General features: G+C 39.7%; 1 protein-coding gene across 1 annotated transcript; it reads right to left on the reverse strand.

Moving 5' to 3' along the window:
• Window positions 1–57,111: 57,111 nt before the first annotated feature.
• On the reverse strand, window positions 57,112–121,101 carry PLPP4 (phospholipid phosphatase 4). Its single transcript, XM_075717706.1, has 7 exons — window positions 121,046–121,101; window positions 101,516–101,624; window positions 96,293–96,383; window positions 92,847–92,910; window positions 91,252–91,376; window positions 62,868–63,038; window positions 57,112–57,311 (listed from the first exon to the last, which is right to left on the reverse strand). Exons 1-7 carry the CDS (start codon window positions 121,099–121,101, stop codon window positions 57,112–57,114), a joined length of 816 nt encoding a protein of 271 aa, XP_075573821.1.
• Window positions 121,102–144,179: the final 23,078 nt, after the last annotated feature.

Consider the following 144,179-nt stretch of genomic DNA (forward strand, 5'->3'; position numbering starts at 1 on the left):
AGCTGCTCCCCCAGGCCCCCTCCTGGATTCCCCAACTTCACTGGAGCCACAGTTCTGTACCATGTCCTAATCTGGTGTGGTCTTATCTGGGGTAGCTGACACGCATGTTAGGACATGATGTTTGCAAAAAATGCTACCAATTCTGGGAGCACAACGAGTAATTGCTTGAAGGCAGCTACAAGTCTGCACCACAGAGCAGTGTGTGGAATTTCACAATTTATCACATACTGCAATCACCATCAGCTGGAAAAATGTTTTAAGCCTAAATGTGAGTGCAAATAATAAGGTCAGAATCTCTTAAGAAGTTATAAGAAACTCTAATCCTCCTGTGGGGTTTCCATAAAGATTGAGAAAGGAAATGGTAACTAATTATACATCACATCATATTTCTTTGTGCTTATTTGTAGCAGTATTCATATCTGCAGCTAAAACTGTTTTTTATTGAATTTGTCATTAAAAATGAAGTTATATCTGACAGGTTATAAATCAATAGATAATGATTTAATGTCCCATTTTAAGGAAATAAAACTGGTAGTAGCAAGTCCTGACATCTTACAATATCTAGTAAAATTGATTAAACACGGACCAGAATTTCCAAAAGTGATTACAGACTCTGAGCACCTCATTAGGGAAATCATGCCTAGCATTTTATGAATATCATGCTGCTGCTTCATGTCTAAGGTTGGGTATTTAAAGGTGAGACATATACAAATACCAGTTACTTAGGAATTGTGTCATGACCCACAAACCTCGAGGGAGCAAGCACAATTGATCTGCAAATCCATATCTCATTTTCAAGGAATGATCCCATATAAATCCAGTTAAACCTACTATCTGCTAAAACCTGCTATTCCTTTAGAAATTATGCATATTAATACCATTGATTGAATTACAGAATAGAATTTCTCCAGGTCAATTGCTCATGATCAGTAAACTTTCTTCAATTGTTTCAAAATATGCCTAAAGATAGAGCAGGTGAAAAGGGAAATAGCACCAAGGGGATTGTTAATTTTTTCATATACAGGAAAAATACAGACAGCTGAACTAAACAGACACTAAAATAAAGTTGAATAATAAAACATTCTGAATTTTCCATTCTTGTCTACAGTTAATTCATCCAAAACAACTAATCATCCCACATTTGTAATTGTAACAACTTCATTAAAACTGTACTTTTGAATGAAGTTACAATTGCAAAAAAGTATTTGTATAAAAAGACAACTTTTACCCGGTTCTACTGTAGCTTACATTTTGGTCACCACAATAATTTGCGCAAGCTAAGGCCTCTAGTCAGGCACAATAATATATACCATGGTGAATGGATAACCAATTCTATAATTAAGGTATTTAGCTACTCTGAAAATATCTTTTGTTTCTGAAAGCATCATTGCTGAGCAGGCCATGTTACAGCTAGACTCTCTGCTTTGGAAATTGTTCACATCATCTGCTGTGGATCCTTGACTTTTCACCACTGTGGTGGTGTTTCTCACTCGATTATTAATAGCTCAATTAAGAGGTAAGCATTTTGGAAGTAAATAAAGCAGAAACATTCCCTATATTGAAAACTGATCTTATCACCTACCTGGACTTCATTTCTTCCTTGTAGAGCATCTGTGTGTTTGCTCGTCCTACGGGCAAACCTTCACAGAATGGATGTCATGCGATTTATCTGCTGGTTCTAAAATGGAAATAATCACTAGCTGTTAAATTTAATCTGTGGCATTTTAAAAAGTAATAGGTTGTAATTAAGTGTGTGAACACGAGACACAATAAAAAAAGATAAAAGACTGAGTATTAGATAACAGCTCTGGACCACTTAGTAAAGTTTGCTTTTTTGAGGATACATATGACATACTGTCCACAAGATAAAGATTTTTATCTTTGGTTGTTGACAGTTCATCCCTTTGATTCCCTGCTAAATAGCTCTGATGTCACCATATGATATTTCGAGGCTTTAAGTTAGTAGAGATGATCTTGTTTTGAAGGAGGTTAAAAAGAACGGCGAAAGGCAGACCCTTTGGAATCATGGAACTTCCTTTGCAAAAATATCTACGTCAATACTCATCTTGCTTTTGATTTCTGTTCAGATAATGACATCTCTTCTTCCTACATTTCCCTGAAGTTTTGATGAACTGACAGTCTCCCTTCCATCCTAAACTGCAGCAAAGTGTTAACATACCTTGTTAAACAGACAACTTATTCAACAGCAGAGGTGGTTATATTTTATGAAGAGCTGTAGTAAATGTCATACAATATGCACAGACACAAAATCCTTATACACACACTTAAATATTTTCTTAAGTATTTTGGAAACTTCTGGGAGAAGATTTTTATACATAGATGTAGATATAAACCATTTTGCTTGCTTGCCACTCAATAAACTACACCTTCAGGATATTTTCAGACTAGCCCCTAAATATAATTTTTAATTATCAGCAGATTAAATTCATAACTGAAAAAAATAAATCTGGAAATGTTTGTCTGCAGTCCTTGGCTTAAAGCCTACTTAGCTAACAGCCTGTGTAAAGAAAAAAGGTAGCGTGGTAATTGCACCTCAGGTAAAGCAACATGCATAAAGCATTTAGATCTTACTGAATTCAATTACTGAAAAATCCTTCTTCCTTTTAGAAACAGTAGTTTAGCTGAAAATTCAAAATTTCAAAATCTGGCTGTTACTTTGAGATATTTAACCTGAGCTGCCCACATGAAATGAGCAATTACTTTTTTAGATAGCACGTCCTTTGATTAATATTCTCTGGCCTTTTTAGTTGCAATCTTTCAAGTATTTTTAATTAAACAAAAAAACCCTAGGTAATGCTTGGCAAATTAAGGTCCTAGTGATTTGTTTAATTTACTCTGAGACTAGTTGTTCAGGGTAAATAAAAATAGCACAGATTATTAAAACGCAGAAGAACAGTGAGGGAAAACAACTGACTAAAAGAGGTGTGCAGTGTCTGAACTTTAACAACAAATATTTTGTTGGTAAGGACCCATGATTAATTGTGTTTTATTACTCTACCAGTACAGAAGGAACAACTGTGCTCTAGAAAAAAATTCTGCTACTTCTTTGCCTATGCAAAGTCTGCATAATAAGAATCCCTGACTGATCTGTGCCTGCATACAGGTGATTGTAGGCACAACATGGTAGGACGTAGAAAGAGGAGTCAGCCTACACTGAAATGAGAAAGTGGGTCCTAGGCTCATTCCAGGTGCCACCAGTGCAACTGGAGAACAGGTTTTTATTCTCATGCAGACGCTACTGCAATATAATGTGAGGAATCAATCCGTTCCTCTCCTCCCTAATGGAAGCAAAACTGGAAAATGATGTTCAGGTATTTCCTAGGAAGAGAAGGGAGTCAAGAAAGGGCTATTTAATTGTAAATAAGTAGGTAGAGAACAGAAGATCTGACAAAGTGAGGCAAGATCATCTTTGCCAACATGGCTGCTAAGGTAGTAAGGAGTGCCTTAAACAAGGTCTATGGGGGATGGAGACCAAAGCCTGAAAAGAAATGGAGCAATGGGGCTGAGAGGAAATTTATGTAGGGAAACAGAGCCAGACTGTTCTCATAGGTTACAGTAAAATGTCTGGAGTCAATGGACATATGCTGAAGCAAGGGAAATTGCTTCAGACATTGGGATAAAATTCATCACAATGTGAGTGGTTTAGCATTGGAACAGAGCCCAGAGAGGCTGTGAAATCTGCAGCCTTTGAAATACTGAAAACTTGGCTGGACAAGGACCTGAGTTACTGGATCAAGCTTGAAAATGGATCTAACTTCAAAGTTGGCACTGTCCTGGGCTGGGCGGACTGGAGCAGATGTCCTCTGGATGTTCATTCCAACTTAATTTTTTCTATGATTCTGTAATACGCATCTGAAATTGCTGCACTGAAACTGGGGGATGTGTCTACATGTTTTGAAGAACTGAGTACAAAGGCTGTCTAATGACAAAGCCAGTCACTGCTTGAAATATGCAGAAATGAAAGCTGAAGAGGAAGGAAGCAGCTCAAAGCTAGGCTGAGCTATGGTATTGGCTGTACCATGACAACTTTTTAGTGAGAAACTATACCTTAAGCACCACAGATGCTGCATTAAGGTCCCTAAAATCCACTTGGCTTCATTGATGATGGAAAGCTCACACAATATTTCACAACGGTGGGATAAATAAAGGTAATCAGAACAGTGGAATAAAATCCTCATAAAAATTTCACATCAACACTCCTTAAAAATAAAAAAGTGCCATATGTGATAAGTGAAACATGTTGTACATCTCTAAATTTACTTTAAAGTTACAAGATATTTTAAGAGAAAACTTGCATCTGTCATGGACAGAAATGTCTGTTCTCTCCAATAATTAATGGAAGCAGCTGAGAAGGAAGGACAGCTGTGTGAAAGAAGGAGCAGAGGTGCAGACAATACAGCCATAATCTGGACCTCACACCTGGTTTGGGCTGTATAGTTGGAACTCATCTCCACCAGATGAGGCACAGGATCTTTCTCTAAGTAGAAAAGGAAAGAATTTTTGAAAGTATTTTCACTGACTTACCTCTACTTCTGCTCATACCAGTAGCAGGGACATAAACAGGGTAGCTCAGCTCAAATGCGTATCACTTTTTAAAATCCCACCTTAAGATGAGGGGTAGAAAGATGGAGTAGGGGAGGTCATATGACAGGTAATAAAGGTAGTATATCTAATAAATATTGTCAAGCACATGTAAAGCACATGTAAAGCTTATTCTTACTTTGCATCATACTGTATTAAGGCTTCTGAATCTTATAAAGAAAGTGGTTATTTCATCTTGTTCTGTTGGGCAACTTTAATATTTTTAACATTTTGTCCAGCGCATTTTCATAAGTAAAAGTCATGCAGTACGGTGTTTGCAGAAACACAATACCAAAAAAGGTTCAAAAAGTGACTATTACTGGATGAAAATATACAGATATTTTTGACATTATTTTACATTATGAAGAAGAATATTATTTTATTTACATTATATTTCTTATGTGGACTGTCTCTTACCTTCTTCATTTTTATGAATAAATACTGCACGAGGCAGGCCAGGCTAGCAGAGTGCCTTCAAAATAAGTAATGTTGCCTTTTCCCAGAAGAAAATCTAGACTTTTTCCTTGAAATCTGCTGTACACAAACTGGCCAGTTCAGAGTTAGTCAAGTAGTAAAATAACCCCATGAATCACACAGTGGTGAAGAAGGCAAGTAGAGTTCCTCTGTGGCAGGTGATAGATAAATCTGACAAAAATGAAAAGAATTTTGAAGGGTTGTTATTCCTCAAAGCTTAACTTTGGTAAATACATCCCTGATACTGTTCTTGCCCATGGCTAAAACATATTTCCGATCCAAGGTGGAATAATTTGTTTGGTCAGTCATGTAATTTCAGCAAATGCAATTAACATAAGCAATGCTTTTTCTAGTCTGAGTATAGGGAAAACCCAGCTCCCACAAAGAATAATCAAATTTGTATAACTGTAAGTGCCATTGAGACAAGCTGGTCTTACTTTTTATTGTTTTGTTACTTTCTTCACAACATCTTCGTTAATGATACTGTGCAAAATTACAGCCCATGCCATTTAAACTCAAAGTATCTACAATTCCTGATAGTGCTCATATATCCCATTTTATTTGCTCTTTGTGCACCAGCTGAACAAAAAAATACATAAATTGGAAGGTGATTATAGTTCTGTTAGAACCATATATTTCCCCACTGCTGCTCTTTTGATAAATTCTATTTACCACTCTTGCTATTAGGATCAAGTGTTTGTGATGTCCAAAGACTTTTTCATTAACTAGACTCTCAGCCTAGTGGCATCCCTGAGCTGTGGTCACTGCATTCAGCTTGGAGAGAATTTTTGAAAGCTGGAGGAATTACTTTTTTGTTTCTTAAGATGTCTGTATGTATTTGCTTGTATTCAAATGTTGAATCAGAGTGATTTTTTACCTGCTCTTAGCTTTGTATTGTTGCTGACAGAGGAGAAAATACAAACCAGTTCAATGTCTCACCTCAGAGCAAATGTTAAATCCATGTATGATTTTACTGTTTCACTTATCTAGTGCTTTTTCATCCTACCAAAAGATAAAACTTCTGTGCAGAAGTGAGTAACAAGCTGAGATTTTAAAACAGGAGCCTAAATCTCATTAAATCTCAGAAGACTTTGGTGTATTTGACTTTTGACAATTCCAAAATTGAACAATAATATAAAGGAAATGCTTTCAATTAAAGATGATGTTTTCAGATACAACACAACATGGAGCTGAGTTGCATTTTTGTGTTCATCTGTCAGGCACCCACCCAGCAGTTAGGAAGAACATTGAGTCCACATGGATGCCACTGAGGAATAAATGTAATTGAGAATCTGCTCCCATAATAATTTCCTGATTTATATAATGACAAGGCTGGAAATAACCGGAACCACCACTTTTCTGATCAAAGACTTTAAAAAGAAGGGCTGCGCCCAGAAGCCAGTACCCAGATGTACGTCAGCAACTCTGATGTTTCACTCTGATGGCTTGCGATGCTGGCAGAGTCAATAAAATTCTTAAACATATTGACCTATACAAGGTCTCAATGCTTTGAAGTGCATTTCAGCAGTCCAGCAGCTAGCTTAAGCTTTCATATTGCTACATTTCAATCCTTTCAGATTTTTAGATTTCTGATCTTTTTCAGAAGAGTGATTTGAAATTATTTATCACAAGGCTTTGAGCTTCTTTGAGAGTTCCAAATACGCAAAATACCTCCCCCCCCCCCCCAACGGGTCCATTCCAGGTTAGTGTAAGATTACTACAAGTCAGTTGAGGATTCATTAAAGAAAAGGATATTCAGAACAGTCATCAGTCACAGGTGTCACGTTTCCAAATGGAAACCCGTGTTGGGGACATGCCTGCTTGGGTGGCACCTGCCTGTAGTAAAGCAATGCCACTTGTGCCTGAACAGCTACCTCTCTTCAACCTTCAGATTAGATCCAGAATAGATAGGACCTAACTGAACTTTTCCCAAAAGTTCTTTTATATTAATGAATGACTTGACAGAAAAGTGATGGTCTTAGAATCATAGACTCGTTTAGGTTGGAAAAGACCTTTAAGATGATTCGGTCCAACCATTAACCTAACATTACCAAGTCCACCACTAAACCAGTTTAGGGTAGAGTAGCAATTTCATGTTTCCTGGCTTGGTGGCTGGATTATTTATGATGAAAGTAAAAACTAGGAATCATTAAGATTGGAAAGGACCTCTAAGATCATCAGTCCAATCATCAATCCAACACCACCATGCACACTAAACCATGCCCCGAGTGCCACGTCTAACCATTTTTTTAATACTTCCAGGGATGGTGACTCCACCACCTCTCTGGGCAGCCTGTTCCAATGCTTGACTACCCTTTCCGTGAAGAAATTTTCCTAATATCCAATCTAAACCTCCCCTGACGCAGCTTACTTCACCAGATCCTCAACCATGGGGTTATAAAACCTTTTACTGCTAAAGCAGAAGCATTTATCACCCATCCAAGTTTCTACCTATGACTGCATGTACATTCAACAACAAGGATAGGAAACATCAGCTCTAGGAAAGCTCAGAAGAATGACTAATTTATCTATTTACAAGACAATTTTTAGCACTTCCTAACATGGACGTGGCTAACAATTTCATTCTTCTTCATGACACAGATGATTCTTTTACACTTACATTTCCACTCATTGTCATTTTTCTATGGTTATATTAATATTGCAACTCGATGATGTACTTAGTTACTAAAAACCAGCCTAAGAGAAATATAAACGGAAACCAGAAAAAAAGGTTTTTTTCTTCTTTCTAATGAACAGTAAGATTCCAGTAGGTTTTCTAGACATTAGAATATGTTCTGTATACCAGTATACACAAAACTTACCTCACTTGTATCAAACAAAGTACTTAGACCTAAATTTTCCATGCATGTCTTTTTAAAATGCACAAGAATTACAAAAGAGTCAAGAAAACAATCCTAGAATTCTGGGGTTCCAGTTGATTTCTTTAAACAGTGGGATGCATAGAAAATTTTTACATTTTTGTATGGTACCCAGATGGGTTGATTAACCATGGTGAGGAGAAGGAGGACAACGAAGCCAGAAAGATAATGAACGGAGAGATTAAGTTGTGTAAGGCTTCAGAGGGACTGTTTCTCAAAACAGGCTTTTAGCAAAAGTCTAACCTTTCAAAAATTTATATTCATGGCAAAATAAAAAAAAAAAAAAAAAAGTTACCAAAATCTAATTAGGAAGGATATAACCTGATTTCTGTGAAGAACAAAATAGAATGATGTCACAAGGGAAAGAACCTCCAGAGATGTATTTTAAAGAGTTTCTCTCAGAAACATTAAAAAGGAAAGAAGTTAAAATGAGAGCCAAATAAAATGTTCCTAGTGAGACTAAAAGGCCAGGCAGATTTTAAAAGAAAAAAGTTAGGAAGGTGTGTACACCTGTTTTAGGCACTGATTTTCGGGACCAGGTTTTATTTACTGGTACATCCTCCCTCACCATTGCATAAAAGTGACTTTGTGTAAAAAAGTATGACAAAATGCAGCTCCACTGATGCCAGTATCTTGCCCAGATATTGTCACTGGCATCAGTTAAGAGTAAAATAAGCAAAAGGGAAGCAATTTGTCTCCAAATCAATTTCTTTCTGTGATCTTAAATATTTTAGCCATTTGCCTTTGTCAATATTAATAAGTTAAATGAAGTTTGTAGAGGGTTACATAAGGATGTCAAGCCCATATATTTTTCAGTTTTTAGAAAAACAATCCAACATTTTTAAACGTTTTTTCCAAATATGTTTGTGTAGATGTTTTCTTTCTTAAAGGGCTCCACTTAGCCATACTTCTATAATAAGCATTCAGGGAAGAAAAGCAACACTGTGGAATTTCCATCAGACTGATATTCTGATATTTACGACTGGCATGAAACTTTTCTGTCTTACAGGGTCTCTTATTATGTGATTGCTCCTCAGATTTGTCTCTGCAGCTCCTGATGTTCCAGCTGAGGCTGGAGATGGGGCCAACTGCTCTTCTGGCTTTTTACCAAAGCAGGGGACCTCACCACAATCTAGAAGCAAGTTGACATGTGAGCTGTCACACACTCTTCTCAAGGGGCTGTCTCCACAGAAATTATTTGCTCCCTACATCTTTTTTCCAGCTCTCAGCAAATATAACAGGAAATTAACAGATGGAATGAATCTACCACCTAATTACAGTATTAATATTATGCAAGCACATAAGAACTGGCCATGGTGTGCATGGAGATAAGGCTGAGATAATGCAGTCTGCAGCAAACAGCACGCAGGATAAGTCTTCAGATATCACTTATCATCCTCCAAAGACATGATGGTTTAAAAAGCATATAGTGTGAAAGACAGCATAGTATCATAGCTACATAGAGAGGGCTCATAGGTCAGATACACTGATTCATCTGTAGCTGATTACTTTAATTTTTTTTGTGAGTGTTCAGTGGGGTTCCTGAGGCACGAGTCTAGCAGAGGTTATAGCATTTGAATGTGGAAATTTGATGCAGGACCATTACAAAGGCACAGGAGACCACATACAGCAATCAAAGCATGAAGCATGGGGTCTTCAGACCCCATCATGAATGTGTTTGTGCATATAGGGAGACTGAATTTCAGTCCATGCATATGCATAACTTTTTGCTTCCCACTGAGTGTTGGAAAGGAAAAATTGCAGAAGCAATTAAGCGAGAGACCTTCCTTAAATTTACTAAAATTCAGGGTCAAACATCCCATATTCCAGCTCCCCTACTCTCAAGAACAGAATGACTAGGCGTGTAGTATCAGGAAGAAATGTAGATGCTTTAGGAACGTATGTAGCCATATATGCTATCCACATTAACAAAGCTCCTAGCTATACCTGCTATTTGCCACGCGCTTGATGCTATGCAGGAGTAACTGGATGCCTGTTTCGCCACTCTTTGAACAGATTCCCCTACCAGCTACTCTGATTGTCATTTATTTCCTAATGCTCGTTAATAAGCTGCTCAGGACCAAGGCATTAACACATTGCATCTGTTGGCCAATAACTGCAAGGGATGCCAAGTGCCAAGTCTGAGCTCAACTGCATCTTCTGCTAAAGTACAGTGCCCAGCTTTGCTGGAAGCTGATTTATTGTCCCTGGGCAAGGATACAGATCAGGCAGTTCTCTCCACCATCTGGGCCACCTCATCTGGGGTGATCACAAAACCCTTGAGAAAGGGAGATGTTCTTGAACAAGACACCTCTAAATCTCAGTATCCCAAGGCTTGTAACAGGCAATACTGCACCCACTTCCTTTCATTGCATATTTTTTGCCTTTACTGACTAATATCAGAAAGAACCTAATTCACCCCCTCTTCATGATACACTCCAATGTAGCGAACTTCTGATAATGGACCAGATCTACTTCCCTCCATTCTGTCACCAGTGGGGGTGTAACCCAGAGTATCTGACCCATGCTGAATCTGTTGAATGGAAAGCTTGAGTGAGGATATAAAAATCACCATATGGGATATGTTGTGATAAGGAAATCCTTGTGAGTACATGAAATTTAAAAATAACCTGATGGGTTATAATCTGGTTATTTTCCTCAGTAAATGCTTGAAGCAAAGTTAATTGGCCTGTCTAAATAATTTGGCAATACAATTTTTTAGCGCTCAGAAATGTGCAGGCAAACATTTGCTAGAGAGATTATAGTTACCAATGGATGCTTAATATTTACTGGTGCATGCAGAAGTCCTGAGGAAAGCCCATCAGCTCTTAATCTTTGTCATTCTAGCAAGACCTTTTCCAGCAAAAACAAAACCAAACATTATATTCTAAAGGAGAGACAAAAGGTAGCATAAACAGCGTGGAGGAAATTAGAACTAGAAAATAACACCAGAATCACTAAGTCTCTGCTTCCAAAGTCCAGGCAGCAAGGTAGAGGCAGCAGGCACAGTTGTTCAGCACCCTGTAGAGTCACACCATCACTGCTTATGATCAGACTTGTCCCCAGACTTGGCCCAAGTATTCTGGGACAAGATTTTATTTTCTTACAATACTGCATGTTCAGGTCAACCAAAATTGCAAAATTGATGCACTAGGTCCCAAGTGCTCTGACATGCTAGAGGAATGTTTTCATTTACAAAATACTGAAATGGACCATTTTTATTTCTGTTCATATTGCATTTCTTCAGAAAGAATATTTATCAGATGCACACCAGATAATTTGGTTGCCCTGGCTGGCCAGATATAGCCAGTTCATTTGTAATTAAAATCCATTAAACTCTTAAGCAGTTTGATAATTTTTTCACTTGTTTTAGAAATACTTTTTCAATAAACTACTTAAATGTAGGAATGGATATAATATCCATCTAAGCTTTAAAATAAGTTTGTACTCAGATACATAAAAACAAAGTGATACACTACAGCATTTTGCCATCACTATTTTTATTGGTTTCTGATACCTTGGATGCTAATTCTGTATAATTCTCATGATTATGTCTCTGTTTGTGGATCTGCAACTGAGATACTCTGCTGTGAGAATTGCAGTGATTTGTCTTTCCTTATTCTGTGACATGATGAGGAAGAGAAGAGAGTCTTACAATTTTTCTTCAGAATACAATTTTACTTGGGCCTCTAATAATCAGTTAAAGTTGTCTTTTATGTTCTAATTTACATTTCACCTTTAACAATGGAGGCTTACCAGTGAGTTTGTTTTGCATAAGCATCCAGATAGCTTAAAGAGACTTCTGTAATATAGAGTAAAGACTCTTCAGTTAAGGAATAGCCTCTGTCTTATTAATCCTCTATGTTGCATTCTGCCTGCATGCAAAAAACCGTACTTGCCACCTTCTCATTGTAATAGCCACTTAAACACAAAAGAAATGAATTAAAAATGTAAAAAGTGGTACTTTTTATAGCCTTCAGACATATATTCATGAGCTGCACGGTGACTCACTAATCTATGTTTTATAGCTCTGGGTAGCCCAATATATGTATTTTTCATTATCTGGAAAGTGCTCATAAACTAGTATCCCCATCCTGTAATAGTTCATGACTGCGTGTGAAAGGAAGCAGAATCCATTCTTTCAAAGGGAGTGTAAGAGAGAAACTTGCTTAGAAGTATCTGTATCGGCACTGCCAGTAAAGTCAGAAACTTTTTATTCTGATGTCAAGCTAGTTGTATTGTTGTGAAAGCTACGTTTCTCTAGATTCCTGACACCCACAAGAGAATTTAATTCACCTAGAACCAAAATTTTTTGGAGGTGTTGGGCACATGCAATGAGCTGAAGTTTAACAAGTTACATATATCAGGTGAGCTGTGATAATTGTCCAGAAGCAGATGAAAGCTAAGCTGAGTCACTTATCAGAGGCTACAAAACTTCACGCCTACACAGTTAATGTGTCTCAAACGATGAGAGAGAATTTAAGCTTCAGTAACTTGACCATTTATCTGAGTCCAAGCTGTAAGTGTAGGGTCTTTGCATTAGGGCCCGTCCTGCAGTTCTTTGTACAGGACAGTCATCACTGGGGGGTTAGTACTAATACAATACAGTAACAGGGATAAGTGCTATTTTCCCAAATACAGATGGACAGCTCTAGGCTGTTCACACTTCTCTCTGGCTGAGCTCAGTGGCTGAGCCCGTGTGAGGTTCCATCAATAACTAAGGCTATATAATGCTCCTTTGATCTGTTTATTTACCAGTTAGACAAATTCTACCTCTTTTGTCGGTTGCTATCAATTATCAGGCATTCTGAGCCATTGCAGAGGAAATAAGTATTTCTTCTTATTTTTAATGAAGAATAAATAACAAGTTACCTGTGCATTCTAGGAATGAAACTGTTCTGGTTTTGGCTGGGATAGAGTTAATTTCTTTCTAGTAGCTGGCATAGTGCTGTGTTTTGGATTTACGATGAGAATAATGCTGATAACACACTGATGTTTTAGTTGTTGCTAAGTAGTGTTTACACTAAGTCGAGGTCTTTTCAGCTTCCCAGGCTCTACTGACTGAGAAGGCTGGAGGTGCACAAGAAACTGGGAGGGGGCACAGCCAGGCCAACTGACCCAAACTGCACAAAGGGCTATTCCATACCATATAGTGTCATGCTCAGTATAGAAATGGGGGAAAGCTGGGGGGGGGGGCAGCGATCGCTGCTTGGGGATGGGCTGGACATCAGTCGGTGGGTGGTGAATGGTTGCATCCCTTGCTTTGCATATTCTATTATCATCATTATTATTATTTTACTTTATTTCAATTATTAAACTATTCTTATCTCAACCCACAAGTTTTCTCACTCTTACTCCTCCAATTCTGTCCCCCGTCCCACCAGGGGCCAGGCAGCGAGTGGCTGCATGGCGCTTGGTTGCTGGCTGAGTTAAACCGTGCCAGAAACGTAGCTACTTTTCCAACAGTCTGTTGTTCTGAAGCACTGAGTAAACTAAAAAAGCTTACCCAAAATACCATATATCTGGTTATTTATGTCCTGTGAAGTAGACTATATATCTGACCTCATCAATGTGGTAGATACTAGCCTTTCTCAACACTTCATTGCATGCTTCTTCACATTACCCCTACCATCAGGCTCATGATATTAAACAACTTGATAATGGAGAACTGAGACAGAGAATACATCTACGTGGTTTATTCTCGGAAAGATACGAACTTGCTCCACCTGCACTCAAAGCCCACTAAATCCAGTATGAGTTAACGAGGCACTAAGGCCAGGCTTAGCATTGCTAAAGCAGAAACACAGCTTCATATCACAGCTTACTCATATCTGCTGGTAGCACCGGTAGATCAAAGCTCAAGTTTACTTGCACTGTAACGTACAGAAACACTTCAAATCCTAAACTCTCAAGGGGCATGCAGGCTTTACATCATCTAGTACTGCAAAGCCTAATTTTTAGTACCTGCTACAGAGGGGAATCTGTAGTTCTAAATTAGATACTTTGACCTCGGTTTACAGTGCCCCGACAAAATTTAGCTGCTAGGGATTGCAGAGCCAACACTTTGAGCAGGGATTCATCTAAGTCAACCAAGCTGAAGTCTAAGCTGCCCCTGAAATGTGGGCAGCTGGATGTGAGGAATACCCCTCTTACCAGGGGATATTCTGACCAGAGGAGAGCATTATGAGACTTCTTCCCCCAGCAACCCGTGAACAAAAGGTTAAAACTTTCACAGAGGAAGCTGCAGGAATTTACTTTTGTCTGATCTGGAGAACAGTCACTTGTAACCATACACCTTGGATCAGCTGGATTATAAATCCATAACACACATACACTCTTACAAGAACAGCTTTCCAAAGCTTGAGGTTAAAAACCCCAAACAACCCTTCTCAGCTGCATCAATATTAGATTTCCCTTCTCCAAGTTGACCTAAGAATGACACTTTACCCACAGTGTTACAGACGCACAGATCGCACTTGCTCTCCTACACACATCAGACTTTCTAGTCACTTTTTTTCCCAACCTATGTTACTGTATTTCTGCCTCCTGATTTGCACACAGGGAGAATCAGGGACCTACAGAATGACTCAAGCTAATAGATTACAAATCACAAAAGTGGAAAAATGACACCTCTGTCCTTCTTTTCCACCTCCAGCTCACTTTGGGTCCTGAGGCAAAGGAGCAGATGCTTTTCACTGACTCATTCCTTGCCCTTGCCAAACAGCTGGGATGAAGGAGAAGCAAATTATCTCTCTCCTCAGATGATAGCGAAAGGAAGAAGAAAACCGTTCCATGACTTCCCTTGACTCATTATGGACTGGAAATCTCAAATTCTCTCTCCCAGACAAGCATTAGAAAATGATTTAGTCCTAACAAACTCCTCTATTCTGTTGTTTATAGCAGCTCCATCATTTTCCACAAGGAGTCAAAGCATCCAGACATTAAAATCATGTCATGGTTTCATAGAAAAGAAGCTTGCAGACATTTCCAGAGGAACAGGAAAAATAAAATATATTTCCCAGACATTCTTGAAGGTATTTGAAAGAGGCATTAATTCACCCTTGGTTGATATATTGGGTCACAGTATGAAATAGCAAATTAATTCTGTATCAGAAAATATTTCTGCTTAGATTAATCTGTTTTCATGTAATGTTTACCAAGAAAGATTAAGACCTTTGGCAATATTTGTACTTTGTTTAGACATAGCAGATCATTAGCTACTTTATTAGTCAACACTGGGGAGGGGGGCTGTAAGAAATATCGTGTTGTTACCTAGAGATAATACAATAGAAAAACAAGTCAAATTTGTTGAGATTCTTTTGTAATAATTCATACATTTTCCCACTCAGTTTGCATAATTTTATCTTTTTCCTTCTCCATTCCTCAGATGTTAAGATAATAAATAAAAATAGTAGTCGTCTCTGTAAGCCCAACAGGTTTCACATATCTTTTTTTCTCAAAATCAGTTAAGACAGCAAAATTGGGACTTTTTTTGTGCCACTCAAGGACAGCCAATGAAAGATTTTTTATTATTGGATTAAAACACAGGAAAGTTCAGCCCTGTTGTCTTAGGTAAAAGCAAGTAACACTTTGAAGCTCTTGCAATCCAGACAAATGGCTGAGTGCATTTACAGACAGAGAAGTAGAATGCAGAGGCACTTCAAGGTTAAAGAGAGGTCTAAAATAACCTTCAGTGCAGCACACTCCAAGACTCCCTTGCTTTCTACCTCCACTGATTGCCCAGGACCTTCCACACCAGAGTCTCTTTCCCAGAATGAGCTGCAATGTGGTAGGGACCAGGGGGCTGTTACTGGAAGTCCTCACTGGATACGTATGACCTACAGATACTATGGTTATGAGTGAACTACAAGAATATACCCATAATATAGCACAGAACAGGAAAAAAAGGGAGACATAAGTCAACCAAACAATTCTTAGAGACCCTGTGGCAACCATTAAGAGCACCTGTCTCTCCGGTTTTGGACAGGTTCTCACCATTTGTGGAATGAAAAGTCTAAATTTCCATGAAGAGAAGATTCCCCCCCCCGAAATAATTCATCCAAATACTACTGTAGTAAAAGAAAAATGGAACTAAAAATAATTCCAGAGGAAGTTCTTTGACCGGCTACCTAAATGAACTGTGCACAACTCCCTCCCAGCCTACCTATAGTTGTCTTCCTTACAGATCTCTAATAAGCAGCTTAATACTTTGCAACTTCTGTCTCCTTTGTGTCCCAGCTCCCTCTAGAATCTATCCACATCTTTAGCATTATATTCTCATGGATCATTTTTAACAGCGTTGTTTGTAGTCCTGGCTTTCCGTGCTATATAAATGGAATACTGTCTCCAACGCATCTAGTGATAGAGTTGAGTATTCTTTATTCCTATTCCTTACCTGTCTCAAAATGAAGAACTGCCTCATTTCAGATGTTTCTCTGTATTCCCTCCACCCTCTGTGTTTAATTTTTTGCAAAACATTGCCCCTGTTTCCTAAGCATAAGCTCTACCTTTAATGCTGCATCCATCTTCTGAAGTTTCAGCACCATCTTTCTAAAGAATACAGCTGTTATTAGTAAAGGATAACCAGTATAGAAAGTGAATATTCTGCTATTGGTACCATAAATTCAGTTCCATGGAGTTTGCACTAAGAACGGTTTGGCTCCTTTGGCTTTAATCCTTCAATGCCTCATTTTCCCCGTCTTTAAGCAGGATCCAGGAAGGGCAATAACTGGTGGTTCAGAAATAAAGAGGGCTACCTCTAAACCATATCGCTACTGTGTAATATATTGTGCCTGAGCCCTGAATACAGAATTTTTCTTTCATGAATAATGATAATACTTAGCTCTTACGCAATGTTTTGCACCAGTAGAGTTCAAAGTGATTTATAAAAAAAAAAAAAGCAAATAACAACCAAGGCTAACTCAGTTTGCTTAAAGGAAAGTTTACTTCAAATATAACAGTAAGATATAAATTAGAATTATGCCACTGAATTTTCACACTTTTCCAGGCTCCTAGAAGTTATATATCAGTATAACTAGGATTTTATGAAAGCTCCAGAAGCCAGCTTTCTGTGGCTAAAAAGGGCATTGCTAGCAGAGGAAACCATTTACAAATGCACTTCTTACAAGCCATTTCTGGAATTTGCCCCTCCATCCTTGAAATTTCCTCTCCCTCTATCCCAGGGGCAGCAGCCAGCCTGCTCATTTACCATTGCCCTCCATAGCAAGCAGCCCTTGCAGCTGGAAGAAAAGTTTTCTTACATTAGTAAGGTTGGACTCCAGAAAATCCCTCTAGAATCTCTTCAACTCACTTGTTTTCCCCCTTTTTTTTTTTAACCCACAGATGTAAATTGCCATCTCTTTCTTGTATATGCACAAATAGAAAGAAAAAAGCTATTATTACTGCTCTTCAACTATATTGTTCAGTTCTATCAAGTGTTCTGAGTTGAAGTATGCATGAAAGTCTTTATGTAAAACTAATTTGCACAGTCACAAGCCTTCCTTGGAGGAGTAATTGTCATGCATAAATCAACAGACACATATCCAAGGCATAGAGAAACTCAACTAGACTGCTAAGCATCTTCTTTTTAAAATTGAAGTAGGATCCAATAGGTTTTCCTGTGGTCTTTGGCTCATTATCTGGTTATCCAAACAGAAGTACAATACCAGCTCACTTGCCAAGTACAGTCCGAAATCACTCAAGGCTACCCCGCTTCTCAGCTGTTTTTGCATGAATTAAAATCCATGCCGTCATGGAATCAGATGCTATAAAGCAGAAATGATTAAAACTGACAAGTACAAAGGCTTAATGTTTTTCAGATACAAATCGAACAGATCAAGTTGAGCAACGCTGTATTTCCTATCCAGTGCTTCAAAGGCTGCCAGAGCAACCGGGTGGCCAAGTTGGAACAATACTTTCAGCATCCTCTGTGCTGAGGATGTGACAGATCTGCTCTAGCAGCAAGTCTGGCTTTGCAGTATATGAAGAGAGGGCAGAAGCAATGCCACAACACTGCCACCATTACAGCCATCCCCTGCAGACTATGACCTTCATATTGAAGCTATGTGTGTGGATCGCTGCAGAAGGCGGATACTGAAGAGGTGGTGAACAGCTGTGAGGGTAATCTAGGATGCTCAGGTAGGGTTTTACAAAGATTCAATTTCGTGGCACCACTTCTAGAGTGCTTCCTACTCTATTTCGCGATCCCACTGTCGCTAGCAGGCATCCAGTCTTCCTTCTTGTGTTCATGGCATGACCTAACCTATAATTCCAAAGTACAATTTATACATATATTTATACACCAAAGTCAATTCATTCTATATTTTTGTGATAATCCATTGCAGCAACTTTTCACAATCAACAGGTATTTCACCCTCTCCTCCAACAGCAACAAACGCCTTGACCCTCAATGCAATGCTTTTAAACTTCAGTGTGCAAGTACACCTAAAGTGCTACACTGCAATAAAAAAAATGGGTGTAACCTTCAAAGCACTGCACGTCCTTAATAGCTTCAAGTCAAAACAGTACTTAATTTCATGAACTTATCTGATGGGATCTAACTCCTGAAAAAGGCTTCAGGAGCATATTTGGGATGGCTGGATGCACCTCATGGTTACACTTTTTATTCACTCACCAAAGATTAGTAAGTGAGCTTCAGGGAGTAAATTGCTTCTTTTGTGATATCTTTTCTTGAACACATGGCTCATGTAATGGCAGCGATCTATGTTGTCATCCACCAAATTTACTTTTTTGACTCCAACAACCACAAAACCACTTAATCAAAGTAAGTTTAACCCAGAGACCAGGCTTTAATTCAGGGATAAGAGAAAGCAAGTTTTATTGTACTTAAAAGGCAGAGTTAATAGTTCTCTGTGTGTCTGGGGAGATTAATGCAATTTTGCTTTGTATTAGTTGTCATGCAGAAAATTTTCTTTTGTCGTAAGTGTGTCAACTATGTCTGTTAACCGAGTCTCCTGCAAAGGGGGAGGATATGTTAGACTAATTTGAAATTTCTCGTTTTTAATCTTAAACCCTGTGCTGTTAACTCTTACACAAATGGGTTTCCTGTGCACCTTGAGGATTGTCACTCCACAGCAGCCTATTTGGATAACCCCCTTCACTGTACCTTTTTGGCACAACAGTGCACACAGGTGTCTACACACCCTTCAATTCAGTTAGGGTGAAAGCTTTGTATCTAAATTCAGACAAGAAAGGGTTCCACCTCTGAAAGTGCCCATGGATTCCACAAGTCATTTCACATCTGTGGATGCTGAAGTCAGCCATAGATTTATCTTGATTTTACACGTCACTAGCTTATACATACTTTACACGTACTGTCTTATATGAGCAACAGAGTGTATCTGCCTGGAGGAAGTTTAAGGCACAAAAGCCTACGTACTTTTCGTCTGTGGCAACCAGATCCTGACTAGGAGAAAGAAACTGCCATGAATACTTTGCCAGAAAGGGACTGTAATTAGCACCAAGACTGATAGGCCCAGAATTAACTAGTTAAAAAAATAAAAATAGAAAAGAAACAGCAGCAATGTAAAGAGACAAAATTCTGCTTTTCTGAGTAAAAAGGGTGTCTCAAAGAGCTAACTGTGCTATGGGGAGTCTTTGTAAGTGTAATTGGGGATTTATTAAAGCTTTTAGCTTTAACTTTTAAAGAGAAGGTAAAGGCAGATGAAAGGAAAAGCACTGATGAGCTGATGAACATGATGGTAGGACCAGCATGGAAGAAAAAGAAGAATTAATGGACAGGTATGGCAGCCTAGAGGAGCAACCTCTAAAAGTAATCACTTGAACTCTGGGAACAAAACGCAATTGTGATCAGATTCAGATGAAGGAGCAGAGATTGCAGAGCGGCTTTCAGGGAGAAAAACCAAAAGGGTAAAGATGAAATCAAAGCATGTTGTTGTGAAAATGCCATTCAGACCTGGGGGAAGGCCAAGGGACGGAGCGTACCCCAGGTCTCCTCTGTTTCAGTAAGTCACAGCCCTCTCCTATCTAGTGGCATACCAGGAGGCACCGGGATGTAGGAGAGACACCTATGAAAGCAATAGTAAAATAAGTGAACGCAAATCTTGCTAGCATGTCCTATTCATCTTGTTCCACTGTTAACGTCTGTCAGTGGTTTCCCCACCCGTTTCTCTTCTCTAACCTGCACCTGCACAGTCTATGTCATTTAATGAACACACAAATGCTTCGGAAACAAAAACCAAATAGGAAGACCTTACCAGCTCCCTCTGTGCCATAAAGGTCTCTCCACTTCATTAATTTGCAAACTCTCAGGACTTTGCATACATTAATTAATACATATATGATAATCTCCGCTTCCTACGTGGGCTTCATGACACCCTTGTAGACCCTCACAGCCCTACGCACAAATTAAAGCGATTCCACTCGGCCTGAAACAGTGTGGGTGGAGTGGTTTGGTGTACATGCTTTTGACGTGAAGGGTGAGAGATTGTAAGGATGAACTGAGGAAGAACAGTCCTTTTGCTTTAATTGTGCTTTTGTCTAGAAATGAGAAAAGGAGAGGAATGTTCAGAATAGATCCATCAGAAATTGGGAATAACACAAGGAGTTAAATAAGGTTAAATTCCAAGATTCTGGATCTTGAACAGCTTTTCCAGCAAGAAATCCTCTTTCATTTTCAGTATTTAAAAGTAAGCTAGTCTTCATTGCAAGACATGAGACAGCTTTAGCGTGAAGCGCTGCCTAGCTAATCACCACAGAATCCTGCTTGTTAGCAGAATGTCAAGTTCAAATCCACGTGAAAAATCAGGAATTCTACTCATATACAGCTTAATTAATATAAAAGCTGTTGAGAATAAAATGAATTTTCTTTATTAGCAAACTTGGGCATCTTCCAAAGAAGGAAAGAAAATTAAACTTTGACAAAATAGGTAGAAGTGTACTGTTTTTATAATAGAGCACAGATCACTATAGAAATAATTTCCCTTTTAATGCCTTTCTCTGATCTACACATCTCTGGTATCATGATTAAATTATTGGACTGTAAAACAACTTCCTCCCTCCCATTCATTCACATTCCTCTTTTCACTTCTAAAATACTTTTTATCTTTTCAAATAGCCTATTTGAAATGTTTGTGTCCAGCTGTTCTGGGAATTACTGTTTGAGATAGGAAATAGGTGAAGAAAATGTATTTTTGAAAAGCACAGAAACACACAAGGAAAATCAGACCCTTCACAAATAATGATTTAATAAAAATTATGTATTTTGGCCATAACCTCTGGAAATAGATTGCATCTCCATTTTCTGTACTGTACAGGCTAAACATATTGTCACACCTAATTATTAATTAATAACCGCTCACTGAGTAACCCCAGTGTCAATTTTTCTACATACTTGCAGAGACTGCCAAACTTGTTATTCAATCCATTCACATCCTGCAGTATTAGATCACGATCACCCAATTTTCCTCCCATTTACTTTTAGTTCTATCCTAAGTGAATATTTTTAGGCTAATCAGTATCTGTTAAATCAAAGCAGCAATTCCCTCTCTCATCAGCTCAGGTAAGCCTTCACTTTCAGCATTTAACTGTGCCTATCAGAAGAACCACCTATATTTAATATGAGTTTGGGAATGTTTGCCATATGAAAACAGAATATGCTGAGAAACTTTTAAAAATGTGTGCAGCATTCAACAACAAAAGCACAGAACACCACAGTATATAATCACTAAATGTTAAAAAATGGTATAGAAAAGGACAACTCTCCTATGTTGCCATTTACCAAAAAGTTCATTTATTAGCTGTCATAGAGTAACGGCATTCAGTGGGAAGGAGGCATAGACACAGTGTGTCTCCATCGTCGTAGGACATGCTGAGCAGGCGGTAAGTCCAAAGCTATTAGAATTGTTAATTATGTAAGTTACAAATAGTCCCAAGATTTCACTGAAAGGAGACTTGGTAAGGCAAATTAGACTGGGAGTTTAGGTCATGTAATATTTTGGTGCTTTGAGGCTTTTAAATTCAAGTGGAAGAGTAGTTTTGATTTGTGCGTCATTGCTGAGAATTGTATTTCTCCCATGAACAATATAACCAAGACTGAAAATATGTTTATTTTTTTAAATTTATAGCTTTTAATCTATAAACCCTTGTGAATATTTTAATGAAAATTGAAATATTTTGGTTGAAAAATCCTTCTGTTCAAAAGCCATTCTGATGGAAGTTTATTTGCAGGCTTTTTTTTTGACTGGCATGCATTGTGGAGAAGTTTGAGATAACCCCTGTAGAGACGGAAACTCTCAAAACCCAGGAGTACTTTGCTAGTATCAAAATGAAGTCAACCAGCTAATTAATTGCTGAAGCCAAGTAAAACATTGTACAAAACCAATGTAACTTGTGAAAAGCCATTTGCATAGATGGGTCGTCATGCAAGGTTGAATCAGGAGGGTGCGCTGGCAGGCAGCCAGCTGAGGTAGCCCCTGTGCTGTGGGCAGATAAAATCAGTACAGCTGGCAACCAGACAGGACTTGGAATTCATTAACAAGATGACTCCAACGTTGTGCTCTCAAAGACTACATTGCTCACCACCTGGAGAGAGCATATGAAGGAGGGCTCTCAGCAAAGCATGCCGAGACCATGGCCACCTCTCCCTACCTGTAAAGAGAACAAAATTTCCTTCTTACTTACCGGAGATGTCTACCTACTTCTGTCAGGTCACTTCAAGCTAGACCGTAATTACAGAACTACTGCTACTAGCAGGGTGTTTAAATAACACCTGAAATTCACTGATACACAGATTTTAAGGATACAGTGATATACTGGTCATATACACAAAAGAAGATGCAGACCTAAGTTAAAGAATGAGCTATCTATCATTGTAAAATTTTGAATGCAGCCAAACAATTATCAAAAATGAAAAAAAAAATCATTGTTTGGAAGCTGATTTGTAAGACTTTGAGCATGGCTAGATTTCAGAAAGTACTGAAAAATATCACAGACCTAGACTCGTGGGGGGCTCTTGACCCCATTTAACTGAGGAATCAGATACAACTACATGACAGGGTGATGTAGAGATCTGCATCTCTTGGTTTCTCCTCTCCACATTTTGGCATCTCAAGGTTTATGCCAAAAAACCACAGAGATTGAAGAACATTTGTGTCTGTTGTCTCACAGCTGTTCAGACTCAAAAGGTTCCATACAAGCAATTAGACCTTATGATATTTATACAAAATGAAATGACTCAAAGTCTTGGTATTCACTTGTCCATTCTCTGCAGATTGCAATTTTTCATCAGCAGCTCCTTACAGCACAATTAAGTTGGTGGCAGCTCTGACTGGAGAGATCATGAGATAAACGATAGCATTCATTCTGTGATAAATCTCAAGGTTTTGTGCTGAGCTGGTGGAATTAATACAACAAATTGCAAGTGATGGATGTAAATGATCCAAGGAATCCTAGCCTGGAGCCAGGAGTAACTGCCTGTGAATTTTGAGTGTTTCTGCCTATGGAGATCCTTCGTGGAGTACAAGGCATCTACAGGCTGAGGAGCTGTGGGATGCATTCCACATTTAGCCACCAACTCACTGCATGGCCTCAGGTGAGTCTGTCCACTTTTCTGTACCTAAATTTCAGCCTTCATCTTGTCAAATTAGTAAATTATTAAGAAAAGGCCCTCCCCTTCCCAATCTAAATCGCTGAAGTCCTTTCTTGCATGTGGTCTTCATTACACATTACGTAAATATTCATAACAACTGTTTCCCATTCACTGGTTAGCTTCCTACTCTATAAACTTGTTTTAGTATTGGGTTTTTTTTTTCTTCTTAGTCTGTTTAAAGACCAAGATAATGACAGCATAAACAGAAGCACTTTCAGAGCAAAAAGATGTGGAGCTATTATCTGAACGCATTCAGTTTTCCTTTTCATTAACCTTCTGTGGTACAAGACTACTGCTAAGTCACTTTGTGTGATTTACTAGCAAGACAGAAATGCACCCTTTTCCAATCACTTGCTAAGAGGTTATATCCATCTTTTCAGAAAGAAGTACTAGTATCCAGGCAAGTATGCTATGTGCCCGAGTGCCTTTCAGTGTTAGGAAGTGTTTGTGTGGGGACATTTGCTGCAGAAATTTAACCCTGGCAGAAGGACCAGGCCAGGGATGTTCCCATCAACCTCGCTGGGATGCCAGAACCAAACTGGTCAATGCTGTGGCAACCAGCTATGACAGTCTTCAGTCTCCTGCGTGAATTTGGTGTGTTAACTACCTACAACTCCATCTTTTCTAGTTTGGAGACAAGGTCTGATTTGATTCTGGGGACAGTATTGGTGTCTGGATTAAAGCTCTGCAAGTTCCTCTTATCAAACTTACACAGAAGTAGCACAGCCTCTGCAGGTTGGAAAAATCAGAATGATACTCCCATTTGTGGACTTACTGAAGTATTTGTGTAAATTCCCACAATTTCATTTCATTTCAAATGTGCTGGTGAATATACTACTCATACCATCAAACTTGGCTTTGCAAGTAACCTTTTGTCCATCTCATGGGTTTTAAATTTTTAATCAAATTACCTGATACAAAGCTACATCTTATTTTAAGATGACAGAGGTAAGGTTGGTTCAGTCTTTCAACACAAGTGAAGACCAAATCTGCATTTGCAAGACAAATCCAGAGCCCTCCCCAATATTCTGAGCCACTCCAAATTTCCTATCACCTTCAATAGGCTTCTCAGGATTTGGCTGTTCCTCATCACTTCTTTCAAAATAAACTTGTAGGTGCAAGTTTGAGCCACATTAGTTAGAGCCTTATTAAAAAGGTAATAAAAAGTTTAATGTGCATAGCTTTGTAGTACACAGGTTATTAGGATAAGGCTATAGGAGACAAACTGTAGAAGCTGTTAAAACTGTTAAACTGAAAACAGGAATTCACATCACACAACTGATGACATGAAATGGTTTTGCCTTCCTAAATGATGGATTTTAAGAAAAAAAAAAAATCATTAGATTTAACTATACAAGAACTACACCTCTCTTAGATAACAATAAAAGAGAGAACAGAACATTTTAAAATTTCTGTATATCCAAGACAGCAAAAGAATGAGAACTGAGATCTGAAATAAACAAGTTACATGAGACTAAATCCTGGAGAATAGTACATTTCAAATAACATACTGGAAAATATTCCTCATTCTGGTATCTCTCAGATAGGAAAACTTCCCCAAGGAAAACAGTAGTGTCTTTGTTCTGTTAGCAGGATGGACAAAGTTAACGATTTAATGCAGACCTTTTACAGACTGCAAGGAATTAGAGATGAAAAGCTATTACTTTAAGTTCAAATTTTCAATAGACTGAAAGTTGAAGGTTCATCTGTTTGTTTTCTAGTGGAGTCCCTATCTGCAAACCCAAAAGAGCTGAGAAGGATTTAACTGTCTGTTTGAATATAAGCATGTCAGTGGAAGTAAAATTATCCATTTAGAATGTGTAAGTAGAGAGTTACAAAGGCCTAAATCATGCACTCACAAGAACTTCAGGGATATTGTTAAAGCTCCATTATGAAACTGGCTTTCAGCACTCTGTCATTTCCCTTTTCAAATTTTAAATATGTAAAGATGTTTTGTGTTTATTTTGGGCTAAGCATATTAGCCTGAGATACTCTTGGACTTGCTGGGCAAATCATCATAGCTCACTTGATACCACTTCTATGAACTATGTGATAATGGCTTAGGGCTCTCCCTAAGATCATTTTCCCCATCCAAGCATCAAGATCTTTATAATTACCATTATTGGCAAGGGGAAAGGATTTGTTCTAATTCAGCCCAGTATAAAACTAATTGTCCAGTGCATTTATATAAAATTTTAATTTCATGTTCATCCGTGTTTAGTTCCTTTTATAAAGTTCCCAGTAAGCTAATAACCTTTTGTGTGTTCTTTTTTTCTCTAGAAGAAAGAAACATCCATCCTTCTTGGGGTTTCTTTTAATCCTAATACTGAAAAGCCCATATTTTCACATGGGCTTCTGCTTTATTGATCTGTTTAGTGGCAACTCTTTATTGAGCCCTACTGGAACTGAAAACATCAACAAAACTTGCTTTAAAGGAACCTTCTGAGTGCTGAGCAATCAGACCCTCTGCCAGTAAACCCCACACACCTCCCACTGGGTTTTGTACTCCTGCTCTTCCTCAACTATGCATGGACATAGAGCCAAGTTTGTCATGCATTTTTATCAAGCTCAGAGCAGCCTGAGGGTTTGGGCTGATTGAAATCAAATGTTGGCTAGTGTCTGCTTTGGCTGAGGAACTCCTCCAGGCTTCATCCTTAGAGTCAAAGTCACGTCTCTGCTATGACAGACACTGTTACTCCTCCAAAAAGGACAACACAAACTGTGGAGGGAGCCTGGTACACAGACAACTTTGTAGTTTAAAAGCCAGTAGGCTTGGCTTATGGGCCTTAAGATTGCCCCATCCAAGTTTTATCACTATGAAGCAGAATAAATCCCATGTATTTGCTTTCTTACCTCGTATTTTATATTTTAGTGAGATAAAGCCACACACACAACACTTGGTAGTCAGCATGGGCTTCACAACTGACTGTATTAGGCCAACAATATCAGCAAACATTTTGCATACAGACTGTTAAACCAAGATAACTTTTCTTTGGGGTGGATGCTTTCTTTACCCAGTTATCATTCATCATCTGCATCAGATACATTACTGTGAACTTCTGTTCACATGCAGAGCAGCAAGGGGCAGCACGTCCCCTTTGCTCAACGCTGGTTAGCAATGAGAATGGGAATTTGCAACAGGGCTGCACTGCCTGAATGGAGGGGGGAGTTGTCAGCCCAGTGCTGTGCAATTCCTTATATTTGAGCTGATGCTTCAACAACCAGTCAATAAGACATTTTTAGAGAGTTTGTAGATAATTAGATTAATGAGTTGACTCTCCTCAAACACACGTTTGCAGTGAGCCTTTTCTGCTCATTCTTTATTGACTGGCACAGTAATGATATCTATTAAACTTCACTCAGCCATCAGGTAATACAAACATATTCTTGCAGTTGGATGCAGACAAAAAGGCCAGGCACACTTGCTGCAGTACATATATTTTCTGAGACAATTAGCAACCTCAAGTTGGTATTAATCGGGAGGAAATAGGACTCTAACAAAGGACCAAATTATCTCTTGCTGGAGCAGAGTTCTCTGAGGTATGATGTCCACATAAGGATTGTTTTGTAGGGATTCATCTAACCCTTTATCTTTCTATTGGTAATAAGTCAGTCAATCCTCATGGTAAAAATCCTGGTTGCTCTGAAAAACCACCTTGACAAACAAGAGAGTTAGAAACGGCAAGTGCCTTATGCAAAGCACCTTATTCACCTCATCACAGCCCAGCAGCTGGAATTCAGGTTTTCAGCATGAAAACTTCTGTCAGTGTCCTTTGATGATTCCCAAATAACAGCTAGCAGAAGCAAAGCAAATTAACAAAAACACCTTGAGTAGAAGGTAGTAGAAGTAGCAGGATGGTAGTTGAAGCCTCAGAAGAATGGAAGGAAAGAGGATGTAAAGAGCAGAAGATGTACCCTGCACCTGCAAGCTACAGATACTAACAAATCTAGTCAGAATAAAACTTGTTTCTGACAATATCTGTTTTTGAGGCACTTGCTGCTTTAATGGTATTCAGTTAACTCAAGGAGATGAGTTTAAATAATGCAATTCTGTTCCAGCAGTTTGAGGAGCCATGCACTCACATGAAACATGGAAAATAGGTGCTGTAAAGGGAGTGGAAAAAGCACTGATATTTTCTTCAGTTTCACCAATTAGACTGAATTGAAAAATCTTACAACTTTGGCCAAGCAAGTCCTTTCTGAGACCTCAACATGACTGGTACGACAAATGAGCAAAGCCAGGCAGCAACGGAATTGGCCCAGAATTAGCCCCTGACAAGGCAATTAGCACCTGCAAGGCAAAGGGACCCAGTCAGTCTCAGCAGACTGGGGATTATAAATGCAATAGAAAAAATCAAAATTACCCAGTGAAGAAATCTAAGCTGAACAGGCACACAGGGGAAAGAGCTCATTAATAACAGCAGAAGGAACAACAACAACAAAAGCAGCAGTTGACAGCACTAGAAGCTTAGAAATCCAAGAACTTGACAAGAGAGTCAGACAAAGCACAAATCCCCAAAGCAGAAAAAATGCTGCACAGGTAATCAAAAGGGTTAATGAAAATACTAACATCTTCCACTAGCTTTTGCAAAACTGCAAGGCAAAAGCATCTCCTATAGTATGTCATAAAGCAGCAGATAGAGCAATAGTTAGCGAAATTGTAGAAAGTGAGATTGGGGTTGGGGGCACTTATTTTACAGGAAACCAATAAAACAGAGATAGTGCTCTGTAATGAATGTGATCTTTTTGGTGAAAAGCAGCAAACTGTTCAGACAAGTGACTATCCCTTGAAGAACAGCAGCGTCCTCCGTGTGATGGTGTCGGTTGCTGGCGCACGTGCCAGGATGGTGCCAGATGCCTCAGGCAACAGAAAGCAAACAGCCGGAGCAGGGAGAGCGAGCTCTCACTGAAATGTGGGACCTAAAAAAGGGGGGAATAAAACATCCCATACAGAGAGTAAGGATGGATTCCTAGAGCAGGCAGAGATCAGAGCTTAAAGGATCTGTGTGGTCCTTGAACCATGTACCCCTCGGCTCTCCTGCTGTGGTGTGCTGTCTGGTCATAAGGAAAGAAGACCTAATTCTTTTACTTACAGACCCAGTAGTTCCTGATAAACAGATACAGAGGAACCCATCCTGCTGCCTACAAATGCAAAACTTCTGAGTGAAAATTCACATATTTAAATGCTACACATCACTGGGGTTATGGACAGTATCCCTAAAAATAAATTTTAAAAAATATCCAATTTGTAGTAGCTATTTGAGCTACGCTTGGCACCACAGACACACCAGAGCAAAGCATGGCAAGTACTGTAACAGTAGGGAGGAGACAAATATGCCAGTAACGTAAGGTTGGGAAGAGCAGCTTTGGAAAAGGCCTGAGCTCTTAAGCTAAAGCAGTAATGAAAAACTTTCTTGACAGTTGTCAAAATGCTCTTAAAACAGCACTGCAGTGTCTTATCAGAGATGATACCAGCCTCAATGCTTCGATGGTAAGCTGGGTGTTTGTGCTAATAGCTTGCTCTCACTGACCTAAATAAACAGAAACAGCAACAGTAGATGCAACTGTCACATCCATCTAAACTCAACCAGTTGTCTGGGGAGTCCTCCAGCATCACAGCTCTCCCAGCAGATCTGGGGAGGGTAAGCCCTGCAGGAGACACAGGCTGAGCCAGCAGCACTGTCCTTCAGGTGCTGGCTGGGCTGGGAAAGGTGCTGGGAGCTGGAAGGGCTGTTACAAAACCCATGTTGGGAGCACTGACAGCTAGCAGAAGGAGCATGCAAAGCACGGCTTGGTTTGGGGGGTCGCAACTCCACCACTGCAACACAGGATGCATCAAAAATAGGTGACTGTGTGTCGTGGTTTAGCCCCAGCCAGCAACTAAGCACCACGCAGCCGCTCGCTCACTCCCCCTACCCCGATGGGATGGGGGAGAGAATTGGAGGAGTAAGAGTGAGAAACACTCCTGGGCTGAGATAAGAACAGTTTAATAATTGAAATAAAGTAAAATAGTAATGCTAATAGTAACAGTATAATAATGATAATAATAATAATGATACACGAAGCAAGTGATGCACAATGCAATTGCTCACCACCCGCCGACCGATACCCAGACAGTTCCCGAGCAGCGATCGCTGCTCCCCGGCCAACCCCCCCCAGTTTATATACTGAGCATGACGTCATATGGTATGGAATAGCCCTTTGGTCAGTTTGGATCAACTATTCTGGCTGTGCCCCCTCCCAGTTTCTTGTGCGCCTGGCAGAGCATGGGAAGCTGAAAAAGTCCTTGACTAGCATAAGCAGTACTCAGCAACAACTACAAACATCAGCCTGTTATCAACATTCTTCTCCTACTAAATCCAAAACACAGCACTATGCCTGCTGTTAGGAAGAAAATTAACTCTATCCCAGCCGAAACCAGGACAGTATCCACCCCTTATTCTATACCATCTACGTCATGCACAGGCCCTCCCCTTTCCAATGTGTTCCAATTAATCACCACCCCTTTCCCTATCTTGATATACACACAGATATCATTCCCTTCGTCTATGGCCCATCCCTCTAAAATGTCCATTGAGTTCATTTAGCCCATGACTTTGGGTTCCATCTGTCATCACAGTCTTTCAGAGCAGGACAGGTGGTGTGCAGTGTTGGACTGTTGCATGCTGAAGTCAGTTCTCATTCCAACATGGTTTCATCAAAGTTCATTTTCCTTAGGCTGGGCAATTCTTACTGCAATACCATTGATGCGGCATATAGCAATCATAATATATAGTATTATATACTTAATATTAACCTACTATATTATTATATTAACATGCAGTTAAGAGATAACATATAGTTAAGAGATAACATACAGTATTATAAAGCAATTAATATTATACAATTCAGTTCATTGGCTATTTTCACCCAAAATCAAATTCCCTTGAGGTACACATTGGGCTTCCCCATCCTTTCGCATCACCCACCAAGTGCACCCAGGTCCTTGAGCAAAAGCAATCCCACGAATGGGTTTGCCTTTGCCAGAGGGGGAAGTAACCCAGACTGTCTTCCCCAGCATATTTTTCATGTGCACTACAGGAACTTTATCTCCTTCTATAGTACGTAAAAGTTTTGATTGGGCAGGGCCAGCTCGATTGGCAGATCCCCTGGTGTTGACTAACCAGGTGGCTTTTGCTAAATGCGTATCCCAATGTTTAAACGTCCCACCACCCATTGCTCTCAGGGTAGTCTTCAACAATCCATTGTATCGCTCAATTTTCCCGGAGGCTGGTGCATGGTAAGGGATGTGATATACCCACTCAATGCCGTGCTCTTTGGCCCAGGTGTCTATGAGGTTGTTTCGGAAATGAGTCCCATTGTCTGACTCAATTCTTTCTGGGGTGCCATGTCGCCACAGGACTTGCTTTTCAAGGCCCAGGATGGTGTTCCGGGCGGTGGCATGGGGCACGGGATATGTTTCCAGCCATCCAGTGGTTGCTTCCACCATGGTGAGCACATAGCGCTTGCCCTGGCGGGTCTGTGGGAGCGTGATGTAATCAATCTGCCAGGCCTCCACATATTTATATTTTAGCCATCGTTCACTATACCCAAGGGGCTTGAACTGCTTGGCTTGCTTGATTGCAGCGCATGTTTCACACTCATGAATAACCTGTGCAATACTGTCCATAGTTAAGTCCACCCCTCGATCACGAGCCCATTTATACGTTGCATCCCTTCCTTGATGGCCTGAGGCATCATGGGCCCACCGAGCTATAAATAATTCACCCTTATGTTGCCAGTCCAAATCCACCTGAGCCACTTCAATCTTAGCAGCCTGATCTACTTGCTGGTTGTTTTGATGTTCTTCAGTGGCCCGACTCTTAGGTACATGAGCATCTACATGACGAACTTTTACAACCAGGTTCTCTACCCGGGCAGCAATATCTTGCCACAATGCGGCAGCCCAGATTGGTTTGCCTCTGCGCTGCCAGTTGCTCTGCTTCCATTGCTGCAGCCACCCCCACAGGGCATTTGCCACCATCCATGAGTCAGTATAGAGATAAAGGACTGGCCACTTTTCTCTTTCAGCAATATCTAAAGCCAGCTGGATGGCTTTCACCTCTGCAAACTGACTCGACTCCCCTTCTCCTTCAGCAGTTTCTGCGACTTGTCGTATAGGACTCCATACAGCAGCTTTCCACCTCCGATGCTTTCCCACGAGACGACAGGACCCATCAGTGAACAGGGCATATTGCTTTTCATTTTCTGGCAAGTTATTATACAGTGGGGCCTCTTCAGCACGTGTCACCTCCTCCTCTGGTGATATTCTAATGTTTTTTCCTTCTGGCCAGTCCATGATCACTTCCAGGATTCCTGGGCGACTGGGGTTTCCTATTCGAGCCCGTTGTGTGATCAATGCAACCCACTTACTCCATGTAGCATCAGTTGCATGATGTGTAGAGGGGACCCTCCCTTTGAACATCCAGCCCAACACCGGCAGTCGGGGTGCCAGCAGGAGCTGTGCTTCAGTACCAACCACTTCTGAAGCAGCTCGAACCCCTTCATATGCTGCCAGTATCTCTTTCTCAGTTGGAGTGTAGCGGGCTTCGGATCCTCTGTATCCCCGACTCCAAAACCCTAGGGGTCGACCTCGAGTCTCCCCCGGTGCTTTCTGCCAGAGGCTCCAGGTAGGGCCATTCTCCCCGGCTGCGGTGTAGAGCACATTTTTAATATCCTGCCCTGCCCGGACTGGCCCAAGGGCTACTGCATGAACTATCTCACGTTTAATTTGTTCAAAGGCTTGTTGTTGCTCAGGGCCCCATTTGAATTCGTTCTTCTTCCGGGTCACTTGATAGAGAGGGCTTACGATCTGGCTGTAATTTGGAATATGCATTCTCCAAAACCCCACAACGCCTAAGAAAGCTTGTGTTTCCTTTTTGCTAGTTGGTGGGGACATAGCTGTTATTTTGTTGATCACATCCATTGGGATCTGACGACGTCCATCTTGCCATTTTATTCCTAAAAACTGGATCTCCTGTGCAGGCCCCTTGACCTTACTCTGTTTTATGGCAAAACCAGCCTTCAGAAGGATTTGGACTATTTTCTTTCCCTTCTCAAAAACTTCTTCTGCTGTATTGCCCCACACAATGATGTCATCAATGTACTGCAGATGTTCTGGAGCTTCACCCTGTTCCAGTGCTGTCTGGATCAGTCCATGGCAAATGGTGGGGCTGTGCTTCCACCCCTGGGGCAGTCGGTTCCAGGTGTACTGAACACCCCTCCAGGTAAAAGCAAACTGGGGTCTGCACTCTGCTGCCAAAGGGATGGAGAAAAATGCATTAGCAATATCAATTGTGGCATACCACTTAGCTGCTTTTGACTCCAGTTCATATTGAAGTTCTAGCATGTCTGGCACGGCAGCACTCAGCGGCGGTGTAACTTCGTTCAGGCCACGATAGTCCACTGTTAGTCTCCACTCCCCATTAGACTTTCGCACTGGCCATATGGGACTGTTAAAGGGTGAGCGAGTCTTGCTGATCACTCCCTGGCTCTCCAGTCGACGAATCAGGTTATGGATGGGAATCAGGGAGTCTCGGTTGGTGCGATATTGCCGCCTGTGCACAGTTGTGGTAGCAATCGGCACCTGTTGTTCCTCAACCTTCAGCAACCCTACAATTGAAGGGTCCTCTGAGAGACCGGGCAAGGTGGACAACTGTTTAATTTCCTCTGTCTCCAAAGCAGCTATACCAAAAGCCCACCGGTACCCTTTTGGGTCCTTGAAATACCCTCTCCTGAGGTAGTCTATGCCAAGGATGCACGGAGCATCCGGGCCAGTCACAATGGGGTGCTTTTGCCACTCATTCCCAGTTAGGCTTACTTCAGCTTCCAGTACAGTGAGCTGTTGGGATCCCCCTGTCACTCCAGAAATACAAATGGGTTCTGCCCCTCTATAGTTTGATGGCATTAGCGTGCACTGTGCACCAGTGTCCACTAGAGCCTTATACTCCTGTGGGTCTGACGTTCCAGGCCATCGAATCCACACAGTCCAGTAAACCCGGTTGTCCCTTTCCTCCACCTGGCTGGAGGCAGGGCCCCTCTAACACTGGTCACAGTATTCGTTGTTCACTTCCTGTAAATGTGAATCAAAAGTTCCCTGATCAAGGTCGGAAGTAAAATTAGCCCTCTTACTCTGTCTCGGGAACTGCTCACTGGAAACTGGAGCTGCAATTTTCCTGGGAGAACCGCCTTTTGTAATAGTTTTTCCTTGCAATTCACGCACCCGTGCCTCTAAGGTTGAGGTGGGTTTTCCATCCCACTTTCTCATGTCCTCTCCATAATCACGCAGGTAAAACCACAGGGTGCCCCGTGGTGTGTATCCTCTATATCCTCTCTCTTGAGCATAGGGACGTTGACTCCTAATGGCTGAGACACTGGTCCGTGCAGGTGGGGAGTAGGACAGATCCTCTCTGAGTTGTTGGAACTCTTGGCATATTTTTTCAGACAGTTTTTCCACAGCCGAGACACAGGCCCGTAGGGAGGAAGAGAGCTTTTCTTCGTAGTCCCGGAGTTGTCTAGCCACTTCATCCACCGTTGGTGCCTCGTCGTCTTTCCAGGCTAGTATTGCCAATGAGTTGGAATACGATGCTGGTGCGCTCCGTACCACCTTCCGCCACATGGATTGTGTGCACCTGACTTCATCTGGGTCTTTGGTTAACCGCTCATCATTCAGGTCACTGTAAATCACCTCCAGCACGCCTAATTCCCTCAGGTACTGGATACCTTTCTCTACGGTGGTCCATTTGCTTGGGCGGTATAAAACATCCTCCTTGAAGGGATACCTTTCCTTCACGCTTGACAGAAGTCGCCTCCAGAGGCTGAGCGGTTTTGCCCCTTTTCCAATTGCTTTGTCAATGCCCCCTTCCCTGGAAAGGGATCCCAGCTGCTTGGCTTCCCTACCCTCTAAATCCAGGCTACTGGCCCCGTTATCCCAGCATCGGAGCAGCCAGGTGATGATGTGCTCGCCTGGATGACGACCAAAATCTTTTCGCATATCTCGCAGCTCACTCAGGGATAGGGATCGGGTGGTCACCATCTCATTTATGGGTTCTTCCTCCTCTGGTTCTCGTGATGGCCCTGGTTCATCTTCATCCCTTACTAAACGAACTGATTTCCTCGTGTATTTTTTCTTCTGTATAGGGGCAACTGATACCGGCGCAGGTTGGTTCTCTGGTTTAGCCACAGTGTCTGTCACTGGGGTTTGAGTAGCCGCAGTGCTCATGGCTGTGGCTGGAGTAGCCACAGTGCCTGGGGCAGGGGTTTGAGTAGCTGCAAGGCCTGTAGTGGGGGTTGGAGTAGCCGCAGGGCCTGTAGTGGGGGTTTGAGTAGCCACAGTGCTTGTTGTTTTGTTATCAGATCCAGAGACCTTCTCTTTCTTTTGAGGGTACTGATTAGCGTTGACCACGGCTCGATAGGCATGGGCCAGTCCCCAGCATGTTGCAATGATTTGTGTCTCTCTGGAGCTACCAGGGTGACAACATACTTCTTCCAAATACTTTACTAATTCTTCAGGATTCTGCACTTGTTCAGGGGTGAAGTTCCAAAACACTGGAGGTCCCCACTGCCCTAGGTACTTGCGCATACGATCCCACACACCCTGCCACTCATAACTATCCAGCCTTGGGGTAGATCTCTGGATGGTATTTTTAAACTGCTTACTGACCTTTATCAAAATGGAAACAACATTCCCAAGAATTATCAATAGAAGTATCTTAACTGCCCAGGGGTGTTCAAGATACAGGAAAGTTGTTGTAATGAAGGAGGAAACATCATAGAAGAAAGCAGCAAAGGTGCCATTCTGTATTTCCTCCACAACAAGCCTCTCAGAGTAAGAAGTATAATTGCTAACTCTCTCTATGAGGTAGTACCCGAAGTACAGTAGTGACTTCTGTATGAAACCCAAATACCAAAGAATGCTCAAGGTCAGGGTTTTGATAAGGAGCCTCCCAAGCAAAAGATCATGAATCACTGCAGAGCATAGCACACTACACAAACTGACAGCAAGCTTTAACGCGTGCTGCAAAAAAAAGAACATGGTGCAGATCAGAAGAACTAATATCGTGACCGGCAACTGTTAACAGACTCCTTAATACACTCTGATTAATCTGTTGTTATCTCAAGCCCCACGTTGGGCGCCAAAAAGGACTGTCGTGGTTTAGCCCCAGCCAGCAACTAAGCACCACGCAGCCGCTCGCTCACTCCCCCTACCCCGATGGGATGGGGGAGAGAATTGGAGGAGTAAGAGTGAGAAACACTCCTGGGCTGAGATAAGAACAGTTTAATAATTGAAATAAAGTAAAATAGTAATGCTAATAGTAACAGTATAATAATGATAATAATAATAATGATACACGAAGCAAGTGATGCACAATGCAATTGCTCACCACCCGCCGACCGATACCCAGACAGTTCCCGAGCAGCGATCGCTGCTCCCCGGCCAACCCCCCCCAGTTTATATACTGAGCATGACGTCATATGGTATGGAATAGCCCTTTGGTCAGTTTGGATCAACTATTCTGGCTGTGCCCCCTCCCAGTTTCTTGTGCGCCTGGCAGAGCATGGGAAGCTGAAAAAGTCCTTGACTAGCATAAGCAGTACTCAGCAACAACTACAAACATCAGCCTGTTATCAACATTCTTCTCCTACTAAATCCAAAACACAGCACTATGCCTGCTGTTAGGAAGAAAATTAACTCTATCCCAGCCGAAACCAGGACACTGTGGTCATAGGTGGCAATAGCATATGTTATCCAAAGTTGTCCGATGGCTACATGAAGTTGTTTCTCCAAACATACGTATAGTATAGTAGGTGAGGTCACCTGCAGTCCCCAAGGTGGACACAGAAGATGCTAAGTTGGATTTTTCAACTGAGAAACAGGAACTTCAAGAAGCAGGGACAGCTGCACTGCAGTCATCATAACCAAAATGAATGGAGTTTGTTACTACAGCTTTACTGACACAAAAATGACAGATCGGTACAAAAGTGATATTGGCAACTACTTATTGGTGCTAACGTTCTGTATTTCATGAGTGTTGGGTTTTATGAAGGTTACTGCTGTATTTTGCCTGAAAAGGAAGGTAAAGGCTGTATCAACGGGCCAAGGCCAATTGCATGAGGTTCAACAAGGCCAAGTGCCGGGTCCTGCACTTGGGTCACAACAACCCCATGCAACGCTACAGGCCTGGGGAAGAGTGGCTGGAAAGCTGCCTGGCTGAAAAGGACCTGGGGGTGTTGGCTGACAGCCGGCTGAACATGAGCCAGCAGTGTGCCCAGGTGGCCAAGAAGGCCAACAGCATCCTGGCTTGTGTCAGGGATAGCGTGGCCAGCAGGACTAGGGAAGCAATCATCCCCATGTACTTGGCACTGGTGAGGCCACACCTTGAACACTGTGTCCAGTTTTGGACCCCTCACTACAAGACGGACATTGAGGTGCTGGAGCGTGTCCAGAGAAGGGCAGCAAAGCTGGTGAAGGGTCTGGAGCACAGGGCTGATGAGAAGCAGCTGAAGGAACTGGGGTTGTTCAGCCTAGAGAAGAGGAGGCTAAGGGGAGACCTTATCGCTCTCTACAACTGCCCGAAAGGAGGTTGTAGCAAGGTGGGTGTCAGTCTCTCCTCTCAAATAAGAAATTACAGGACAAGAGGAAATGGCCTCAAGTTGCACCATGGGAGGTTTAGATTGCATATTAGGAAGAATTTCTTCATGGAAAGGGTTGTCAAGCATTGGAACAGGCTGCCCAGGGAAGTGATGGAGTCCCATCCCTGGAGGTATTTAAAAGACGTGTAGGTGTGGTGCTTAGGGACATGGTTAGCGGTGGACTTGGCAGTATTAGATTAACGGTTGGACTTGATGATCTTAAAGGTCTTTACAGAATCATAGAATCATTTAGGTTGGAAAAGGGGACTGTACCTTCTGCCATAAGCCAGATAAAGAATGGTTGACATCCCCCTAGAGAGGTTCTTAGTAGAAAACCGATCAGTGACAACTTGCACGCTGCATTTAACAAGCGATTGCTAATCAGCTTAAGAGTTACCCAAAACTTTAAAAAGTCTTCAGTACCAGAGAACCAGCAGGACAAGGACACATCCCTCATTGGAAATATTTTTTCTTGCCCTAATAATAAAATTGCTCTGAAACAAGGCTTCCTCCAGATTTCCCATATATAGTTGAAAGTGATGTTTTAAATATATTATTCATTATTTATGCAGAACATTAAGACTTGTTATATTCCTAACAGTATGCTCTCAGAAGAAAACAGCACAGAGTAATGCTGTGTATGGTATTACCCATGTAGCCAGGCTGAAGATTTAATCCTAAATCTACCTGTGTATATCATTGCTAGCCCTCACGTTCTCCTATTTATGTGGAGGATTTGCCTAATTCTGCAACAACCCAAGGTGTAAATATGATTGAAAGTATAAGTAGGAGTATAAATATATGGCAGAACATGCAAGTCTTTAGATATTTAGTACATGTTGCCTCCTGAAAAAGCATCCATACCAGCACAGGAGTCTAAACAAATATAAATCTAACAATTTGGTTCATTCTTGCTCCACAATTTGGAGATAGGCTCAGAAATAATTTATGGAGAAAAGTTACAATTAGCATGTGAAGTCTTCAGTGGAGTAGGTAGATCTCCATCGGGAGCTCATGCATACAGAACCAAAACCCACTAAATTTCTTTTTGCTGGGAAAATTACTACATAAAATACATGCCTATTTGCTTGTGTGCATTACCAGGTTAATGCCGCTGAATTATAAAGTGAAAAAGACCCCCAAAAACATTATGTCCTAGTAGATAAAAATATGTAGGAAAAAATACAATAAAAATTCTTCTTGAGAGCTTTGACAATAGATGTTCGGAAAATTAAATGTGTATTTGTCAGTCAAAAAAAGAGTGTGGGGTGAGGGGGAGGAAAGGGGTGAAAAAAGTTTAAAACTGCTAAAATAAATCTATGATATGCATTTAGCATCCTTGTTCTTCCAGTAAATCCCAAAGGCCTAACCTAACTTCCCTTGCAAACTGATGAAAAGGAAATAATTCCAACCCAAAGAACTTCTCTGCAATTTTTCCTTTGGACCTTTTTACCTGTCACAGCCAGAGTCTAAATTCTAAAGCCAGAGACTGTTTCCTGGTTGCAAGTTTAATCATTCACTTATACAGATTAATGGATTTAAGAAAGAAAAAAGAAAATATGATTTTTCTTTAGCCTGACTTCCCATTAACCTGAGATTTAATTAGAACATATCTTTTAGAAAGACATACAGACCTAATGTATGGTGTCCAAATAGTGATGATATTACTACTACTTATAATTAACAATCAGAAAGGATTAGGAATACATCTCTTCACTTTGGAAAGTGGTATCTTATTTCCAGTTTGATTATTTCTCTCTCAGTCTTTCTACCACTATGTCTTGTTCCAAGCATTGATTTTTACTTTAGAGATCCTACCTTCAGTGCAGGTTGTAGGACGTTCAAGCAGGGGTTAGGTATTGACTCCGACTTTTTTTTTAAGCCTGTGGCCATGTAAGTCTATCCCTCACAACACTGAGGTAGGTGTCAACGTGCGGTGTGCCAAACGTGCTATCCCTGGTGCGAAAGCTTTTCCTGCCAGCTTTCTGCATAGGTATGTAACTGCAGCTAAGCTGTTGCTTAACCTGCTCTGGAATGTAAGAGCTGCACTATTACAGTGATTGGTATGCCATCAGTCACTAAAATTCATTAGTAAAGATAAATATAGGTTATTTAGCCAACTTTCCATGTAATTGATCCATAGTCTTTCTTGGGTATTTCCAGACTTATCCCTTGGTGGATTTAAAATTAAGTATATCATTTCTAATGGATAATTCATGACAGATTAATGTAGAGGAAATAAAGCCATTCATACATGAACTGTTGTTAAAAACTCAAGAGGTATGGAAGTACCATTCAGGAAGCCAAAATTCAGAGCTCCGGCCAAAACTCATCTGATGCTATTTGCTGATCAAGAGGTAGAATCCCTGCAAGCAGAAGACGTCTGCAGCCAGTCTGCACCGTGGAGTGCTGGGGGTACAGGCAATGCTGCTCTTTGGGGGTCTTCAGTTTTGCAAAACCTTCCTTCTCCAGAGACATAGGAATGATCTATTTTAATAGCACCATTAAGGCTTTCACTGAATATTAGAACTTACATAAGCAAGGTACAAAATTTGCTGCCACATGGATATCCGTCTTTGAACAATTAATTTTGTTTTTATGAAGCAACGTTCTCTTTAAAATACACTGTTGTGATGGACATCTGCAAAGTACTACTGATGTTAACTGGGAGGGTTAACCAGAGAAATAGAACATGCTGTGTTCTATGAAATTTAATAGACAAGCTAAAAATAAATTAGAGATGCATAAGTTACAAACAGTGGATCTTTATAAAAGTAGCTGTGCTAATAAAAAAATAGAGAAGTTTCCTGAGTAGAATATCAAAGGCATAAAACTGACTGAGCTGGGGAAGCAAATGCTTCTTTCCAGGAAATCCAACCCCTATTTTGCAATTAATATTAGCTGATAAATATTCTCACCTTTAATAGTTATTTGCTTATGTATTGGCAATAGCTTCCCCCTTTAAACATAAGGTAAACAGCAGTTTAACATGGAGAAATTGTATAGTTTACAAGTAAATGCAGTGTTTTCTATCATACAGAAACATGGATTAATGTAATTTTTAATAGGACATAATAGGATACAGATGTAAGATAATAATACATATGTAAGGTTATTATAGATAACCATCATAAAAAGGTCAGAGCAATAGATGAATTCCCAGAATAAATTAGTAGCAAATTGGATGGCCACCTAAGGATGGTAAATTTGCTACTGAATTGCAGTGGACTTTTTTTTTTTTCTTCAAGATGTGCAAAGGCATCTTCTGAATGCCTCGAACATTGTTTTGAGTCTTTGGATACAGGACTAAAAAGAACTTATTTACTTGACTGTAACAAGGCACAACAAATGAGCTCAGCTCCTTGCAAAACTCCTGGTTGTTTAAGAGCTCGTACTAACCGGAATCAAAGCTCTGAAGACTGTTGTTGTCCGAAACCCTGGTCTTAAACCGCTTCATATCTTCAGAATATGGATTATTCAAAAGCACCCATCTCTACCGTCATAGTGGTAGGTTGCTTGAAGTCCTACTCCAAAACCCTTCTGGGGCGTGGGTAAACTGGAGCTGAGTTTTGATTTTGCAGTGACAGGTTTAGCTGAACATCACCATTACACTCCACACTAGACTTCCAGAAAAAGCATTAGAAAAGCTGTGCAGTTTCTTCACACTCAGGAATGGGACAGTGTCCCCAGATAGGACACCAAAGCAATACTATAGACAACTATTTGGGCATAAGAGACCTGTGTCATTTAGCAATCAAAAGGTCATATGATAGTGATGAATTTGGCCTACTGTTTCAGAAATAAAATATTCTACAAAGATTCTTCATGATCTTTAAGATCTTAAAGTTCTGCTCAGAATAAAGACAACTAATCCCACATGTTCATCTCCATTCTGCTGAAAGTTACAAGCTGTATTTAGTGGAAGTCCCTGAAATATTTTCTTTCATGTCGTGCATGATGGAAGTAATCCTCACTGCTTTTTTTCTTCTTCCTGTACATGTTTTTATTTTTATATGAGGAGAACATGTACATTTTAGGCTATTTCTAGAAAATTAGACTGGGATTTCAAAGGAACCCACCATTTTCCTAGTGCAGATGTACTCTGACAGGTAGCCCACACTACCCTGCCTTGTTTCCTGGTTTTGTATTTTCTTTCCATTTCATACTTGGCCAAATATTTTAAAGGTCCAGGGTCTGATCTCTTGCTGCAGTCACATTGTATAACACTAACTACACTTTATACAGTGCTCCGATTTTAATTTTGGCCAACAGCTAGAGACACAAAAAGCAGCCAGCTTAACCATATCCTAAATGGCCTGCAGCTAGGTGCCAGGGATTCATTACAGTACATCTATCTAACCAAGGATAGACAGATTAATTTGCAAATGAGTGACCCAAATTCAGACTGCATGGTTTGAGGGTTTCAAAAAGTTTGCAGGATAATTTATTAGTGTCATTGTCTGCAGCTTTCCAGATGTTCTTGTCCTGGAACATACACAAGAGAGAAGATCCCAAATACATCAATAAAATGGGTTTGAGACATTTTTCTACTAGGAGGAATGAAGCCTGAAAAATTAAAGGTGTTCTCCAAAAGTGACTGAAATTAATGAATGACTTCGGCTCAAGGCCAGAAGCAGGGAAAAATATCACTGCAGTCCTTTCTGCTTATATCAAAGTAGAGCGGGTCTCTAATCACTACTACATGTAAAGGAAATTATAGAAGCTTTCCCATGGGAAGAGGGATACCTTCCTGAATGCACAGCCGGTACCCCAGGGAAGACACCTATTGCCCAGTCTCACGTACCATGTGGATAACACATTGTCTCACAGGCCTCCATTCACAGCAGGACTTGGTTTAATAATGCTGGTGGCCAATCCTGCTGTCACTGCTGTCCTTCACTCATTAAATGAGTGTGCACTCCATGGATACCCACCCAGGGGATGCCACCCCAGCTGAGACACCGGTAATCTCTTATATGGGTTGCTAACGTTTGCAATATTGCATCTTTGTGCACAAAGCCACATTTCTGTGGATGTCACAGGTAATTTGCAATGCTAGCTGGAACAATTTAATTTAGTCTTACATTTAAAACACAGCCTATGGAACTGACAAATCCAAGCAAGTAGCCTCTGGAATTCATTGTAGTCTTGTGGCAAATCAATCTTCTTCATTCACAGGTAACAAATTTCCTGACTTGCTAAGTTGTAAAACAATTAGCTGACATCAATTTGGGCCATACAGAAATGCAGTAGGTCATTAGTGCTTGCTGCGGAGGAAACGGAAATGTTTCCAGTTATTTCTTGTACAGCCTGCATGCTCAAGTGCAAGTTGCCTTTCCTCCTTTTTCTCCTGGGAAGGAACATCTGTTTTGTAGTCCCAGGCTCAAGGTTTATAGTGCACAGCACATAGCTCTTTTCCATACTCCATGGCTTCCCTCATTAAAATAGAAATGAGGGACTGCATGTTGCCATAAGGTGTCTATGACAAATAACTACCTGGCAAGTGAAGTATGGTCACTGAGCTTTAGAAGGAACAACAGTCCTCCTTCAACATTACAGTCTCCATGAGTCACAAGCATTGGAATGAACAAAAGAGTTGAGGCAAACCATTTCTACTACATTCCTAGCCGTATCCAGAATAAATGGTCTATGGCCCGTCAGGGGAATGGTATTAATCTCCATCTGCTCCAGGGAGAGGCTGTTGGAAGTGTGCCTTTGGCGCAAGGGATAAAATAGCCCTTCATTGAGGAAGCCTCGGGGGCTCACCTCAGCCATTCCCCAGCTCAAACTTTCAAAGAGATAAAACCTTTGCCTTGAAAGATTGCCCGAATCTTTTTTTCTGCTTAGCAATGAAGATAAGGCAGTCAGAATGAAGGCAGCCACTGCTTTCTGCCTGCACAAAAGCAAAATGCTCAGCTCAAAGCATCTCAAGTCAGCTGCTGACTTTGTTCCTCTAGCTCAATCCTCTGTTGTGATTCCATTTCAATAAAATAAGAACTGACCCTGAAGCCAGGCACACTTAGGTACCTAACAGTAGGGTTCACGGCACACAGCCATCTAACAATGAAAAGCTCTCAGTTGTTCAATAAAATAATAAGAAAAAGGGGAAAAAACCCACAGCCCATGAATAAAACAATCCACCAAACAAAGCAGGGAGTAACCCTATGTTGCACATCCAAATTCCAATCAGGATTTTCACTTAGCACAAAACCTAAGGAAGAGAAAAGTTCAATGCGTATGATCAATAATTAACCTACTTAAAATCAAGTAAGTGAAATAAAGGTTTATTTAATACCTAGCACTTAATAAAAATTTGGATTATTCTAATTAGAACTAGGCATTAATACTTAATGACTTAAAATATTCCAGACTTACAGCCTATATAAATACAGGGCTCAAACAAGCATCACAGCTTTCGAAGGCTGCAGTGTAATTTTGATTGCTGCAGTGGTGTTTCAATGTCTTTAAGTTTACTCTTCACCTTCATTTGCCCTGTTCAAGCAGTTACTAGCTTGGCTACCAAGAAAGGCGCACTGAAACCCATCCTGGGGAAGTTCTGGAAGGGGTACTTCAACCCGATTCTCCCATACTGGAGGCAAGTTTGACCACGGACAGCAGTTACAGATTTGAAAAGTGGGATTTTTTTTTTTTTTTTTTTTGAGTTAATAGGTGTCAGTACCAGCATAGAATCATAGAACTGTTTAGGTTGTTGAAAAAGACCTTCAACACTGCCAAGTCCACCACTAAACCACCTAATGGTAGAGTAATAATTTCATGTTTCCTGGCTTGGTGGCTGGATTATTTTTAATGAAAGCAAAACTAGAATGGAATCATTAAGGTTGGAAAGGATCTCCAAGATCATCAGTCCAGCATCAACCCAACACCACCACACCTACTAAACCATGTCCCAAAGTGCCACATCTACCCATTTTTGAACACCACCAGGGATGGCGACTTCACCACCTCTCTAGGCAGCGTGTTCCAATGCTTGACTACCCTTTCTGTGAAGAAGTTTTTCCTAATATCTAATCTAAACCTCCCCTGACACAGCTTGAGCCCATTTCCTCTTGTCCAATCACTGACTACTTGGGAGAAGAGCCCAACACCCACCTCACTACAACCTCCTTCTGGGTAGTTGTAGGGAGCGATAAGGTCTCCCCTCAGCCTCCTTTCTCTAGGCTCAAATCCATGCTGCAACTTCACGAAAATGGTAGCAGAACTATGTATTCTTAGAAAAAAAATGATCATATAGCAAGTATTATATTCAACATGTGGGAAGGAATATGCATGAGACAACACAGTGAAGAGGCCTCCAGGAAGAAACACTGGACACCAAAGCAGTACCTCTGGAAGGGAGGCAAGTCAGAGCGGTGCTCTTTCAGGCTTTTGCTGTAGAATAACAGGGCACTATTATGCTCAGTGCCAATAAATTCAGTGGCTTTTCTTTTAAGTTGATGGTATTGATCTATCTCGAAATATTGTCCGAAATATTGCCGTGCATCCAGTATGACAGGCATATTTTCCTTAGGAACACACCATGTGAAGAAGGAAGGCATTTTCACTGGACTCATTTAACCATAAAGAAACAGAAAAAGAGTGTCATCAGTTCTGTGGGGATGAACAGCCCTAAACATGAGAAATTATTTCTGTCAGACATAAGCAGTGAACAAACTTTGATGACGGTAAGCACAGCCTCTAAAGAGAATTGTTGTCTAAAAACCACAGACCCTTTCACATCAAATCAGGTTTACATTTCATTGAACAAAACCTGCAAGTCAATAACTTGTAGTATTTAATTTCTAATGAGTATTCTGACATCTGGTTACTGTGACCCTGGAAAGGGTTAACTGCCAAGATGTTTTTGCTTTGGCAGTTACACCACTACAGGTGAAGAGTTGAGGCTCAGATACTACAGAGCCATGGGGGACCTCAGAGTACCAAGATGACAACTTTCTTCTATAGCAAAGACCTTCGTTGTAACCAACACTGAACAAAGGAAGAAGGGAAAACCAGCTCCTGCCTAGTGGATTTTACAGGCAGAAGAGCAAAATGAAAGATGAGAGTTATTTTTATCCCTCAAGCCCTTTCATGTCCTTCATTGGATGCTATCAGGAATAAGAAAAAAAATAACATTTACAGGTGACTAGAAGTGATTCATCCCATGTGTACCCCAGACAACTATTCATCCCCCTATCTGTGTTTGCTGTGTAGCAGGAAAGAGTGAAAGATTGTATCAGAGCTCAAGTATTAGTGTGAATAATTGATATCAAGATTTGTTGAAATGGCACAGTTTGACTGACCCACTTTTAGATTTCAGGGAAGTTTCTCTCATATAAAGAACTAATTTGAGTTTACAATGACTTGTTTAAGAGCATAGGCATGCCTGCCAGCCCACCTTATCATGGACAAATTTATAGAAAACAACGCACACTATAATGCTACTATTCCCCAACTATGTTTGGCCTCCATTGATTTCAGCAGTGATCAAAGGAAGTTCTATTTCTTAATGACCAGTAATGACATTAACTTTGGTATAAACTTTTCCTTATCAAGTGCATAGACAGATGTCTGTATTTGTCCTAAACAGAGTCAGGGATTCACTTGCAGCTGGCTGTTTAAAGCCTCCTCTAGAGCAGTCCAAGTACTGCACCGCCTGTTGACTGTAGAGAAAGCCCAGAGCCACTGAGCCTCATTTAAGCACCCAATATTAGGTGGAGCCTGGCTTGTATGAGCCAGTTCCAGCTTCTCTGAATAAAATCTGAACTACTCAGCTGTGTGTCTGGCACTGCTGAAAGAAAAAAAAAAAAAAGAAACCCTCATTTAACTGAAATACTAGGAGCCGGTACTTTGCAGGAGAATCTCAGTTTCTTAAATAATCACCTTTGGGAATCAGTGTTTAATAATAGCGAGCAATCGCCGCACACAAGAGATACTGAGAGCCCATTTTAAAAGCCTCACACGTAAAAACTCAGCCTCTAGATGTTTTTTTCCTGTGCAGTAGCATTAGCTTACAAAAGTTAGTGGGAGCACTAATGTAAGCATTTAGAAATGACCCAAAACATAAACACACAATTTAGCCTGAAGACAGACATGGTATGTTTTATGAAAGCACATCACTGGACCATAAAATATCAGTTGTGATACTACACCGAGGGCAGGGCGAGAAAAGTATCTGTCAATCTTTCTCTACTTACCTGAACGTTGCATGATTAGCTTCCCCCTTTGAACCTAACCTTTATTCCTTTAACACACCAAGAAGAGTAAATTATACCTCTTGCCCTCCTTTGAAACTCGGTGAAAATTCAGCATGCTGGGGAAGTGACAGAAAAGCTTTTAGTGAGTTCAGCTGACGACGAGATGTATTTTTGTCCCGGTCTCTCCTAGCAAAGCCATTGAAATTCAGGTCACAGGATTGTTTTACATCATAGCGTGCCTGTTAGTTCTGGTGTTTAAACAAATTCTTCATAATCTTGATGTACCTCAGCGAATGTCAGCAATGCTACCAGCAAAGATTTAGCAGAGGAAAAGCAAGCTTACAGTCCTTAATGTATGATTTACTTCACTAGGTTCTGAGGATGTTACACCTCACGTACAATTCTGAACATTAGTACCAATTACGGCAGTGACTTTAATTATTTAGTGGATCATCACAACATAACAAGGCAGTCTTTTTACAGTTTAACTTATAGCACCTTACTTCATAGGTGTGTTAACTACATTATAAATGCTTCTTATCGCATAGCCATTACCAGTGCCATTAAACTCGATAAACAATCCTGTCATGACTATAGTTTTACAGGAAGACAGTCATAGAAGTAATGCAAGTTTCCCCTCTTAATTTTAGCAAGGACAACATAATGGCAAAATATGTACTTACTTGCCTAACAGCTCAGTATAACTCCTTAGAAACCGCTATGAGCATTAAATAGATACAGGTTCAGAAAACTAGTTGCCTTCTTCAGAATACTCATTCCATAGAAGTAAAGCTGGAAGCAATTAATAGGCCTGATTGGTTATAAACAAGTACACTTCAAGTTAGAAGCCAGGCTTTATTGAATAGCAGATAGGAATACACTTAAGATCATAAACCCTGGTGCTTCTCCATTTTTTAAGAATTATGAAAAAAAAATATGAAGCTAAAAAAGTTCACTAGGTGATCAGGTCCAGTTCTCCCTGCTGCAGAAACCTTCCACAAACTAAGGGCCATCAAGAAACAAAGTCAGTTCTTCCACCCCCCTTTACACATAAGAAACTGTTCTACAATTTCACTGCATTAAACCATGCAGTGTCTAAACTTTGCAAATTTGCAGCTGAAATGCACTCACAACTAATTTATTTCCATTTACCTTAGGAATTCCCAAATAGAATAGAGGCTGTTTTCATCTCTTCATGGAAAAAAACGTAAATCTACTTACTAGTCCCAAGTTCCTGTAGCACCTCTTCTTGCACCATAGGCCACTGCCCTGACCTTTCCCTGAGCTGGCCAGCTCTTATTTAAAATGTTGCTGCAGGAGGCTGGGTTGGTCTGTGATTGTGCTTGTTCTCCATTAGCCTGAACTGAATACGCAGATCAGCTGTGCTCGTCTCTCTGCGGATTAGTAGCACAGGAGTTTCCTTTTTGTATTAAAAAAGAGGGGACTCTAGCTGATGCTAAAAACAAACTGGTCAAAAATGAAAATGGAACTATTTCCCATCAGAACAATTCACAGAAACGGATTAGTTGCACTGACATTTTAGGGGAGGTTTCTCAGCCCAGGATAGAATTTATGGTCAAATTAGGAAGGAACAAATCACCCACCTGCGAATAACCCTGTTACTATGGGCATTTGCTTGACACTAGTGGGTTGGAAGCCTCGAAAGAGCAAGGGTGGAAATCCATATGCTGGCAGAGGGCTTTATACACTGAGCTGTATGGAGACAGTGTAAGCTTTTTCCATTAAAATAGTCCTAAAATTCTGAGTTTTATTAATATATGGATTTAAAACTATTTTCTAACCCATCACATGCTTGTGAAATGGCATTCCTGTTTCGCAAACAAGCCTTGGAAACATGATTTCTAGCCCTTTGTTTCGTGAAATGATTTGTTTGAAGAGGCCAGCTCCAGTCTTTTTCACACTCACTGATACAGAGGATGTTTTTAGTTGCTTTATCTTTGTCGGACAATGCTGCAGATATGAATTCCAGCACATTCACTCCATAGGCAGGCTTACACCTTTTAGATTAGAGTGCCATTGTGACATTGCCGTAATGTTCTTTTCCCCTTCCTTTTTTACAGTGTTATATTGGTTTCAATAAGAACTTGCATCTGAATCTTTCATTGTGGCTTCAATCTGTTGGGCTGGAAATGAAGATGAAATGCAGTTTTGTATACACAAATGCTCTGTTATGCTGATAAGAAATGATGTGCACAGAATACAGACTAATGTACAATAGCATTGCATATGCAGCCTGTCTGGTAAAGGAGATAGTTATTCAAGTGTCTGCTGAGTAATAATAAATCATCTGTAAACATTGCCCTAACTAAAGTGGGGACTCCTTTCTCCTAATGACCCTGATACAAGGAATTGAATGCAAAGCCCAAGGATAATTTTGACAATAATGTGACTCCTGGGAGCCTTCAGTGAGAGTCACCCACTCTGTGTGTCCAGCAAGGGGCAATGGGCAAGGCTGTTGGGACTAATAAATCAAACAGTTGTTTAGATCTCTTCCAGGAATTATGTAACGGGCATGCATCTTAATTAGCATCTCTTCACTCTTAATCTTCTGCCTGGTGTCAGAAAGTCACTTGGAGAGAGTGATGCTAACTAGAACAGTGGCCAAACTGGCCTTAGCCATGGTTCTCATACCAGTGGTTCCCATGGCTGCAGATTAGCGTCGTCTTTATTTCACAGATCGTTGCCATCCTGCTGCAGTGGCCACACGTCAGAAAGCTGGAGGATAGAAATAGGCTTCTAACGGCAGTAGCGTCACGGTGCTGGAAATGCGGAACAGGGGGAATTGGAACAACTTATTTTACGAAGCTTTTGTATTTCATAGAATAATGCTAACGACGTAGTTTCATTAGACAGTGGTCTAAAGAAGAGCGGCTTTATTAGGTATGCTCTGTCTCCTCTTGAAGTAGCCACATCAGGATTCATGCTGTCTTAAATGGATGATAAACTGATACCTGTGCCAGGCTGAGGATGTTTGATGACAGGGTAGACTAAGCTTTTTGTATCTCGGAAGGTTCTTAAAAGTGAAGCATTAGCCTGCTGTGAGTGTAACTGTGTTGGTAGGCTGCCTTCCGAAAGCAGCATGGAGGAAGCGAGCATTTTCCTGAATCGTTGTCTCCAAACCACACTCGTAAAAGCGCACTCCCCCGTCACTCACAGCATCTCGCAGATCAGATGTGTGTTTGCTCAATCTATAATGTCAAAAATGTGAAAAGCAGGAATCTGCTTCTGCTCCAGCTGCGGATCAGGATAAGAATTTCCTTGAACTTGAGAGAAAAAGTGCATTTGGACACTTGTCTTTACTTACTACCCTTTCTCACTGCAATATTAAGAATGGTAATGCCATTCTTAAAAGTGCCCTGTGGCTTAAGGGTGAGAGGTTTTGTGTATGTCAGACAACGGCAACCTGAGTCCTCCTGCTGGAGCTTGTTTTAATTCAGTTGGGCAAATCTGTAATTCTAGTCCCTTAACAGTTGTATTCTGTATTGTGGGTAAATGTTGTTTATATATATGTGCATTAATTAGACTTGGAGGCTTATAGATATTGATGCTTCTGTTAACCCCAAATACAAAAGATCCCGCTCTGGGATAAGTGTCTGTGTAAGGGGTTAAGCTGGGACAGGTTATTTTATATATATGTATTTAATTCTTAATATTCCAAGCTATTTTATTTAGCTTATTTAATACTCTCAAGCTATTCAGTGGTTTCCCGTTATTAATTTATGTTTAGCCCCAGCATGACTACTGCTACTCAGAGATCTCAATTTCTCATATTCATATGAAGTGCAAGCATTCCAGATTTTTCCATTCCTGAGATTTTTCAACGTGCAGATCTACACATAGCGCTTCCTCATATGGGCTTGCTCAGGGCAGCAGCAGCAGGGGCTGGTGAGGGCGGGAGACTTTGTTTTCCTACTCACAGAGCAGGGCTGGAACGGGTTTCATGCAGCTTGGGCAGACACTTCCATCCTGCGTGCCAGGAGCCTGGAGAACAGCACCGCGTCCCTTATCCCAGGAGGGGCAGGGAAGCGCAGGGCAGACTCAAGTTGCGGTGTTTGCGATCCTGCGAGCTACCTCACTGGCATCCATCTACATGTGCAGATCCCCTCGTGTCAGCCTATTTATTTCGTTTATATCAAAGAGTGAAAGTTAACCCAAACAGCCGATCCCCAAGTAACTGCTGGCTGCTTTCCCCGAGTGTGGAAATGAGAGTTGCAAATGTTAGGCCAAGCCATTCCAGCCTGTGAATTAAATCACTGCCCCAGAGGAGGGGCGGCTGTTGCGCAGCTCAAGCTGACTAAAGCTGCGGCATCAGAAAAAAAGCCATTTTCAAACAGGAACAAGAGAATATACAGCAAGACAACAGAGAAGGCCACTTTAAAATCCTCTAGCTGATGTAGAGAGGATGGAAGAGGGAGAGGAGGGAGACAGACAGCGTGCAGGAGCAGGTATCTGTAGGTGTCAGCGAACACTTCTCTGCCCATTCCCTTCATCAGAAGAGTGGCTGCTCTGGCGATGAAAAGAACAAGGGACCTGAAGGAGCTCAGAGGACATGGGGGTAATTAAAAATCACAGTTATACCTGTGAACAAGAAGCTAAATAAAAGCAAACCATATATAAACACTGGAATAAAAACCAGACCCTCCTTGTGCCCAGCCCCATCTACTTCTGGCAATAAACTTGTTTCAGACCACGTGAATTGAGTCTTCATATCAAGTGTTAAATTCTAGCAGGTGGACAGAATCACGGATGACAGCTGTAAAGCTGCCGGTGAAATGAAGAGCTTTTTTGGCAAACTAACAGAGAAATTCAGTCCAAAGGTTTAAGGTTTACAGAGCCGTTTGAATCGCATTTCATGGTTGACATTCTGCAATACTCATGAACCGGTCGAATGCATCGCTGTGTTGTTTTTGTCAAGTCAAAGCACTGAGCGAGGATTTTCTATTTCATGCCCCATTCATACCTTGCTACGCAGATTGCAGAATGTGGGCTACCCCCAAATGCTGCTTGGTTTTCCCTTTGGAAAGTTTTCTCAGAAGCTGGCAGCAAAATAGTAACAGGCAGATCTTCTGTAACTTCAGCGTACGCCTATTGCAGCTCAGATGCCTTTAGTATCGTTATCTGGGTTTAAACAGCATCCAAATCCAGCCTGAATAATGCTTTCTTGGCTATCTCTGCAAGTTTAAGCAAAAATCCTGTAGGTGTCAGCCAATGTGCCAGGCATCTCAGTTCCTTTCAGTGTATCGGGAATGATCTGCCCAGTCTCATCATTTTAGTTTCATACATTTCATACACGTTGAGCAAGTTTTACCTTAATGGCAAAATGATCATGTTTCCTCTCTGTTCAGAGCAGGTTCCTGAGCAGGGGATGATTCGCACACCTGTAGAACAGGAGTCTGCTATACAATAAACTGTATGAAACAGTGTATCCTACTGGAAACTTCTAATTTAGTTTTTAGCCTCTTAGGAGAGCAAGGTAGAAATTCTGCTTACTAGATGAGTATGGAGCGTACTCCAAGATAGTAGGTGAGATCACACACCTTGTAAAGATGGAAAGAGTAATACGGAGAATGCCTACAGCTTATGCCTGTGGGTGTCAGTCCTAACTGTCCAACAATATGGCCATAATTGGTAATTTTAAGGTACACTTTAAACTGTGGGAATAAATCCCTGATAGATGCTTTATTTTTGTATTTAAAAGAGTTAATTCAATTAACTAATTCAGAACTATTTCTAACTGATCTTTACATTGTTTCTAATCCACTAGCTATTCTGTTGTTTATTTATATAGTTTTGTTCTTTTTGGACTTAAAGCATATTAGCGCAGCATTGGATTTTATTTTGCAGCATTACCTAAAGATTACCAGTCCTACTGAATGCATATGTACAAATAACATTTGATGAACATTAGATCCTTTTGCTTTCTCTGCGTAAAACTGAATTTTGCAAATTTGGTTAATTTTGATTTACATGCTTAATTTTAAAATTTCATTTATACTGGTCTGAATTTTTCAAAGTGTTCCTAATAAAGGCAGCTGCCTATATGTATAACTGCCTTTCTAAGAGAATTGAGAAAAAGATTAGAGAAAAACAATGGAACATCTGGACAGGATGCTTAGACTCTCTGGTCAATGAGAATTCTGGAGAAGAGTAACAGGTGTTTAGCATTTTCGCTTGCAAGAAAGAAATTACCTGTTATGAGGGTGTATAGGATCAAGAAGAGACATTCATGCAGCTTTTAAACCTCTCTATTCTCCATTATACAGATGGAACCTGAAGGTGAAGCAATGATATAATGATATTTCAGCATGGTTGATTTTCTCCTGCCCTGTTGAAATGGTAACCGTGAATCTCTAGACCGTCCTTCTCGAGGCAAGTGTTTAGGCACACAAGCCCCGAAACTTTATTTGTTTAGAGCACACCCACAACAGGATGACTACTGCAATACAACACATATGTCTGGGAAAGAACTATAGGGTCTCCTTTTCACATTTCGGTTGATGAGAGATGGAAGCAAGATGACAGTGACCAAAATCTCAAATTTTGCTCCGATAAGAAGAGTATTATCGTGAAGTAACTCCATGCAATACAGCAGTGTTTACACTGGTGTAATGAAGAGCAGAATTTCTGTTTTCTTTCTGTGAATTAATATAAACATAGAGTAACTCTTCAATACAGGACCCGTACTGTATTTGTCCCAGCCGGCACAGCACTACTGTAAGCAGTAACACTGGTGAGCAGGTAACACAGAAATTTTATAATCATTGTTATCTATTGCCTGTGGCAATTCTGAACTCATTCTGAACATCAAAAGCAACAGAAACGTGTCTAGCCTTTTCACTCCCATCATCCTGATGCTGCTGCGCTCAAGATTTTCCCCCTTCTGTTAGGTCAGAGGAACCCAATAGTTTTCTAACTCAGGAGAGATGTATGTTATCACAAGGAAACACAACTGCAGACAAATGAGTTACAGTATTTTGCTACTTATACTCCTAGAAATGTAAGAGTGTGAGCAAAAAGTCTGTGAAGGCTTTATTCCACCTACTGGATTCGATGTGCTTAGTGATCCAGAGCAGTTCCACTTAGGTCAATGGAATTTTAGTACTATAAAATAAAAATAAGGCTTTTTAATTTTTTTTTTAAATCCATAGTACAGTATATTTTATTTATGGAGAGAAGGAAAATGAGGTTCTTTTTTCATATTAAGTAGAAAGAATTTCTATTTCCCCTGTATGCACAGGGAAAGAATAGAGGGCGAAATCAGATCAAATTGCACACAACAAAATCTGAGAATGAATCAGCATAACCGCTCCAGCTCTACTCCTACCACCTTGCCCGAGATATGCATTCACTACGGGGACAGTCTGCTGACTGCTTCACAATCTCACGCTTCGCTTGGTTTCAGGATCTTTCTGCTATGTTCTATTAGATTTTTTTATCCTTTTCTAGTCTAATCACATTTGTTATTGTGGCACTGCTAGTATTATTTGAGATGTGGAACTTGACAGATGAAAGGGACCCGTTGCAGTTTAGCTGGTTGAATATTTCAAAATTTCAACCTTGCAGACTTCCACTGTACATTTCCTTGGATGAAAGTTGGACAGCACATTTTGGTTAAATGGAAGGCTATTCCATTTTAGTGGTATCAGTAATGACTTTTGGAACTGTTGTTGTTTATCAATAATGCAGTCACATTAGGGCTTGTTTTTTTGTAATACTCCGTGTGGTTTATTAATGCAACTAACTTGGTAACTTTTCTTCTTCTCAAAAAAATGATAACACACAGATGTACAAACCCACGTTCATGTGTTGTTTTATTGGTGCGTTACAACATTACATTTCCTTCACATTGAGAAAGCATGAGATTAAAATACATTGATCCACAAAAATGCCTTCCCTACACTGACTTTGCACTGGTAATTATAGCGCCTACAGATCCTTCCACAAGTTTCGCTTCATTAAGTCTTTCATAATTTTAATTACATTTTAATCAAAGCTTTTACATTGTCTATTTTATGACTGTCAATTTAATTATTCCCATTAAAATGTTATTCTTTACTACTTTGCAAAGTTCACCAATTACTCTTGCAATGTAAGTATTTATGCTGCATTACACTTCATATTCCAATCTTTTAACAGCCACTACTCATTTGAGGGCTGAATAAGCTTTCCCCATCCCAAAGAAGATAGCTTGTTTGTATCAAAAGCCATTAAAATACTGGGAATGTGTACAGCACAGTTAGGAGGCCCCACTCATTTTTGAGAATAAGCCAGATCTATATAAAAACATGCAAAATGCTCTATGCTTCAGTATTAAACTTCTAATTTTTATTTAAGATTTTTTTTTAACATTTGCATATAACCTGGAAGACTAGGGTTCCTGCTGAAAGAAAAAGCTAATGGCGAAGCCCTATACAATGTAAAGACACGATACCCTTACTCTAGGGCTTTCATTAATCCTCCCATATGAAGTAATAGAAAATGGTATTCCTGTTACAGAATTCTGTAGGATGGTTTAAAAACTTTATAGAAAGATTAAACCTTCACTAAACTGTGCGGATTTCTATAATAAGACCTCAGTTACACTAGAGAAGTGTTCTGTCAAATCCAGTGCAAATGCAACGCCAGAATAATTTTGCTTTGCTGATGCTAGTTTTGTGAACTAGCATATATACACCAGCAAAACCACGGTCATGTTTGGGTAACTGTCTCTATTCTAGAGCTCAGAATAATGTAACTGGCAGTAAAAAATCCTGCCCCTAACTGATGCAGTCAAACTGGTATCAGTTTTACAAGTAGATCAGGCCTAATTTCTACAGAACCCTCTTGGGTTCATGCCTATTACATTCTGGTTTTTAATGTCATTTCCTATTTATAGTTACTTCCAAATATCATATATGTTTATATATAGTATGGTTGCATCCTCTTGTACTCAATTATTACATTTATTTTTAAAGGGATTCTAATTTACTTGCTTTCTATAAAAATTCAAGTGTTGCCAATCAGGAAGTAGCTTTTCTCAAAAAATCTACAAAGCTTACCTTTGAGAAAAATAAATGACAAGCCTTACATAAAGACATTGAGCTGTTTGAATCACAAAATGCCTACAAGGCCAATACATATTCCAACAGGAACACATAAATTATAATTATGGCAGCAGTCTCCTCCAGTCTAAAGCACCGTAATAATGGTCGTTGAACAATGCTATCTTGATCACTTTAGCTAGCAGCTCGGGCTAAGAAATGTTCAACTGCCAAGATGTGATCTGGAACATTTGCCTGCATTTTCACAGGATATCTAAGAAAAAAAATTCTGGAATCTGACATTCTGCCATCCAAAGGTACATCATTTCACATGAATGTGATGTATACTGTGTAGTGCATACGTAACAAAACAGGATCCTACCAATAATAAATTAACTAAAGTCATACACTTAGTAATCTTCTGCATACCAACAGTGTTTTGATTCAGATGAGTTTCAATTCAGGTACCAAGCCAACCTTCGCAAACACCATGCTCAAGAACATGATGAGCTGAACATGTGGAATGGGTCTAGTGGAAAACTGTCTCCAGCATTCCTCTGGATACGTTATAGTGCTGGAGGCCACCACAAGCATTCATGGTTTGTACACCCAAAGTCACAAATGAAAATCTCTGCATTTCTTTAAATCACCAATGCTGCAGTGAGTCACTACACAAGAATGAACATGGCACACTGAAATTCACAGAAAACATTGTGTTTCTTTATCCTCACAGTTTTAGGATTTTTTTTTAAATTTGTTTTAAAGACTTCAGCTTGTTGAATGTCATGGGTGTTCCTTTCTTTCATTTTGTTTCGACAGTAATCACTGCAAGAGCTCTCAGAAAATTGCTAATGATGTAATACCAAGTTTCTAATCCATCCTATGAACATATATGTTATTGCCAGCTGATAATTTTAAGTGTGGAATTTCTTGAATGTCAGCATCATCCTGTGGAACTACTAATGCATGAGGCTTGGCTCTTACAAACACTTAACCATTCATACATTTCAGTTGCTTGATCATTAGTAGCTCAGAATGACCTTGTCAAAACTTGACAATTAATACGAAGTTCTACCAGCATGCGGAGATTTTTATGTTAGAAGGCAACAAGATAAACATAAGGATGATGCCCAACTTATCAAATTATACAAAGAAATGGCTGGCCACAACAGATGCTGAACATCTGATGAAAACTGCTGTGTGTACTAAACACCCATCAAAATCAATGAGTGCTGAAGATGACCAGAACTTTCTAGGAGACACTCAGTACTTCAGAAAATCTGTTTCCAGATCTACTATATCCTCAACCATCTCTTCTTAAAATTACTCTCTTAACCATTCTCCACATGGGATTGTTTTTATTAATGTTCTTTCCCCTTCCTTCAACTAGTCTAGCTGTTTGCAGTAAACTGAAACCAGATAATTCAGTAAGTCAGTATGAACTGAAAATTTAACTTTAAAAGTTTGATGATATTATGGCATTAAAAATAAAATATTTCATTTTTTATAAAAAAGGAAAGAAACAAAAGAAAAAATACATACAGTAAGAAACACTGTGTTAAGAGACCAGTTTGGAGAAAATGTGAGAAGGCTAAAAAGTTCACTCTGCACATTTCTTAAAGTCATACAGGACCTTCAGTTATTCCCTCTAGAGGCAGGCCAGTAGCATTATCTGCTGTAGGTCTCTCTTCTTTCTTCACAGAGTTCTGATCTAGCAGGCTGACGTAAGATTTATGACAAGCTGTATTACCCAAAGGAGGGTAGTGTTGTCTGTAGCAAATATAAGCAAAAATGAGGCCAATGATCCCTCCAACGAAAGCATCTAGATAAGAAAAGCAACAAAACCAGAAGTATGTTACCATGGAAAGGACAGCCAGTAGTGACAACTGTAAATAAAAGACCTTTGGTTGACCTGGAAGTGTTTAATCCAGAAAATATGAACCTCAAATTTTCATAAAGAATTTGAAGCCAAATACCACAATCACATAAACACAGAAAATCAGTATTTTTGGGGGGATAACTCCAACATTTTGAATACCCAGAATGTAGATAGTTGGCTACGTTTCAGGAGATGAACAAAGGAAATAGAATGGTTTCCATGGGGCATTAAACATTCATGATCTCCCAGCTCACAGTTGACCAGTCTTTAAGGGTAGGCAACCCATGTCTTCTTTCAGTTTGCCATGATTTACACTGACCACCACCAGTGATACAGTTGAACCATGCTGTTTACAGCATCCAGAGCTCTCCTGCTGACAGGCACACCTCAAACTATTGCACTGACTACAGTCTGCTCCTTGTCTCTGCCCACGTACGCCAGGAAAGATGGCAGCTAAAATGCCAGATCTACTTTCGACTGTTTTGCATTCCAGAAGGTGTTATCCAATGCAGACGGCAAGCAGGGAGGATGTGGGATGGAAAATTATCTTCCTTCAGGAAGCAGGCCATTGTAGCTACAATTCATTTCACTTGCAGCTCCCAAAAGGCCCCTGAGAAAGACAGCTGTCAAGAACAATTTCAAGGTGGGTGAATTCTTCCTAAAAGCACCTGAAAGGTCAAGACTAACCATGCCTGTTAACTGATTTAACACCTTTTGAATATCTTTCTTTGATGCTATTTACTATCCCATATGCCTACCAGAAAATAAAATAAGATAAAATAAAATAGGGCCATTGAATGAGATATTTGCAGCTCTCACACATGGACAATTTTAAGTTTTCCATGGGAATGGCACAGCACCTGAAGGGTAAGAGGATTTGTTCTATTGTCAGGTTCTCCTCGCTTCTTGCTAATCTGGGCGCCTGATCTTGTTTCATTTTCGAGCAACCAGAGCAAAAATTCACTGAAAATGCACACTGACTTTGAAAGCCTCAGATTTGAACACAAACAATAATGAAAGTGAGGCAAAAGGCACTGGCTAGAATATGACTTGACGCCGTGTTTTATTTTAACAAAGCTTACTAAGCACCATATCATCTGTGTACGCCTGTGTTTCTGTATGTTATTTTCAGTTACAAAGAAACCACAGTGTAAAAAAAAAAAAAGGCAAATCATTGAGTTTAATGACAAAGAAGGGTTAATCAATACAAATTATTTTGTCTAAAATAGTTAAAAACAGATTAAATGCTCTAGTTTGTTAGTCTAGTATATATTAGGACAAAGGGCATGTTATTCAATTTTCAGTGGGTAATAAATGGTTTGTAATCATTGGAGGAGTGAGATTCTGAAGAGCCTTTTAACAGGAATAGCTAGGGCACGAAAACCTGAAAAATTTAAGATTGAGATGGATAAATTTAAGAAATGGGATTATAAGTCACAGTTGTCTGTTGAGGAAGAGGACTAGACCGAATTACCTAGGAGATCCCTTCTAATCCTGTTTTCTCCTCCTACATGCAAAAGGACATAACAAACAAACGTAATAGAGGCTCAAGTAAGATTTTAAAAGGTGATTGTGTGTACATGGTATTTGCAAGCAGACAGAAGCTTATCCTACCCTTACTGTTAGCTGACTGATTTTGTACCATCTGGACTGTCCCTGTCAAACTGCCATGGTACAAAAGTTACCAAGGGCAAGAATTTTCACCATAATATACTATTAAAGTGTCAATCAATTTGTAAAATATTCAGTTATTGTGACAAGATTCATTTTCTATAAACCTGTGTTGGCTGCAATTCTCAGATTACCTTCCTTTAACTGTGGTTGATTGAATCCTGTTCCAGCTGCTTATTTATTTTGCTTAACAATTAAGTCAAGCCTCTGATTACTATTTTTAATTATGGAGAAACACCAGATTTCTACCAGTCCTCTGTAAGTTCCTCGGTATTTCAAGACTTCCTGAAAACTTGCCTAGATAATTTCTTTCAAAACATCTACATGCAAGTTATGCAACTCTGGGCTTCAGTTTGGGCACCACAGTAATACAAATTCACTATATGACTTATGCCAAAGATTTCTAGCTTACTGACCTTGACTGGGGGTACTGAGCAAACACACAGGCAGCTATTTGACTCCTGTTTTTGAAGACAACAATTCTGTGTTTTGTTTGAACTCATCGTAGCCACAGCTTCCTTTTTTTTTTTCCTTCTTTTTTTTCCTTTGCCCATAAAGGAAAAAAAATATTCTTTTGGTCACAGTATTTATCTATACTTTTTTCATACAAAATTTCAGCTTATTTCATGAGTAAATTCACATTTTCAGAGTTATAAGCCTATACAGAGATCTAGGGACTTAAAAGCAGTCAATATGTTCACGATTCATAATGAAATATCCTAATATTCACCAATACCAACGTTAAGACCTTAAATACTACATTTTCCAGCCAAACTGAAGGGAGCTCATAAAGTCCTCATAATATTAGTGTTCTGAGCCCACTCGATGTCTTTTTAATGTAAGGATACTCCACTCCATCTTTCACCTACAGTGTGCTAAGCCTTGGACATTGTATTGACAGTCCTTGTTCGTTCCCCACAGCATGGTTACAAGTCTATCACAAAGCCACCATAAGTAATTTAACACAATCGGTTGACTCTGCTGAGCAGAAAAGATGAGGCCTGAGCTTCTGTGCTGTATATTACAGAGTCAACTAGCCTCTCCCTTGAGAATGCAGTTCTTTCAGGTAAAAGCATAGGTCACCTGCAGGATAATGTCTGCCAGCCCTGTTCTTAGCTCAGGAAGAGCTGAGTTTTCAGCTCCATCTCCTTAAATTTCAAAGACAAAAATATGAGCGGCTGTAATGGACACAGTCACAACCCCTTGGGTGTAGTTTTCTTCTATCGTATATAAAATACACCATAATAATCTGCCTCATAGCACATGCTTCAGTACATAAATAATTCTTACTCTTGGCAAGAGGTAGTACAAACGGCAAACATGTTCAAAACTTGAGAGTAAACCTGCACGCTCCCATTCACATTCAGTCACGCTCCTCTCTCTAACACATAGTTCAAACCAGCCAAGTGTCACACACTGAGCATCAGATTCGTAACTCTGCTGTCTGTCCCGCCTGCCAGCCTGGTGAGGCACGCACCTCACGCTCAGCAGCTTTGTGCTGGAGGCTCTCTCCGACTGAGCAAAGAAGAGTAGTGAGCCCTGTAACAAGACAAGGCCTCTGCAGAAAACCAGGAGACTCCTTAAAGAACATGTCAAGGCTAATGGTTGGTGATTAAGCAGCTATGGGAGAATGAGATGCTGCACGAACACAAACAACAGAGCAAGAAAAAGCACGGATGAGTCTTGTTCTGGTATGCTGACTGCAGTACAAGATAAGAAATGCTCAGTGGGACAGAGATATGCTGTACTTAATTGAAACTATGTAGAGGAACCAACAGAATGATATGTCTTAGAAAACAGGTAAATAATTTGCAACCAATATGAAGCAGATAATTCAAAGGAGCGCTCAGGACCTTGAGGGGAGTATAATTTGTAAGGTCAGCAGTACCATACCAGCAATACCACATAAAGCCAAGATGACCTACATAACAGTATTAGAAATACCAAGTCTGGTATTTCCGATAGGAATATGGGGATAAATAGGGAAAAAGTAATTACAGGCTGGATTACTTAGGAGACAGGAGTCGAGAAAGGCGGAGAAAAAGAGGGTCAAGAAATGGTAAAAGCAGTAATAGGTGGTAGGATTTTCTGACAGTGAAAGTGTAGATGCTGACAGACAGTAGTAAACTGACCTGTGGATGCTGGAGGGAAGCGATGTGGACAACCTGCAAGACCCTCTACCAGGTCCATGTCTGAAAGACTCAGTGTGGGAGGGTAAGGCGTGGTAATAGAGTGAAGTCACAGAATTGTAATTTAGTAATATAAGTGTGTAATTAATAAATAGTATAGCCTTCTATATCACTTATGTCTCACACCTGAATGTTAAAGGACTCTGATACAACAGTCTTCCTGTGACAGATGTGCTGGTCTGACGGGTATCGCACTCCACGTGAGGGAAGAGAGGATGCTGCGGCATAGCCCTGAAGCTATGAAAGTCAGCGCTAGTTAATTCAGCCTCACTGAGAAACCTCCTGAAAGGTATCTGCTCTAATCACGTTGTATTATAACAATGCCTCGTTTACATGAGAATGCTCACATAATATGAGGATCCAAAGTTTCTGCTAGAAACAATAAGAAGTAAATGAAAAGGAGATTAGGATTAAGCATCCTTCAGACTGTCGATGCTTCACTTAAGAATATCCCTTGTTGTTCATTATATGTAGACTTTTAAAGATGCAGTTTCATCCAAGAGCAGACATTTTATACAACTCAGCCACACATCAGATGCTGCTGTTGGAGTCTTAGGAGCAATCTCCCATTCTGTCAGTAACTGTCATTCCCTCACAAAGGTAAGGTTTAAGATTGTGTGGCCAGCTTCTTTAGCTTTGTGGATGTACTTTACAACCCAGACAGACACTGCGTGCTGCTTCAGTGACCCCCTCATCCACACTGAACACATTCAGCATTTATTTGCAGTTATAAATTAATGAATATACATTGGTACCACATGATGAATCCATCATGCTAACAGCCAGTCAGTATAACAAAACATCAGCCTTGAAATATGTGGAGCCCATATATAATATGTGGAGCTATAGAAAATAATTTCTAATAGGATGTAACAAGAAGATGAAACATTTGTCTTCCTTAAGTAGGGCCTGACTTTGGAAAGTGAGGAATTGACACTGTGGGAGCAATTACAACCTTGGCCAAAAAAAATTAAGAGAATAGAAAACATCAAACTTTGCAGCAAGGTTTTCAGTGTAGGCAGACTTGTAGCTTGGTACGCAATGTCTCTATACTTCTCAAGGAGGGGCCATGAACCCACCTCATGCCCAATATACTCTGATTTGAATGAAAAACAGTGTATTACATCATGTGCATTAAATGACCAGAACACAGACAAATGACTGAGTGCATCTTTGCAATGACTAGCTACACACAGATGCTTCAGTCTAATCTAATGCACATGCAACCACGTATTAGCAATCACTCATGTACCCAACAGGTACCTAGCAGGTACCTGGAAAAACCATAGGCAAGGACTAGGCCACACAACGGAGCTACTCTGATGGGCCAGATCCAGCCTACAGCTGGATCCGTCCAAGACAGTTATGGCACTGATGTACACTTGCAAAAAATCATGATGTAAAAAAACCCCACTGATGTAGATTTGTATATATGATGTACATTGTGTATATGAAAATAGAAAATGGCAAAGGGCCCCTGAGGTACTTTCAGACATTGAAACCCTCAGCATCAATGCAGGAGCAAGGAAAACCTATAACGTACTACCATGTTGTAACTCATGTTATTTAATGAAAACAAAAAACCAAAGAAATAAAAGGTTAATAAAAAAAGCAGAAAAAAGGTATCTCCATGGCTCACCTTGCCAGTGATGTTTGTAATCACACATACGGGACAGGGCAATCATCATGGCACAGTAGAGTGGGAGAATTGCTGCACAAAGCCGCCAGCTCTTCCCCCGGCCATTTTCCGTGAAGCAGTGTAGCTTTCCAGCCAAGTAGAAGGTGGTAAAGCCAAGGCCTGAAAATGCAACTGATAAAGAAAAACCACAGAATTACAGTATTTTGTGATTAACACCGTACGATACTATCCCTTAAGATTCTTTAAGATCCGACAGCAAGATCCTTCTATTGCAGAGAAGTCCTGGACTTTCTAGGGTGATATTAGGGAGCTAAGGTAAGTTGAGAAGACCCATCTGCAAAAAATTGATAGAGTTTCATAATTTGAATGGTGATTCCTATATAACCATATAAATGATGCTGTTACAACTTAGTATGTTAAAGGGGTGTAGCAAATTGCCTAGGTAGAGAGGGTTTGGGGGTTTGGTTTTGTTTTGGTTTTTAAAAAATAAAGCAATCATGATCTTACAAACTTTAAAAAAAACACAGTACTTTGGAGGCTGAATGGGAAAAGGTAGTCTCCCACAAGATCCATGACGTAGGTATGTTCTCCACAGCAGTGGTGTTTCCTGTGTAGCAATGCAAGCAATCAGGCAAGCAAACTCTGCAAAGCAAATCGACTTTCTTCTCATAGATACTCAGCTTTCACATAATCTGACATGTCTGCAAATACTGTGGTAGCTCTAGACATTCATCTATCCAATAGCAATTGATTTTTTTTTTTTACTTTAGCAATTTACCTTTTTCCTCTGGGAGAGACATTGGCTGTGGAAAGAATCCCTGATTTTATTTGCACATCAAATTAAACATTTAGGCAAATTTTTAACTTGAGTCACAAAAGCTCTTTCATGCTTAACCTTCAGCATGTCTTTCCTGATTTTAGACCTATTCTAAAAAGTTAAGGTTCAAACCAGAAAAGGATTCAGTCAGTTTGTAATGCAACTGAATTACATTTAAATGAGATTTTCAGGTTCCATTAACCTCTTTCTATAGAACACGCTCAACTGGCAGTGACGACAGAGCTCAGTCACCAAGTTTCTGTACTGAACTTCTTTCCACTTGCAGCTGTTCACCTTCCAGAGAGATGCTATATGGATTTTTTTTTTTTTAAGTACACATTTTTAAATTTTTCTTAAAAAACATTTAAACATTTTTTTTGCTGTAGGAAAATTAGTGCTGCTGCTGAACAGGTAGCTCTGTGAAACATACCTTCTGTTTTCTCCACAAATACCATGCTTAATTTTGCTCCTGACTGCAGAGATCAAAATAGAATAGAAGCATGTACAGCACAGATAGCAAAACTATAAATATTAATCCAAATATTTGAAATCCTTTTTCTGACTACCTTTATACTTTTTATCTTTGTGATATCTAAGCACATGGATAAGAGGTAATAGGTCACATTCATAATACAAAATTCTGTTCTAATTCTGCTATCACTGAATTTAATGGTAAAATCACCATCAGTGCTGGGTCAGACACGCATCTTTTTTCTAATCGCCTGCTAGGGCTTTTCAAATGCCCTCCTCCTCATGTTTCCAGATGCTAGTTGTGACAAAGTAATTATTTTGTGTTCTGCTGATAAATCTACGGGATGGTCAATTTTAGTTGACAGTACAATGGAGTGGTTTCATAAGTTTATACTACACAGCTGTTTGAATGCAATTACTGAAGGTTCACATTTCATCTTCAAACACACAAATAAATCACTTCTTTAGATTGGATGTGGCGGAGCAAGACAGAATGCTGATTAGTCATCAAACCAGTACATCAAATATATTGTTTCCTAGAAGCTTTTTCAACCAGTGCTGATTCTGTACTTGTCAGAAGACAGTCGGAAGCAAACTTTAAAATATAGCAAATAATCCTGAATTAAAAAAAAAAAAAAAATTCTTGCAGACTGGTTTACCTTCTTGTGTACAGACCTTTGAGAGTCATACAAACTTGCTTTGCCTTTCAGCCTGTCTATTGGACAAGAAGAAATCACTGCTTCTGACATTTCTATGTCATGGTATTCTTGAAATGAATGTACTTTCCTAAGAGTAGCATGTCTTACACAGAAACAGGCTGTGAGATGCATAGTCAGAGCACTAGGCTATAGCCACCATGGAAAAAAATCAATCTATGATCCTGACAACATACCTCAGAAAATCGGAATACCCCCCCTCCCTTTTCAAACATCCTCTCCAACTTTTAGTACCCAGTGTAGACTGATACACTTAAAACAAAAATAAACATTTCTTCTTCTTTCCAGTGTAGACTTTCTTTTGTGCCTCTCACGTTTGCTAGATTAACCACTGGAATATGACAAAAACCAACACTGCTCTCTCTTGTGCTCTTTCTGTTGCACTAGGTAATTTTTGTGGCATTGTCTTTTGTATCAAAGATCTGCAGCTCTTTATAGGTTTGGTTTTGTTTTTTTTTTTTTTGATGGCTAACACCACACATTTGCACCTGTGTGAGCAGACAGAGGGTTGTCCATTCTGCAGACCTTTGGAACTAGAAACATGTACAAATTTACCTGAGACTGAAAGGACAGGACTCCTCTGCATCATTCCATCTTCCAGTTGAGTAACTGGAGTGAGCAAAACTAAATCTGTCTTGGATATTCAATATCAAGTGCAATCCTGGAATGGATACTTTCAAATACTTCCTCTCAAAAATTGGTTTTATTTTCATATTTCTATTTTCCATCCCACGTTACTATTTTTTAGACCTTTAGATGAACTGAAACACAAAGACAGTATTCCCAGGCAGAAACATAAAGTGCTTTGTGGTTTCATTTTCAGGCAATCTGCAATGCCTAGCAATTTAGAGGGCTTAAAGAAATATTGACCAAACTATAGTGTAGGTGTTGAGTTCACACAGCCTCGTATTCAGGATTACTAGCATTTGCCAGGCAATTTTACTAGCAATTGTCAGTGTGGTGGGCAGCAGCAGCAGATTTAGCTAAATGGGCTTTAGAGCAAACCTTGTGATTTTTTTTTTTTTTTTTCTCTTCTCAATTTTCTCTGGTTGCCCAGAGAGGTAGTGGAGGCCCCATCCCTGGAAACATTCAAGGTCAGGTTGGACGGGGCTCTGAGCACCCTGGTCTGGTTAAAGCTGTCCCTGTCACTGCAGGGAGGTTGGGCTGGATGACCTCTAAAGGTCCCTTCCAACCCAAAGCATTCTATGATTCTATACTTGTACTAGACACAAAGGCAGATTTTGCCTTAGATGGTTGGTTGTGTTCCTCTAAACTGAAGGTCAGGAAGAGAAGAGACTCACAAACACTCCTCCAGGGGAACTTATGTCTAATATAAGATGGAAAAGTAATGTAATGATGCTCTAGCTTGTGGCTATGAAATTAATACTCTGCAGAGCAGCTTTACATTGCAATATTGTAAGATTGACTTCCCTTAACCCAAAGCGTGCACATCCAGAAAGAGCTGCTTGACCCAAGAGCCCCAGTGTGTGCAGAGTCAGCAGTAAAGAACATGGAATTAACGGCTAAATGCTCTGGTATTTGGGAGTATCCATTATAAAGGTAACAATATATTCCAAGAAAGTTGATTGCTGTGCACTCCAGGTAGGCAACTTCTTTGCTTGATGGCTATATTTTGAAGATGTCAGTCAATAACATTAAGAAAAACAATTCACTCCTCAAGAAACCTGGGACTATAGGCAGTATTCACACCGAAGAATTGGTCAATCAGTAGAAGGTTGTCCTGGTTTCGGCTGAGATAGAGTTAATTTTCTTCCTAGTAGCTGGTATAGTGCTGTGTTTTGGATTTAGGATGAGAATAATGTTGATAACACACTGATGTGTGGGAGAAGGTGTCTCCCCTGTAAATTGGCTCTCTGAGTAGAAAAGGTACAACATGTAATTATTAATAGTTTCTGAGAGATGGCTCCTGAAGTACAGAGATGGCAGCAATGCTGAATACAAATACCAGAGTAGTCTCACGACCAGCTATTTTATCATTTCATAAGCCAATGTTACAAAGCACAGCAAAACAATAACCTTGACCCAGCTCGCAGCGGTGATAGAGAGCTCAACGGGGAACACATACGGCAAGTTAAGGTGTTACGTAACGCAACCCTGAGAACAAGCACAACAACTTTGAGAGCAAATTAATCAACATTGTGACCAGCAACTATCAAACTCATATAATGAATGTTTGTAACAAATTTGTTCTAACATGCTCTGGTCAGATTTGTTGTTATCTCAACCCATCGAGCCCCATGTTGGGTGCCAAAAAGGACTGTCGTGGTTTAACCCCAGCTGGCAACTGAGCACCACGCAGCCGCTTGCTCGCTCCTCCCCCCGAGGAGGAGAGAATCAGAAGAGTAAAAGTGAGAAAACTTGTGGGTTGAGATAAGAACATTTTAATGATTGAAATAAAATAATAATAGAATATACAAAGCAAGTGATGAAGTGACGCATGATGCAATTGCTCACCATCCACTGACCAATGCCCAGCCAGTTCCCGAGCAGCAGCCCCCCGGCCAGCTTTCCCCAAGTTGCTATACTGAGCATGATGTCACATGGTATGGAATAGCCCTTTGGGCAGTTTGGGTCAGCTGGCCTGGCTGTGCCCCCTCCCAGCTTCTTGTGCACCTCCAGCCTTCTCAGTCAGTAGAGCATGGGAAGCTGAAAAGTCCTGGATTTAGTAAAGCAGTACTTCGCAACAACTAAACCATCAGTGTGTTGTCAGCATTATTCTCATACTAAATCCAAAACACAGCACTATGCCAGCTACTAGGAAGAAAATTAACTCTATGACAGCTGAAACCAGGACAAATGTGTTTAAGCAAATTTTTTTCTGCACCAGCTAGAGTCAACACCTCACTGTATCACAGAGAAAATGCAACCACACACATACACACACATCACATGCCCTAATACATCGCATACTGCGTAACGTTGTACTAAAAGTTATCATTCTGCATAAGAAGACAGATTCCAAAGAATCAGCAAAGCAATATTCCTCATCTACACAAAACCTCCTGCTAAGCTGATTTCTTCCCAGATCCTAAGAAATTAATACTCTGTTTATATAAAGAAGGCAAGAGCAACATAAAATACCAACCGACCCTCTTTGGAGACATTCGCAAAAATGAAAGTAAGAAAATCGGTCTGTTAGTTTAAAACAGTGTTAACTCAAGACAGATGGTGATGCAAATTGCAGACAAAAAAATATTTAATTGATTTTAAGTGTTGGAAGAGGAGAAAGGAATGAATCAAACACACGGTGTAAAGAAATGAGATATTTTAAACAACTGGTGTAGCTAACTCGAATCAAAGCCCTGACGTTACAAGTTGCTGAACACAGGAAAACCTCTCCCGAGACAAGCCACGTGTTCTGTCAGGGCTTGATAAAACACTAGAGATTTTGTGAACGTATTGAAGACAGAAAATGGAGTATTAGCCTGTAGAGAGATCTCAGTTGAGACAAGGTTACCGCTAGTCTAAGTGCTATGCAAACACACAGAGAGGACACTGTCCTGCAAAGCTGGGCGACTAAAGATGCAGAGGAGGCAAGGTGAGGTGCAGAGAGCAGAAGGGATTTGCTCAGTCAAGGATGAAACCTGGCTCCTGGAGAGCCAGGGTCTGTGCCCTAGCCAGAGGCTTGTGCTGCCTCACTGCTCTCCCTCTGCCTTCTGAAAGTTGTTATGGAACTTTCTCTTTAAATAAGGCAGCTATGGTTTCTTAAGAACTTAACGGAGATGAAGGGAATTTTGGAATGAAAAGGGCAAATTTAAGTCTTACAGGAATAGGTGCTATGAGCTAACTTAAAGGGGATCTAAGACTTGAAATGAGAGGAAAATACATTAAGCGGTATCTGTTTTGTCCCCTTATTGTTTACTTTCATTGCCTGGATCTGCTGATAGCATCAGATAATTGGTTTAGGACCAACAGGGCTATTTAAACACCAGCAAAAATCCTGGATTTGCAAATCTTTGTACCTTTCTGAACAGATTCTCAAGGGAGTTGAGATTCACAGTGCATGTTATGCATGTTTTGGGTTTCTTTAAAGGAATCACTGGAATTCACATGTATTATGTTTTTGCTCTATTTATACAGTTTTATTTCAAACAATTATCTAGAGAGAATCTTTAATAATGCATATACATTCTCCAGATAATAGTCATGGTACCTAGACAGTCCCTCACTCATGAATAAACATCAGTTTGTGAAAAATTAAATCGATTTCCATTCCTTTTTACACCTGTTCTAGCTGGTTTGCTTTTTCATAATGTAGACCTACTGGTTATGTAGACCTGCCAGTCAAAAGTGTCTAACTGATTTTGTTTGCAACATGGCTATAAACCATTCAGAGACTGTACTGCAAGTTCTGTCACACAATCCAAGCCAGCAGGGCGGTAGAGAGCAAGCACGTTGTCTCTCTCTCTCTGCTCATCAAAATGAATTCCCTATTCCCATTCTCACAATGAGACTTTAGAATACCAGATATACATGGGATTGATCAAATTGAAGTCACCACTTTAAGTCGGTCCAGTTCGCAAAGCGTACTGGGGTTTTTCCCTGCAGATAACACTGCTTATTCTGCTTGCTGAGTAAGGACTGTTCAGAAGATCACAGAGTTGGCAGCCAGAAGGGACCAGCTGACCTTTTCATCTGACCTCCTATATATCATTCCATTAAGTGTGATCCAGTTAGCATCAGAATGTGAGTTTGGATAAAACATAATTTTCAGAGAAATAATCTAAAAATAGAGGAGGAGAATTATCTCAGATGCAAAAGGATTTGTAACACCAGCCACTTGGAGAAGTTCTTACTGACAAAACCACGATCAAATTTAAACCACCATCATCATGGGCCATCTTCATCTGAAGACCTGATCCAGTAAAACAATTACGATAGGAAGAGAAATATAAGCACTGCTCTGTAGGAAAATTAAAAAAAAAAAACAAAAACAAAAAACAGTAAGGATCTCCAATAGCTTTCCTACAAGAAGTGCTGCTTCCGCTTCACAATAACCAAGTACATGCAGAATTGACGCAAACACTCTATTAAAAGCACCTATTGAGGTGTAAGCAAAAGGAATTATCTGAGTATGTTTACTTACTGTTACAACAATGACACGAGCAAAATACTTCATAAAAAAACCCGAAACCCTGCCTTCTGCCCAAGGAGTTCATGTACTAAGCTCTCATCCTGCAACTGGATCAAAGGGTGCAGAACCTTGTCACCGTGGAAAACCTTGAAGGGTACCTGTAAAGGTACCAGGTCCAAGCCTTGCAGACCTGATGAATGAGCAACCAGTAGAGGGTAGAAAATGGAAGAGTCAAAAAAACCCAACTGAATAGGTTTTTAGAACTAACTGGATAGCTGTACACTTCTGCGTGAAGACAAGAAAGTGGTGTTTTGACCTTTACATCCTAATGGTTTAGGAATTACCAACTTAAGAGAGTGCCTTTCACCTTGTTTTGTGTAGGTGGGATATCTGGAACTGCTATTGGAAGGCACATTTTAAAACTATACCATAATGGTACTTGAAGCATGTCAAAAACGAGCTTCCTCATGGGCATTTTAGTTATTGGAATAAATAAAACTACATTAGACTCTATCTTTCACTTTATTTCTTCCGTAAGCACTTTTTTTTAAAAAAAAGGTGATAGAAACAAAGACGATGATAGGATCTAGAGACATGGCAAAACCCATCTTGATGTCTGATTCTCTCCAGACAGCGCATCTAGGTGAGTTTAAAAATCTATCTGCACAGACCAAACCGATTACCAAGTGGAAATGTATAAAGTGAGAAACTGTGAACAAGAATCTGATCTACAGCACCCCAAATAAATTATTCATTTAAAACGTTATTGCTTTTGTGGGTGTTTTCTGGAAATTAAACTACCCCATGAGGATCTTCAGCTTCTCAAGATTTAATGAATGCTTTGCTAAGCATGCAACACATGTCTTCTTTACACTAAGCAGTTTTTGAGCTGGAGAAAAAAATCCTCAACTTAAATAAGTGGCAACAAATTATGAAACTGCAAAACAACCATTCAAATGGCCTATGTAACAATCAGAGAAAATGATCCATCTCTTTGTCTGTAATGCTTTATAGTTGCAGTGATTACTGTATATTTTCCAAATGCAAACACATACTATTCATCACTGAAATTGCACAGCAGCCTACTGCTATTTTAGCTAGGGCTACTGCTGAATGTTTTCAGTTTCACAGTGTTCAAAGACTGAAATATTTATCTTTCCTGAAGGAAAAAGTATGATACCAAATGGCTGCATAAATTTTAATGCTGGAATTCAATTCAAAGAGGATTTTATAGAAGTACAATTCCCAGAGAACGTTTTGAGCTTATTATCGCAGGCAAAATATTTTTATTTTTTTTTCCAAGTAGGACAGTCAATCACCTTCCCTTTGGCTTAGCTTTATTAATATCTTTTCACAAAGAAAGACAGTTCAGCAGAAGCAACATGAAAAGCGCATCACAAAATACAAATGTATGCAGGGACTTGGGAAACAAAAAGGAGATATCAGAGACAGAGACATGTTAGAACAAAAACAGACCTGTATTATCTGAAAAGCAAGGAACTATAGTATTAGTCATTAGGTTGTTTTTGCAGGACTGTCACAGTGAATTCTCGTGAACCTTTTTTTTCGTGATGTATTTTATTTTCACGTACCTTTCAAGATACTTCAATACACCTGAAATATCTAAAGTGGTCTCAGGGTGCATCTCACTGCTACCAAAAAATGAGAACTAACTTCTGATTTGTTCAGTTAATGATGCCATTTACAAAAAGTCCTAAAAGTGAACCTCTTCCATAGCCTGCTTTGCCATTTCTGTTGACAGAAACCTTGAACAAATCCCCTTTTCTCTGGGAATACAGGAAAGTCAAGCCTAAAAGAGCTCAGTTTCTGGAATTACTTTGAAGAGAAGGGGTCAGCACTCATGCACTAATCAAAGCAGCCTTAGCATTAATGTAAGCTACAAGAGAATGTCTTGTGAACTCAGCCCTAATCATACAACTGTATCAGACTAGAAAGACATCTTTCTCTGCAAGGTATGTTTATTAGTCTTTACTCACTGCCAAGATCTCCATGCTTCTCAGTTGCACTTGGTAAAATTAGGTCCAACTAATGAACTTGTACTAGATTTAAACCTAGGACAGAATGACATTAGGATGCAACTGGTCCCTGAACACACCGATGATGGTGCTGCTCTCGTGTAGTCCCTGGATAATGCACTCTTCTCCTTACAGGCATCAGGAATACCAAGTGTTGACTGAATTTTTTTTTTTGTTCGATCAGATGTGCATCCCTTTATGAAATAAAGTCCTGATACTATAACCTCTAGTTTCTTGAGAAAAAATTGTTAAAACAAAGTTAAGGTTGCCAGGTTAATTCACACCGGTCAGTACTAATTAAACAGCTACTACTTTGTCAATTATCAATAACCAGAGAATAAACTTCTCTTTCTCCTAGCCCTTAGAATAAATACAGTATCTAGCCACAAGTTTTGGATCACCAGCTCTCCAACTCTAATACAAATTATTGTCATGGGGGGATTTATGAGGTCTCTAACTACAAATAATCTCTGTCAAGAGCAATTTTTTCTTTCCATTTCAACACTGGAATATACCAAGTCCCACACAGTGGATCAGGGTAACTTCTTGCTTCCTGCTTTGCCATACATATGCCATCGGTAGTATCCTTGATAACAGATCACATCCTGCTCAACTACTTGTCCTCCCATTCACCATGCCAAGTATTCATATCAATCTTTTGGGGATGTACATTTAATTTAAAACTTGTTTGAAGCTAATTGGTACAAATATACAGATTAGCATGTAAAATACAATTAAAAGACATGTTGAAGAGTTCCTTGACAGACGGAAACATTTTACAGTGGAGATCGGAATGCTTCTGTCAAACACAAGATGCAGCATGGTAGGCAGCGTCAAGTAGTTTGCTGGATTATACCAGTGCAAATAACCCCCTTAAATACTTCAAAAAGAAACTAGGGAAGCCCCAAGACTATGCACAGCTACAGCAGTAAGGGTTATATAGAAGATGTCTGCTTCTCTTTTCACGCTGTGAGACCCAGCAGGAACAGGAAAGTGTTATTTATTCCTGCTGCACTGCAGTGATGGAGTCTGATCTATCCACCATTTTGAAGAGGAACTTATCATAGGGAGTTTTATGTAAAGAAGAGGAGTTTGGGGGGAAAAAAAAAAAAGGCAAGCAATCTGAAGCCTTCTTCAACCACACTTTAAGTAGCAAAGTGAGCCAGGACATCAAGAGGAGAGTGGCTTCACAGCTACATTATACCATCACTGAATTCAATGCTGGGCTCCAAACTTGTAAATAACTCTCTTAGAGAAACTTTTAAATAACTCTCTTGAGAGAAACAGGGACTGGAAAGTGGGTATCTTCATTTCCAATTCAGTCTAGATCCTCTGAAGATAGCAAAAATAAAGTTCCTGTCCATTTTGAAGTACACAGTAGAACTGGGATTAATCTCTTTAATCATGCATAGAAAAGGAGAAAATATATTACCACATACTACTGTAAAAAAAAAAACCCAAAACAAACCCCATGTTATTGTGTTAAATGCTACAGTGTAAAAGACAATGCATAGAACATGTTTGTTAGGTAGGATAAATACCAGTGAGGAACCACTGTTTTACACTGATATGATATCATGTATTAAAAACCCACTTTTTTTAAATTCAGGAAAAATAGAAAGTCTTGTGGAGGTATGCTTGAGACATATACATAATCTGAACCTCAAACAGACTAGCGGGATTTGATTTATTAGTAGAGCTGGAAAACTAAACTTTAAGGAGTTCATCTCACAAGCCCCTCATGAATTCAAACAGCCTTTGTTATTGAGTACTGAGAGGCAAGTATGTCAGAGAAGAGGTAAAAGCATTAAACACAATCATTCCTGAGTATACTTACAGTTTGAATTAAGAAGCCAATAAACCCCACAGGAGAATTTTTTTTTTTCCTTGCATATCTAAGAAATCCGTTCCTTATTTCCCTGGATTCTTCTTTAAGAGGATGAAATATTTCAGAGAGACACTGCCATACAGCTGTTAATTAAGAGATTTATCTTGAAAATAGGGGAGTAGCAGCAATTACTGCCAAAAACCTGTGGCTTGTAGCTCATCTATTACTTAAAATGTTCACTTTCAACTGAAGGAAATATGATTATCCTCCATGAAATTGCTAGTTAAAGATAATTAACAGTTCAAATTTAGATACCCAACTATAATTACACGTACTGCAGTAATATTTTCTATAAATTACCACAGGATAGCAAACAATTCTATTGAAATTCAGTAATTTCTTCACTCTGAAGCACATAAATAATTTTAATTTTTCAGACAAATGAATGGCTTTTAAAATGTAAAAATCTTTTCCTTTTACAACTGACAAATTTCAATTATTTAGTGAAAAAGGGGAGGAGGAGCTAGCTGTCCTTTCACTCTAAAGACATAATATTCTCCAGCCTCCTTTCTTCCTTTCAGTGACACAGCAAGACACACCACAAATACCACATTCATTTAATTAGTGCTTCATCAAGCAAATCTGGTGCAAGCATGAACTGCATAATCAGCTTTGATATCATCAGAGAAGGCAACTCCTCAGGGGTAATACAATGGTAATGTCACAAACAGCGACAAACAACACTGAGTGGAACAGTTAACTGTGGAGATAAAAAGAAAATAAAATATTAACCAGTCAGCCAGTCAACAGTAACGGTGCTGCTATGTCCTTTAAGAACTGTTGTAGTCGTCTTTACCTGTCTAAGACAACAACTCGCACCAAGACGACTCATAGTCTGAGTGTCATAGACTTTAAAACTGTTTTAGAGAAGGAAAAGAACCCAAGAGATTTCTCTCTCCTTCCCCCAAAACCAAGGAGTGGACTGGACAGAAAACTAATTTAGGAGTAATCTTGAGAATGCTTTCTGCCCAAATAAGCAGAGTTAGCTAGGAGGAATGGGACACATCCAAACAAATGCAGACACTGGTATGTGAACCAGTTATGAAGACTCTAATTGCTAGAGATAAACAGGCATTTCCAAGGTATGTCATATAACATTTTTTGGTAACAGAATCAAGGCCAGACCCGTGAATAAGCACATCCAAATTACACTCCTGCTCTTCATGTTTAACTCCTACCCATTACCTACCCTACTGCAAGAGGTATTCTCTGGATACAGTGATACTCTCTTTTTCGTTCAGACTCTAGCCTCCTTGCCATACTAAACAATACCAGAAAGTGGTATACTATTCTATTGCTTGGTAACATAAATATCTTTTAACCTTTGCCTTTAGACTTTTTTTGTTACTTACAGCAACTAGCAGTTCCATTTTTCTAGACAGGATCTTGCTGTGTTCACCCACACAACCTTACTGATTTCAAGGAAGTAACGAAGGAAGACAGCCAGAGCAGAGAAGATGGAGAATAGAATAGAATATTTTCATAGTTGGAAGGGACCTACAATGATATCTAATCCAACTGCCTGACCACTTCAGGGCTGACCAAAAGTTAAAGCATGTTATTAAGGGCATTGTCCAAATGCCTCTTAAACACGGACAGACTTGGGGTATCGCCTACCTCTCTAGGAAGCCTGTTCCAGTGTTTGGCCACCATCTCAGTAAGGAAATGCTTCCTAATGTCTAGTCTAAACCTCTCCTGGCACAGCTTTGAACCATTCACACGCGTCCTATCACTGGATACCAGGGATGAGAGATCAAAGACGACAGGTTAATACAATGAAGAATAAAATGGCTAATCATATGACAGAGAACAACTTGCATCACTTAGCACCCCTCACCAGTTCAAATTATTTAGTCCTGAGTGTCTGTGGAAATGCTATGATATCAAAACCATCCGGTCAACCATTCTGATTTCTATTCTCTGATTAATTCCCTCAGTAAAATCATCCAAACATTTTTCCTACCTCCCTCCTCCCCCGCAAGAGAATTTTTTTAGAAAGACCTCCTATGCTATTATCCACTGGCAGTTTCATCCACGAGTCCAACTTACATTGCCTTCCAACATGATCAGAAACTTCCAACATAATCATTTTTCAAAAGTTTCTGGTTGTTTAAACAGAATGTAGAAACCCCAGACAGAGACTTCTAAAACCATTGTCTTAGTTCAGATTGAAACAAGCAAAAACTGGAAGTCTCAAGAGAAAAATCACCAGATAAAGCAGTTGATTGTGACAAAGCAGTATTAATTTTAAAAACATTTTGCGTAAATTTTTTTGTGTAGGTTTTGTTAGCTAAAACACTGACTTCGTTATTTGCTCAGTCCTCCGCAAAAGGGAGGGAAAAACAAATTACCTACTTATTTATCTATAATAGCCTGGTGCTTTCTATATAGAACTGACAGTAACAGCAAAATCCAAACGAGGCTTTCTGCAGATGTTCTGTACTTTCCTCTTTCTGGCATAAATAATATGCTTGATTTCCTGCATTTATCTCATAGCTTTTATCTCAAGAGACTTTTAATATCCCCTTGTTTTCAAGAGACCTAAATTAATGTTTTCAGAAATCTTTATGAGTGAGATTTCTGCAATTTTATAAATCAGTCAGCCACCTCTAAAGAAAGGTGCCTAGCATTTTAACTTTATAATCCAATTTCATGGGTTTTATTGATTTATTTTTCTTTTGCTTACAGCAGAATTGTAGTTGATACTCTCATTTTTATTGAAATAATTCTGGATTGACTCGGGGTTATTTGTATTACAAGAACATGTACTTATGTGAGTCAGCTCTATCACTCCTGCTGCTTCAAAAGGGTTTTAGACTCAACCGGTAGCATTTGGAGACTGATCACAACTAGCTCTTGTAGAGTGGAACACACACACCCCAACTCACGAAGGTGACCACCTGTAGACAGATTTAAAGTCCCCATGGAAACAGAATGGTTAGTTTTGCTTCCAAGCAGCTCTAGTCTAGGCAGAACACTCTCATACATATTCTGGTTTATTCTTATCATGGGCTCCAAGACCATACTGTGATGTGAAACACTGTGCTACAAGAGGGGACTGTCATAACACTGTCTTAACAGCGTACACATGATCAGAATGAAAATGCTGCCACAGAAAGTCTTACCCTTGGTGTCTACAGACATGGAAAATTACTCTATCAAGATTAAGAGCAAGGACTGCTTCTAGCAGTCGTTCCTGATTGAACCTGATCACAACATTTCACAGCTGATGGGACTGGGGGCAAAATCATGCACAAATATCAGCTTCTAGTTCTCAACACAAGAATTCTGACTGGACCTTTGATTCTATATTTTCCTCTTTGCAGAGGAGGATGAAGGGATATCATCCACGAGGCCAGGGTTTGACCTGAAATTAAAGTTAGAAGAGAGCAAAGAAACATGTTTATGCAGTGAATACAATGAACATGCAACCAAGCCTTGGTTTTCTTGGGCTATTTACCTGCTTCTCATACACAGTGCAGCAGCCAAGCTTCTCTTACCTCCCAAGTGCTACCTAAAACAGCCCACTGTTGAGCTTTTTAAGGTAGGTACCTTAAAAAAAACTCCCCACTGAAGGATATATTACTAAGGAAGAGCTAACACCACAGCTGTTTTAGAAACATCTCTAAATTTGGTTTGTTCTTACACAGAAATCCTACACAAAACCATACCACATGGATTTCAGGGCATGATGTCAGTGCTATGCCGCAATGGCAATTTCAAGGAATCTCAATATTTGTCACTGGTGTTATGAGACTTCTTTCTTAAAGATGGTCAGAAATTGATGTGCCAGCCTCCTCTGTCCGAGCTGAGTTGATAGCCCTCCATTTTCAAATTAGTCTTGAGCTTTCTGATCCGTTTTGCTCCAGAGAAGAGCTGTCACTGCATTTCACAGATGAAAATTAATCTTTAGATCTCTAGTGTAACTCAAAGTCCTTTTAACTGAAAAGGTCAGTCAGAAGAACAATGGTCTTAGCTCTACATGCAGCTAAAGTCTACAATATCACAACAAAGTCTTCTGCAGGCTGTTAAATCAAGCATATACCTTAACCTCAGCTTACTAATTTTACCTGAAATGTTAAAGTTGGGCAAGAGAAAAAGAAGAATTAGACTGAAAGGTAATTAAGCTTCTCCCCTACACAGATGAAAACAAACTGAACAGCTATAATAACCAAGAAACAGCAATAGCTGCTGGGAAAACTGGTTTATTGAAGCTAAGCTCAGAGATTTACTAATAGTTCCAGCTCACTTTTTAGCTTCAGCTCTCCAGCACTTGAAGAAGAACCATGTTGACTCAGAGTCATTCATTCTATTCCTCATTAATGTCCCAGGATTCAAGATGATTCCATGGTTTGGCTTACTCTCCTCTGAAGTCTCACTGTACTCTTGAGTTCCCTGCATGATCTGGTCTCTAGATTAGGAAAAGCCAAACCAAATAAAAAGCACCCCCCCATGCACCTCTTTGGTATCCTGTGTGAATCCCAAATTACAGTGGACTGCAAGTCAGCAAATCACAGTCCTGAGATCAAGAAAGCAACAGGCTCATCTGGTACAATTCCTGATTTTTCACGCAGTCCTTGGTATCACTAAATAACATGTTGCCATTACCACTAAATAACATGTTACATTACTTTCAGCTTTTCTTCAAGAAGGTCTGCTGAATTTTGCTAGATAGCAGATATAACACCTCATGCTTCAGTTCTTTTAGTCGTTTTAATGAAAAAGGCTGGGTGCTGGTGAGAAGCAAAGAGCTCTTACACAGCTTGGAAGCAAGCTTACTGTTTGCAGAGAAACTGATGGAAAGATAAGGAGATGTCCTTTCACCTTAAGATTTGGTATTCTCAGAGAGATAAGTGGTGAGCACTGACAAAGATGAACAGCATACCTGTGTGGCTGTATCCTTCCGTAAAGAAAATAGGTGGGTAAATAGCCACCTTGTTTATCCCAATAATATGCATTATAGCTGCTTGACAAACTGGCACCTGAGCCAGTTTATACTCAAACTCTTGATAGCTTGTGGAAATTAAGTGTTGATTCTTCCTAGAAAAAGGGCAGAGCACAGACCTGCAGCATTCACCTTCTCTATTCTGGATACGGGAATGATCTCCTGAGTACTGTCTCTAAAGTTGTGTATACTGCCATTCCTGGACAAGATGGGATGCTCTGTAAGGCATGACGTTGGTGATGCACATGGTCATTTCCCCTCCTGCCACCTGCATTCAATGACAATCATCAAAAGCAAATTACATTAGCTTTCCTGTATAGTCCCTTTCATTCTGCTCTTTAGGAGCCTTACTAAAGAGCAGCCTCAAGAAGCTAACACAAGAACTCAATTTCTGGGAAATATGTCATTGCTGGAGGGAAAGGTATGCATATTCCTAATATCTGTAGGATGAGGGGGCTGACCTTGCTCACAAAGGAAGGAATAGTAATGTGATGGAAAAAAATCAGCTGGGATTCCTCTCTCCTTCTTCAAAGATAGGGCTGGGGGACCTCTGCAGCAGAATTTTTCTTAGATATTCTTAAGCTGGTTTCAATTACTGCTGTCATGCATAAAGGAATCTGGCTTCTTGAAGTAGGAAATTACTATGCAGGACTGGTCTGAAGATGTAATCTCATTTATTATGCCAGCAGAAAAGGATAACCAATTACTTTTTTCCTATTGCTGTTTGTACTTCCTTTCTTGGAGACACTGTTCTTTCTCCCAACAAATAAGCACAGATGACCTCATATCCAGTACTCTTACAATGCGCATATCCTACTTTTAATACAAACAGAATCTACAACGCGTAATGTGCTCCACTGGCAATGTTTTCTTAAAGCTATATTAAAGCGCACAGTAGGTATAAAGATCCTAATTCCCTGGTCACTGCTCCCATTAACCCTGTTTGCGGATTACTACTTTGATGTAGTAACAATGACTATTAATAGATTAGAATTCTCCAGGCAATTCAGTTCTGGTATTGATTTTGATCAGAGCAAGATTATGCCCTGTGTTGGCAGTGGATGTTTACCTTGATTTGCAATGAGTTCATACCTGCAACGGTTCATCCTGAATAAGGAAACTGTGAAAAATCATTCTTCATGATCTTACAACAGGTTATAACCTTGCAAATCTGGCCAGTGCTAACATTAGTTATATTAATAGTCACATATTACTACCTAGGTCTTATTTGTATAAAAAGTGCAAATTATTAAAAATATACAGCGAAAGGAACTGTTTCTTTTAAAAAATGTGAATTTCTTTGAAAAATGGGGTCAACCAATAAATATTGTCAACACCAATAAAAGTTGAGTGTTTACATATAATTTGCCATCTTGTCTATGAAGACTGTGAGATAAGTGTATGCTATAGCTTGAAAGGCAGAGAAAATAATTTTCTTCTTCACTTCTAAATGGCCATTATTCTCTCAAACATGTCAAGACCCCTTCATTCATCAAGGGGGTAATTAAAAAAAACATATGACATAACAGTAGCTGTTATTGTCCCTACAGCCAAATACTCTGATTACATGCTTCATTTCAGATTTCTGATTAAATTCTCTGATTTCTTCAGCTGTGTTTAACAGTAATCGCTACAATTCTCTTTCAGCCAATATAACACAACAAAGAAAAAAAAAACCCAAACCACACACAAGAAATAAGAGCTCTTGTACAGCACCATGTTAACATTGACTCTGGAAGCTGTACAAATCGAACTGAGATGTTACCACAAAGTAATTTCTTCAAACCTTGATTTTTCCTTGCAAAAAGGAACCGCTGGAATCAATAAAGATTTCTATTAAAAAAAAAAAAAAAAAAAAAGCACAATTCAGCCAAAAGTCAACTTTTCAAACAAATTTAAGTAACTAAATTGCAGCTACAAAAATAAAATCACTTAAGTATTTTATTTCTACTACTGCTAGTACAGCACTTTTATACAGAAAATGTTTGGGGGCTTTTTAATTTATTTCATTCCTGTGAATCTATCCAACCCAACAAGAAATTGTAAGTTTAATTATCTCTGCAGCCACTGTGTTATTAAACTGATTTTAATTTTTATCAAGTTTGTCTTTCAATCAGTTGATGTGAAATCCACTAGCATCCGTTTGGATCTTTCTATCTAAGATCAACGGCCAACACGAATCTCCTGAAGTTCAACACAGGGAAGTGCAAAGTCCTGTTCTCAGGGAAGCAGAGCAAGACTCTTCTCAGTGGTACCCAGTAAAAGGAGAAGAGACAATGGGCACAAACTGAAGTACAGGAAATTGCATTTAAACATAAGAAAAAACATTCTCACTGTGACAGAAAAAAAAACAGCTTTCCCCTATGAGAAAGGCTGTGGAATCTCCATATTCAGACATGCAAAACTCAACAGGACACAGTGCTGAGAAGCCTACTCTCACTGACCCTGCTTTGATGATTTCCAGAGGTACCTTCAACCTAACAATTCTGTGAATCAAACTCTAAGCTGACACAAACCAGACCAGCAATTGATTATTCATTTATTCATAGCAGACACATCAATTTGAAGCTGCATATACGGGTATTCATGACAATCATGGGCTTGATCTGCCACTGACTTCTGATACTAAGCAGTACAGGCTCCAAGAAGGTTAACGATGAGGTTAAATTAAACCCTTAGCAAGCCATTCTTTTTTCTTCAGCACAAAGGTATCAAAACCAGTTTAATGCAACATCCTCAAATCTATGACAGCAATCCCTTAGCTGAAAAACACAGCTTAAATAGTTCTGACCAACTCAGAATTAACACATTTAAAAATAGTCACTAAAAGCTGAGACCAAAACTCTGGGAACTGCAATCTGCTTGCAAATGTTTTGAGTAGAATAAGAGCCTAAAGGGAGTTATATCATGATAAATTTAATCACTTCCTCTAAGAAAGCAAACAGGGTCAAGAATTTGGCATTTCATTCACACATGATTTTTGGTGTTTCTAAATAAAGTGTGTTGTGTTACTATTATTTACCCATACTTGCTTGTACAAGGACTTCATTACTACAGTCATGTCAGCATATAAGATATCTGACTGTCTAGGAATTTTTTTGTTGTTTTTAACCTAAACAACCTATTTTACTGAACATTTGAAGCAAGTCTGTATTGCAGAGTTGCTACTTTTTTTCTAAGAAAGCTTCAGGAGATAATCCATTCAGAACTCATTTACCTGGAAAGCAGATCAGAATACAGTACTACGGGGTTGGCTGCTGTTGCAAAGCTGTATTTACATCAGAATGGTCTATTGCTTGTTGAGCTGAGATACGAAATAAGTCTCTGGGCACACCCTTTCTCTGTACATGATATGGCTTTGGACATTCCTTTAGCAGTTTAATAATAATAATAAAAAATATTTTCCTGTGACTACCCAATAAGCAGTCAACAAATGTGAAAGAGAAGGCAGGTTATGACAGTAAGAGCCCCACACTCTGAGATCACTGTGCTATGCTCCCCTCAACCCTCTCTGCCATCACAGTTCACAGCGTTCGTAACCAGCCACGGGAACACAAGACCATTCTGTGGCTGGATGCAGCACAGCGATACTTCTGACTGCCAGCTCAGTGGTGCCTAGTTCCTCTACTTTGTTTATCTACTTACTGCTCTGGTAAGTAACATATGAACATAAGCAAACACTTAAGGTCAGATCTAATCGGGAAGTTGGCCTGGTTTTGGCAATGGGTCAAGACTCACTTATTAAACTATATTAACATAAACACCTAATACTTTTGCAGCACTTTTTTGCTTGCTGTTGGTGGCCTATCCTCATTCATACAGATAAAATTCTGGGTCAAAAGCTCTGTTAAAATGCCATGGGTCAGGTCTTCCTCCCTCTGATTTAGAGCTCTGTACCCAGAACTTGGTATCACCAACTTGGAAAGATGATCTGGTTTCATATTTTAAGCCAAAATCTTCACAGATAAAAGCTTAAGGAAATTCATTTCAGACAGCAACTGGAACAAGACTTGGATTTCTATAAATCTGTGCTTGTAAAACATGCCTTCCTTGATAGCTGTTTGTAGTATCCCTCAGTTTCCACCTCTTCATTCCCTGAACTGCATACTAGTCTTCCTTCATCATATACACAAAGTATGCTCAACTCCTCCTCCACCTACAGAAATCTACCTGCAGGTAAGCAGTGCTTTAAATCAACTACCAGTCAGCATACAAATAGTCTAACAATATCCAATAAAGTAGATAGTGTTCATTCTTGGTTAAAGACTCCATCCATTCACTGCAAAACTGTAGCCTTTTTCCATAAAGATTCTTCAAAGGATCTTACATAAAATTCTTTTTTGGCAGTAGTAATTAAACTATTTGTAACTGACAGTCTCTTTTGTTAAAGAAATCAGAAAAAATAAAACTCTACCGGATACTAAGGCCAGCCTTTCAAAGATTTCAGACCTAAGGAATGGAAATCTGCTTCAGTTCATTTGCTCTGCTTCTAAAATTACTAGATTTTAAATGCATCCTGAAATTAATTTCCTTGCTTTGCATTATAGAGTGCTTTTTGGGATTTTCAGAAGGCTACAGCATATATTGTGATAGGATCTATTTTACAGGGCATCTATTTGTCTTCAAACACCTGTTCTTCATAGCATATTCCACAAGTGATACTATCTGATAGGAACCCCACACCTAAGCTTAACCTTACATAGGCAACTTACAGCATAGTTCTACCACGTAATTCTTTCAGACACCATCAGGTGTTTTCCAGTGTTTCAATACCTGGAGAGTCCCACAGTGCAGTAGCCCAAAAAAATCATCTCCTGATGTCCTTATTAGCATACTTGGTGAGAAAAACAAGCAAATGTGCTATCAATGATACAGGTAAGTACAGAAAATGAAGTTAACATGACAGAAAAAAAAATTATGCAACAGATTATTGGAACACATAGTAAACTGTAATATTAAACTGCAGCTTAATAGAGGAGAACCATACTGACATGATTAATTCAGAGCAATTTGGAATGAGGCACCAAGCTCAGAAAAGAAATGTCCAATTAGGTGGCTCAAGATTAGATCAGAGAGAGGTATTTATCCTAGAGTCAACTCACAAACCATATAGTAACCAGCCTAATTTTAAGCTGTGGGAAAATCCTACTATGCAAGATGCTGAAAAGAAAAGAATTCTTTTTCATTCACCAGGAATCACCTGTATATAGCAATGAACTGATGTATGGTAAATGACACAGGAAGGCTTTTCCATCTTCAGTGTCTATGAATCTGTGTGTGGACCTGAAAGGCAAAGTCTGCTTCTAGACTGAATTCCGTATGATTTCAGCGTACATGGCTTCCAGGCCAAACCTTCCAAAAACAGATAAAGGCATAGTAGATACTCCCAAACTTCATACGCGAACTCTGAACATTTTTTGCCTGTTAAGGGTTCCAGAGTTTAACTGAGCTCTACTGTTCAAAATGGGAAAAAAAAACCCAAACCTGCAATATTTGATAGAACTAGTTTGTATTTGTGACATTACCAGGACCATAAAGCGAAAAGAGAATTTGCCCCTTTAGTTCTCCCCCTACTTACAGCCACCTGACTGATGATACAGCAACATCACAGCTACCTTACTGGTCGTATTCTTTCCTTCTCCTCTGCCTCTCTCATGACCACCACTTCCTCTAGCAGCATAATCGTGGTGTATCAGCTTCAGATCTCCTGCAGTTCATTTGTGCCGCTTGTAGAACTGCTGGATTCGAACATGCATCTTTTGCTGCTTCAATTAATGGAGTAAGAACACAGGGGAGCTTAAAACCAAAGTCAGCATCAGCTGACAAAGCACTAGCGTGGTTCAAACAAGTCATCGTTCTGTGAGAATGGAAGTTCAAACCAACTGTGATGGGTGACCTGCCATGCACCTTCTGTCCATCCCAGCATCCTTGTGATAGACACCTGCCAGGGATCTGGAAGGCAGTTTACTATCTAACCAGGGACAGACAACACATAAACGTAACTTTTTTATATTTCCCACTCCTGGAAAACAAAGGTTTAATCTGCTATATAAAGAAGGAACAGGCATGTTAATGACTTCATGTATTTTAAAACATTTCCCTGTGCTTAGGAAGAGAACTGAATTTTGACTGGTGTGCAACTGCAATCTGGACTTGTCATACTTTATAACTTCGAGATGCTGACACTGATTTAGGGAGAACAGCTACATCTGTTGTCACTGTGTGCACCTCTCCCAGAACTCTTTCGTGTTCCCAAGGCATTCTTCTCCCTTCTTCCTCTGCAACAAATGTAAGCTGCAACTCATGAACTTTACTTCTGTGCTTTACAGAAACGTGAGCTCTCATATGGAAAACATGCTCAGTATTTCTGTCACCTTAATTAAACACATACTTGACATATAGTCTTCTATTCACAAGTAGAATTAGTCTTCCTAGCGTATGAAAAAACCCTAATGGTTTGTAAGCTGAACACCTTCCCTGAAGAAATTTAGACATATTCTCTAAACACAGATATTTGTTCAATTATAGCAATGGTAATTTAAGACTAAAACCAGGACAAGAACACTGACTTTATTCCTCAGGATCCCATGGTAATCATAAAAATTCCAAATTTTGTCACCAAAATAAACTCAGACCTCTCTACCGAACAATCAAATACTCACTGCTTGCTGCCTATATAAAGAATGGGATATTGTGAAATCTTCCTTGAACTAGTGAATGCATAAAGCTACTTAAAGTAACAAACAACTGATATTGAAAAGAACCTTTCTGATTCCTTTTTCAGTTTTTAATCACTGAATATCTAGTCTACCTGGAACCACTCCACTGGATCTAAACCTAGTATCGTAAGTATTTATTTCCCATGCACGTACCATATTAGGCAATAAACAAACTTAACAAGAGGCTTCTGCATGATGGTAACTTTTCAACAACAAATATTAAGAGTTAGATGTTATTGATTTTCAGACAAATAACACTACAGGACTCTAGGTTCATATTTTCTTTGCAAAAAGATCTTGTCAGCCTGATGCAAATGTCATTTTGACATCAGTCATGAGATAAAAAGGAAGAAATCAATTACAAAAAGCTTTCTGTCCATCTCATTAGTATAATTCTATGTCTACAAATTCAGCGATCTTTTTGGATACCAGCCACGCATGTGGCTTATCTCCAATTAACTGTTTTGCGTTCATTTACTGTATTTTTCCTCTTATCAATCAGGTTTCATGTGTTGCATTCAATTAAATACTCTTTATTCATACATTGCATTTTTCACCGATTGGTATGCTGGGTAATCATTACACTTATTAATTCCAGACAATAAAAGGTTTATACTGATTTCAGCATAATTTGTTCTGTTTGTTTCACTAAATACACCAAATCATTGTCTGTATGCCCATCCAGTTTGTTGTTCATGTTTCATTTTCTATCTGTTGCTTGCTGCTGCTTTTAAATCTTGCTGCAAGGGAAGAAAAATCATGAAGGGTCTTGTATCAGTCCATCAGCAGTTGGATTACGTACTTTCCAGCACTGCAAGGAGTGACCTGAGGAAACAATATATTTTCACTTCTGCTGCACATCAGGAGGTTGAAGTGGGGAAACACAATGCCAAAAAAAAAAAAAAATACAGCAAAGGGCAGTTCCCATCATACTTCATCAAACCCAAGAAAAAGTGTCTTCAGAAGCTCACCATAGAGATGGCTGACTTCCTCCACTCCTTACTATGGTCAGCACTTTCAGATGGTATAACTGGCTTTCAGACGTTCAGTAACTCCCACGACTCTCAGGGCCATGTTTGAGACAGACTTGCTTATTACTTGGATAACAAGCTTGCACAGTACAGCCAGAACAAACCTTGAAGAGTATGTGTGCTCATTTCACGTATCTTGAGAGGTTAGGATGTTAAGGGGTATCTCCAAGGCAGGCTGCCTAAAGGCTCTCTGCAAGATAACTCTATAAAAGACACACAGGAAGGACACAGGCAGGAAGAAGAAATCCTGCATTTGTTATCTTCATAAACACAATTCTTTCTATGAAGTATGGACATAGAGAAGCTGCATGGTATCTTCACAGGCAGTAGCTTTACATAGCATAAAACAGCCAATGGATAATAGAGCCATGGAAATACTAAACATGGGAAGAGAGACCTACATTTTGGAAACATTTTGGTCAGAATAGCTACATATACATTCCTGGGACTCAGGAACACCTCTGAGCTACTGGACCCAGGCAGGAGTCTTGGCTCCCTACTCCCAGGTGTTGGTTCGCTCAAACAAGATATACTGGCAGTTCAACTGGAAAAAAGAGGCAAAATATGCTCCAAACAATCCAGAAGGTCCAGGGACTTCTTGGATCCATTAGAACATGGCACTACTGGGTGAATTTCAGTGGAGTCATTGAATGTTGGGATGTGCTTGTGCAGATTCTAAACTCAAGTTGCTGTTATAAAAAGTTACCAAGAGGAGGAGTTGCCTAACTTCCATAGTCTTTCCAAAAAAGGACATCAAAAGATAAGCGCTAGGAGACAGCAGCCTCAAATGAGGTATGCCAACTCAAAGTAAATTTTCAGCAGCCTCTGCAGGCAGAGTTCTGCTCCTCATTCAGAGAAGGTGGGAACAACACCGCCATCTTCATGTGGAACAACCTCCTTTTCTGGTTTGGAACAAAATGCCTCAATTGTTTCAGGCAATTATAGTTTGCATCTATCTGCAAGTCACTCTTTGGCTCTACCAACCAGTTTTTGCTCCATACATTTTTCTTATTTGTATTACATGCCCTCTCTGACACAGGGAGATGAAAGACATGGTAATTTAAGCCAAGAAAATAATCTGTGCTCTAGAGTAAGGAGAACGCACTCTCCTTCAGGGCACAAGTTGACTCTCAAAGTGGAAGACAGGTAGTTCACAACATTTTTATTGAGTACGCAAGGTCAGGTCAGGCCATCTGGGAGTGTCAGTACTGTCACTCTTGTTACACATCCCTGCACTACCTTCTTATAGCACGACATTCACAGCACCACAGACTTTCTTGTTAAAGGCCTCATTTTGCATGGATGAGGTTTTAGATCCTGGTATAACAAAGCTTTTGATTGACAGCCTGTCCAAGGAATGCTCTAAGAATAACTGTTTTGAAGCTGCAAATGGCTCTTGACTGAAGCTTCTAACCTCTCTTTATGAGCTGCCTGGCAGCTTTTCCTTGTGATTTATTTTCTTCATGTGTTCATGTGAAGTAGAAAATACCAAACTCTAGTGGGCTACTTGTAACTATCACTCCAAGAGAGGTACCATAGTTTATGTCAACTATCATCCTCCCCACTTATGATTCCACAGCCATGAAAATAGAAAAAAAAAAAAACAAAAAACCCACAAACAGTAATAGAAACAAAAACCCTTTTTTTGGTGCTGCGTCATGAATTCCACAACAGAGAAAGAATGACAGAAGTCTGAAGAACAGAACTCCTTCATTTTACCTAGTAGCAATCTTATGCTGAAGGAAGGGAGAAAGACGCCAAGAAAAAAAATCTTGGACTGAGTTTACAGAAGGAAAATTTGCAATTACCTACATGTTAAGAAGACAGGAAGGACACCTTTTAAAACTGAGATAAGAGAGTAATTTTTCACAGGGAGTGGGAGGTAGAGGAGGTATAGTTCATACATTACACAAAACAAAATACTGAAAATGTAGAATTATGGCAAAATTTCCAAACATGAATTACTATATCCTCAACATTCTCATTGTTTCATAGGTCCAGGAAGGTAGCATAGTGTTGTTTCCCATGTTAGTTTTTGCTTTTCACTCTTCAGTCTAGTGGGGAATGAAGTAACAGCAAGAAACTAAATTTATTATCACAACTATAAACTATTCTTGATAAAATAATACTGACAATCCTGGTTATCTAAGTAATTTTGCTACACAGAAGGAGCAGAGGTTAGCATTGTAAGATTATCACATTAAAATTATTTCCTTCTCCATTATGAGACTAAAATATGTATGGGTTTTAAGGCTTCAAAACACAGTCTTGTCAGAGACTTAGATATTATAACATCAGGCTTCAAACAGCTAAGTACTTCACGCAGCTGCAGAATTGCCTCACTCTAGCATACACTCACTAACAGATAAAAACTACTGCATATATATCTTTTCTTTCTTATCACATTGTAATAAAAGGCTTTGTAGTGGGAAATATAGTCAACTCAGCCACATGCTAATATATTAGTCAGTGAAGGAGAAAGCTGTTCTCATAATTTTGATCTAAATACACTGGGCCATCATTCTGCTCCAACTGAATTTTGTGTGAGCCACAGTAACATAACTCAGTGCTTATAAAACCAATACCAGTTAAAAGTAAAACCCCAGTATGCATTCTACAGCTGCCCCACTGGCACAAGGAAGCAAGCACTTCGCTGTGTGACAAGCAGTAGGATGTGTGCCAGAGCCAAGCAGAGCACGCTACACGTACAGTGTTTCTAGTCTGTGCAAAAAAGCACACTGGGTGTCTTCTGCAAGTACACTTTGCAGCCCTGGAGTAATCTGTTGCATTTTAGTAAAGGAAAGTGATCAACTATAACCCTTGCTCAGGGCTAATCTGTAAATTCTAGTACATCAGTGTACACATGTACTTATTTTAAGCCTTTATTGCACATTGACAAAATACTTAACCAAGAGGACTGCGATTGAGTGTGACAACCAGATCTGAAGACAGACTACAAATAGCACTAAATAGCTTTTGTTCTAAATGGCATATGATATATTCTGCTATTGTCTCTTTAATGTAATCAAAGCTTATAAACAAAATTTGAGACAGCTAAACTGGTTTATTGTTTACAACCGTAAAGCTTACAACATATCCACAAATGTCTACTACTCCCTTATCTGTTTCTGGGACTCAAACAAGAAAAAGGAAGCAAGATCAGCTCAGAATTTCATTCATCTCATTACACAATTGGTTTGCAAGATGTAATTCTGCACAGTTAGACACTCTGAAGTTATTACTTTAAAAGAAGACCAGAAAAACAAATTCCAGAGATATGACTTACTGGTACTCAATTGGCAGTTCTCAGAAACAGAACAGCACAAGGCAACAAACAATACTGGCCAAAAAACCCCCAAAAAGCTCACAGTAATCAAGTTATTTTACAGATGAAAAGAAGTTTTATCAGACACCTGACATAAAGCACTCTAGAAGGCAGCTCCTCAAGACAGAGGAAGGAACCTTTGCAAACATCTGAGTTAATACAATTAATTAAATCAGACATAGGAGTTTTCACAAAGGCACCTAAACGTCTGTCAGGATACAGCGTTAGCTAGGAGTAACCGATCAAACCATCAGACCTGGACTGAGGACCACCTCAAAGCCAAATGGAGTGACAAGTGACTGTGCTGTCCTATGAGCAGACAAGAAACCACAGAAAGTCCAAACTGTGCACAATTTCGCTGTTTCCTGCCCACCTGCTCCTCTAAATAAGACACTATCAATATACCTGTTCCCCCATTGCATGGTACCTCTGTGCTGTCATGCTGACAGAAAAATTAGGACATTCTACCTATTCTCCTCTGCTTGCTTGAGCTAGGAACAGAGTTACCATTTATTTACTCCTGCCTGTGCCCCCGCAAAGCAGTCTAGTGGCAACAGACATCTGAAACATGGAAGTATAAGAACCCCTCAGAATCAAGGCCCACACAGACAAGGATCCCTTCCTTAGCCACAGCCAGCAGTGGATACTGTCAAAAGAGTAAGAAAACAGGGAATGGAAGAATCATCCTTCTACTGGCATATTACAATAGCTTCTAGTGCTATAGGGACTGCTTGAACCTCACTTTGTACCCAGTTCATTAGGACGAACAGCACCAAAATGATGCAACGTGATCTCTGTGTTTTCCTTCCTACCCCTTCCACCTTCAAGCATACAACCTCCCATGAAGCAACCTTAATGATAAAAGCAGTTGAACTGTCTTTGTGACTTGAACTTTGGTTTAATAGATCTAGTACTCGAAAGACATTAACTAGATCTTGTCAAAACTATGCAGGTCAAACATGCCTTGCCACATTTCATACTTCAATGGAATATAACAAAAGAAATATTTACTATAGAGACAAAGGTTGCATACAGAGGTCTGCAGTAGGAAACAGATACCCCCTCAGAACCATGCTGTTTTCTTTAATCTTGAATAGTGCTTCACTCTACTGATACTCCTGCTATGGCTCTTGGTGAAGTCAGGTGGTTCTTAAGATAAGGAAGGGTCACAGGCTCACAACTTTATTTCCAGAAGGAAACTTCTGGCAGCGGTGACCTAAGACAGAAGTGCAGGACCCTCCAGCAAAAATCAGGTTCATGATCTAACAAGACCAGAGCAATTCCAAAACATAGGTAAGACAGCTTTCTTCAAAAAAAGGCACTGTATTTAAATGAACTTACAGGAAGAGTGGATACTCGGAAAGCTTTTTCTGCCTTCAGACACCAGATCTGGATCACCTGTGCAGTGCATTTCAGAGTTCATTACTCCATCTGGAAAGCAGCGGTAAAAGAAATCGGGACGCGGTCTACAAAAAACACCATGGATATTAAAAATATAAAAGCTGTAGTAACAAATAAACCTCAAAGTGATTATTACATTTACTGCTTATTACATACAGAGTTCATTCCCTCCTGCCTTATCAAAGCAACAGAAACGCTTCATTTTCCTTGAATAATCAATTCAAGGTCACTTTTTTTACAGGCAGGCTCTCTCAGGAAAGCTTCCAGTGCAGCATGGAAGTGGGAGCTGTGTCTGAAAACAAACATGCAGGGCTACTCTTGCCTAAAGCAATCGATCTTGCACAGCACTTACAGTGACAGAGCAAAGTTGCATAGCAACCCCACAAAGTTGCACAAGTCTTGCCAACACATCTAGCTGAGAACAGGACTACAACTTAGGCTGCAAGACTGACACCAAAACAACCACCAAATTCTAACGCCAGCCTTGATGCTGACTCTCTAACTGCACTGAACAAACCTCCGAGTTTCTTTTGACCCTGCTCTGAACTCAGTGATAGCATATAGGTTTGACTGGTGTCATACTGATCCTGAGCTAATAAACCATGTAGAGAAGCAAGGCAAATGACCACAGATTCAGAGACAAGCTGACAGAGCAACTAGTTGGCTTAGAGTGCAGGCAAAATGAGCTCATGTCTGCCTGAAGAAGATGGTGCAGACATTCTTAATTATATTTGGAAAGCACTCTTAAAATAAAAGTGCCAAGCACCATTATTGTCAGGGCATCAGTACTGTAGCAGAGAGGGTTCATCAGAAACCAAGCACAAATAATGCTTCCTCAATGCTGCAAAACAAGTCAAGTTGAACAACAAAACCAGCATTGGACTCATTTAATAGCATATGACTTCAAGTCAAACATGTATTTTTCAGCTGAAATTATTCAAAACTTTGATAAAGAGCCAAAAAATACCTAAAAATTATTTTCCGGAGAGTTTTGTTTGCTAGTATTTTTCTGAGCCCTCCATTCAAATTTATGCTTCCCTAAAAAACGGCCTACCTAGGAGTCCACTTACTGCTTAGCTCCAAGGTTTGTTCTGCCATGGATCTTGATGTTACCTGGAAACACCATTCAGTAATATGCTTCACACAAAACGCAGGCACTGGGTTATACAGAGACTCTATTGATTCCTATTTAATCAGACTAGTGGCACTGGCATCTACACATGCTGTGACTCTTCCCTTCTGTGTTTCCAATTTAATGAACTGATTTCAGCTCACACCTTTCCTTTCAAGCTCTCGTTTGTCTGGATCCGCGAACCGCTCAAACAAATAACAAAACACAATGCCATAGATTCCTACCACAGTTGGGTATCACATAATGAAGTTGTACAACACGTGCACCAGGGAAAGGGGTCCATTCTAACTCAACGTGCTTTGGAGCAGTAGCTATCTTTTTATTAAGACGTATTGTATTTGTCAACTCTGTTTTCATTTCTCTTAACAATTAAAGCCATCATTTATAACATGACAAGACTTACCTTCCCACTATTAATTTAATAGTATTTGTGCAGACGCCATTCAGAGCTAGAGCCAAGGAAACAGCTACAAAACAGAATGAACAAACAGAACAATAATAACCTAAATACCAAGCTATAAATTGCAGCATTACAGCATTTGATTTACAGACCGAAACCTTTACTAGACTGAAAACTGAACGATCTTTGCAGCCCACTGTTTTTCTTATTACCCAGACTAAGGACAGACTCCAAAGCATGATAATAATCACGACTGACTTCATTCTGCTTTTGCTCTTGAGAAATCTTATTTCCTTATGCAAAGCCGGTTTTCATATCACGCCATTTGCACAGGCATAAATCATCAGACGGAAACAATTATTAGAGAATCAAGTACTGTATTTATCAGTTTTGTAATTTACTAGATGAAAATCTTAGGCTCTTTGGGTCAAGGAGAATTCCTGTATGGACCTATATGTAAGATATATATACACATATATGCGTGTTTATGTATGTATATATATGTACATGCATGACCCAACTGAACAGTCCACTTTCAGGCTAAAGAATTACCTTTTGGCTAAAATTAGAATTGGATGACTTTTTCGTTTTTCTTTCAAAAGGATGTGGATGTTTTGACTACAAATCTTGACATCATCTTCTTACATTTGCTCCCAAGATTAACCAATTTTCCTAATAAAATTGAAATAATAAACAGGAATTGTCATACTAGGTATGACAGAATCATCTTCTTCATTTGTACTCACATGCCGAGTCCCTAGACTTTCCGAAGAACCTCATCTAAAGCTTGTGGAGATCTCTGCCTTGATTTCAGTGGCACTTGGATCCAGTGCATACACTCCTTTTAGAATAAAACCGATTTAATTTTGCAGTCCACACCATAGCTCCCTGTTACAACACAAGAGCCACTGGATTTTATTTCCCATTAGAAAAAAAAAAAAAACAGGCAAATCTCTGATTTCCAGCAGAACAGTTACAGTAATATAACTTTTGATTATGACAGCTACATGAGCTATTTTCTCATTGGACTGCTGCCCCAGATGCTGTACTTCAGCAGCACTCATCCTGTCTCCATAAAATCTTTGCCTGAGGATATTATAGATCATAAAAATGTGTTACAGGATTTATTTTTCACATTAAAAAAAAAGAGGTCCTCCATGAAAGCAAAATGAAGGGTTTTCTCAGACTATAGCAACAGCTGCCAGCAAAAATAATGGAACAAGTCAATCCTAGAGACACTGATAATGTTCAAAAAAAGTCTTCCACTTTCAACGCCTATGTTCACAGTGACCACTCAATGCCATGCTCTTTTTCCTCTCAGTTGTTTTCTCTTGATTATTTATGGTGATTGCACGGTGAATTGAAATTTTCCAGTCAGATGCATATGACCAGCAGCGTCACAGCACTACATTCTCCTTTTTAAAAAATGGGAGCTGTAAAGATATCTGCTTTCTAAGACACACAGTGAAGTTTAGTCTTTTGATTGAGCATTGTCTTGATTGTTCACTACATACCTGACTGAACCATGCTTTCACTGTTGCATATCCTTACAACAGCAATCCAAACAACAAGTATCAACTGACAGTGTGAACGTAAGCTGATAAACAAATTGCATTTGCTCTCATTTTGTTCCCTGTAGGAAAGATTCATACTGCCCACCAAAAGGCATATAATCTAGTCAGTAGAGAGAGGTAGGCACTTTCAGCGGAAGGATTAAGGGTACCTACATTAGGAAGCTAACCACTCCACACCCTAGATGCAATGAACCACCTTCTTTATATTAATGGCTATATGAGGGGCAAAGCCATTTCACATCCTTTTAACCCTTGATCTCTTCTACATATGATATCTAAAGAAATTCACCTTTTGGGGGACTTCCTGATCATTCATTATGAACATTATGTGCCAGATCTCAGCAAATCAGCAAAGCTCCACCACAATTAATGAATCTTCACGTCAGCTTCACATCACCAGACACATTAACAGACTGAATCATATTAACGTACAGTACACTTGAACATAATGAAGTCAGAAGAAGTTCCACACTTATGGCACATACTCAACAGGGATACCCTGCAGAACAGAACATCAAGGCTGGGGTTTCCTTAAAGTCTGGGTAGCAAGGAGAACACTGGAGAAGCTGGCAATTTTTGTCCTGGACATTACAGAGTGAATCATAACAGAAGGCAAGAACAGCAGAAAAAATGAATGTCTCTCTAGAACAAAAAGGTGAGAATAAGTGATGGAGAAACTAACCCAAAGCTCCTTTCCTTCTTAAACAACAGAAAGTGAAACTCAGCACTGTGACTGTATGCATTTTATGAATCAGAGTTATTTCTACTGAATGGACTTGTCAGTAAAACATCACTGTAAGACATTTCAGAACTTACTACAACTGACTGGCAGCAGCCAAAACAAAACTAGGATCTCTTCACACTTGTGTTAGAGCAACTGGAGAAAGAACAAGCTATGGGAACCCAGCCTTGTTTAAAAAAAATTTTCAAAGCAAAATACACAGTACCATTTACATCCTGTCTAGCTAAGGCAAGGCTGAGCATCAGTTTGACCTTACAATCTAAAGGCCAATAAATTAAAGTGTAAATTAGCCAGTTAAACAGAATTCCAGAATTAGGCATATTTCAAGCATACTGCCAACAAAAACATTTGCAGTTGTTAGTGCTTCAAAGTATCCTCTGCAAGTGAAAGTGCTTTAGTCAGTTTTGGTCTCTGGCAATATCTATGTAAGAAGGATCTGGGCATATATCACTAAAATATTTCAAAAGATAGGCCCGGACAGAATTAGCTGGAACAGTTTAAGACTTACCATCCCCACAGTCTACCTGCCTCTCTGCTCAAAGCTGCTGCCTACAACTGGAATTAGGCCATAGCACATAACACAGCCATAGCAGTCCACAGTCCAGGATTAAGTGCACATCCAACTCCACTAGCAATTTAAGATGAAACATCAGCTTGTGAATAGAAAGGCTGAGCCATGAGCACAGATTTTGCAATGGGGAACAGTAAACTCCAGGACAAGGTAACAGAAAACAATGAGTGGAGTAATTTCCTACACTAAGCAGCTGAGTCTCACAGGACTTTCCAGTCAAACCCTTAATTTGGAATAGCTGCAAGTGTAAATAAGAGGTAAGTAATAGATTGGCTGTGACAGAAAAATATGTACCTGAACAGTCTCTCAGATGGTTTTGACTTTGCTGATTGAACTCTGGCCCTTGCCAGCTAGATTGTGGAATTAAGGCACAGGATTTGGACATTTAGAAACATACAGAAAAACAAAGGCTTTTGTGAGATGGCTTGCAACTATAACTGCACTGAAAACTACCATCATAGACTGTAACAGAGACAGGTTTTCTTCAAGGCTTCGACTACAATTGGAATCAATCTCCGAGAGCTATCACACATTTTCCATCTTGAAGTATGACATACATTACCTAAGAAAGCCTCTTTAATTTCGGTCTTGTCCGTTCGCCGGATTATTTTCACCACAAAAATGACTGCTAGTGGCGTAAGGAATGAAATTGCCTGTAAGAGATAACAAATATCATGAGTGAGAGCATCAATTTCTTTTCAGTCCAACTGATTAATAATTAGTTCCAGTTAGCACCATTTAAACTGGAAGGCTGAATGATCTTTATCAAACTCCTGACCTTAGGCAAAGTGGGATGATTTGTCTTTGCAACTACAGGGCAATGAATACATTAAAATTGTAATATAACTGTGGGTTATAATTGATTTGTAATTGCCTGGAGCTGTATTTAAAATGTCAGCTTCATAAATGAAAACGCAACAGTCTATAAAGTCCACAAAATTCGTGCACCGATCCATACACATCTTGTACATTTTTCCCACACTAAGCACTGCTCCAGAAGGCAGCTAATCCAGACTGTGCTCTCAGTAAGACCCTATTCAACATAACAGACTCCACCACCAACTTCCTGACCTTTTAAAATGCTCTTTATTTTACTTTTTGTTTTCTTTTTAGCTGTCATTCTTGAATGTATTGAGAAGATCATGTCTTTATGATTCTTCCGTTCACAAGTGTTTGGATGTGGAGCCAACTGCTTGATTTTGTTCAAAACCAGAAAAACAACACCTGAACATCTGCAAGAATACTCATCAGTTAAGCAGAACCGTATTCTTTTATCGTCAGTGCTGCAGGACAGGATTTCTCCCATAAGGAACCTGAAATGGCATCTGCATATCAATGCACACTCTTGATTTCCATGAACAGCATCTCCATTATCATAGAGCAATTTGGACTGTGGTTGGTGATTCACTGTAAATGTGCCAGTTATCCAAAAAGCATCCCACTTCGTGCAGTGTCCATATACTGCAGTCTGTCCTCCCAGAGCTTTTATTGTCTTTCTCCAGAAAGACGTATCGGTTTCTCCCAGGCACAATACCAGGGCATTTTTCACTAGTAGCTTGCCATGGAAACTATGATTTTGTTCCCAGCTGGTCCTTCCGTCATCCCTTCGGTCTCAGACCTTCAACTGCAGAGGTAAGAGACAACTTGTAGGCAAGGTAGTCCACTTATGCTTCTTGCTGATTCCGGTCTAAGTTAACCAATTCCTTTCTGGGATCTACAAACCTCTTCACAATCACAACTGTTCAAAACCAAATTAAGGTCTTTCAAAAACATTTATTTCCTTGAAGAAAAGTGAAAATGACTGTTTTTTTTAAACAAGGCAAAAATTAAGCTGTATATGGCACAAGGGGTGCCAGGGCTTAAGTAAGATTATGCTGCCTTTCCTGAGGCTGAACAGTGCCTTACTTCTTAAACAGACCCACTGAGATAAGAAACAGAGACGCTGATTCAGGACAGAAACGTTATAACAAAAGACGTGTGACACTCTTTATAGACACAGATTAATCTCAGTCCTCATTTTATGCTTTTAGAGTATTGGAGGAGGGAACAACACGGACATGTGGGCATGGTGCTTAGTGCCATGGATTAGCGGTGGACTTGGCAGTGCTAAGTTAATGGTTGGACTTGATGATCTTAAAGGTCTTTTCCAACTTAAACAATTCTACGATTCTATGATGCTGTGAAAATGCACTGTTTATTTATTATTTTGGTAGTGCACCTTGGACCAGATTCCCCTCACCTGCATCTGAAAAATATTACCTAACTCAGTAAGCCATGCAGATTAAAACACAGTCTGGACACCGCTCCTCTTTTTTACATTTAGAAGGGCAGGTGCCAGGTTTTGTGCAAAAAGATTCACCATTTCCACCTGAATCTCACACACACTGTAGACAGAATGGAGTTTTAAGTTAGGATGCCAATGCCATGTTACTGCTCCAGAAATGTTCACTTCTCTCTACCCTCAGCAATAGTTTAATTTCTGCTTTCAGAGACAAAGAGTGAAATAAAAATGGTTAAAGCAAAACCTAGAATTATTAGCTTCATTCTAAAAAGTAAGGATTGCCACCAGGAAAGAAAAGAAGATAGATACCTGCATTCCATTGTTGAAGAACATGTAGAAATATAGCCAGGCTGACAGGCTTATACTAGTGGTTTATTGGAGTTAGAAATCTTTTGAACAAGCAGGAGCAGCAGAAAATATCAACAAAGAATAGAATTCAAGTGGCAGCTTGTTCCAAACCACTTCACAATCAATCTTCAGAAATATGGTAAAACTGCAGATTTCCTCATATTTCACAAGCATATGGATTTTTGAGAGAGATGAAGAACTATTCATGTTTGCAGTACATTGCTGTTCCTTACCCAAAAGCATTAGCTGGAAGGTGTTTTTTATTCTGCAGCAAAATGCACATATAAAGCAAGTTTGGCTTGCTAAAGACTCCTTTTTCTGTGTTTTGCAAAATTCTGTATGGCTCATATCCATAACAGAGCTGGCAACAGTCTAATGAGCAATAGCCTCCTCAGATGCATCTCAGTAACGTTTTCTTTTTCAGCAGTGAAATAATCCAACATTGCTTTGCTTTTGTGAAACATGGACAAAATCTCCCTCACTCATTATTCATCCTGGCAAGCCAGAGATATGCTAAAGTTGCAGGAACTCCCACATAATTCCATATATTCAAGAGAAGCTGACAGCACCTTATACTTTCCAAGACAAGGAATATCCACTGATAGAGACACAGAACAAGGCTCAGGTCTTTTCATTCCTTTGTGGCTCGCTTGCTACCCATACAGAGGTCAGCTTTGTCTAGTTTGGATCTGGATTTGGAGTATTCACAACATTTCTCTTGAATTCAAAGCTCCCAGCATATAATCCAGCAGTTCATAAACTCTTAGAGATTGCTTTCTGGTAAACTATAGCCATACATTTCAATATCAGAGTACAAGGCTAGTGGCAAGAAATTCTGTACATAATGAAAGCTTGTAATCAATTGGGATTTTTTGGATCAGTTGGATTTTTCTTCTTTTTAATTCAAGAATTAAGAAAAAAACATGTAGAAATTAACTACATTTCTTAGTTTAAGAAGCCATTCACTGAGTTACTGAGATGTCATGGTCTGAACCAGAAACAGAACGTAGACTATACAAACGTTACTGACTCAGAGCTGCCTGGAAGTTCCACCTGCCATAAAGTATACCAAAAGCTGGCTCCATGGGAAGTGGTTAACAGGGAAATGTACTACACATACCCCAGAACTATGCTTCCCAATGGATACTGCCTACAGAACAGAGGAAGGACTAATGATTATCCCAACAAGTTTCAAAAATAGTTTCACCACTGCAGCAAACCCCTGTACAATGATTCACTATTGGTCCTTCAACACTTCAGTTATAAACACAGATCAGATAAACTGATGACTGATTGTTGAAGGAACCTGCTAAAGACAATAAGCACCAGGATACCTATAATGAGGAGCAGAAGGCCAAGAGACCTTTAAAACAATTAACATAGAGCCTGGAGTGTCAAAGCTCCCCTTTACTCCTCTTTACTAGTCAGCAAGGTCCACTAATTAGTGTCCCCTAAGTGAACTAGCTAATTACAATATGAAAACCCACACCTCTGTTGGAAGAGCTACCCACCTCCAAAGGGAGATTCCTACCCACTGAGCATGCCTTGGGGTTTTAAAGGGAGCTTTGTCTTTAAATCAAAGCGAAAGTAGAAATAACCTACGACTAACAAGTAGGTGTTGAAGCAAAAGTAGAAATGGCCAATGACTAACAAGTAGGTGTTAACAGTAGGTGTAGTGACTTTGTTCAACTGTATAAATATGTGAAGCAAGGATAACGGGGTGTGCTGCTTTGTGGAATACCACCTAGCACCCATCTCTGCACAGAAATGGAATAAAGCAAGTATCTCGACTCAGTGTGTGCATTAGTTTTTGCACACCCGGTAAAGAACCCATCTTTAGGACAACAAAACCATGTAGCAAGGTAATGCTCAGCATAAGGAAAAACAGCAGAATGAAACTCAGTCCTTCCTAGCACAACAATGTAATGCTTGGTTTGGGGTTTTTTTTTTGTTTTTACACAGCTGTCTTCCATTCCAGGAAAAACACGTGTTTTCACCTGTCCAGGCTGAAAAAGTACTTAATAGAGATTCTTCTTAATGCAATATAAACAATATGTTGGTGAATTTAAAACCAGGCCTTCAGCCTCTGTTTTAGAAAGCTGGGATATATTGGCATAAGTAGGAAGTACCCTCAAGTTTTTCCTTACTCAATTAAAAAGTTTCCGTAACTGAAGGCCTGAGCTTTTAAAAAAAAAAAAATAAATAAAATACTGAAGACAAATTACCTAGCTGACTTGCAATTATTCTGAATTCAAGCTCTTAATCTGAAAAGTAAAACCCTGGCTTCACTGACGACACAGGAAAAGATGCTTTGACAGAAGGGTACTAGGATTGACCTCATCTGCCATGCCCATTCCTGCAAAATCTCCACTTTGACTGATGAAAATTTTGTAAAGACTGACATACTTGTTTTAACATCCTGAACTATACCCGGAATTTTTTAGCATTTCGGTAGTGGTCTATCTTACTGTACTTTTGTAGTTATATGTGTAGATTATTATTATTGTTTTTAATCATTGCTAGTGAAGGTTATCAAAACGATGGATTTTGATAACCAGACAAACCATCAAAATTGGACAGCCAGTCTCCATGTCAACATGAGCTTTGCTGGGGAGAGCCAGAAGAACGGTGACAGCAGAGCAGCTCTATGATATATTAAGTACGCTCTCACTGACCTCAGGATTGTTGGCAGAAGCTGAAACAGAGGTTTTGTCTACATGAAAAAAAAAAAACCAACCCACACCAAAAAGTATTTGGAGGCAAATATCTCAGCACCTAACATGCCTAAAACAAATCGGATTTCAAAATTTAAGCACTTAAACTAATAAGACCATGGCAAGGTTTTGTCAGGTCACACAATCAGCTAATTCAAAAAGCTTCCCTAATCATTTCTCTAGCATCCCTCTAACGTAACACTAGCTTAAATCTTAAACTGTAAAATCAATTAAAAAAAATTCAGTCACCTGGTAATGCTGCTTTTTAGAAACTCCCCATGATTTCCTAGATTTTTCCATTTTGGACATTCCTGGTTTGGAAAACATTTGTCATTAGAATAAAAGGAACATCCTATACTTCTGAAAAGTTTCCTACTGCTTATCAAATGAAAGTGCACTTTGTTTACAGCCACCAAATGACCAATAAGCCTTTAGTACTTACAAACATAAGACGCGTAGGTATGTTGTCTGATTGCACCAAAGGATTTTTATACAGCCAGATCTCTTCTGGCTGGATAACCCGCTGGAATGGATCCAAAAATTCTGTAAAACTGAAAATAATAGTTAAGATATATTTTTTTCACAACTTGAAATGATGACCAAAAACCCCAGAAGAGTCCTGCTGATTTAAAACTTCCCCCAAAGTTAATCATGGTACAGCATGCATGAATTATCCTTATAATACAGTGCTATCCTACACCCCACTGCTTTTTAGCAGTACAACCTTCATAAATATACATTTAGGAAAATGATTTTTAAAAGTCTATGTTCTACAACTTTATAAAAGTCCCACAAACTTTACTGTGGAGAATAAATTGTCATTTTATTTCTTGTAGGAAAAGTGTGCAAAGAATACTGTGGGATTAGAAAAATCACATGTAGCAGATGTTTCACCCTGATGAAATTATATACCAGATATTGAATACAAAATGTGTCTTTCAAACGTCAAGATCCAGACTTTGAAGTATGACAGTTCTATTTGCAGAATCACAAAGCACAGAGAAAGAAGCAGCCCAGACAATTCCTTCTACTGGTAGAAAGAACAGGTAACTTTAGAGAATATCTCCAAAAGAGACTTACTCCTAAAACAGGATGGGCTTGTAGAAACACGCTTTTTCCTTTTTTCAGATTCCCAGTATTTTGATTTGGCTGTCAAAGCTCTATCAGAAATGTCTCATTCTACCAAAACTGTTTTAATTTCATTCTCATGTCATTGAGCTCTCTTAAAAAACCCAACTAAAAGTAACCAAACAAACCAAAAAACCCCACTGTTTTGTAATTATGTTATTTTGAAATGAAGAGCATGAAAATAAATTGCTGAGGTTACACTGTTATATAGAAAGTAAATTATTCGTGTGGGTATCTTTTGTCCAGCACTGGAAGAGGAAGCAAGAATTATGATCTTTGACTGTAGTCAGAAGTTTCAGAAGCTGTTCAGGACTACATAAATCGCCTGTCTTCATTTAAACCACACTCCTTTTTCCACAAAGACCTTCACTGTCCTTTAACTCTTCTTCGCTTTGAAGTTGTATCAGACTTTCTGGGAAGTTTTGCCTTTACTTTACATTACCATTTCAGGGCTAGTTTACCAGGACTGGAAGAATGCCTACTTAGAGAAGACACAGGGACCAGTTTTATGCAGGTTGGTCTTACCCAATAAGCCCATGGAGCCAGAACACAGAGGTGTAGTGGCCCAAAGCTTTTTTTACTGTAAATTTCCCAAAGCCAAGTGCTTTAAACCTCTCCAACTCCAGGTTTTATACAAGTAACAGCTACAACAATTGACTTTGTAAATAGAAAAAGTTCAAAGCAACTTGTAAAGCAGAGTAAAATTAAATCATATATATGCAACTCCCTCCCGTGAAGATAAGTCCTCAAATCCAGGTGAGCAATTCCCTAAACAACAGCAAGCCTTACCCAGCCATCTGGGTCTTAGGAAATCCTTCTTTTTATCTCTTCTGAGGACTGACTAGCTGTTCTTCGTTTTCTCACTGTAGTCTACGATCTCTGCATTAGCTACAGTCTCCCACATCCCCAGCACGCACTTCTACTGACCGCCTTTACCTGAGCACACTCAGACTCCCACTAGACAAAAGGTACCAAACTCTCGTCTGCTCCGAAGAGCCCAACCAACCTCTTCTTCCTAAAGGAAAACAACAAAATCTGAGGACCAAACAAGTCAAACACAGTCTTGCCACTTGTACCGATGTGTTTCCCTTACTGACCTACATGGACAACTAGATTCTTCTAGAAACTTAAGGAGTCTAGTGTGGCAAGGAGAATATCTACTATTATACTCAGCTTCTTCAAATCCAGAGTCCGACCCTGCTCTCCAAAGAAGGTGCAAGGTGAATTTCAGATGTGTCAAAACCTGAAGTATATTATTTTTACTTTCAGTCTTCATAGATATTGATGGCAGCTAGAAGCAAATAATTGCTGGTTGAAAGGGTTCTGTTGCCAAGTAAAGTCACAGGCCTGGGTATGACATCCAACACGTGTCACCTGGGAGAGCTGAATTGCAAAGTTCACAGCTATACTGTCCAGGACTTAATATTTGTTATGAAGACGTAATACAGGCTGCGTGGCCAGGAGGTACTTCACCGCCCTCATCTAAACATAAATAAATAGGTAAACACATGTATGTCTGGGCATACAAGAAATTAAAGAAGCCAACTAAGTTTCAATGACTACATCTTTCAGCCAGTTACATCTTTTCTGACATGCTCCCTCTGGTATCTGCTGGTCTGATGACTGCTTTGAGGCAGTTCTCAAAGCACTGGGACTGATGGATATACCAAGGAACACCTTGAAGAAGAGATCTATCTAGGCCTTGAAGCATTTCTACTAACTGCAAAAACCAAACAATACACAAACATACATGCTTCAAGGTCATCACAGTATATCCATGCACCAGTGCACTTTTGGAAAATGTGTCACATTAGACAAGAGATTTAATTAATTTGACATTAAGACATTTCACATTATGAGCAAATGCCGACAGAGTTAAAGGGTTGGGGCTCTTCTTCTTCTTTTGTTTCCTGTCTCCTTGTTATGTAAGAAAACTAAAATTAAAGTATAGTTCTTTAAATCTGTGAAATTAAACAAAAATCAAATTCATGGTTCTCACAGGAATCACAGCATGTATTTGCAGTGTCATAGTAAGTCATAAGGTTTAATTCCCTTAGGAGCAAGATAACACATGTGCTAAAGAGATGAAACTATAATAAATACCATAGATAGTATCTGATTCCAATTGAGGACTTATTTTCTGATTAGTATATACTTACTATGTTTGAACTCTTCTAAAGAAAGATTCATTTCAACAAATCTATCAATGACAGCAATAATTGTTATAATTATTATTTTATTTAATAACAGCAGTCTTGTATTCACTACATATGAAATCTGATTATGTATCCATTTCTTCCACTGACTTGTGTTCTGAATGTCTTCCGAGAACAGTGTTTAAATATGCTGAAACATAATGGGGGAAAAAAAAAAAAATGTTGAAACCAGGTAAAACAATTTCAAAATCATTACTGAAGGAGGGAAAAAAAAAAAAAGGCAGCAGATCTTGTCTGTGTGAACAATACAGAAATACAAAGTAAACGGTCAAGGGAAAGTGACTATATAAAAAGAAATCACCTTTTTTTTTTTTACCTTCAAAAAAAGCTCAGCTGCTAATTAAATTTTTATGCCAAGACTCATAAGAGAACAATTCTCTTTTTTTTTGAAGCATCACCAATGGTCAACTGAGTAGATTTCACTAGCTTGAAGGCAATTCCCTTTGTACTCTATTAAACAATCATGAAGACCTACTGGTTTCTAAGCTGCCTGACACTTCATGATTTATGTTCCTTCATCCTAACCAGAAGTATAGTCTATTACTATTCATAAGCCAGCACAAGCTTATTTAAATTACTAGATGTTATTAGAAATTAATGTAGTCCTTGGATAAAGAAAACTGGTTTCTAGACATTTTCTATTATGGCTGAAAATACAAGCTCAATCATATTACATCCCCTGGTAGCAGGTGGGCAACTTAGAAAGCTTACTTCTCACTAGTACATGAAATTTTAGTATTAGCTTTCCAGCCTTACACCTTCTGCATGTTTACATGTTCATCCAACATTTTTAACAGTTTAGAAGATTTTGAACACTTCAGCCTGATAACATATATTTAAGGCATAAACTTCAAAAGCCTTTAACCATGACTTTCAAAGCAACCTAACAGAAACAGGAGCCCTAATTCCATTAAAAAATCAGTGAGGAACAGGTGCCCACGTGCCTGAGGTTGCTTTAGACATCCCAACATTACTGCATAATGTACTACACTAAATAAAAACTACACTAAATAAAAATGTTGTTCTTCTCAGAGGACACAAGAACTTCCAGGTTACATTAAGTTCATTACCATTTAACATCATGTAGCCCTTTAAGATAATTTCCATGCAACCACCACATCACAGACTGATCAAGGCAAAAGTACACAGTACTTCTGTGATAATATGGACTAGTAATGTTTTTTATTAAACCATTCACTGGTAGTGAATGAATCGGACATTGCATAAATATCCTCATGGAGTCTTCGACCTGTGCTTTCACCATGGTCTTCATCTCCCATAATGAACAGCAGGGTATTGTTCAGCACCTCACCTTATTGTTTCAAACGCTGCTTACAGTAGCTACCATTCCCTGGCATGCAGCAGCATGAAATCAAGAGGCAATGACATTTGGAAGTTGCTAAGATCAGAGAAAGAGCAACAGGCAGTACTGCACTGGCAAAGTGGCAAAGTTGGTAATATAGAAACCTTTAAATGTTAGAATAGACAAGTACGTTCCCAATCTAGCTACAACAGGACAGGAATAGGACAGACAGGCCCAACGTTAGGATTGTATTGTGTCCTGTTAGCGTAAGATACAAGCTACCAGCAATGAAATCACAACTAGTATTCACCTTAGAAGCACCTCCTAGCATTACAAGGACTGCTGCTGGCCAACAGCTCCATTTTCAGAGAGTAACAATATGAAATCACACAGGAGAAGACACAGGGGCTTTCGTCCTGGCAATCTTGAGGACCCAGATACCTGCTCCATGAGAAGTGTTCATAGCACACTGGAGGGTGAGAGATAGTTGATGGTCAAAACCAGGAACCAAAAGGATGTACGGGGGGTGGGGGGTTGGGATGGTTGGGTTTTTTGCCTTCTGCTTTGTCTCTGAAGAATTTCTCTTCTTCATAGATGCAGGTAAGGGTTGCCCAAGGAACAAGTGACAGTAACTTAAGAAAAAAGAGGACAGAGAAGTACATATGGCATAACATATCATCTGTTGATAAGCAGATCTGATCCTAAAATGGCTTCGTATGCAATTCCTCATTTGAGCAAGTAATGAAGAGATAGCAGCAAAGCCACAGGTATTCATGAACCTCTCTTAAAAATCACTTCTGAGGGCTTGTGAAAAAAAAAAATTTGGCTCTGACTACCATTCCCTGACTGCAGAACTCTACATGAGTGAACTCACTGCTGCCTGTCCCACAGAAATAGGTTAGCTGTGACTGTGCTATTGGAACTCCACTCTGCACTTTCTTACATGGATATTTCCTTGAGTATTCCCCTAACCAGGTCTCAAATCTAGTAGTAAAAGCTTTTATAGCATACCTGCCATGTTAAATTGTGCAACCAGTTGTCCTGACACTAAAACCACATAGTCATGAGCAGCATCAGTGAAGCTGAAGTTGGCAGGGCTCTGTATAGGTTGGCCTAATTGCAGGGTGTAGACACAATACATAACTCAGTGAGAGATTCTCACACAACTGATTCACAGCCCCAACATTTTGAATGAAGAGACACAAAGTAGAACACATCATAGGGCACAACAATTGTGGAGATAAGAAAATTACATTCTGAAAGAAAGAATTTGCTTTAGGGCTTTCCAACAAGTGACCTAGGCTAAACAGAAAAAGCCCAGTGTTTACCACTGGCTGGGTACGTTGCACTGAACACTGCTTATTCACATCGCCTTTGCTCACATTTGAATCCAAGACTTCAACTTATCCGTTCTGAAACATACTATAGTGGGAAAAGCTTTCATTTCATGTTGTTTTGATACACCTGGAGAGAATAACTATTGTCATGCCATGAGAAAGCCTAGTCTTGTTTATTCCCTACAGGTAATACTAAGAAAAAAAATATAACTTTTTAGTGGTTATTTTAGGAACTCCTGCGAAGACAGACAAAATATGAAAAGCTTGAAGTGGTCTGTGGCTGGAATACAGAATTAACAGAACTGAAACAGACAGGATAGTGATGAGGTGAGAGAAGAAACAACGCCTGTGATTTATCACCATCTTTCTGCTCACCACATGGATGTTGGAGGAGTTCAGTTTCTGAAATGCTGCTGTCATTGCATACTATCATGATGAGATAGCCTTGTGTTAGCTCAGAGGTTAGCATAAGGAAAGAGATCTGAGCCATTTCATTGCTATAGTAATTTGGGAAATCCACAGTTCCTCAACTATCAAGAAGGGAATTATGTATTGGGGTACAAAAAATATGACCAAGGCCCAGTTATTAATGATTAACTGCAATTTCATAGAATTATAGAATCATAGAATTGTTTAGGTTGGAAAAGACCCTTAAGGTCATCCAGTCCAACCATTAACCTAACATTACCAAGTCCACCACTAAACCAATTAAGGGTAGAGTAGCAATTTCATGTTTCCTGGCTTGGTGGCTGGGTTTCACCAAGGAAGGTGACACGAATTAAAAATACTATTTCAGTAATATAAACTCTCATTTTGATAGAAAGAGAAACTTTCCCTATAGTTAAGGCACAACATTGGTTATCAAGAGATTTGATGTTTTCTGCCACTGTTTTACAATGCAAGGTAGGGCAATTCATTCCAGCGAGAAGTGTCAATATCAGCATCAAAGCAAGACTCCTAATGCCGTAGTTTGCTCATTAACTGGACTGGTATTCACATATTCCAAGTATGCACTGCTGATAGCATTCAAACAGGAAAGCAACAGCTTCAGCTTCTCCGTGGAAATCAAGAGTTAAATTCTAAAATATATTAGAATTTATATTGCAGTAGATATTGACTGCATACGAAGCATGTGCATGACAAGACAAATTAATGTTTTATTGGTTCTTCATAGGCTTCAATGGAAACATGTTATTATAACCATCATCTTGTAACTGCATTAAAACCAATTCATTAAGTAATTTACATTTGCACTAAGAGATACAGAAGCAGCTATATCAATAAATTATCTCTACCTTTTTAACAGCTAAAAACTTTTATTTCCCAATGCCATGCACCTACCACTTCTGATTAACAATCTATAATACTAATATGGAGCTTTATTGGGTTTGAATGTCCTGCAGAATACAGGGTAGTTAATACTCACCAGGAACACCCTACAAAGATAATTCAGAAGCTGGTTTTATTGCTAGAGAAATTAGAAGACCTGATGCCTCTCTTCATTTGCAGTAACCTTCTGTTTGTAAGCAAGTATTTACAAAGACTGAGAGAAGTACTGGCAGAAAGTAAATGGTAAGAAAAATGTTGCAAGAGGCTTCTTTCTTTCAGTCCCTATTCAGTGCCCAATACAGCTCTGGGAATAGCGCAAGTTGATAGCATTTTTTAAATTTCTGTATTTTTGAGAAGCTAGAAACAAAGCCTTCATACCACTTCCTGATAACATTCGATATTCTAATCTGAATGTATACAGCTTTCCCCACTTCTAATTCTGTGGGTGCACTTTTATGTAGTGAGTGGCCAAAAGTCAATGGAATTAAATCCTGGGACTGGTAAGGACAAAGGGCAGGGGCAATTTTTTTTTTTTTTTTTTTATTCATTTAATGTCACTGGCAAGTCGAGAACTAGTTCTTCAGGGTAGGTTTGTCTTCAGATGAGTCAGTATCACTTGATATAAAAGATTTCTGAATATTTTAAATCAGCTGGCAATTGCAGTGTTACATTTAATTAGCACATATGCCCACATTAGCCCTTCAGACACATGAGAAATCATTTTGATTAAGAAGGGATTGAAAATAAATTCTGATGCAGTTTTAAAAATATACATATTACCGTGGCTGTCATATTTCCCAGATGTGCTGAAAGAGTTTCCAGCATTTTTTTTCCAGTCTTACTAGCAGGTTTCCTGGATTTGCTTCATCTATCCACTGATTTAACAGATATACATCTAGGTATATCTGTTTCTTCCAAGGAAGAAAGAATGGCCACCCTCTTTACTCTCCTCCTCGCAGCTAGCATTGCACCCCAGGCAGGGTGAGCTGTACTATCACTGGGCCAACAAAGCCAACCATGATGCAAGACAGGTTCTTCAACCAGAATGTGTCTCACTAGATGATGGAGCCTGTGTCAGTCAGTGTCTCTGAATGACTGTTGAGCCACTGGACCCTTCTCCGATACAGCATCTGAGGCTGTACTTATAAAGGCTTCATCAGCTGTGCCTGGGATTAGGCTCAAGTCTGCTACAGCACGTGACTTGAGCCACATGTACCCATATGGAATATACGGACAGGAACAGGTTAAAGCCAGACTTGACCCTTCTACTCGAATTCTCTCTTCCTTGCCTAGTCCAAATTCAAGAAACAATATGAATTAAATGAATCAGTGAGGATGCAACAGCTGGGGAGTCTGGGCTCAGGTAAAAGCTCAGATCTTGAACTTTTGAACTAACTAACTAACTAAGAACTCTTGAACTAACAACAATACAGATTCACAACAGGAATCCTGCAGTTATGAAATAATATATAAATGATATGTAAATGTTCTTAGAATACCTAATATGAAATGAACCACCAATCTTTTCACAATGCTGAAAAAAAAAAAAAAAAAAAGAGAATAGCCTGGAGTTTTAGAACCTAATGTTAGTTTCCTTAGTACCTACTGCTTTCTCAGTCCCTGGCATTTGAACTCTCTCCGGGTAAACGAGTTTGTTCCTGTGGTATTATTTCAGTCATTCTAAACCTAAGAGGAAAGGGAAAGGATTATCTGAACGTGCACAAACAGCACAAGAACACACAACTAACACAGCCAGCCAGTTGTTCTTATGCACCTGAAAGAATCCAAGAACTTCCAATCCATACATTCTCCTTGCTCATGGGCTGAGCACTTTGAATATTGCTGAGTATCATTATCGCCAGTATGAAGTGACTGAATCTATAAAACTCCCATTCAATGGGAATAAAAATGGGTATCCAGGAATTAAACTACTTAACTAGCTTAGATACAACCTTTTGACCACCATTTCTTCCTTACAGAAGTGCAATATTTGGAAATGAGCAAAGTGAAAGGAAGAAAGAGGGAACAGTCAGTTATGCTGCATTACAGCTTTGAACAGAAGAGCAGGAGACAAGAGTGGCTATGCTGAAACAGGAAAAAAACCCACTGCAAAATGAGTCAAATTGACATATTTTGGTTGGTTTTATATTTTTAAAGCTTCCTTTGACCTAATATTGAAAGTGATCTTTGCATCTTTTGCTTTCTGGTCAGCAGAAATAAACTAAACTGTTCTGAAACAAAAATATGTTTGTTTTGGCATTTAGCTACTCCTGAGGTGAAGAAGCAGTTCAGTTCTTGTGTTCCCTGCTCACATGGAGCAGTGGTGCACCTCAGGCACAAGGCAAGCAGGTCAGAGCTGCTACTTACTATGCCGATGTACAATACTTAAGGCAGTACAGCTGCACTACTGTGACAGAGATAATCAACAGTAGTAGTCTTACAGAAATAAGAGACACCAACAAAGTGAAAACTATTTGCTACTGTTTTCATTGCATTATCTCTCATTTTAGTTAATAAAAAGCATGATTTATGGTATTAATGGTTGTTGCTATGCTCTATTTTTATTAAATATACCCTACGATGTAAGCTATTTCACAAAAGCCATTTCAATGTGCATGTGTTGGGGAGGAGGGAGTAGAGAGAAAGGAAATCATCACTATATGAACATTGATGTAGCCATTAGAAGTTTCAAAGCCGGCAGTTGTACATTATTCTAAAGTGAAAAAACAGTATTCGTATTACAGGCTTAAATCACCTAAGCACGTAGCTGAATAATGAACCCAACACACTACAGTCAGTCAAAATTGTGCTATTGATGGGTTTTAATGCTTGCTTTTATTACATCTCGAACTGTTTTCAGCCAAAGAACTCCCAACAATTCCTTGGACAACTATCTTAGCTTCATAGCTATTTGACAGAGCTGAGTAGCCTGACAAAGTTTCTTCTGTTTTCACACCTGTGTGCCACACTCCTACTGACTATAGGTTTGGACCTGAAATGAAAGTCAGGGGTTGAACTTGCAAAGATGCTGAGTTTCTCTTAGTGACCACAGCTTTCCCTCTCAGTTATTTCTGTCCATCACTCCTCCTCCAAAATTCCCTTTGTAACTCACTGTTACTTCATGGCTTCTCACTCCTGTCCCTCCTGCAATAGCTCTTTAAGATCTTGCTTGGAGCAAGGTTTAATCCGTTGGAAGTGACAGCTTGGCCCTAGCAGCTTATCCAGGAGCAATCTCTGAAACACACTAATACATTCCTCCATGCTGCAGGATCTCTTCTCTGTTCAGCCGCTGCCCCCCCGCCCAATCTCTTCAACAGCCCCATATCAAAACCTACCACTTCTATACAAGAATTTTTTTTTCTCACAGCTTTTCACCAGAATCTGAATTTTACTGATGTGAACATGACTTGATAATTTGCTGACAAGTTCTTTTTATAGTCTAGAATATGTTTATTATATGAATGTTTATGATTTGTATCCCATTCGCTATGCACCACTGTTCCCTTTAAACGGATGAAGGATGAACAGAGACATGACCTTGAAAACAGACCTGTATGGCAGTGAAGCCTATCCCCACATAATGCTCTACCTGAAGGGTATAGGCTGAATAAAAGTGAGGATTAAACAGTATTAGCTCTAGTAGCAGACAATTTGTTTAAGTGCCAAAACACACGCTCAGACCATTTTTTCCAGACCAAAAACTCAGGAGCTGCTAAGGAAGTGAGAGAGCAGAGAAATACTACGGACTAACAAGAAGGCTTCATCAAGAGTTTCTTTATGTGAAATTAAAACATTAATTTTTGGTCAAGCAGGAACATATCATTTTAACCCAAACTGAAATGAAATATTTTGTTTGAGCCTCTATTAAACTCATTTTAATCTTAATAAAAGTGCTTCTAAAAATGCACATTTTAAAATAAAATACTATTTTGGTCAAGTTATTCACTAAATGTAATACAAATTTACAAGTTATTTTCTTCCAGTTTTTCCTTCACAGTTGCTGTATGCAATGACTTCATTATTTTGTGGGAAAGAGAGACCTGCCTAATGATATTCACAATCAAATCCAACTATATTAAAATCACTCAATCCAAAACCACGTGTGAATAACTACATGTTCCAGAGCATTAATAATGATTAAAAAGCCAAAAAGATATAAAGATAGAGTAACAGGGAACAGGAACATCACTTTTAGCATTTTGTAGCAGTCACTAAAGTCCAACAGCAATAGTTACACTCCTGTAAAGCACCTTGGACACTAAATGAATGAAATTATTAATGGCCTCTCTGTGGGCTATGAGAGTACAGTCAGGCTATTAGATCTGTTCTCCCATTAGTGAAAATTGGCAGCTAATGAAAATATAACACTTGATATCAAGTGATACTCTCCTCTGTTGTTTTCAATATGCAAGGCTTCACAACACTTGGCAGGGTGCCACAAATCCTTCAAAGCTGAAATATTTCTGAGCTGACATTTACACCTCCATTATAATGCTAAAGTAGTAGTAAAACTTTTCACTCGAAATGGACTAAAATGTTGAACTGCAAGATTGCAGAGTGAAACATTTCACCTAATCTAGGATTTCATTTTCCCCCCAATCTTGTCAATGCAGAATATTTAGAGTACGATTATCTGGCATGGCAATGCCCTCCAGCCAGACGGGACCATCAGCTTCTGCTCAGCCTTTGCTAAAGCATTCTGCAGGTAACTTTGAATTGGTAATACCCTTTTCTTTTCTGCCCATCAACGTCAGCCAAAAATCTCTTACAAGAAATTTTGCTGTAATGCCATTCAACTTTTCCCCGCACACTGGGACGCTCTCAGGCAGCATAAACCTCAGTCCACCAAGTTGATTCGTGCCAGCTTACAAGGCCACCTAGCCTGTCTCCTTGTAGCCTTGCAGCAAAGCAAAACTTTGTGTAAAATACTCCCAAGATACTTTAGTGTAGCTTGCTTTTTAAAATTTCCATTGGTGGAGATTCTGCATATGCCTGAGGCAATCTACCACAGCGCTCAAAAGTCCCTACAATTAGGTTGTATTTCCCCACACTCAGCCTAAGTTTCCCCTTGCTACAGGTTCAAAAATCTTTCCTTTCTGTGTAATTCCCGCAGGACATGAAAAGCAGTTTGCCGCCTTCATACATCTTTACGGCAGCTGCTTGCAAGTGAAGATTACCACCATGTCTCCTCCGATTTCTAGATTAAACAGCTCAATTATTTCTATCTTTTCTCAGAAAAGGTGTTTTCTATACCTCTCTTACCATCTTTCTCAAGCCTCCTCAATCCTCTGAAATTCACCTGCATAAGTAATCTTAATCAGCTACTTACTGTGAAAACACCAGTTGTAAACCCTGTTACTCCACACTACAGTAAAATAATTAATGCTTATTGCATTTTATCTATATGCAATTTTAATTAAAATTCAGTGGTATTTTAACAAGGAAAATAATTAGCCACTTGGACAGAAAAACAAAAAATGTTTTGTAACGCAGAGAAACAAACAACATGATACACAGTGACTGTAGCAATCTGATTTCCAACAAAGAAACATTCCTAATCTAGTTTTCTGCAGAATCATATAGATCAGTCACAGTTTCTAGCATAGCAATGACTTGTGGTCCAATGATCACAAATTTACCATTTACAAGGCAAGGGAAAAACATGAAGGGAAAACACCTTAAAATCCATGCAGTTATGAAAAGCTTATTTCAAGCACCATATCTGATGACAACTTTGTCTCTTCTAAGAAGACAATCTAATTGGATCACCTGTAAAGCAGTTATTCTGATTTAAAAAACAGTGAAGCCTTCCTTAAGCATTCAAGTGTAAGTCCCTGATGTTCATTAGTTGATCACGACCAATACTTCAACAAGGGACACATGTATTGGCTTTAGCTTCCTCTCTCTGCCCACCAGTCCTCGCCAATATGGATGCAGCACTCACATGTCCCCTGTTCAGTATCAGTACAGTGCTCACTACACCAAAAAAGCTACGAGACACACTAAATGTAATCCTTAATCCACTTACAATGTCAATAATTCTGCCAACTATTTCCAAGTACTCACTGTTCAAAGTCACCAACAGATTGCAAAGTTATAAAGATCTTGGTTTACTGGGCCAGGTAGGAGTGCACTCTCAGCAACAAGACCTTACTTTCTATTAAAGATTTTGCCATAAGAAACGCAGTTGTGCAACAGCTTGACTGTGCTTAGATCAAAGTATAAAAATCATTTTTTTTTAAAGAAAAATTTCCTTTACAGAAACCCTGTCAGTCTTAGTAACAATCTCACTATAAAACGTCCTCAATCAGGGCTGGGAGCAAATAAATACAAAAGTGCCAAAGTCAGCAAGTAAATAGGATTCAACAAGAAGAGACACAAAGTCACCATTTACTCCTCAAAAGTCTGGAACAGATGTTTTGGCATTTATACTAACATTCTTTTTTAGCACGTATTCAGCTGCGAGTTTAGCCCTGGACATCGACTGTAAATCCCATCCTATTAATAGTACAATAAGAATCCCTGCCATTAAATCCCCTTCCCCCCCTCCCTGGGATTCAGGGAAGACAAATGAAATAAACTTAGTTCTAAGATCTAAATGTATTGATACAACACTCTGTAAAACAGTCTATCTTTTGCACAGACCAAAGACTGCACAAAAAAAAGGCAGATACACATTCTCCTGAATAGCTGTTATCAAAATCAGTAAAATCCTACCCTAGTTTCAATAAATAAAATAAGGAAACAATGGAAACAGAAGCTTCAGCTCAGTAGAATGCCAAGTACCAAGCATCTCTATTAGCCTGGTTGTATTTCATAGATATTAGGACAGGCACATGGTCATTTTGTTGTGTGTTTCATATTACACTAGGTATAATAGGTATTTATGGCCTTTTGTTTTTACAGTAACCTCTCAAGGACACGGAGCTGAGCAAAGTTAAAATTCGGGTTACTTTGTGATATATCAGCCACATTCAGCGAGTTACAGAAGCTCCACAGCATTCTAATTCTTCCATCACTTCAAAGGGTATAACTGACTCTGCTGAGCACTGGAACAAGTCTGTTGCTTGCCACTGGAGCTCAATACGCAACCTGTGATATATGTTCTCAGATCCTAAGCACCAGAGAGGCTAAGGTCTTTTCTATAGCAGGTCTTTCCCTTAACTGTTCTTTAACCCTACTCAGCGAGCTAGAATTCAACCTGGGCCACAAAACTAAATCCTTCCCTCATTTTAATATCATCTAAATTATGGTTTACAATACAGTACCTATTTTTAAACAGGTTAGTAATCAAACATGTTGATGTTCTCACTTCCTATTATTATTTGTGAAACTAACACTGAAAAAGTTCCAAGCATATTCAATGTTCAATGGGTTTGGCTAGCGTCCACATACCTCACGACAAAGAGTTTATCAACTAAATGAACAAAGGGTGAGAAAAAGAAGTATTACTCTCCCTTTCTGGATAAGAAATTAGGGTACAGAGAAATGAAGCCCAAGACATAAGATCACAAGCCAAAAATCAGGTTCCAAACAAAAGTCAGAATTATGGGATACTCAAATTGAGAAAGTAGGACACAAAAAGACTAAGAAGCTCACGTGGCCAAATGCCTATTTGACTTTGAAACGTTCAGCTATAGAGCCGAGGCTTAAAAGGTGCTTTGAAAGCTTGCTCCAACTGATTTGTGTAATTTGGCAGCGTTTGTGTCAGCATGAGGAAATAAATCTTAATGTCTCAGACTGGTGATTTCTTCTCAATACCATTTTGCTTATGTTACCTACAGATCTCCAACTGCTCGCGATTCTCAGCTCAATCCATCCTTCAAAAATCCAGCAGATATGACAGAGAAAAGGCAAGCACAAACTGTGAGAAAAGAGTAAAGTGGAACTGCAGCATTGTGGAATTGCCTCTGCTAACTGATTTTCTGTCTGTGTTAACAAAGACAATACACAGTATCATTTATGAAGGCAACATATGCAGAATATCCAGAAGACCACCACCGATGACAAAGAAAGCAACTTGAAAGAGCTTTTTAGCCTAAGTCATTTCATGCATATTCATAACGTGATTAAAATCTTAATATTGCAAACTTATAAGAAACCCAACACGCACAGAACCAGCTTTTATTTACTTAAACCAGAGCCTGAACATGGTGCACACGCACGAAACATGTCCTCATTGGTCAATACTGTACACTCACATGTGTATAATAAATACATATGTTAGCCTGCAGATAAACATTTATTCCCAAGGGAGGCTGCTAATGAGACTATGCTGTAGGGAAGATATCCAATTACTCTGAATGACATTTATATTTTAATCACATCACACTCACTGAAGAGCTCGAGGTTTGATGAAGCCATCCTTGAAAGACTGTCTTTTTAATCAGTTAGACAGCTCTAGAAACATCAGCGATATGCTGTTGACAAGTCATTGGGCTAAATATACTACACCACACACAAATTCTTCTATCTTCCTACCAAGACAACGATGTGGTCTTCTAAAACTTCTGAAACAGATGAAAAAGTTTTCCTTGTAGGAGACACCTAAAACAGAACAACATGTATTTTGCTAAGAAACGAAGACATCCCTACTGGCAATCACTGAGCTACCACTCATTGAATTCTTTTTAGGACAGATGAAGAACGCTGTTCTAAGGGCATAACTCCTGTGTAAAAATATCAGACTTGCTCACAAATCTTTTTACAATTGCCTTAACTGAATAAAACCAAGTCAGTCAAACCAATCTGCTTTCATTAAGCATTCAGCAAGTGACAAATGCCACTGTCCACATGGAGCGGATGGAAGACTGGCCATGTGTAGCATGTTTCAGCATTAATCAGGCACCTTAAGATCCTCCAGGTCACAGGAATAAGTACAAAATGAAGAAAACAGAGATGCAAGACCCTAGTTCAATCATTCTTCAAATTACTGTTTGATTTTTTCTATAAACAAAGTACGTGTTCACAGTTGTTATATTAAACAATAGACCACTTCTTCTTCTAAGACCTTACATGAAAAACTTCATTTAAAAAAAAAAAAATCCAGTTCTGTACTCACAGGTATTTCTTAATAAATAAGAAATAAACAAACAAAAATATTTAGTGAGAATTGATTAAAGTCAATGTTTAGTTGAAAAATATTTGAAACTGCATAACGTAGGAACCATGTAATGGACAAATGGTGAGAATTTTCTTTGTCTAGTAAGTAGCAAACTGCCTATGCTCATTAGTGTCAGTTCAGCCCAGTCAAAAGGTGTAAGACTAAATATTTTGAAAACTAAAAATGAATTTGTTAATGTTAAGGAACTGGGAAAAACTGTAGGGCAGAACAGAAATATCACTATTCCCCGTATAGTTTGTAACTTGTGGCTTGAGAGCTATTTTGCTGAAGGTACTCAATGAACGTCTATTTACCTTCCCAGTAAAGTGTGCATCAAGCATGTTTTTTACTGCAAACAGTTGTGTTTGGATTTTGGTTTGACGTTTCTTGTTTTGGTTTGGGGTTTTTTTTGTTGTTTGGTTGGTTTCTTGGGTTTTTTTAACTCCTGCTCTGAATTTCAGGCAGCTGTAGTTCCTCTAATAAATCTCTCCCAACTAATCCTTCCTTCAGTAGTAGTAAATCCTGAGGGCTAAAATGCCCTTCAGCACAGATCTTTGTAAACACCCAGAAGCTCGAGTTGCTTAATTTCAATACCTAAACCTGTCTTTAATTGCTAATACTTAGCAATTGCTAAGAACACAACATCTAGAACTGAGTCAGTTGTTATCATTATCCTCACTGATTGTTGAATTCATCCAAACCAATACACAACCATCAAAAATGTGTATTACTTGGACCAGCGTACAATTGCATGACAGAAGAGAACTTAAATAACAAGTACAGATTTTTGCCTTTGGTGGAGTGACTAAAGTTGATAATTATGGCAAGTGGGGGGGAAAAAAGGTTGCCAGTCTTAAGTATACAAAGTACGGCTGTTGTTGCTGTAAAATACATTCAAATTGGCAATACGTTCAATTTCAGCAATCATCAACATAAGTTTTCACACCTCCATTTTTATGAAATGACATTTATCACCAAGCAAAACTACAACATGGAATGTGCACCTTTTTCGCTTGCATTTTATGGTACAAAATATGCCAGTATATTACTCTGAATTATATTAATCAGTAGGTTGAAGCTAAAAAGACATCTGGGAGGCACAGATGGTTCACGACTGACAAACAACTATGGAACCATTATCTTCAAGGTCAGATTTCTAACACTACAAAGGTTGGTAGTGACCCAAAGTCATCAACACCTTTTCAGAATGAACCAATTCTCTTCAGTCCGGTTCCTGGTGGACAGATATCTATGTTGCAGCCGGCATTCACAACAGAGATGATCTCAGACCTAGCCTCAACTCATCAATGTTAATGGCATTCCTTTCCAAGGGAGGGGGGAACCGTACAGCCTTTTCATTCCTAGAAATAGCTTCTCCAGTAGAGCTTACATTGCTACTGCCTGGATTCCAGTCCCAGGGCTTCCAAATTCACCAGTAATTGTCCATACTTGAAGAGAGATTGCAGTGAACTCAACACTCCATAAAAATCCTTGCCCTGGCTGTCTACAAAACCACAGAAGACGCTGTATTTAAACCTTTATAACACAAAAGTTCCCAAACACGAGTAACTGCCTCTTTGGAAAAACTGAGAGAAATACTGAATACTAATTCAATAGTAAAAGATTACTTTGGTGTTAAGATTATCCAAATATAAAAAGCCATTCTTCAGGTCTAGCCAGAGATTATATTTTTGCAGCCATTACAAAGTGCAGTTCTTCAGAAAACTAAACACCAACCTGGATGTGAATTTAGAATACAACATGTTCAGTACTTTCAGATGTCAATGAATGTTCCAAATGACCTCTTACATTATCAGAATTATTCCCCAGAACTCCAAGAAAGAAGCAGCTGAGCAATGTGAAAAGTGCTTGTGTAGTCATTTGGCATTATGGTGGCTCTACCAGAAGCATTTCCTTTAACCACCCCTCAGCTGATTTTAGAACCACAGCATAAAAAACAGTGAAAATTACAGAATGTTTTAGAGAGGAAATGAGGACAGAAGACTAAGTATAACCTAGAGATTACTACTTGTAATGGGGCATGATTTACATATCATGGTAATGAGCTATATGAAGAGATCTCTTACCGGATGGTGTAAGTGATGAATTACATATTGCAATTGTAATGAAGAGAAAGGTTCTGATGTAGCATCAGTTTCCGAGGTCTTTGCTCACCCTGTAATTCCTTATATTCCAGAAAACAGTTCTGTTGAAGGGAACAGGTCTACTTTCAAAGCAAGATGCAACTGAACTGAAAGGTATCAAAGGTACCTTACAGGTTTTTGAAGGTATCAAAGCTTATCCTAAAATGAAGAGGATGACACTTACCAAACACACTGCAAATCAAAAGATTTGCACCAATATTCAAGAGAAAGGAGCACCGAGGAAAAACTCAAATACCAGTAAATTGGGCAAGTTATTCATTAACCATGAGAGGTTCAGAAAGGAATCGCATCAAAGCATGCCAGTACCACCAGCTGTGAGGCAGTAGGGCTTAATAGATGCCCTGTGCTACTACTGCCGGCACCTGTGGCCAACAGGATCCATCGGGAAGCAGAGAAACAAGTAAACGGTAGCAAACTCTGATCTAGTTTCTGTGATACTTCAGAGTGATCACAAAGATTGAGAATACTCGTCTTTAAACACCGAGCAACTGAAATGGAAACTTAAGACCGTAACTTTTCATTGTTCAAATGCATGGAGAACGCAAACCGCCAGAAAGAAGAAACAGGTGCAGCCCTGAGAAGAAAGGGGGAAGCCTGCCTGAAGTACACGGAGCGAAATAATACATAACCGCTTTCTGCTGAAGAAGGCAAGAGCGCTCCTGCAGCGATAGCTGCACGTCTTTCAGCAGCCAGATTTTCAAGCCCTTCCTTCCTACACAGCGGCGTGTGGGTATGCATCTCAAACGCAGCTGCACGGCACCGGGCGCTCAGCCGGGCCCCGTCCGCAGCCCCCAGCCCGGGGCTGCCCCCGCCGGGCTCCGCTGCTGAGGGGCTTCTACAGCCCGGGCAGACCAGACCTCACAGCACCCGCTGGAATCGTCCAAACGAGAAGAGAAGCAGGTTGGGGTTTGGGGGTTTTTTTTTTTTTTTTTGGTTGGTTTTTGCACACTTCTCTCACGAAGTATAGTTTCTCCGACAAATTTCCCGCAGGTCCTCAGCAAAATCCGCGGGCAGACAGGGCTCCCCCCCCCCGCTCCTGCAACCGCTCGCACCCCGGGGGGAAGGAAAAAACAAACAAGCCAAAACCCTCCCGTCACAGCGGGTCCCCCCGCATCCCGGAGCGGGGAGCGGCGGCAGCTCCCCCTCGCCCGGGGCTCCCGGCAGGGCCGGCGGCAGCCGCGGGGCCCGAGCGCACCGGCGGGCAGCTCCCCCTCAGGGGCTGCGGGGCGGCCAGCCGCCGCCCGCCCCGCACTCCCCTTCTGGCCCGGCGACCCGAGCCGCACTCGGGGGCGAGGAAAGCCCCGGCCGCGGGCGAGGGAGCGAAGTTGAGGCAGTCCCGGAGGTGCCCGCCGCCGCTCCGGCAGCAGCCACCCCCCGCGGCCGGTACTCACACGAAGACCCCGAAGAGCAGGACCCGTACGCCGATCTCGATCGCCAGCTCCCGCATGGTGGGTCCCGGTGGGCTCCGGCAGCCCCGCGGTGCCGCCTCGCATTCCCCGCGCGGGGCGGGGGCAGCCGCGGCGCCGGGGCCGCCTCACGCCGCCCGCCGGCAGCCCGCCCCGCCGCCCGAGGGAGGCCGCCTCACGCCGCCCGCCCGCAGCCCGCCCCGCCGCCCCGAGGGAGGCCGCCTCACGCCGCCCCGCCGCCCGAGGGAGGCCGCCTCACGCCGCCCGCCCGCAGCCCGCCCCGCCGCCCCGAGGGAGGCCGCCGGCGGCGCCGCGCCGCGCCGGGGGCAGCCCGGGCGCCTCCATTCCCCCCTCAGCCTCCGCCCGCGCCTCACGGAGCCGCCGCGTCCCGCCGGCGGCAGGGCCGGGCTGCGCGGGCAGCGGCGGCGGCACGGGGGGGAGGGTCCCGCCGCCTAACGCCGTGTCTCCCCGCGCCGGGGGATTTCCCCTCCCCTGCCCGCCCCCGAGCCGCTGCCGCGCCGGCCCGGCCCCCCCGGGGCCGCCCCCCGCCCTGCGTCCCGCCGGCCCCCGCCTAACGCCGGGGAGGGGGCCCCGGCGCCGCTCGGCGCCCCGTGGGTGCGGGGGGAAGTGGCGAGCGCTTCTCCCGTCTCGTCTAATGCCGCACCGCGCCCAGGATGGCCGGGCGGACCCCGCCCCATCGCCCGTCCGCGCCGGGGGCTGCCCTTGCGTCCCCGGGAGCTTCCCCCGTGGGCCAGCCGGCAGCGTGCCCAATTCCAGACCTCCCGGGTACGGCGCAGCTCGGGTGAGGAGCTGGGCTGGCGTTTCTGAGTCCCTCTCTGATTCGTAATGAAGGACTACGCTCCCGAAAAGATGGCAAAAAAAAAAGAAAACCAACAAAAAAATCGGGGAGGGGGGGTAGCACTGCTGGGCACAGATAATAGCAGCTGTTCATAAAGACTTAAAGTGCTGGCCGCTTGTGCGACGAGCAATTACACCCCAGACCACCCGTGCTGACACCTAGCTTGGCACATTTATGTAATCTTTGCGTGAAGGATGAACAGCGTTTGAATACTTTCTGCAGTCTGTATATAACAGGCTTTCCGCCCATTTAACATTCATGCCATTTTAAACCTTACTTCTTAATGCAAATAGCCCGGCACGTCGCTCCGGCTTCACTCGGTCAGGTTCTGCCCGGTATGTAATACTGCAGCCTAAATGTGTCTTTAGTTCAGTGTCAGTTCGTTCACAGAGGTGGGTCCAGCTCAGCAAACGGGCAGAGGAGGCAGTTCTGTGGAACTGCAGATTGCTGGGATGGGAGAAAGGCAGCAAAACAACCACGGCCTTGGTTTACTCCTGGGATGCCTCCAATCCATCCTCCATTCCTCCCAATGGCAAGCTCAGAGCCATCTCCTAATCCTTGTGTTGCCTTAGCCTAGTTCTGTAGAGTCCATTTAACTTCCTCTCTGCGTGGAGGGGTTGGATCCTGAACATCTTTATTGTAAGAGAAGTTCAGCCTTAAACCACAAAATGCAGCAAACTAATTCATATTTAAATGTGTTTAATTATCTGCTTTCTTGTGGCCTTTGAAGGCATGTCCTTCAGGAAGGTGTTCATAGCTATTAATACTGCACGTAGTTACAAAGCAACCATCACTATTGCAGTAGGGATCCAATTCACTTTACAACATGATTATTGCTAGAGAATTAATGCCAGAGAGGCTTTATTAAACCTATCTGCTTAATATATCCACTATGCATCAGATGGAAGCTTTGAACTCCGAACTAACTACCATGTAGTAAAACTTTTATTGACCATGTTTGTGGAAGAACTGAGGCATAAGCTTCCATACTAACAGCATCTACAGATAACTACACTGGTGCTGGATTTGTTGCAAGGAGGGTGACTGAAGGCCAGAAAACACAGGTGTGTGACTGGCATTGGAGACAGCACTTCAAACGTCAGTGTTACTTAAATGAGATGTGCCTCCCTTGTATGCCTTATTTCACTGATTTCCAAGACGGAACTTGGTCAACTATTTATATCCTGGATTTAAACAAATGTGATTCTGTTTCAGGAAACAAAGCTAACTTGTGAAATCTCCATACGAAGCTGCTGTTGGTAAAGGACATGTCCCCTTCCTTTGAGGACACTCAATTGCTTTGTCTTTTGTTGTCAAACACTTGTACTTCCTCTCGTTTGTGCCCTCAATGACCTGAACGTGTATGTACGCTGTTGCTAGGTGTGCACAAGCAAAATCTTTGTTTTCCTGAATAGCCCTTCCTTACAGAAATAGCCTCATAATTTGTGTGAATCAAGCCAGTCATGAAACGAGGAGCTGCAGGGACAATCAGATGATGCTGGCAGCCTGTACTGCAGTTACCAGTTCTACACAAACTGTGCAGGAGGCAGGTGACAGAAGTGGGTAAGCTGTGTTTGCCCTGCTTGAGCATCCAGACACCATGTACATAACTGTCTAAAGGGGAAACAGTGACACATCTTTTCCCCTTTCCATTTTTGTCCTGGAGTTGTTCAACTGTGTTGGCTTAGCCTGTGGATCCTTCAGCCCCTTTGACTTTGCTACAGTGCCTTTGCTACTGTCCTGCTACAGAAGACGGTATCTTCTTCACAGATTTGTATTAGTGTTTGGAATCATTCAACTGTTATCAGCAGAGCTAATAAACAATACTAGTTTTAAATGAGACATTAAACAAAATTTGTCCTGCTGCAGCTATCTGCTTGCAGTGTTCTGATTCTCCAATATTTATCAGCTGATGGTGATTTATGAAGCATAAATACTTCGGATTGATTTTTTCAAAACTAGACCCAGCTTGCAGCTGGCTGCTGAACAAAACTTGCTTTGACTTTTAAACCAAATAGGAGTTACAGGGATAATTGGCAAGGAGCAGATTTCAGGTTACATTGTGGCATTAAGCTACAACCCTGCAGCAGGAGCAGTGCAGAGTCACTGCGCTGCAGCAGATTCTCAGAGAGAACCAGAATGACCCTGGGAACAACCCAATTTCCTATTAATCCCATCCCTACAACAGGCATAGCAGGTGCTCTCGGTGCTATTCATTTTCTTAGGTGTGACTGCAAAGCAGAGAGAACTGATCCCACTCTGATGGAGGTAGCTATCAAGCCTTTCAGGTGGCTAGCTAGGCTGCTCAGGATTTTTCTCTCACAAGGATTAGTCTCTATCGGTACTGACTCCAGCTGGGGAGCAGAAAGGAGAAAGCCACTTGAATCCTTTCCTCAACTGTGTGCTTAGAGGAAAGGCTGAGCCACCTGCAGCCTACTTCTAGTCCACAAAGAGATGTTCACAGGCAGAAACGCTGCATAGCTGATACGGCTTTCCTGGAGGTTACAGCTCTTTGCCAATGCAGCAGGATGTGTGAGCGCATCTTACCTGCCTTGGGGCAAAATCCTGCAGCTCATGGTTAACTGAGTTTAAAAAAGACTTATTTGTCCATCAAGGCAGATAAACTTTATCCTACCAAAAATCTGTGGAAAATAACAAACTTGCAGCAAAAGGGACATGACAAAAAACTGAGTGGTAGTAACAACCGAAACTGCAGAAGCTGTTTTTTTCTGACTGTTTCCTAAGAGCTTGTAACTCTTCTGGGATCTTAAGGACAAAAATACCTCACTAGAAATAATGTTGTCTGGTCCATTCTTAGGTCTTGTAGTTGTGGAGGCTCTGAAGTCCATGGAGTTTCATGGGTTGATGATGGCTTTTCTTCTGTATAAAGGATTCTTAAAATAGGTTACATGGAAGTCTAACTTCTTAGTCCTATGTGGCTACATGCACTGGTTAGTCAAAGAAAAATCACAAGTCCAGCCCAAAACGTTTGTTAGACAACTCCACCACCTCCACCTATGTATTTTTTATGTTTTTGTATCAGAGACAAGTATTACCTATAAAAATTGATGAATCAAGCATTCCCAGGTTGCACAGCTTAAGAAAAAATAATCTGTGAAGATTCACTGGCAGTGTTTCAAAAGTTGAAGAAAAACATTTCGATCCTAAGGAATGCATCATCAGTTGGAGAATTCATAGGTTTCAGGAGGGGAAGCGATAGCAGGGTTAATTTTAAAAAAGAGTACTGTTCAATTATTTCAGAATTCAGATTAATACTTTTAAATGACCTCTGTTTTTTATATCACTGCAAAAATGTAGAAGATTGAAAGTCATGTCTAAGCCCCACTGAAGTTGATAGGAATCTTTCTACTGATTCAGGATGTTAAAATCTGTCATATATCTCCAAAATGCAACACAGCAAAATTATCCTGAAAAATTCCTGTCATTGTGCTCTCTCAAGAAGTTCCACTTAAAACTAAATTTCACAAAATAGCTCATTATTATCATTGATAGAAAGCAAAGGATGCTTACTATTAGGACTTTACATTTGTTCATTTTTGAATCACTTGAAGTAGTGATTATGTTCACTCTGTTTTTAAATGTTTTTGGGCAAAGTACATTTTTCTTTTTTTTGTTCTTTCAGTGCTTAGTATTAGTGTCTAATCTCTGAACATAAATACAAATACTTCGGTGTATTTTTTTACCAAATCACGTAAATTAAATGTCAGAAATCAAAATAAATTTCAAACAGAAGAGCCAGTTAGATCCCCAAAGTGTACCTGTTGCTTGAAAACATATCAAAATGGAATATCTCCTCTATTTTAAATTGTGTCACTTTCTTCTTTTTTTTTCTCAAAAGAATTTTGTGGATCTAGGCTCTTTTCAGCAGTCCAGGTTTTCACTGTAAGTGTCACATATGTAAGGGTCGGCACTTGCAAGCTTGGGGCCCACCTGCAGAGTAAAACTAGCCCATTTCTTAAGGTTTTCTCAGACTTCCTACCTCAGTCTGGGTTAGCAGAATGCAGTGCAAGTTGATTGAGCTGCACTCTGAGTATACCTTACTCATGGGTTTAGGTGGCATATGTGTACCATCAGCTCTTCTACCCGAATGAGGTAGCAAATGGGCGATGGCAGTATCCATGTCCCTGTGCTATTCAACTAACGTACTAAAGGTGTTATCCCTGTGAGTAAGAGGGATGTCACAGTCCTGCTGGGGCAGGGAGGCCGAAGGCAGCGTGCAACCTGAGGACACAAGCACAACCTGAAGGCTTCATCCTTTGCAGGCAGGCCCTTTGGTGTGCCTGAACGCCTGAGGAAAACCAGAGGGCTTTGTGCAGATTTAGGCGCCTGCCCAAGTCAGTCTCACTGATTCTGTGGTGACATTACTAACTGTGTGAAACTCTTCCATTAAGTTGAGCTGGTGTGACCAGTTCACATTAGTCAGTGAACAAGAGCCACAGTTTTTTTCTTTTTCTTCCGTGAACTTTTTCCAGAATGATGTAGTTCCATAGCCCTCTTCTGTCTGTCTTTCACTATTTTAGGTTACTTAACCTAAACCGAAATGATGAGGAATGAAGAGAATAAGAAATCTGGAACACATATAAGCACATCATTTATTTCTGAGAAAACCTCTCTGTATATGTATGAGTACCTCATGGGAAACTCTTAAATCTGCGTAAGTAATTTCTTAATTACTAGAGCTCATTCCAGAAACAACTAGCCTAAATTTTTTGTTGTTAATTTCTGTGGTACAAAGCACATCTACAGAATGCTTTAGCCGATTGCACACAGAAAGATTATGTGGCAAGTTTGTACTACATTAGGTGGGTCAGATCTACACAAATACTTCAGAACCATGTTACTTAACAGTGAAAAATGGCCATTATTTTGTGTTATTACCAAGTTACAGTTATTACCAGTAATTACTGTTATTTTTAATGAAATTATGATTCCTTGAGATCTGAAAGATTGCCCGGAAAAGAAAGCCAAACCTCGAATTTTAAGATACCATACAGAAAAGTTTGTGTAGAATATCTGAAATGGTCATGCTGTCTATGGACCAAACACCCTCTCTCTTACCCTTTGTAACTTTACTGAGGCTTTTTACTGAGTAAATGCCTCACTATTCAAGCCATGAAATTGCTGGTTATTATTACTTTTATATATAAAGGGGAGTATCTGAGAGCTGAAAACTTTTGTTTTTATTTCATCACGATGATGCCACTACTGTTGAAGCCAGCAGGAAGTGTACTTTCAGGAAGAGACTTTCCTTTCAGAAAGTAAGAATTATGCCTCCAGCATGTAATAATATCTGACAGAGATATTAGATAGGACTTTCTACATGGCTCAGGTTTAGTGCTACCTCTAAATGACGTAGGTTTTTCATAGGACAAAGGAAGCAGAGTGTTGATTCTTTGTAAATCCATATGAGGACTTTGGAATGAGCCCTGAAACCAGGCAAGGGTCTCACCCCAACACATATATGTGAAATAATTTTGTATGTTTTAAGAATGATTCAAGTGATGTTGACTAAAGCTTGACAATTTTGTCAGCTGTTCATAGTTCTGATGCAAAATCAGGTACAGCTTGGCAGCCAGCTTTCATTTTGGAGTTATTTACACTCAGATTTGTCACACAACATAAAACTGATGTGGGTTCAAACCCATTCAGATCATACACTGAGACTTGTCTGGATGAACAAAACTTCCAGTTTCCCATTGCCTAAGTCTTGTGACAACCAGGTGATTAAGCAAAAAGAGCTGGCCAATCACTAAAATCAAGGTTGGCATGACAGCTGAGTAGCTTTTTATTCTTTAGCAATTACAGTCTATTAAAAAACCTACTTATTCTTTCAAAGATAAAAATGAAAGGCTATTTTAGGTCTTTTCTTAGACTGCCTATTTCTGTCAGTATTTTTTTCTTTTACCTTTTACTGCTTCTTTTATTCTTCTTCATGTCTGCTTGACTAATTAAATCTAGGTCACCATGGGAAAAGCCCTCATTTTCTCTTCCTTTTCTGCACACTACGTATCTGGATTCCCTATGCACACTCACAAAGTTACCCTGATGTAACTGCATTGTGCTGATTGACGTCTGGAGCAATCAAGACTGAAGTACAGGCAGAGCTCTTTTCTAGGGGAGTGGCAGCCGAGAGGTTGAATTCTAAACTGTCTTTTGCCAGTTTACGCCAGTCAAGAATTTTAGCTTTCTGAATTGGTTAGACTTCTTGGAGTAGCGCAACACAGCCAACAAAAACTAGCTTAAACAGTTTAATTCAGGAGATTTTGTCTATTGCACGTTGTAAGTCTATTACAGGTTAGCTTGCTAATTTTGTATGAGATGTAAAAATTTAATTTGCACCAACAAAACCTGTTTCTAGCACGTAGCAGGAATCTTTGCCTAGTATAGGACAAATGTCTTTGGGTGCCAAGGGTTCAGAAATCAGTATATGTCAATGAAAAGACAGACTTTATTCTAATCCTAACCTTCAACAACTTCTTAAGGATTGACTAGGGGAAGAAGTGTCCTGGTCATTAGAGAAACCTAAGTAGCACTGCTGGTCTTACCGGAGAGTTTGATCTACACTGCACACCCAGATGCAGTGAGCAGCCCTTGGCTGTAGATTTAGCACTAGAGTAGCTCCAAAGTCATGGAGGGTTTTGTTAAGGAAACCAGAGCCAAGACTGAGAACATTTTACGTATTCTGTACATGTCTACACAGATGCGTATGGCAGCTGGGAAGTTCCCATCATCAGTGGACTTGTTTGCTATGCCATATATACTGCTGATGATTTCTTTCCTAAGTACCTATCAGACTCTGACGGACAAAAGAAACTTCAGAGAACAAAGCTCAAAGGAATTACAAACCTCAGTCAGCATGATGTAACCATGCACATCTTAATTGTCCTAGATATTATATTTAAACATTTATAAGAGCAAATTGTTAACATTTCTGTTTAGTTACTATGCAAGTGCCTACAAATGGCTCATGATTGTGCCTAATTAAACAGTTCTTCTAAACATTAATGTATCAGCGTATTTCAGTAGTTGCTATTTAATGAAATTGTGTCAGGTATATAGTCTGAAAATTTATTAGGCTTGCATGTATGTGCTTGGAGCCATCTTGTGGCCCAGAACTACGCTGCAATAAATGTGCTACTGCCCGCACCGGGGCACGGGCAAACCTGGCCAATGCCCACTGCATCCTGGGCATCCCACCCTACCAAGGCAGCGAGCCCTGTGGACCCCACTTTAGCTGCTTTCAGTGGAATTTGTCTACTGAACCCTGGCTTAGGTGTTTCAAAATATGTCATATGACCACGATGGACAGGGACGTATTTTCAGCCGGCACGCTATTGCACCTAATAATCAGCATCACGGTGAAATTTGGTAAGTCTAAATAATTAAATCCATGTATCTATGAAGTTGATATATATATTATTTATGAGCCAGCTGACATTTGCAGCACTGTAGCTTTAGTACTCAATATACTGTGTATATTGTTGTGGGGTTACAGTTGTGAAAGTATTAATGCTCCCATAGTAAACTTGTGATAAATTCAAGTCCTTAACATTTACAATATTTAGTATACTTGTGCAGTATTTAATAGGAGACTGTGACTTAAAGCAGACATCTATCTTTAATCCTAAGTAACGCTTCATGCCAAGAGTGGCCTTATTGACTTCAATTAAATGGTTGTGTAATTACTTTTTGCTTTTTTTTTTTTTTTTGCTTGTAAATGTAGTAGAAACTTGCCAAGAGTTGCCATAGTAATTTCAAATTTCTCTTGACCCAAAAGGGAACATAATGAAGCAGGACAATTAAATATAAGAGGTAAATGGAAGAACAAGCGCAAACAACATGAGTAGTGCAAAACAAAATAAAATGGCCACTTGGACTGGACAGAAGTTGCAAAACAGTCCGAAGTTTGACTATGGCCTGATGGTTTAGTACTCGGTAACAATAAAGGACCATTTGTTCAGGTTTTACTTGGATTTTTTGAAACTACTAGCCATTTCACCTGGATTTTGTGTAATAAAGAAGCAGGAATATTGAAGCTACTCGGAGCAGAATTTTGTTCTAACCCAATTCTATTGGAAATAGCCCTGGGAACAGCAAAATAGGATGAGACAGTGTATTAATACAGCTCCAGACTGCATTCCCCTTTAAGCATGCTATTTGTTGCATAGCCTTAGGAATCAGACCGTGTAACGGCACACTTGAGTGCACAGGGATCTGCATTCCTAGCTCTGGAAGTACGCTGCATTCTGGTGACTGTGCTCACTGCAGCAGTATCCAAGAGCTTCAAAAACAATGCCTCAGGGGTTTCCCAGCAGAAATCATGTTTTATTGCTGTTCTGTGGCCTTCCTCAGCCACTGATCATGTCAGTGATATGTAGGAGGAGAAACAGGATTTTCTGCTAAATGAGAATGCGACCACTTTCTAAGTTGTATCTGTGAGCTACTGCAAAAGCGATTTCTAAACCCGGGACTAGGAAACAACACCAGGGACTTCATTCCTCTTTAAATTCTGTGGTGTTGTGAGATTGGGTGCATTCACCCACGATGCAACAAAAGGAGCAATTTACTTGATCCTCACATCAATGTCTTACCTTGTTGAATGCTGAACTGTCCAGTCAATAACTGCAGAAGTAGAAGAAGCTCTCTTAATCCCATGGTTAATCGGGATATATCAATGATATTTTGTCAGACACATAACACAGGTCAGACAAGGGCAGAAACGTCCTGATTTAGTACCAGTCTCCATGAATGCCACTGAAGGCAAACTGAAATTAGATTGGAACACTTCATGCTACTTGTGACTGAGGTGGCAAAACTTTGTCCCCCAGTTTGAACCCTGGAATCCATGCTTCATAGCACTTAGTCATAATTTATGTGCATGTTTAAATACAGAAGTCATTGCTGTCTGGCCCATCTAGCATGACATAGATTTCTGTCAAATGAAGATACGTGGTTTAATTTGTATAATTTCCAATATATAGTAAAAGATATATTTTACCAGTAGTCAAGGAAGGACAGGGCAAGTGTCAATGAGTATTACCTTTTAGATGCCTAGGAAATGTATTCATAATTTCATTATTTTCTGCAAGGTAAGCTGGGAAAGCCTGAGAGAGCTTGGTGCTTATTTTTACCTGAGCCACACTGTGACAGCCTCAGTACCTTCTTTCATTTTCTTTGCCTTCTATATTATCTATATTTAAAAAATCAGCAGCTCTGCAACTTGAGTAGGCTAAGGAGCTGATTGGGTGTGTACGCGTGTGCTTCTGCTAATTTTGCACATCTTGCTGTAGTTCCTCAAAAGAAGACTACTAATTAATTAAATGCAGTGGCTGAATCCCGGCTTACAACATCAAGCAGTCTGTCTTCCAAGCCAGTTTGATCAGCAGCTATTAATGTTGCCTAGCAGGGAAAGTATATGTCATTCATGTAATAATCCTACAGTTCTGGACAGCAGCAGCTCCATGAGTTGGCAAATCTAAATGACTTCTTTAGGTAAGGCAGAGATTGACTGCTGTATGTAAGTTGAAAATGGTAACAGTTGTTGATAACGATGAAGTAAAATGGTAGGCAACTGATTTAAATTAGCTCCACTAAGCTTGGTGCCATCCCAGGCTATAGCAATGTGGATGCTGGCCACTCTAGGTATGCAATCAATATTTAGGTTTCATTTTATAAGTAGAAATCTGTTGCTGGGTAATTTTCCATAGACAAGCCTAAGGTAAATATTAAATATTTGTTTGGCTTTTAAAACATATTATGAAATTTTATGTATTGCATTCGTAAATAACGATCATTGAGCAAACTACAGCAAAATCAGTTCATACATATTTTACTTGCTACAACTGCAGACAGATTTTAATCAACTAGTTTTAAAGAATAAGCTTTTATGGTGTTTGATGGTAGAAAGCAAGCTGTTAACATGACGCTATACCAATACTGCCGTGTGTAAATATTGAACTGTAGAACTATTTTTGGCAAAAAGATATCTTTCTGCTGTGCAAATGCCCACATTCAATCACAAATTACACAGTTTTGAAAAGGATATAGATTCAAACTAAATGACATTGTGGGATTCCTACAGAATTCCATATTCATTGAAACTAGTTCTGTGTATTTATCATAATCAGTGTGGTACCACAGGAGTAATAATGATTAGCTACTTATTGTTGGGTTTTAGGAAAGAACCTAATATCACTCTGAATGTTTAGTCTCCGTGAACAAAAAAGAACAGAGCATCTTTGTCAGCAGTTCAGCCCAGAAATATAACAGGCTTTCTGTTAAAGTTTCCAAGGCGCTTAGTGGAAGGCTTGACATGTTCTGTGCTCTAATTTGTTCTAGAGGGAATATTTAACTCCGCTTCACTGGGAGTGGGGTACAAGAAAGCAGTAGGTACTTACCAGAGTTAAGTTAGAGGCTCTTTCACTGGGCTGGCACTGGAAAGTTGCAAAGATATACATTAGCTAAAATGCTCTAAAATCTTTAGGAATGTGTTTAAGCACGCTGGAAAATTCCTGTGTAAGCAATAAAGCTCTTTTGTTTGGTTGGTTTTGGTTTTTTCCCTATTAGGTTGACTTCACTGATTATTCTGAGAGAGGTTTTTTTTTTCCTTACTGAATTTTTTATTCAAAAGAGTAGTACAAATAAAAGAGAATTGCTACTTTTAGAGGAAGATACGAAAAACCGATGTCTTCAAGTGTTTATTCATACAGTTTTTACTTGAATAATTCATCCGTCTTTGGGCCCCAGTGTTGTTAATGATAATGTATGAATGTGGTAAGTAATCAGTTATGCTATTCTGTTGAATATGGCAAAAAAAGAATACATGAACACATCAAACTGCTTTCTAATTATTAAAATACTTAAAAGAATTTCCCTTTCTCAGGATCCTCAATCTTTTCATTTTGTCTTCCTATCTAGTAATTTTCTTCGTAGCTGACTATTGGAACTCATATCATCTTGTCTTGTTTTCTACTAGTAAAAAAATGCTTAGAATTTTCTAGACAGCAGACATGAAATATTCATTATTTATATATACATACCAAAATAGAAGGCTGACTTTAGTAATAGTAATGAAAAATGCACATTATTTTTTCAGGTGGCTCTCAAACTGTGGATCCCCCTTTTGCCCAACATTCCTGACATTTGGACACAGTTTTTTGGATACTGGCATTCCATCCAGGTTTCCTATACTCGGGTGGAATAAACTGAATGAATGAATTCTTGGAGCTACATGATGCTTGCTTTTTGGTCCTCTGTGATTTTCTGATTCTTTCCCAATCTTTTTGGTTTCTTTTCCTCGTTCAAAGAATTATGCCTTTTCCCAGCCCCATTTTCTTGCTCCAGATAATCAAAACATATTTACTGGACTGCAGAATAGATCTTGATGGAGAAGGGGGATAAACTACCAGCTGACGGTTTAATGCTGGTATTAACACAGTTAATAGGAGGGATCCTTTTCATTCTCACGAACTGGAATTGGGAGAAGTTTAGATTTATAGTGGTACAAAAATATCAAAGCATTCTCGCATCAATATAATCCATAAATAACCTCAATTTCTCATTATTTCTGAAGTGACTATGACTTGTCCTCCTTTGTAATTTTCTGCAACAGTAAAAAGCAGTTGAAAGGCTATGTCTCTAATTCCTCCTAAAGGCAGTGAAAAAAGAAGTTCTTTAGATTTATAGCTGCAAACAAAGGATTTAGCAGTGTAGTGGAGGAAGCCACTTTTGAACAAGGGAATGGGGTTGTGATTTGTTTCAGCACTGTTTTCGGTCCACAGATTTGGGCTGAAAGTTCCCATCACTTCTTTCAGGACTAGGTCCTGTAGATCCTAGCCTAGAAAACATTGGGTTTATTACTTCCTTGCTTTTAAAGGAAGCATCTGGATATACCATGAAGTTAATATTTCATGGTATATTTGTTGTGGTGTAAGGGTATAAATATTTATTTTTAATGAGAAGACATTAGCTGCAGTTTGACAAGCTATTCCTTGGTATACCAGTGAATCTTCAGTGGTCTCTGAAGTATTGACAACATTCCCACTCATTTATTGTTGCATTTTTATGACACAAAAATTGTGTTCTTTAGTTATTGTGATAATCTGATTAGTACTTTTAGAGAAGGGCATTAAAGTTTGTTTGCCTCATTTAAATTTAAATGACGAGTGATTAAAAAAAGCATAATCTCAGTTTACTGTAAACTGGGAAAAGATAGTAATGGGAAAGTGTAGCAAATATTGCAGAACAAACACTTTATAGCTATAAAAGGTGCATTTTTTCATCTGCAAATACTCATAGGTCATGAACACTGGATATTAGCTCACAATTTTCCTTTCAGGGAATGAAGGCACAATAGTTTTCTGCAACTGTATGAGCTTCATAGACCCGGCAGAAAGAGAATTTTGTAACTTTGGTTTACCAGGGATAATTTGAAGGGAAAGTTCTATGCTGGAGCACTTAGTCTTTGAAAAACTGAGACTGTGCTACCTACTGTCAAGGCAGACACTGTAGTAACGGTAATCCAGATTAGACAAGTTTCAATTTATATCCAAAGCACTTTCAAAAAGTCATGCAGAGCAGGGTTTTGAAAGAAAGTAAGAGTTCACTGGGTTGCAGCTCTAAAGGTATCAGTGGGGGATCTGAGCCCTCCTTTTGTCCTCCAACCGTAGGTCACAAGATAGGTGTGCATCTTTGCATCAGACACACGATGGAAGAGTCCACAGCACAAGTTTCTGCAAGGGAGAAATCAGTGTTTCTTAACTGTGGCACAGAGCCACAGCTTTTTAAATGTTCCTTGTCTTTCAAGCTCTCTGCAGAATCAGAGCAATACTAAACTGTTGTGAAGAGAATAGAAAAGTGAGGCTAAAACTTTGTGAGTTTTCCTTCTAGCCAACAAGCTTGTTACAATGACTTACTTTGTATCTAGAGACAGAAAATAAGGCTCAGAAAACATATGAGCAGCCAGTCTGGGTGTTTAAAGTGCCTGATTCACTCTGAAACGTAGAGTGCCTTGAATAAAGAAATAAAAAAAAAAAAATAGAGGCATCAAAAATCGGGTACTTCTTCAAAAAACTGTAGCTCTGTATAGATGATAATGATACATGTAGATAGAAATGAGAGAGCGAGAAAAGACTTAAGTTCAGCTCCCAAGATGTGATTGTATATCGTCATTATGCTTTGCAATTTTAATTGAGTCATCCAGCTCTCTTTTATAAAGCCCCTTCTACAACAGTCTGAAACTTTTGATGTTCAAGAGATCAGACATAAACAAAAACACAGTCCTGTGCACAGTGGGCTCCTGTTTTACACTGACACCATGCAGCAGTTACATTAACATGTTGAAATTTAGAACATTCTCTTTACTCAGAATTGAGTTTGTTTCAAAACAGCTCCAAGCTGAAAGAGACCAAAAAAACCCATTTAAAGCTCTTTTTTTCTTTCAAGAGAATATCAATTTCAAAGGCATACAAAGCCATCACAGTCTAAATTGAGATGAAGCTACCAGTTCTTAACCAAAGCACCATAGCCTCTGGAGTTCTTGGCTTTCTAAGAATTACTTGTAATCCTTAAGAGAGTTGCATAAATATTAAATAACGTACCTGATATTACAGAATATATCATATACGCTACTTTGCATATATACTTATTATGAAAGTAAGAGCTCAAATTGTCGAATGAATCAAACCTTGCCATGCCATATGGGAAAGCTACCTATTATTTCATTTACTGTTATTTACTGCATAATTTTAATTATATTTCCTGCAACATATCTGTAGTAAAATAACTTTTGTCATACAGGCTGCCATAGTAAACACTGTAATACCTTGCATTTTGTATTGCCAACGTTAGGACAAAGGCAGCAATGACATTCAGTGTTATTTCAACTTATGATTAAAAACCTTGGTTCTTCATTCTCTCCCATAAGTCCCAAAGATCCGGGTTCTCTCCCCAGTAACCTGTGCGTCTTCAGGCAAGTCGATTACCTTTAGTGGGAGCCGAGAAACTCCAAGGTGGTGCTGAGTTCTGGATGACCTTCTCCAGCCAGAAGTTTGACCTGTGAAACATGAACAAAAATATCCCCATATTTCCAAGGTATTTACATGTGCTAAGCAATCTTAGAGCTTGTGTTGCAAGTGGACGTCATTTTTAATAAAAAATAGGACAATAGGGTACATTTAATAGATATGTAAAACTGTAAAGCAGAGGTAAGTTGTCATTTATAGGTGTTCAAAATACCATTGCACTAAACATTAGTTTTGTTTTTAAATTCCTCCATGTTTGAAAAAATAGTTGAATTGAGCAGGTTGAAAAGTCTCTATCAAAACTGGAAAATGCAGGGCTTAGATTCAATGAATTTCTTCACTGAAATTATCTAATTTCTGGGAAATCTATTTTTATTTTTCCTGCAAGGCCAAACAGCAGAAACATTTTGCTTCTCAGGAAAATAAAAAAAAAAAAAAGAAAGAAAAGAAAAGCAATAATTTTCCACAGAAGCATAGAGTGTCTGATCAGCTTTACTAAAACAGTGATTTCTCTATGAACTCCCAGCTTCTTCCCAAGTTGGCAGATCTTGGCGTACATGTGGAGAATAGGGATAGTTTCACTGCTTGCACAGCAAATGATCTCACATCTAATGAAAGGGGCATTACAGTGAAACATTCAGCTTTCCTTTCCTTTTTCAGCACACCCCCCCACCCCACCCTTGCTTCTGTAGTAAGTTGACTTTGCGTGCCAATACCAAAGCAGATGGGAGGCTGCCCCTGCAACAAGCAGATTTTAACTCATGGAGTAGTGATAAAAACCCTGAAGGCTTGTCATCAAATGAGTAGAATAACATCCCACAGAGAGATGGATTTGCACAAGCCACGTTTTACCTCGGCAAGACTGTGCAGCTCAATGTAGAGATCACTTCAAAAATGAAAGGGGGGTGGGAACTTTATGGGATGCTGAAATGATTTTGTATTTTCTACAACATTTCTTGAGCAAAAAAAGAGAAGGTCAGAAACTCTCAAACTATTCATTTCAGGATTGGATAGAATTGGAAAATCTTAGGGCTAAGGTGCTGTGCTTTCAGCTGTGATTATATCGGTGGAGCCTCTGAAAAAGAAAAATCAAGTTATGTGGTAAACAAAGGGGATCCCAGCGGAGGAAAACCTTACTGTAACATCTGTGTTTATCTTTTAGCTGTTCTGGAGTTCTTTTCATGAGGAACACCTGGGGAAAAGTTTTGAAAACAGGGCAATATTCTAACCCTTACTAGTATGTATGTGTTGCATATGTATATATGTTAAGAGGTAGCACAGCCTATTAGGAGTAGGATTGTAGCATGAAACGGTGTTGAGCGTTTGATGTCTGTTATGTATATTTGGGAGGGTTGCTCCACACCGTATCTAGACTGGTGCCCTGAACTGAATACCCGTGCGGGCATTCATTAGATGAGTGTTTATTCATTAGATGAGTTTCCAGTTTCCAGATTAGGTGGGTTAGTTTAGTTTCATCCAAATAAAACTCAGTTTCTGTGCTCTGAGACACAGTGACATCAGCCAAAATGTGGTAAATGGAAATGATCAGGAGGTTCTCTCAAAGAGCACACTCCTGGTGCTAATACACTAATGAAGCCACATCTTCAGACACCAGCTGCGATACTGAGACCAGTAAATGCTTACATATCGATTCAGGCTTTCAGGTTCCCAAACCTCAGAAAAGATTCATCACTCCACTGGAGCACCTACCAGGTTATTCACTGGAGCTGGCTTGGATACATTTCAGACCTTTTTGCTATGACATGATCTTTTGCTGACTCCATCCACTTTTCCACAAAAACCACGCAAGGTACCAGAGAGAGATACCACAGACAGTCCGACAGAGCTGTTTGTCGAGTCACCAGGTTAACAGCTATCATTCATTCACATTCTCCTTCCCTGAATCCCTTTTCCTGTATTTCTCTATTGAGTGTGAATGCTAAAATAGATGTCTGAGACAGCTGGTGTGACCAGTTGAAGACTGGAAAAAGGAAACGCTTCTCCTCATTTACATTTGTGCTCCCTATGCTCTGTTTTCATAGTGGTTCACTTCTGAAAGGAGGATGCCTTTACTAGTAAGAAGAGCCAAGAAGTAGACCAGGAAACGGGAAAAGAGTCCCAATGATATATACAGGTTAATTCCTATTTTCCATCTAACCTTATGCAAGCACCTTGGTACTGTGTAGCATTGTAACTGCACCAAAAACTGAGCTGAGTAACAAAAGAGGAAAAAGTTTGTAAGGATTTATTTAGATCTCCTGTTGATCAATGCATATCTATTCCACTTAGAATTTAGTAACTACAGATGAGCAGTACCTATACAATCTAAGAAAAGCAAAAGACACCCAGGCATATCAAACAAAATACATCTGGCTGAGATGAACTTCTGTATGGTATGGGAATTTATAGCACACACTAGCAAGAATCCATTGAATGAAGGGGAACCAACACGGAAGATCCTACAGCGCATTACTGTCAAGCCAGCTGCAAATCATCAGTTCTGGAATCCAGAAGGGAAGCAAATATGCTGTGTGCGACTGATTACACAGGCCAACACTAAAGCTGAGCTAGGAAGAGAACACAACACATATCTCTAGCATGAAAACCTGACTAAATAAGGACTGGATTTCAGCATCTCCTCTCCTCTCACCTTTTGTGATCTGTTATTGACAGCATTCTGGCCCAAACTGGTCAGGAGCCTTCTGAGGGATGTGAGAACTCAAAGAGACAACAAACATAATTTAAAAGTGGGCTGCAACAGAATATGGCTAAAATTTTTTATCATCTAGTAATTAAAAAAAAAAAAAAAATCCAAGGAATCTTTGTTCTATGGTGGTCAGAGACCTGTATGAGAATGAAATATGCAGCAACTACCAAGAGTACCTCTTTTGCAAAAGGGAAGATCACTCTTGACTACAGAGAGGTTAAAGTGGCAGGTCAGAAGTGGCTCAGGAGACAGGAGGGAATCTCCCAGACAAGTTTGACTAAAGCCCTGTGGATCAGGGTCCAAATCCCTGAAAGAAGATGGGAACAAATGCTGCTCTAATGATGAGTCCTAATGCCAAATATAAATAGCATCTTCTGCTCTGTCATGAAGCTACGTATGGCAGGTGCAAGCAAAAAGTGGGGTTTTTACATTATCTGGATTTGTTCCACACAGGAAAAATACATCCTTATTACTTCTTTTTATGAGATTCACCCCTGGTACCTTATGCTTAATGATCAGTGTGATATAAAACATCAGTCACTGCTACAAAAAGGAGCACAAACAAGCCATATTACTCTGCTGATTTATATCTAGTGTGGCTGCAAGAGTAAGCTTAGGAAATGCCTTTTCCCTGCCATATTAGAAGCTACAAATTATAGTAAGCACATTTGCAATATTTACTCTGTGCATCTTGGCTCAGGGCTGTTTGTGTTTTCAGAGTTGAGCCTCTTGAATGTATTCATAACTTAATTCCTTACTGAGACCCCCTCGGATCTGTGTCAATGAATGGTTTCTTCAGATGTTGTTACTATTTAAAAAAAGGCCTTTAACTTTTCAAAGAATCATTTTTTAAAAATACATTGACGAATTCTTTCATTCTGTGTTCACGGGACTCCGTGAGATGGGAGGGGAAAAGTTACGTAGGTGTTTTCTCCCTAGTGTTTCTAACCTTTAACATGTTTGAAAATGCACCGGTAAATAAAACAACCTACCTAAAATGCTTTAACAGTTGCTAAAATGTTTCTATCTTTTTGTCCCCTCCTGCACACACATTTTAATGATCTTCCTGGAAAAGTCAGCTGACATATAACAGATAAGGATGTTCCTTTTATGCTCTTTTATAAGATGAATTTCACAGGAAATTCTATGGAGTAGAACTCATCCCTTAGCATATTTTGCTACTTTATAAATAATTTTTGTACATATCAATTCTATTTCTATGCCACACTAGTCCAGAATAAAACCAATCTTGTCTTCATTCAGTTTTTTGCACTTCCATATTGTGGCAGATTAGAGATTGTACAGCAGCTAATAAATATAACATTAAAACACATAGTATGTTCTATTGTTCTATTGTTAGCACTATTTATCAATCCTGTTAAAACAGCTCTTAGAGAATAAAATTAAGTCAGTGTTGCTGTTGTATATGTTGTTTGTATAATAAGGAACAGTCCTGGTCCGGGAAGTTTACATCTAGATTGGCAGGTCAGAGAAGAAATGGGGAAGGATTGATATACTGATGTCAGGTATAAAAAGAGCCAATTTGAAAAGCATTTTTCATTTAAGTCCTGTTGACTTTCCCAGAAACTGAGATCCTAAAAAACCCCTAGTTTATCCAAGAATCCGAATTCATCATGGTATTCATATCACCTCAATTTGTCATCTCCTGTGTTGTGCAATTTAAGATGGTCATTTACATTCCCTTTATAGTCAATATAGAGAGAGCAGCATCTTCAGAGAGGAAGACATCCTGTCTATTTTTGGTACAGATTTTATAATGGGATAAATTGCTTTATGAGGTACCTATATATGGTGGTACAGTTGAGTATAATTCTGTTCAGGAATATAAAAATAAAGGCAAATGAACAGAAGCTAATTAAAATATTTTAAGACTTTAGTTCTTATGCGGGTTAAAATGCCTTCTAATGTCATTTTTTTGGTGATTTCACTTTTGCTTTGTTTGAAGCTAGTCTGACAACATTTGTTAGTAACGTTTAAAAATAATCCCACTGTGAAATGTATTTAAAAATATGTGTGGATTTTAATCAATGAAGTCATCTAAACCGTAAGATCATTAAACTCTAAGCACGTATTTACATGCACAGGTACATACAAGATATTATATGCTACCTAGTCTCACGAGCTTGCCACCAAGAGTGACATTGCATTTGGAAGAGGTATTTCAAGCTTACAACCTCTTGAGAGAGAATGCAGTCAAGCCTAGAGACTTCTGGTGTAGCACAGGTTTTTAGCAGATCCCAGGCATTATTAGTGATAAGCATACAAAGGTTAGTTCACAAGTTAAAGGTAATGATCAAAGGTTGCTGTAAAAGGAGGTAGAATTTTAAGAAAGAGCTAAAATTCTTTTTGAAGATTGCGCTTTTTGACATCAGGCAATCCCTTCTCTGGCAGGGACACCATGTCAGTTTTAAATCTGAAGCAATCCCTGCTTCTCATAACTTGTTGCTAAGTTCACAGCCCCTGTTTCTCACCAGGACCCCCAGCTTACTTCAAATGAACATACACCTCTATTAAGGAACTCTTTCTTTCAAAATCAATACAGCATAAATGTGCAGTGGCACCAGGCAGACTTTTGCAAACAATCTGACATTTATTACTCACTTGGAATATGTTATTTTAGGATCCTTAAATAGTTTGGGAAAAAACAGAATTAAAAATATGTCTCATCTTTTGAGACTGCCTATCTCCTTGTCCCCTTCTCCAAAAGTTTCAGCTTCCCCTCTGTAATGTCCAGAATGTTTCCTTAGTTTCCTGACATATTAATTCTCACATTCTGAGTGGCAGTCATGCTGTTTTCAGAGGTTCCATTCTTGTCTGCCAAAGGCTAAAAATATGTCTGGTCACCAGTGCATCCAAGGTAATCCTATTCATATGTTGATGGTCCTTGAAAAGCCCTTCATTCCAACCTGGCAATGCCTACAAGTTACCTAATTCCCTTCAATTCCGCTTTTCTAGAATAGAAATTTTCCCTCTGTCCTGACAGCATCAAAGTAAATGGGTAAAATGAGCCGATGTCGCAACGTTCAAAAAGATGAACGGGTAGAATGAACCATATCCATCTTTCACAAGAGTAATGCTAAAATTCACCACCCTGTCCCACAGCTACTCAAAAATGATGCCACTGGTTTAAAAATAATGAATTGTTTAACAGAGAAGCTTGGATTCTTTTGTATTCACACCACAGGCATCCTTACTTACAAGTAGGGGTTTATAGACTCTGCCCCAGAGTGGAATGGTGCAGCAAGGGACACAAACAAGGGCAAGAGAAAAGAAAGTTATCTTGATACCCGAATATTAATTCCTGAACCCTAATGCTCACTATTTGGCTTTTAATTAGAACAGAAAATTTTCTGGTGCAATGTGAGAGGGCCCTGAGCACATCCTCTCTCCTCCGGATGGGCCAGGACAGCACAGCGGGGGGCTGCCCCTTCCCACTGGGAGAGCTCCCAGACCCTGCTGCAGCCGGCCCCTGCCCCTGGGAGCTGCTTGATGCTGAGGCCTGGCTTCATCTACAGCTCCTGCTGCACCGCAGCCGCCCTCGCTGCACCCCGACAAACTGCGTCCGCATAGTCAAAAATCAGCTTCGCTTACACAAGACGAGAACATATCATGTAAAAACGTAATTAAGCATATAGCTCTGAAGAAAAGTAGTTGTAGTACACCCGTAACTAACTACAATCTCTTAGCTCTGATAAATCATTACAGAAACTGGCAGTAAAAAACTCTGTAGTATTACCAGAATTACATATCGAACTGCCTAAAGGCTCCATATTGTTTCTTCCTGAAGCACTCACTCCTCACATATTGGCTTCCCCAGCAGCAGCTCAGGTCTGCAGCGTTACAAAAATCAGTAATCTTCCACATGTGAGCTTCTGTTCTGTTCATCCCTCCCTTGCCAGGGAGCGAGACTGTGTCAGAAAACACTGGGATCCCACAAAAATGAACGCAGGTCATGAATTATTGAAGACAAGTATTAATATCTACAGAATGAATAATATATGTTGAGGCAAAGTCTCATTATTTTTCAAACCTCTTTTGTAACTTGACTCATTGCTCTTTGCATGTGAAATTATACTCGTATAATCTGCATTACAATCAACTAAATATTATTTTCACAAATCCAAATGTTAACTCACTTTTAATTGATACTTCAGATTAACTCCATGGAATCCACTGTAGCAGGAGTCATTATTTTTCCTAGTGGACCAGAGATGGGTTTTGAACATCCCTGAAGCTCTAGACAGAGGAGATTTGAAAAACATTACATTTGGATAATTTACATTTGAAAGGTAAAAAGAAATGGAAGATTAGCCAGGGAACCATGACAGTTGGTCTAAATTCTTTTTTGGTGTGCAGCAAGTGCAACTGTAGTGATAGGTATCCAGGATGGTGAGAAAAGGAAGTTAGAAAGAGGGAGTCACAGGACGTCAGGAGGTGATGAGGCTGAGCAATAGTACGTTTGTTAATAGTGACATTAAGGCTTTTTGCTTTGTCATATACAGCTCTAGAAGCATGACTATGTGGCAGCTTCCCAACGCAGTCTTTTTGGCACTTCATGGACATCCTCTCAGAAAAGCTACCATGACTCTGGATTTAAACTTTTGGCAAGGATCCCGGAAAAGAAATTTTGGTAAGGGACTAGATTATGAAGGTATTGCATCAGCAGATATAGAAACACATTTTTAGAACCATATGTGCTGGCACAGCAGAGCGGGGAAGTTGTCATATATGAATATACATTTGTATCAGACTTTGACCTTCAAATGACATTATAACCTCTATTTTCAAGAATGTGTCCTACATTTTGTAGTGTAGCTGCAGTTGCCTAGAAGGTGAAAAACAGACCATGAGCAAATTATTCCATGCACAACATCTCCTAGAGTCTGTGACTGTCTCTCCTTAGAACAGAAGTCTGGTTACAGAAAGGGCTGAGATGGCGCAAGGTGTTTTTCCTCTTGGGTGTGGAACTTCTCAGGTGCTTCAGGTTGGCACATAACAGAGGCTGGATCCAGTTACGATAGGTATTTCTGGAGTGTAGTAGTCTGAAAACAGGAAAGAGTAGTTATGTTTCCATCAACAACAGAAATGTAAACTTTTTTATTTGAAGGAATTTTAAAAATCAGAGTTAACAGAGGGGTTTAATTTACTCTGTTTTAAAAGTGAGGATTCTCATGGCAACTTCAGCTGAGGTTTTCCTGTTCCATTGCTGGTAGTCGAGACTTCTCAAGAATGCAGACTTGAACAGTACTTGATACACAGGCTGTCAAAGTCAGGTTAGATGGGGCTTTGAGCAATCTGATGTAGTGAAAGATGTCCATGCCCATGGCTGGGGGTTGAACTAGATGATCTTTAAAGGTCCCTTCCATTCTCTGGTTCTATGATTCTATGATTGGATTAGGTGCCCTAAGGTTAGTCCGCCTTTTGAAGTCTAGAAATTCTTCTAAATTGCTTTCTCATACTCAGGTCCAAAGAAGGGCACGTGATGTGACC

Source organism: Pelecanus crispus, chromosome 10 (genome assembly GCF_030463565.1).
Source record: "Pelecanus crispus isolate bPelCri1 chromosome 10, bPelCri1.pri, whole genome shotgun sequence".
Taxonomy (NCBI): domain Eukaryota; kingdom Metazoa; phylum Chordata; class Aves; order Pelecaniformes; family Pelecanidae; genus Pelecanus; species Pelecanus crispus.

Bases quoted from the DNA above. Each gene is read 5' to 3' on its own strand.
- PLPP4 (XM_075717706.1), bottom strand. From the start codon at position 121,101: ATGCGGGAGCTGGCGATCGAGATCGGCGTACGGGTCCTGCTCTTCGGG. The intron at 96,384-101,515 runs GTAAGTACTAAA...TATCTCTTACAG, and splicing joins TACCTACGCGTCTTATGTTT to GCAATTTCATTCCTTACGCC. The intron at 57,312-62,867 runs GTGAGCCATGGA...TTTCTTATCTAG, and splicing joins TTACAAACATCACTGGCAAG to ATGCTTTCGTTGGAGGGATC.